General features: G+C 53.3%; 1 protein-coding gene across 1 annotated transcript; it reads left to right on the top strand.

Moving 5' to 3' along the window:
- The first annotated feature begins 25,076 nt into the window (after positions 1-25,076).
- Positions 25,077-133,508, top strand: RXRA (retinoid X receptor alpha). Its single transcript, XM_030961227.1, has 10 exons — positions 25,077-25,456; positions 95,238-95,503; positions 100,901-101,051; positions 101,933-102,112; positions 113,315-113,484; positions 118,002-118,131; positions 121,628-121,760; positions 123,655-123,746; positions 125,267-125,372; positions 129,201-133,508. Exons 1-10 carry the CDS (start codon positions 25,429-25,431, stop codon positions 129,346-129,348), a joined length of 1,404 nt encoding a protein of 467 aa, XP_030817087.1. The 5' UTR covers positions 25,077-25,428; the 3' UTR covers positions 129,349-133,508.
- Positions 133,509-140,614: the final 7,106 nt, after the last annotated feature.

Below are 140,614 nucleotides of genomic sequence, written 5' to 3'. Positions count from 1 at the left end.
CCCTCACTCTCCAACCCCAGAGAAGTCATCTCAGCAGTAGATGTTTGTATCATGACCTACATTGCTATTGGGTTTTAAATATAATTTTTTTTTCCCTGTGTCATATACCAGCTTCCCACATGCAAATTGCTCTGAGTGAACCATTTATCTGGAAAAGAAAGGTTATGTTCTCAAAAGGCATTTAGTTCCCTTTCTGAATGATTGAGCGAGTTTTCTGCTGAGAAAACAAAGGTCTTTAGCACAGTCCAAGCCAATGACAGGGAAAAAGGTTCAGGTAAAACCCCTCCATTTATTTAACAGCTCCCCCTTCCTCATTCATATTTACAAGATAAAAGGGGCTCCATCAACCCATTAAAGTTAAAATATGTGTCCTGTCTTCAAGGAAAGCAAATCCCATCTGGCATCCCTGGGGAATATAACCTTAACTTCAGCTTAATGCCACATTAGGGTATCTTACAGATTCTGCCTGAGATTTACCTGCCTTAAAGGGAGATTTATTTCTGGAGCAAACAGGCTCATGTGACAAATCTCCTTCCATGAACAACTTTGCAGAGAAGGTGAATTTTGGACTCGCTGGTTCCCTGCTCTCTGCCCACTGGTGACACTGAGGGATCTCTGGTCCTTGATGGGGGATCCATTGCAAGGCTCCATCCCCTCTCTTGGGAGCTGTGGGATGGGTGAGCACCTGGGGGGCTCCAGGTGCTTGCACTTGCCTGGAAAATCAGAGTTTTCTGCAGCCCCATGCCAATGCTGAACCTCTATTGGATATACCCAGGTGACTTCCTCACAGATATTAACCAAAAGTGGCTTGGGATGGAAATCACAGCCTCCTCTGGTCTTTCAAAGGGTTTTCAAGGCTGTGGGGTCATGGGGATCAGAGAGCTGTACTGCTTATCCGAGTGGAAATTATTCAGAGTTACCTGGAGGCACACTTTGGTAGCCGTCAGTTCATTATTATTGCTAGTTTTACTGATATTCATAAAAATTATGCAGGCTTTTCTAAATGCCAAATGGATCAGAAATCCTTTTAAGTGTGTAATATTCTTTTTAAAAGCCATGGGTTTAAAATAAGAGGAGTCTGTGTGGGGTTTCCCCTTTACCTACGCCTTGGATTGCAGTTGTAACTCTTCCTCTAGAATTTGCTTCTCAACAAGCACAGAAATATGAGGGGCACCCTGATAAAAGGGTGGATTTTGAACAGATGCTGCTCCTAGGTGGGGGTTTGGGGCCAGGGGATGTCCCCTGTCCCCAGCCTCAGATCCTCAGGTGTGGATGTGCACACTGCTCAGCCTGAGAATGTGAGGACAAGTCAGCTGCACTTGGGTGCAACCTATCTCCTCTCTACTCAACTGGCCTGCCTGACTGGTTTTTTTATGATTATTTTTTATTCTGTCTCCAGTTAGGCAATACAGTTGCCTGTTAGAAATATTGCCCTGGGCTGCCAGCTCAGCCGAGGAGAAAAGCGGGTGTGTGTTACCCAGGGAGGATGGGCATCATCACCCCCTCACCCTCCCTGGGGTGGGCACCCCTCTACCAGCCCTTCCCTCCCTCTGCCATTCAACAGGAGCATCCTTTTGGGGGAATTTTCTTAATTTTTCTTAATTTTCTTTCATTTTTTTTTCTGACCCCTCCCTCTGCAGGTCTCCCACACCCTCACTGGAGGTTGTTTGACCAGAGTGGGTGAATTTAAGCCCAGCCTGTAGTTTGGGATCATTAACCATCAAGGTGCCCCTGGGAAGAAGCAAAAAGTATTTGGGAAAATTTGCTAACAGACTCTAATGACTTAATAATCCCTGTTAGAGAGAGCCTGGCAGGTTATGTGAATGTCAAGTTTCCTTGCTCTGCCCAGAGCTGGCTCCTGGTTATGTAATGGGCGGGGTGTGACCTCCAACAAGGGGGGAAAAGGGAAGACAAAGGAAAGCATGGACTGATTTCCATGCTGGGATGGAGAGGGAGCACAGGGAAAGGAGCTTCATCAGCCTGGGCACAGCTGGGCTTGTGGGACCAGAGCAGCTCCCACAATCAGCTCCTGGCATGGATCAGGGTCCAGCCAGCATTCCTGGATGTGCCAGGTCCAGCAAAACACCTGAGACCCCAGGGGACACGAGGGGGTGATGCTGCTCAGCCCTGCTGTGCTGTGCTGGGGAGGAAGGGAGGACACAGGGCAGACACACATCCCTGAGCGGGCTCTGACACAGCACCAGCCCTGATCTCTCTGTCAGCGAGGGCTCTGGACGCTGCCCCAGCTGGCCAGGTTGCCATTCCTGATGTAGCTCCTGATTTGGGGACACAGGACACACAGCTGGCCAGGTTGTCATCCTGATGTAGCTCCTGATTTGGGGCACAGGACACACAGCTGGCAGGTTGCCATTCCTGATGTGCTCCTGAGGGACACACAGCTGGCCAGGTTGCCATTCCTGATGTAGCTCCTGATTTGGGGACGAGGACATACAGCTGGCCAGGTTGCCATTCCTGATGTAGCTCCTGATTTGGGGGCACAGGACACACAGCTGGCCAGGTTGCCATTCCTGATGTAGCTCCTGATTTGGGGCACAGGACACACAGCTGGCCAGGTTGCATCCTGATGTAGCGATTTGGGGGGACACACGCAGGTTGCCATTCCTGATGTAGCTCCTGATTTGGGGACGCAGGACATACAGCTGGCCAGGTTGTCATTCCTGATGTAGCTCCTGATTTGGGGACACGGACACACAGCTAGCCAGGTTGCTATTCCTGATGTAGCTCCTGATTTGGGGACACAGGACACACAGCTGGCCAGGAATCTGCTCGGTGGTCCTCAGAGGTGGTGACCGGAGGTAGCTCTGAGCATCCATCTCAGCTTGCAGCAAGAATTGGACAGGGAATGTGGCCCCTATAAGCTTTGCCTCCTCTCAGCCAAGGCTGGCTGGAGTGGGAATGCTGTCCCATTTTGGGGGGGCTGTCAGGAATGCCCCCTTTGCCTGGCTAAAGTCTGAGCGAGGCTTATTGTTTGCGGGGTCTTTCCTTGAAGAAGAAGGAAATCCCGAGCTGTTGAGCTGTGCCATGGTTTATAACACGCTTTGCACTACCTGGCACACCCGTGGCAGTGGGATGGCCTGTCCTGGAGGTGACATCCTGCTGGGAAGCTGAAGCAAAGCAGGGAGGAGCTGCACCCGCATCCCGCAGCCGAGACGGGGCGCGGGGGCATCACCGCCTCCTTCCCCTTGGAAGCGAACCTTCCCGGGGCTCCCGCTGCTCAAGCTGCGGCTTGCCTGCCATCAATACTGTTCAAACAAGCCCGATGGCAGACGTAGCTCGGGGCCAAGTCGTGGGGCAGGCGGCGGGGAGCAGCCCGGCCCGGCCCGGCTCCAGCCGGGGCTGCGGGAGCTCCGGGCGGACGCGTGGGTGCCGCGGGCATCGTGTGCCAGCCGGGCTCTGCCAGCCGGGCTCCGCCAGCCCGCGGCTTTCCCTCCGCACCTGCGGCCACTTTGAACCGCGGCCTCGGTCCGGAGATGCGGAGAAAACGTGGGAGAGCCGTGCAGCCGCTCCCCAGCCCGTGCTTTTGTTGCGCATCCTGCGGGAGATGCTCCTCCTCTCAAAGGGGCATCCCGGGATCTAAACTTCATTTCCAGGCTGCATGTTCTACTCTCTTCCTCCCTCCTGCTTTTTTTGTCGAATTCCCCACAAGAAATGTGGGAAGGACGCTCCCTGCAAGGCAGCCATGCAGAGCACCCAGTTTTCCTGCTGGGAAGCCACTGTGGCTGCGAGGGAGAATGGAGAATGCAGGCAGCTCCACACGCTCCTCCAGGGGAAAAAACAACAACAAAAAAAAAAAGGCAGACAGAAAAAAAAAAAAAGAAAAAAGGAAAAGGCTTCTGAAGCTTAGAGCTGGATATTTATACACTTGACATAAAGGATATTTCTGCATTGAAGTAATAAGCGTGACTCAGTAAACCAATGGGGAAAGGGTGTTCCCTTTGCAGCAAAACCTCAAAAGATCAAAGAACTCCATGAACAGTTTAACATTTCGAATGCTAAAGGAATTGGGTTCCCCTCCCTCTCCCCTTCACCCCTCCTTCAAGTTTTGAGAAATAAATGGTTTGATCTTAGCTGGGAAGGGAATGTTTCAGCAGCTCTGGGGATGTGTGGTGCTGGCTGGGCTGGAGCACCAAGGTCATGGCATGTGTGTCCAGGACCTGGCTCCCTGCCCGGGGACATCCAGCTCTGCCTGGGACAGGGACAGGCCTTGGGGCTTCCCATTCCACAGCTGAGCTCGTGCTGCTTTATGGAAACTGCCTTTTCCCAGCTTTCACTGTGCTCTTTCCTTGGCGAAGCAAATCCTGCTATTTTTGTGGCTCTGTCCAGCAGTGGGGAGAGCTTAGGGCTGGTTCCTGTCCCCTGCCAGCAGCCAGCAGCAGGAACTGGTGCTCCAGCGGGAATTCCACAGTGGATATTCCCCAGGGAGGGATCCAGCCTGGTCAGTGGCTCTCAGACACACGTGCTTCCCTGGGATCGATAGGCTGGAGTAATATATTGTGCTGAGATAACAAATCACTTAGCTTATTGGGTCTTAATTAAGCCTCTTTTATCTCCCTGACAGCCCCACACCTGGGCTATGGCCCCGGCCATCCGTGGTGGCCGTGGGGACGCCGCGCCGGAGCCGGGGGATTGATGAGGCTCTGCTGGGTGGAATTACCTCATTGTGCTCGTGCCACTTGGGGCCATCCATCTCCTCCTGGCTCCCCCTTTCCCCACCCCACAGCCAGAGCAGCGGGCACTGCCCTCCTTGCCAGAGCCTGGTGGGTGGCACAGGGCCAGGGGATGTCCCCAGAGGTGGAGGAGCTGGGGGAAGTGTCCAGTTTGGACTAAGCTGGTGCGTTATGGATACAGTTGTTGTGCCCTGACAGCAGAAATGAAGACCTCCATCACCATAATGCATTGTCAGGCTGCGAGCTCAGCCTCCCCCCCGAGATGGATGAATGCAATATCTCCGCCTGCCAGGGGGAAGGAAGGAGGAAGAGAAGGGAAGGAGGCTGTGCCTCTGGGCTCCAGGCAGAGCTGCTGCTTTGTGAGGAGAAGAAAAGGCTTTTTTTATTTGCCAGGCAGGGGCTGAGGGTGTCTGATCCCTGTGGAGCCCATGACGGACACGCTCCCACTGAACCAAGGGCTGCAACGCTGCTGGGATGAGTTCATCTGCCACTGCAGCAATCTTGCACCCATGCTGCTGCCAGCTGAGGCTGCAGGGCGATTTATTGTGACAGATCAACCCCAATTTCAGCTCATGTAACCCAAGGATGGAGGGGAACCATCCAGACCTGGGAGGCCCACGCCACTGGAAGCGTGTGTTCACAGCCACAGGAGTCTGAGGCACGGCTGCATTCAGTCGTTGGAAAGTAGGACAGGCTTCACTCTGAAGTCTGACTGCTGCTGCACTGACTTGGAGTGAAATAATGAGGGCTGGGAGTTGCAGGAGACTCACAGCTGAGCAGCCAGTCCTACAGGACCCTCTCTTTCTGCAGCATCACCCTTAGGTGGATTCTTAAATCCTCTTCCACCTTGGACTCGTCCTTCCCGGCAGGCAGGCATCTCTGCTGGGCACCATGGCACTGGGGCGGGCTCGTAAAGGCATTTCCAACACCAAAACCAGCTGGAAATGACACAGATATTCCCAAAATTCAGGTCATACTGTGGTCATAGGTTAATTTTGTGACCATGGGAAAAATTGCTTTGGATTTCCCCCTTTCCCAGCAGATGATGTGCCACTGGAACAGGGAAGTGCTCACAGCACAGTTCAGTGAGCACACAGGTGATGCTCTTGGTCATATGGAGCCGTCCTGGAGTTGGACTTGATGATCCTTTTGGATCCTTTCCAACCTGAGATGCTCTGTGGAACAGCAGTGCCCATATCCAGCCTCTCCTAATAATTTCTGACACTTCCAAGAGCAGTTGCAAGGTGCAGAGTGGGAGCTGTGCTCTGACAGGGCAGACATCACATGTTTGCAAATAGTCACTTAAAGCAAGAGAAGAAGGTTGTGAGCTGAAGGACAAGGAGCCAATAATTCATCTGAGTGCTAAACAAAGTCCAAAGTACTCACTTTACACCAAATCCAACTGAAGGGCAACACCCTTCTCCTGTTCCTGAGTTTTCATGGCTATTTACAGGTTTTTGGATGAGCATGAGAAAGTTGATCCAGGAAGGACCAAATCCATTAAGCTGTGGGTAAAACCTTCCCCTGCAGACTGGTTCAGTGGCGTTATTAAAGCCATTCACAATGGGGTTTCCCCATGATAGAAGGTTGCTCCTGATGTCTGGCATCAGCAAGGACAGAATTCCTCAGCAAGGACAGAATTCCCCTCCACGCTGTGGGATGTTGGAGTCTGGGCTCTGCTCAGCTTTTGGCTTCCCTTCCCCACAGCTTTAACCAGAGCTGCTCTGGGGGGTGGTGGGGTGTGATGGGCAGGGCTCAGGAGGGGTCAGAGCAGCCCCACCAGCTCAAAGAGCAGGATTAGCCACTCATGCCCAAAGTGATGCCAGGATTAGCCACTCATGCCCAAAGTGATGCCACTGGGCCCAGGGAAAAAACCCTCACACCATGGCACAGGCATCTCTTATCTCTGCACACATTTTCCAACCTCCTGTCACTAATAACTGAGCTGTCACATCAGCCACGTGGCCACTGTGTCGTTTTTTGTCCTCTCCCTCTCCTTCCCACCAAACTCCCGGTCTCTCCCCAAGCACAGGATGCTGCCAGAGAGCCCCAGCCCTGCTTTTCCTCTTGGCTGGGGCTGTTGCTCTGAGTTTTTCCCTGCAAGGTTAGGCCAGCCCTGCTCAGAGCCCGTCTCCATGGCTGATCTACGATGCCCCTGTAATCTCCAGTGACATAAATTTCGCTCCTGTTTGTCTCCCCGTGTCACATCCTTCTTGTGCCGTGTCTGTTATTGTGTCAGGCCTTGCCTGGTGTTTCAGCATTTTCCCTTGTTTGTCTTCTTCACCTGAGGAACTCCATTATGGGATGTAACAGCTTTAATAGCTTGTAAATGGGAGACTGGAGATTTTATGCTTCAGGGAGTACCAGCCATGGCAGCTACTATTCAGGAGTGGCCTTTGCCAGTGTTTAGTACATAAATTGGTATTTTCATCCAACTTTCTTTCCAAAAAAAAGGGAAAAATAGCTTGTTTAAAGTTGTCAATCCTTATCAGAGGTGAGGTGCGTCCCTGCTGGGATTTGGAGATGGAAACTGGGGCAGACTGGTGTGACTGGGAGCAGATGGTGGCTCCTCTCCACATCCAGCAGCAGCGCTGGGTTTGTCCCTGTCACCTGCACTGATCAGCCTTGAACCAGGGCTTGAGATGTCCAGCTTTGCCACTCTCTTCCCAAACTCCTGCCCCGTGCCTGGTGGGGCTGCAGCCTTGGCTTCTGGAAGTGGCTGTTTGACTTTCCCTCATCAGCACAGAGCAGCGTGTGCTGCAACCAGGATCTAATTAAGCTGGCTAATCTGAAGGAGGTACTACATCTCCATGGAAAACTGCTTCAGTTTGGCTTCTCTGAATAATAAACAAAGCACTTGGGCAGATGATAGGGTATTTAAGTGTTTACTCTTCAGAGCATTAAGTGCTAAATTTGTTTTTAGCTCCCCTATGAAAAGCCCTTGCAGAGTAAAAGCACACAAGGGTCTCAGTCATCCCTCGCAATTTTCCTTCACTCCTGCTGCGTCCAGGGGAGAGCCTGGCTGTGCAGCAGCCAGCAGCACCAACCTTTAGGATCCCAGGTTTAATCTGCTGGCAAGGAGCAGGGGATAAAGCAGAGCCAAGCCCCAGATCCATCCATGGGGATGCTGTGAGCAGAGCCAGCCCAGGCAGGGGGCTGTCTTCAGTTACTCCAAACTGCCATGGCCATCCTCTTCTTTTTTTTAATCCATTCCATCCATCACTTAGTGTAATAAATTCCCTAAATGGAAAAGATAGAGACAAAACCCTCCGAGTGAGCCAGAGCACAGAGCTCATTTCTCCTGCTTCCTCCTCCTTACTGTGACACGGCTCCTTTGGCAGCTGGGGCTTGGGGTGAGGGACCTGGGCAGGAGAATGTGGAAAGGGAAGGAAAAAGAGCACTGGGATGGCTCTGTGCAGCCTCAGGAGTGGAGAGGTTGTTCCAGCCCACGTGGGGCTGTGATGGGCTGTGCTGGTCACATCTGGCCACTGCTGGCCAAAGACCACGGCAGGGAGGCCTTGGGGGCTGAACTCGCTATAGAAAGGGAGCACAAAACCAACAAAACAACTTTCCATTTCTAAAGCTTGAAGGGGTTTGCACCCTGCCATGCCAGGACAAAGGCAGAATTAGCAGCCAGCAAAGAGAAAAACAACACAAAGCCACTTCAGAGTGTCAAGAAGCCAAAAAGCCCTTTTCCTCCTTTTTCCTCCTTTTTTCCTCCTTTTTCCTCCTTAATGCCCGGCTCCGGCTTGAACGCCTCTTGTTGTGGATGCGGAGCCGATGCGGTTCGGCTCTGCAGCACATTGCATTCATCTGCCTGTGCCTGGGCTCGGCTCTCCCCGCTGCTGCTTCAGCTGTGAATTTTTAAACCAATTTTGACACATCAAAACCGATGCAGGATGACTCAGAAGTTTTCAGACAGAACTTTCTCCTTGCAGCAGGGGAAGGAGGGGGCGCGTGCATATTTAGCAGCAACCGCCTCCTTTAAATCGACCTTTTTTTTCTTTCTCCTTCTTTTTCTTTTTTTTTTTTTTCCAGAAGAATATTATGGTTCAGGCAAATTTGGGATGTGTCTGAACATGCTTCCTGTCCACATCATGGATTCAATTACAACGCAACACTTTGCAGATTTCTGTTAAATTTTAACTCGTTTCACATGGGTTGGGTGAACTTTGCCTGACATTTGGAAGCAGGCAACTTGTGTCATCAGGTTACACTCACACTTATCTCTGCAAACATATCCTTGTACCCGGCCCAGCACCAGCACAGCCGTGGATGGCATTAATTGGACCTGAAATGTGCTTTCCTGGGGCGTTTGGCTGCTGCATGCTCAGGGAGGGCTGGTGTCACCTTGTCCCTGCACTGCTGACCATGTGCTTGGGCTTGTGTGTGGGATGCACAGGGGCTGGCCATGGATAGAAATTGTGGGAATGTGGTCTTGCTGGGAGGTTTTGGCGAAGGGCAGAGCTGGAGCCATGAGAAGGGGAAGGCTTTGAGATAATCTTGTTGCCTGCCAGCCTCCAGATTGTGGGGATGCACCATGGCAAAGACAAGGGGGTGCAGCTGGTGGCCCCAAAACCTGGGCAATCCCACAGCTCCATGGCAAAGCAGTGGAGAGGGGCCTCTCTCCTGTCCCCAAAGCCAGGCAGGGGCAGCGTGGCTGGATGACTCTTGCAGAATCAGCCTGGCCATTCCCTGCTCTCCTGCATTGCACCGAGCCACGGAAACCCAGCGCTGAACATCTCCTTTGAGCAGGAGGTCTTTGGGATGGCTGAAAACCCAGGTCTGATCAAAGCCTGGCTGCTCTCCTGGTGCCAGGCATCCTCAGGGGCAAGAGGGAAATATTAAAACCCCAAGATCAGTCAGTGGCTGGTTCTGACTTCAGCTGCACCAAGTGACCGGCGCTGCTGATCAAAGGCCTCGCCACTGTTGTTTTAAAGGTGACATTAACATTTAAGGAGCTTTTGAAAGCCCTGGCTTGCAATAAAAGGCCAGACACTCAGTCACAGAGCAACTCAAACGCAAGTTTAATGATAATGAAACAGCCTTTTGTTCTTAAGCTCAAAGAAGAACCACAAACCTATTTATAGTGTTTATAATAAGGGCTGTGAAGCCTTTTGCACACAATCCAGCACACCAATACCTGCGAGTTACCCAGGGATCCTGGGAGGCTGCAGGGAGATTTTCTGCTTCTCCTTGGCTCCCAGGCACAACTGCCACGCTTCCTTCCAGGCACTGATGCCAGGCTCTGCCTGGTTGTGAGGCTCTGCCAAGCCCTGATGCCAGTCTGGGATCCATGAGCATGTCCCCAGCCCAGGTGGCGTGGCATGGCATGGTGCAGTTGGCACGGCATGGCTTGGCATGGCTCCTCATGGCATATTTGGGCACAGCCCAGCTGCTCATCCCGTTCAGGACTTGTTCCCACCTGGAGCCCCCTGCACAGCTGTGTTTTGGTCCCCATTGGCATATGAGGCACCAAAGCTCTGTTCTACACCGTTCTTCCCTCTCTGCAGCCCCATCCCTCTGCCTGCCCCCACCCAAACTCCCCCTGGATGTTCCCTGGTGCAGAGCAGACCCAGGTGGCTGTGCCTGCTGATCCCCTCTTCTCCTGGAGCCAGATCTCCAGAGAACCAGGCACATTTGGCAACGTGGTGCAGGCAGCCACGGGGTGCTGGGGGCTCAGTGCTCACAGCCACCAGCCTTCTGCTGCCACCTGGGTTATAAATAGCCTGGAAATGGGATCTGAGCAGATAGGAGCCACGGCTGGGTAAGAAAATCCTCCTCTCCCTGTGCTGGGTCTGTTTTGTCTCTCACTGTGAAGCTCTTTGCTTTATGGCTCCCAGCCCTGCAGCAGCTCCTGTGCTTCACCTCGGAGCTCCAACACGGGCAGTGGCTGGTACCTTCCGTGCCACATGCCATTGGAAATATGCAGCCAGTTCCCTCACCCTGCAAAGTCCTGGAGAGCCTCTGCTCCACTGTACAGACGTGTTTTTATGGCAGTGTGTTACATCAAAGATCTTTTTTTTCCGCCTCCTCACCCTCCTAGATGTGGTAAATAGTGCTGGGTCCTGATCACATGCATTCCCTGAGCAGGGAAAGAGCTGGGGAGCCAAGCAGGAGCAGGAGAGGGAGGTTTGCTCATTTGGCTCCTCAAGGGCTCAGGCAGGTCAGAGGTTCCAGCAGAAGGAGGAGCACAGGATCAATATCCAAACCTTGCTCCAAACCCTTCCTGCCCACAGCTTTGTCCCAGGGGGAATTCCCTCTCCTGCCTCTTGCAGTGGTGATCCAGGATTATTATTTCTGTTTTACAGAGGGGTGAGGAGGCACTGCACTCTGAGACCTTGCTGTGCACTCTGTCTCCTGAACCTGGTTGAGAGCTCCCCAAACTGGGATGCTCCCAGGGCCAGGATGCTCTCAGATCTGGGATGCTCTCAGATCTGGGATGCTCTCAGATTTTGGATGCTCCCAGAGCCAGGATGCTCTCAGATTTTGGATGCTCTCAGCATGGTGGTCATTGTCTCAGAGCCCAAGCTGGGAGCCAGGATCTCCCCTTTGCTTTCTGAGGCCACGGATAGCCAAATAAATTAGCAATGGGAATGTGAGGGGGTGGGGGAGGCAGCAAGGGAGAGCTGGAAGCGACCCGGACCCAGGGAACAGATGCAACTCATAACATTAACGAGGGGTTTTCCCCTCCCCAAAGGCACTGCACTCTTGAGAACAGGGGGTTTTCTATCCCATGGCAACACGAAGCAGGGAAAAAATGGGCCTGGCTTTTATTTCAATTTTTTTGTCCTTTACAGGAATCGCAGGCAAACAAAAGCCCTGAACAGATTTATCATTTTTCTTTCTCCCCCACCCCCTCCTTTTCTTTCCTTTTATATTTTTTTAAAATAGGGTTAGAACAAGATGGATGGTTCCCCAGGCCCAGGGAATGAGCAGATCGAGGCAACCCTGTCGTCTCTGGCATCCCATTAAGCCAAGCTCTGCGAGGAGGCCACGTAGGACTTATTAAATTTCCCCCAGCCCAGACCCCAAACCCCATCCCCAGCACGGGGCTGCCCCAGCTCAGCCACCTGAGTCCCACCTCACCTCCCACCTCCAGCAGCCCTCCTGCATCCTCCCCCCAGAGCATCCCCAGCCCCTCATCAGCCCGGGAAGCAGCTCCATCCATTCTTGTCAGCCGAGGCTGATTTGTCACTGCTGGGGTGACAAGGGCTTGTATGGCTCTGTCAGCCCCTCTCCAGCCTGGCCTGGGCCCCCTGCAGCAAAGCCAAGGGTCCCCCCAGGGAAGGGGCTGGGGGCAGTGGAGGGGGGCACAGCCAGCCCCGACCTACCCCTGACCCAGGGGCTGCTGGGGCTGGGGAAACGTAGTGATGGAGGGGCAGCACAAAGGGGAAAAAAAGGGGGGAAAAAGGAAAAATAAGGGGGTAGAGAGGTAATCTGAGCCCTGCCAGGTCTGCACAGGGCAGGCAGGGAGGATGCTCCTCATCCTCATCCTCACCAGCACTATTTCCACTTTAATACTTAACAAGGCTTTAAACCCCTGACCCAGGGGCTGGAGAAACGCAGCGATGGAGGGGCAGCACAAAGGGAAAAAAGGGGGGGAAAAAGAAAAATAAGGGGTAGAGAGGTAATCTGAGCCCTGTCAGGTGTGCACAGGTGGGCAGGCAGGGAGGATGCTCCTCATCCCCATCCTCACCAGCACGGATATTTCCACTTTAATACTTAACAAGGCTTTAAAACCCTTCGGCAGCCGGAGTTTGTTCTCGGCGATAAATTTTGAATAGCTTATAAATTATGGACAGCACACGGTGTGTGTGTGTGTCTGGGAGCAAGGGCTGGCCCCAGATTGCTGCTCCGTGGTGTAAAGCTGTGCTGGCATCCCCAGGAAGTGGATCTGGGATGGAACATTACTGGGATCAGCTCACATCCCAAAGCTCGGTCACGTCTGCCTCACGCCTCCCAGAAATCATCCCCCAGCAGGGAGGAACCACAGGGCAGAGCTCCAGGGGAGCAGAGCAGTGCCCAGCACCTCTGTCCCCACCTTTGTGGGTGTACATAGGCAGGGATCTATGGATAAATGGATATATGGGTGTATGTAGGCAGGGATCTATGGATATATGGATATATGGGTGTATGTAGGCAGGGATATATGGGTGTATATGGGCAGGGATATGTGGATATTTGGATATATGGGTATATTTAACCAGGGATCTATGGATCTATGGATCTATATAGCCAGGGATCTATGGATTTATGGGTGTATATATAGACAGGGATATATGGGTATATGGGTGTATATAGGCAGGGATATATGGATATATGAGTATGTAGGCAGGGATATATGGATATATGGATATATATATATATAGCCAGGGATCTATGGATATTTGGGTGTATATAGCCAGGGATATATAGATATTTGGATATATGGATATATGGCTATATTTAACCAGGGATATATGGATATTTGGATATATGGGTGTATATAGCCAGGGATATATAGATATTTGGATATACCGGTATATTTAACCAGGGATCTATGGATATATGGATCTATGGATATATGGATACATATAGCCAGGGATCTATGGATATATGGATATATATATAGCCAGGGATATATGGGTATATGGATATATGGATATATGGGTTTATATAGCCAGGGATATATGGATATATGGTTATATGGATATATGGATTTATGGGTATATATAGCCAGGGATATATGGATTTATGGGTATATGGATATATGGATATATGGGTTTATATAGCCAGGGATATATGGATTTATGGGTATATGGATATATGGATATATGGGTATATATAGCCAGGGATATATGGATATATGGATATATTTAGCCACCAGCACACTCACAGGGTGGAGGGGTCAGGTTGCCCAGCTCCTGTTGGCAGCAGCAATCCCCCAAGCAGCCCAGCTCCAAACCAAACATGGCCTTGCCACAAGACCCACAAACTCCAGCTAAAATCCCTGCAAACTACAAGCCCTGGATCCCACAGAAACCCCTCAGCTCTGGGGCTGGAGGGGACAAAAAAATCCTGCCTGGGAGAGGTGATTTCATTCATAGCAACCCTGAAAGCCAAAGGGGGCTGTGCATTGGGCCTTTCCCACTTTTTCCCTGGCACAGCAATTAGGTTACAGCATGGCTCCAGCTGTATTCCAAAGCTCTGATGTCCAATAAATGTGTACAATGTTCATATATGTGCCTGCAGTATATAAAGGCTGGAGGAAAAGGGCCAGTTTTCACTATATTAATTCATAAAGCAGGTCAGGCTGGTCTGGCCCTTTACCTCACTTGTTATTTCTATTTATTAGTAATATTGATGTTTCAACCAGGGAGCAGGACCCTATCGAGCCAGCTTTAATATCAGAAAAGATTTAGCAGGAGAGCTCTCTGGAATGAAGCAACAACCCCAACACTGAGCTCCTGCATCGTGCAGCTCACAAACACTGTTATTGTTATTTCTGATAATGTTTTCTTTTGCATTTTGCTTCTGTGGCAGACCCAGAATCTCTGATTACCCTTGCACATGTCAAAGTCCAGCTGCACCCTCATCAGGTTATTAAAAAGCCCTGTCAGGACTGGAAACTGATGAGGTTTGGATGTTGTGGAGCCATGGTGATAACAGGGCAGGTCCCCACTGGTGGGATGAGGTGATGAGAGCTCTGTTAATTACCTGGGGAGGGTCTGGAAGGGCTGCTGGTGTGGGCAGCAGGACAGGGACAAGGACAAGGACATGACAGCCCCTTGTCCACACAAGCCTGGACACATTTCTCGCCATTTTTCTCCTCAGGCTTTGATGGTTTCTGCCACATCCCTGCTGATGCTGCAGCATCCGATGGAGAAACCTGACCACCAACAAAACTCTGGGTAAAACTGAGCTGTGGCTGCAGAACCAGGGATTATTTGGGAGCAGCCTGGAGCAGCAGGACTGAGTTTGCCTGGCATCACAGGCAGCACTGGGGGATGGATCCCTGCCCAGGGCAGCACTCTGGGATGGCACCCATGGGTGCCCCTGGGACTGGCACCCACCTGAGCCTTGCTTCCCACACAGGGAAGGTGTTTAGGCTGAATTAGGGAATGATCACACACTCAGAAGGCCAAAAAGTAAGTTTTTAAGCCCAGCCCACTGGAGAGGGATACAAAGGCCAGAGGCACATCTAACCCAGCTTCAAACTCAGTGCCTGCTGAGATGCTGAGCGAGGGCCAGTCCTCAGCCTGCAGTGAGCCAAGATACACTCACTTAACCAGGGTTCATCTGGCAAAAAACCCTGGAATCACTGATCCTTGAGAAAAAGCAGGCATGGGAAATAAAACTGTCCTGGTCCTTGCCTTGCATGTTCCCCATCAATGCTGGAAAACAGCAGCAGCAGAAGTGAGGACAGGCCAACGTTTCCTGCCTCCAGCACATCTCCTGTGGCTGATGCTGAGTTTGGGTCTGGAAGTGGAGGATTCCTGTTCTTCCTATGCACCTCTGGGATGTATTTTTGGAATTTCTTTAGGATAATAATATTTCCTACAGCATGGTTGACCACAAACTGTGTTTCAGTGATGCACCCAACAGCAGGATCAAAAACTGCTCGGAGCAGCAGCAAACCCAGAGGTTCCCAAAGAGCCACAGGAATTGTTACCTGCCTTGCCCATGCATGGCCAGGACATTTCACTGTCAGGCTGTGCCAAAAACTCGGATTTCTTGTGTCTCTGGAGCAGAGTTGGGCCAGGGGTACAAACCCCTGAGAGCTGAGGTCAGTGCTGGGGGAGGAAACCAAGAGATTTCAAGAAATTTCAGGAAAAGACCCTTGGAATTCCAACCTTGCTTGCTAAGCAAGACCTCAGGGGTCAGACCCAGCTCTTGGCGACGCTGCCACAAAATCTGAGTGAAACTGGGAGAATCAGCCAAGGTCACTCCAGGCTGGGGAGCGACGTCCGACTTCCCATCGTGTAAATGGCAGCAGAATCAACCCCCCCCCACCAAAAACTGCTCCCCATCCCCCCTCCCATATCTCTTTTGAAATATTTATGTTGGATTGTCCCACGATTTACACTGGAAATCCCTGAGCTGCCTCTCTCTCCCCGAAACATGCAGTCTCAGCAGCTGGCAGTCAGGATTCCGGGATGCATCCTGGAAATCACAGTGCTGGGAGAGCAGGCACGAGAGCTGCAGAGGGGAATGACCCAGGCACTGCTTTTCCAAAGCACTTTTGGGGGTGTTACAGGATTTGGGGTGTCCCAGATGGGCAGGATGAGAGGAGAAGGGAGCAGGGGTTGTGCCCCCAGATCCTCTCACAGCATCCTGGGCAACCACAGCCCCCCGTGTCTGCCCCTCTGGGGGTGGGACACAGCCAAGGGGGAATTTTTGCACTTTCATTTTTGCAGGGAAATTCCAAAGGGCTGAAATAACGGAGCAGAGAAACCTTCCTGGGCTCTGGAGGAGGAGGAAATGGGGGATTGAGCAGTGCAAGGGTCAGGGCTTGGGGCGGTGGGACAGAGCCAAGTTCAAGACCTCCTACCTTGGGGACCCAGTTTGAGGGTGATTCTGGGGTTTTCATGGCAAATCCTGGGATCTTTTACCAACTGAGAAGAGGGAAAATAATCAGCATTTCCCCCAGCTGATGTGAGGGGTGGCTGTGCTGCTGTGCTGTCCCTGAGCTCAGACGAGCAGGGCTCCTCACCAACATCAAGGGCTGAATTACTTACACCTCATGGCAGTGCTGGTGATTTTCCTGGCATAATGCAGGGAATATTTTGCAGAGCCAGCTCCTTTTTTACTTATGGGAATACCCAAGCTGACCTTGACAGACTCAGCAGGAACGAAGCAGGGATGGACCAGAACACCCCTCAGTGGAGCCAGTGCCACACCAGCGTGTGGGACAGCACAGGGGTGACCCTGGGGTGTCCCCAAGGCCACGGCCAGGTCCCCATGGCCAGCCTGGCAGGAGGATGGAGCCCTTTTCCCCCAGCCCTGTGCTATTTACTGCTTGCTGTGCATCCTGGCCTCAGGGCACGGAGACTGCGAGGCCATAGGAGAGCGTGGTGATGAACATCTCGCCTGACCTACTTACAGCCAGGGCCCTGGGACCTTCTGGAATTCATCCTCTCACAAACACAACGTGTGATTTTAGGGCAGCAGAAATCCCTGCTGGATGGGGATGAGGGCCCAGCCTCTGCCGGAATCGCCGTGCCTGCCGCGGAGCAGATATCAATGCACAGGCTCCATTAGCAGCTCTGATTGCCACTGATATGCTTCTCATTAGATCTCAGGCCTCACACATCATGATTTCATTTACAAGATGGTTTTTGTTTTCCCTTCTCTTAATTTGTCTCCCCACCCCGCTCAAAAGAAAAAAAAAAAAATCTCATTAAAACGTCGCAATTGAGAGCAAATCGTGCCTTAATCCAACCTGCCAGGGAAGCCAGTCACCCTGGAAAAAATCTCCTTGAAGTCTCCATGCAGGGGCAGGCAGAGGGGGAGAATAATAAAAAGACATCAAATTAGGAGGTGCCGAGGCTTGTTTGAGCAGAGAGGAAGGGACTGTGGCTGCTGACAGGATAGTAATGCAAATCCCCTTTGGAGCACCCAGAGAATCAACCTAAATGGATTAATGTGAGGACAGAGAAGAAATTACTTTAGTTGTTTCCCTAATTCGATTCAATTTATTTTTATACGGCATTTCCATAGCGAGCATCTCGCAGCTGCGTCACCCAGAAGAGGAATAATGCAGAAAGGCTCTTCTGGCAGGAGTGCTCAGCAGAACAGGCAGCACACAGAGGAAGGAATATGAGTGCTGGCCTTGAGGATTTGATTTGCCAAATCATCAGGAAATCACATGCCTTTTTTGTTGTTTTTTTTTCTCTCTCTCTCTTTGTTTGTTCCCAATTTTACTAATTTCCCCAGGCTTTCCTCAAACCATCTCCATAAATACCGAGGCTGATTCTAGCCTCACACTGCTTTTATAGCACTGTAACTCTGAGCTCACACTGCTTTTACACTGGTGCAGCTCCACTTATTTCAACTGAGTAAATTCCTGATTTATGTTTGTGGAAACGACAGCAGAAATAGGCCCAAGGTTTTCCCTGGAGCAATGCCTGGCTCACACCAGGGTGAGGAAGAGGAAGATCAGGTCCCTTGCAATGCAAATGATGGAGAAAACTGACATTAAATTACTCCTGGACTCCAGCCTTCAAAAAGACTTTTACAAAATGTTCTGTATTGTCAAAGTTAAAAATGAGAAGAGATCATCTGCAAGGGAGCGCTGGACATGTGGTTGATGGAGGGTGGGTTGCTGTTCCCCTCTACTTTTTTGGGGAAAATCAGCACCCCTTCCTCACCCCAATTTCACTCATTTGTGCACAAGCTCTTCCTTGGTCTGTCCACCAAGAGCCTGGTGCTTTGGATTAAATTGAAATGTGGCCATCCTGTTAGCTTTAAAATATTCAAATGTAATCCTGGGGAATGCAATCCCTTTGGAGAGGTCAGCCTGCAGCCCCACACCCCTCGTTAGCGCCAGCACAGTGGGGCCCTCTGCAAAGCCCTGCTAACAGAACTCTAATTAATTCATTTTTTAAGGCTACACACCAGGGAGCTGATCAATGCCTCGCCCTGAGGTCTGCTGGGTTTGGAGCACATATCACTGCCTTGATTTATTCCCTGTGATGTGGAGGGATGGAGCCAGCATCCCAATACCTCCCTCGCAGGCTGCTCCTGCCCCTGACAGGTGCAGCATCCTTTGAGCAGCACCTCATCCCTGGTGGAGGCTCCTTTTCCAAGCAGCTCCCTGGATGGACACCAGACATTTCTGGGGTGATCTGGGCCCCTGAATCCCTCCCCAAACCCTGCTGGGTGACCTGCGGCATCCAAGGGGCCCTGAGCTGGGCTGCCCGTCCTGGCAAGTGTCACCCTCCCTTGGTTCTGCTCACAGGGGAAATCCAGGGGCTGGTGTAATTTGTGGCTGTGGCAGCCAGTGGTTTTTCATGGATTTAAAGAGTTTTCCCTCTGTTTTTGCTCCAGGGGCAGAGATGGGGAGATCAAGGCAGGCTGGCAGCCAGCAGGGAAGTGACCTTTGCTGCTTTGGAAGTGATGGAAGGACATTTTTACTCAGATGTGGGGCTGGTTTTGTGGTCAGGCGTCCCTCAGCTCCTACCAGGCCCAGTGCTGTGCCCTGAGGAGCCTTTTGAGGTGTGTGGTGGCCAAAGAGCAAATCCCTTGGGGCCAGAGGTGTCACCCCAGCTCTCCTGTGCTCCAGCCCACTGCTGTCCATGGAAGGTTCAGGGCGCCTTCATCCACCCTCCTGTGGCTGCTCCAGGCCTCCAGCAGACCCCTGGCTGGGCAGGCTTTGGGTGTGGAAGGCCAGGGAGGCAAAGGAAGAGGATTCAGATGCCTCACTGCCGTTTCTGAGTGCCAGAACCTGCCTTGGCAAGCCCAGTGAGCGCAACTCAGCGTGGCTGCATTGTTTTTGCAGGGCTGTGCTGATTTATTCTGCCTGAGGACCCTGTGCCACGGTCCAGACTTCACACCCAGAGTGGCACCACTCCCCTGAGCCCCTCTCTTGCTGCTTTTTGCCTTTTTCCTGCTCCGTGCTCTCAGAGGAAGCACCAACAGGACCCTCCCAGCCCCGACAACAGCCCAGGGCTCTGCAGGGACCCTCTGCCCTCCCCAGCCAGCCCCAGGGGGATGAGATGCCACAACCTGACATCAGCAGGGTAAAATATGGCCCTGGCAGTAATCTGAGAGAATGTGATGGTAATTTGGGGTGGGGGGAGGAGAGGAGGAGGCATTGAAAGTACACTTCCTTTCAGTGCATTGCTGGGAAGAGCATTAGGAAAACCACTAGATTATTTTTCACATTCTTCAGTGCAAAACTACTGCATTTTATGACCACTATCAATAACAGCTATCATATTACTAATGCTACAGTTGCCACATATATAATATTTAAATCACATTTGTGGCTGACAGAGACCTATGGATATTCTCCATCCCAACAGGCTATTACAGTTCATATCATGTCTGTCATATAAATATTATGAATCATTTCCCACTATCTTTATGGGGGCTACATTGACATCATCAAAAAGGCTCTGGGTACTGCTGGATACTGCATATTTATATACACCTTATGTATATGTATGTGAATGGAGGGAGATTTATACCACAATCACGGGTAATAAATGCCCATGATAAAGCATATTATCTTCACACTTCATTTGCAAAGTGTTTTGTATGCAGGGACCAGGGGAAGGCCAGCAGAGGAGCTGTGCCTGAGTGACTGAGTCACATCCTCAAAAGCCCTGGTGTGAATCAGGTGGTGTCTGTGCCACGCTGAGCAGTTTGGGCTGAGCTCCAGCTGCTGCCCTGGCACTGCCTGAGTTCCTGGGCTCCCACCAGTGAGGGTTTGGGTGCTGTGCCTCTGCCAGGATGGGTGATGCTCTGTGAATCTCTGCCTGGGTTCCTGGGCTCCCAGCAGCGAGGGTTTGGCTGCTGTGCCTCTGCCAGGATGGGTGATGCTCTGTGAATCTCACAGCTCGTGTGCTGAGTTTCATCTTCCATCCCTTAATGCTTCCTTTGCTGGCTTCTTTGGCAGCCAGGCTCCAGCCTGGGTGATGAGCTGGAATTAAGAGATCTCCAGGTGTTAAAAAAGGCAGCAGCAGACTCTCCATTTGTAAAGCTGTTTTGCAAAGCAGTTCATTAAACCATTGTCCCTGCAAGCCAGGTGAGACATGCCAAACCCAATCCACCAGAAAATCACGAGGAGAGGATGAAACCTCCCCTAGGATTATTCAAGCTGGATCCAGACCAGAGCCCAGGTGCCTTGAGACCTTTTCCCCAAACCTGTTTTAAGAGCCTGAACACTCTATTAACACTTGTTCTATATGCAGAGAGAGACAAGAACAAATGCAGCCTCGTGGCTTGGAGTTTGGAGGTCTCTAACAATGTTTAATGTCCAGCTCTGCCTGTGCAAGAGAGGATTTGATCTGAGCACTCCCCAAAAGAGGGGAGAATGCAGCAGCTCTGCCTGTCCTCAGCGTGGGAATGAGGCTCTCCAGCAGATCAAATAAATCATGTGCATCTCACTTCATAAACAAACATCAGCAGCCTGGTAAATGCTGCTGGGAAACAAAACCAGGCAGTTGGATTCTGCAGCACTGACACGAGTGCCTGCAGTGTCCCCCCAGGAGCAGGAGCCCCCTCAGCAGCTGGGTGGGTTTGGATGTTGAGGGTGGCGTTGGATGGGTGGGTTTGGATGTGTCTGAGGGATGCTGAGGGTCTTGGCAAGGCTCTGTTCAGGGATTAACTCCTCTTTCAGGCTCCACAGTCTCTGAGATGTCCCCCAAAGTCTTCTTGTGTCTTTTTCTCCTTCCTAGAGGGAAGAAAAGCAGGTTGTGAGCTCTTCTTGCCCCTGAGAGCACGAGGTAGGTGCTGTCCTGAAGAGCTACAGACCCAGGCAGGAAATTGGACAGTGCAGGGGCTTTTCTCCTGTAATTCTGCTGGGAGACACAGGGAGTACAAATCCTGGTCCTGGAACCTGCAGCGACTTTGTGAGAGCAGCTTACTGGAGGGGAGGACAAGCCTGGGAAGGTCCCACAAACTCTGCATGGGTAGAAGGAGTCTCTCCTTGGCTGGGTTTGGTTCTCAGGTCACTGGAGCCGCACGCTGCCTGCTCAGGGAGCAATTCTGGCCACAAGCCCCAGGCCAGTGGCCACAGCCACCCTTGCTCCCACCTCTGGCACCTCTGGGCACCTGTCCCAGCCTCCATGTGCAGCTGGAGATGGAACCCAGACACAGCCCATGAGCTCCTTCTATTCTTTCTCACTCAGATTTTGCATTTATTCTTTCTTTAATTTGTAGCAAAATGCACCCAGGCGGGAAAAGAGATTTAATTTTTTTTCCCCTAACTGTGCAGGAGGGTATAAAACAGTAGGGGAAGCACAGCAGGTATTGCTTTTGTGCCCTGTCAGATAATTCAGGGCTATGGACAAGAAAAGCTGGAACCACTTAGGAAAAAATCATAGAGGCTGTGATTTCCAAATTCACTCCCAAGTGCCCAGTTCTGAGAGTGGTCCCAGCTCCCAAAACATCTCAGTGCCTGTCTCCTGCTGAGGCCCACGAGCACCGGACCCCTTTGCCCCAAAGGGATGGCAACGGGGTGGGAGTGTGGATGGAAGGAGAAGCCTTTGCCTAATTGGTTTATCTGATGAACACAGCATCCCTCCTGCCAAATTCAGCCAGGACTGAGAGCTGAGGCCAGGCACCCCTAAATAATCCCGTTTTATCAGCCTGCCTTCCTCAGGGGCTGAAGGGTGCTGGCATCACCCAAGGGTGCAGAGGGCAGGAGCAGCACTTTGCCAAGCCAGCTCTCCCAGCCTGCACAGGACCTTCAAGCATCCCTGCACCAACCAGATGTACAAGGCAAGGAGCTGCCAAAATTACCCGAATGTGCCCCCCCCATGACGACTGAAGTCCTTGCTGGGAAGTGCCGGGCTGAAGGTGAGCACAGCATTAGGCAGCTTATTAAATTCATAGTGCATTAAAGAACTCCGGGGAGGTGGAAGGGAGGGGAAAGGGAAAGAGGAGGTTTGTAACATCACAGAAATATCCTGGCTTACCTTCTGGCATCTTCAAGAGACTGGAAATGTGGGACTGCATCCAGCTGCCTTCTCTGGGGCAAAATTCCTTTGGCTTCTGTGGGAGGTTTTACTCAAACAAGGAGTGCAGGATCAGACCTGTTATTGTCACTGCAATTAACATTTAGATCCACATCTAACATGAACTGTTACAGCCTGGTTAGGGAGAAATTTAATTTGCTCTAAACAGCTTGATGGGAGAGGAGCATGAAATGTCCTGGCTATGGTAATTTCATGTGTTGGGAGTCTGCAAAGGTGCATTTGCAGCCCTGGCTCTGGTAACCCTGGGAGCTGAGCCTGCTTTGGGATGGGGCTTTGGGGCCACATCCCCACTCTGTGTTGGGGATGGACACACTCAAAGCCCCAAAGCTTGGGCACCCAGCAGGGAGGGGACAGGCAGGTGAGAGCCCAGCTCTGCCCCGAGCTGTGTTTGCCCTTATCAGACACACGAGCTTTAGTTTGTCTATTAGGAAACCCATTTCTACCTTTGAGCTGTCAGTCTGGACACAGATATCCACGAAATCCGTGATTTTTGCACTCTTAGAGACTTTGAACCTGCTTTTTCTGACAAACCCTAACTTTTGTTTATTCCCTTGCTTATTTCCTTTTTTCCCCCTTTTCTCCCAGGAGTTGATGTAACTCACTCTTAAAAACTGACTTGGAGATGAAACTTGGCATTTAAGGTCCCAGCCTGGGAGCAAATGAAGTTACCAGTTATAAACACACACCAAAATCTGTTTGGACATGCTGAAATTACAGGAGCAGAGGATTAAAAGGATCCAAGACGCTTTATTTAGTTTCAACTTCTGCAGCTCCGCCTGAGTGTCAGTTTGCAGCCACATGCCTGACACAAGACTGGTCCTTTTTGCTGTTTTTATTCTTCAGGTGGGTTGCAATGGGTTTGGAATTTTTATTCTGAAGGAAATGGATTGGTGAAGAGGTGCCAAACTGGGATCCTGGGGTGTTGCCAGCTGTGTACCCCTCATCCAACCATCCCCACGTGGCTCTGCCCTGCAGGAAGGGCAGGGTCTTGTGTTCTCCTACCAACAGAAGAGTTGTAGGAGAAATCCAGGTGTTGGGGGCCTTTCCTGTGCGGCTTGAGATCCCACAGTGACAGGCAGGAGATGGAGTGATAAGAGGATACACGATGGCAGATAAGAGGCCTCACTTTTCCAGGAGGAGCTTGCTGATATTTCTGGCACGAGACACTTTGCCAATTAAAGAATAAACCAGGGCAGATAAGGCTGGGGAGCGTTCCACGGACCTGCCACACAGGGAGAACATCTGGGACACCCCTGACTGTCCCAGCCACCCCAGTGCACTCAGTGCAGGAGGGTTGGCCCTGCTCTGGGAGCTACCTGTGCCAGCAGCAGCTGTCCCTGGTGTCACTCCAGCCTCGCCGAGTGCCCAGCCTGGCTCCCCAGCGTGTGTGAGCAGCTGCAGCGTGGCCCCAGCCTGTTTGTTATGCATGTTAGCGCCGTGGAAAGCGAGGGGTCGATACCACGTTTAATATGCTTCATGCATAGTGGAGTCGCTCTGGTCCATCAAGCCGCTAATACACATTCTTACAGGGCTGAGTATCATTTATTAAACCTGGAGGCCTGCCTGGCAAGGGGGGCCGGGGCTCTGCGAAGCAGCCAGGGGTGGTACGGGCGGTGCTCGGGAGGTGAGAGTTTGCAGAGGAGCCGCGCACACACACACACACGCACACTGAGTTATTTGTTGTGCCTCACGGATGGGAAATGGAATAAATCGTGCTCGGAGCGCTGCCCGGGCTGTGACACAGCCAGGGGACAGGCAGGGCTCCGGGGCTGGGCACAGCTGGCATTGCTCAGCATCACCCTGGGAACCCCTCTGCTCCCCCTCCCACTGCAGCCCCACGCACCCCTTCTTTTTTCCTCTTTTCCCTCCTTTTTCTCTTTCCCTCTTCTTTCCCTACCTCTTTTCCCTTCCCGCTCTTTCCCATCTTTTTTTCATCTCCTTTTCCTTCTCTTTCACCTTGCTTCTTTCCCTTCTATTTCTACTCTTATTTCCTTCTCTCTTTCCCCTCTCCTTTCCTTCTCTTGTTTTCCTCTCCTTTCCCCTCTCCCCACTCTCATTCTCATCTCCCCCCTTCCTCCCCATCTCTAATTTCCCTTTCTCACCACCTCTTTTTCCCCTTTTTTTAACTCCTCCCTTTTATTTTATCCTTTCCCCATCTCTAATTTCCCATTCTCACCACCTCTTTTTCCCCTTTTTTTCCTCCTCCCTTTTATTTTATCCTTTCCCCCCTCTCTCCCCACTCTATTTTCCTCCTTTCCCCCATCACTTTCACAATAAAAAAACCCAACACAACCCCCCCAAAAAAACAAACAAAACCCATCTTTTTTCCTCTCCTTTTCCTTCTCTTTTCCCTCGCTTCTTTCCCTTCTATTTCTGTTCTTATTTCCTTCTCTCTTTCCCCTCTCCTTTCCCCTCTCTCCACTCTCATCTCCCCCCTTCCTCCCCATCTCTAATTTCCCCTTCTCACCACCTCTTTTTCCCCTCTTTTTTTTTCCTCCTCCCTTTTATTTTTTCCTTCCCCCCTCTCTATTTTCCTTCTTTTCCCCATCACTTTAAGAATATTAAAAAAACCAACACAACCCCAAAAAAAAAAACCAAAAAAAACCAAAACCACCCAACACCGCCAACCACCAGCGCAGCGCTCTCCGCGGGCCGGCGGGGCGGGCGCGGGGCGGCGCTGCTCGGCTCGGCTCGGCTCGGCTCGGCTCGGCTCGGCTCGGCTCGGCTCGGCTCGGCTCGGCTCGGCTCGGCTCGGCTCGGCTCCCCCTGCGCGGGCCCCGGAGTTACATTGTTGGAGTTTGCCACAACTCCGCGGCCTCGGCTGCGCGGGGCCGCCGCTGCGGGGCCGCTGCGGGGCTGCAGCTTCCCCGCTGCCTCCTCCTCCTCCCTTCCTCCCTCCCTCCTCCTCCTCCTCCTCCTCCCCGTGGGTGTTTTTTTTTTCCTCCCCTCCTCCCCTCTCCCCCCGCGCTGATTTCCCTCCCCTCCGCCCGCCCTGCCTGTGTGTTTTCGCCGCCGCGCTCGCCGAGCCCCTTGGCATGAGTTAAGCACCAGCCATGGACACCAAACACTTCCTGCCGCTGGGTGAGTTCTGTTCCGAGAGATTCTCCCTTCCTACCGCGGGGGGTGGGGGGTGCTTCGGGACGATAAAATCAGCGCCTGTCCTGCCGCCTTCCCCCCTCCCCCGGCTCCGCTGCCCCTTCCAGCGGCGCGCACCGAGGGCCGCCGGGCGGGGGATGCGCTCGCCCCTTCCCCGGGGAGCGCCGCGGCCGGCCCGGCCCGGCCCCTGCCCCCGGCCCCTGCCGCACACTTGGGATTTTTCTTTTGGTTTGCTCTTGGTTTTTTGGTTTTTTGTTTTTTTGTTTTTTTTTCGTGGCGCAGCCCCGGGAACGGCGGGCCCTGGCCGGGGAGCCGAGCTGAGCCGAGCCGGGCCGGGCCGAGCCGGGCCGGGCCGGGCGGGCAGCGGCCCCAGCGGCGCTCGGAACGGGGCAGCGGCAGCGGGCAGAGCCCCCTCCCCGCCCGGGGCCGCCTCTGCTCGGGGCTCGGCAGCCTGTGCTTCCCCCTCTTGCCTTTCCTCTCGGTTTTTTTTTTTTTTCTTTAATTTTTGACTTTTTCTCCTTTTTTTTTATTTTTTCCCTTCTCCCCGCGGCATCCGGGGCGCGCAGCCGGACAGGGGGAGGCAGCGGCCGGCCCGCATCGCCGGCTCCCAGACCCGCCGCGCTTGGGACCCTCCTGCCTTTTTGTTCTTATTTTTTTCCCCCCTCTTCCCCACCCTCTCCTCCTTTTAGCTGCGTTTTAAAACCTATTTCCAACCGGAGTTTGCCATCGTTTCGGTGACTGAGTCAAGTCCTGGCTTGTAAGGGCGAATGCCTCCTGCCTCTCGCTTCCAGGAGGAGAAGTGATATTGCAGAGCTCGGTGCTCGGGGTGGGGGGAAGAAAAGTTTGAGCGAAGTGGCCTGGCGCCAATCCGGGCTCGGGGGAGCAGGGGCGAGTGCTGCCATCCCTGTCCCCGCTCAGCCCCGTGGCTCCCAGCCTGCCCATGGCCAGCCAGACCGTCCCTCCTGGGCTTTCAATCTGTGCTCAGCCTCTCCAGCCTGCCGCTGCTGTGTTTTGATTCTTTCTTCCTCTTGTTTTTTTTTTTTTTTCTCTTTATCGTGTTGTTGTTGTTTTTTTTTTTTTTGCTGTTTTGTTGACAAATTGCAATTTCAGTTATTCCTTTCAAAGAGCAGAATAAATACAAACAACCATCGCAAGGTTTTTCCCGCAAGCCCAGCCCGCTGAGAGGCTTTTCCAGGGCTGTGGTGGTCTGGGGGGGCTTTGGCAGGGACACCCTGGCCCTGTGGGCTGGCAGAGCTGTAGGTGGCATCTCCGTGCCCCCCAAAAATCCCATTTTCACAGTGCCCCTCGTTGTCTGGGCTGGGAGATGCTGCTGGGGCCAAAAGCATCTCACCTGCTGTGTGTTCCTGGTTCCAAATCAAAGCGGCTCCTTTTGGCTGGGTCCAGTGCAGCTTTTGGGGCTCATCCCAGCAGAAGGTGCCTCTCTTGCCCCACTGGAGTGGTTTAATCTTAATCTGTTTGGGGGGATTCACATTTCCTTGGATGCTCAGACAATCCAAATCTCTGCTGATCCAGGCAGGCCTCTGTGTACATGAACTGTGTTTTCTGTCGGTCCTGAACTCTCCTGTTATGCTGTAAATGCTAAAAAATACATTGTGTTATTAGTCAGGGTGGTTTGAGGGGGTAGGAGGGGGAGAGTCTGTGATTGCTGTGTTGGGGAAAGGTTTTCATGCTGGTGCGAGTGGAAAACGACTGATTTATGTGCTCATTTAGAAATGAGAAATTTAGAATTTAGAAAATACAGAAATTTTCACACTGGTGCAAGTGGAAAACAACTGATTTATCTGCGCATTTAGAAATGGGGCTGTGCCACACGATGTGCAGCACCCCCATGGAAAACAGGGCAGCCCCCCAGGACAGCCCTGCTGGGCGAGGTTAAAACTTCTCATCCTTGTCTCAGGAGCAAATCCATCTGTCTGTGGGAGCTGTTTGGGGTGTGTGGTCTGGGGTTGTCTGGAGAGACTCCCAAACTTCATGTGCTGGTTTTTGGTCACTGATTATTGGGAAAAATCCCTTTGGCTGCGGGGGTTGCTGCAGGTTTTGGAGGGGAGATCTTGGTCCTGCTCTGGGCAGCGCAGGCAGGTTGTGTCTAAAAGCTTGTGAGCAGTTTGTAGGATGGAGGGGAACGTGAGCTGAAACATCCAGCTCACAAATGTGAGCTCCCCAGTGAAACCAGAGCAGAGCTGGATCAGCCATGGGACCCCTTTAGAGGCAGCATGGTCCAAACCCCACCAGCTGCCAGCTCTGCAGGGTCCAGGGGTGTCTCACCAGCCCTATCTCATGTCATTTTTGGGAGCTGGTGCTGGAAAAACCCAGGGGAGAAAACCAGCCCAGCTTGTGGGGTTTGTTTCCCTGCACACCAGCACAGGCCTGAGCTGGGGAACAGCAGCAGCACCAAAATTCTACTCCATTGCTGTGTCCCCATCAAAATCCCAGCTCAGCCTGGCCCAGCAAGGCCAACCTGGTGGTTCCTGGCCAAGTCCTGCCCGTGGTTAAACTGAGATAACCCCGCTGATGTCATGGCTGGAAGTGTGGCCAGCACTGGGCACTTTTAATAGTAGTATCTCATTTTCCTGCTTCTCTGGAGAGCTGCTGGCAGATGCCAGCCAGAGGCTCCCCATATGAGAACAGCACGTCCCTGGGCATCTCCCAGGCTGGCTGCTGTCACCTGTCTGCCACCCCAGTGCCAGGACAACCTGCAGCCTGGCACGGGGGCTGTGGCACAGGTACCTCCACAGCCCTGGAGGGGCTTAGAACACCTCTGGGTCCAGCAGATGCTGCCTTAGAGCCATCTGGAATTACAATTCCTGCCTTTGCTAGGCTTAGCTTGTCCAGTTTTTGGTCCTCTGTGTTGTGCCAGGTCTCCAGGAGGAGGAGAAAATGTAGAAAATGTAAATTGTACATTTTCTACAAAAATGTAGAAATGTAAAAAATGTAGAAAAATGTAGAAAAATGTACAAAAATCCATGGTGGGGTGCATGGGCTGAGGTCAGGCTTTCACAGGGCACTGCTGTGCAGACCAAGGACTCGTTTCTTCAGGTGGCTGCTTGTTCTCTGCCTTTTACAACCCTCTCAGTGCTTTGTTTTCCCTTTGCCCATTCCCTGGGTGTCTCTGGGGAGGAAAATAGGGGCGGTGAGCTCGGGGAGCCCTCAAGGCTCAGCTTGGTGGGGGAAGAAACAGTTAATGGGTGTCTGAGTGCTTCCCTGCGGAGGTCACTGCAGCAGGTTGTGATGTCCGTGTGTCCCTCTCCGTGTGTCCCTCTCCTCGCCCTGCAGCCGTGCCAGGGCCAGCTGCAGCTGCTCAGGATGTGGGGTGAGGACTGTCCGTGCTGTGCTCAGGGCTGGAGCAGCAGCACTTCCGAGGAAAACAGCAAAACAACCCCCTGCATGTCCGGCTGGGACAGCCAGGCTGCTTGGTGAGCATCCCTCAGGCACCTTCATCCTGCATCCCCTGCGGGTGTGTGTGGCTGGGATGAAGCTCCTCAGTGGAAACTTCTGGATTGAGACCTCACCATGACGCTCTTGATACCCTCAGGAATCAACAGCTGGTGTGACAGTGTGCAGGGAGGAGAACTGAGGGGTGTGGGAAGCATCTGAGCATCCCAGTGAGGGAGGAGGAATCCTCTGCCCCACGCCTGGCTGGCTCCCTGAGGCTTGGTAGGAGCAGGAGGTGAAGTCTGGTTGTGTCCTGGTCTCTCTTGAAGGGCTCAGCCTCTCGTTGACACATGCAAAACAAGCTGGGAAGGAATTTTTGCCTTTTCCAGAATCTGGGTTGTGGCAGTGAAATAAATCCTCAGAGCGTCCCTGAGTTTATTCCACATCGTCCTGCTGGCTTGGAGGGAGAGTTTGTGTTTCTCAAATTTAGGGTATTTTATTTATTTAAAAGAGAGCGGGGGAGAAAGCCACAGAATTTGAGTTATTCATTGCAAATATTATTATTGGCATTTTGCTCCTGTTGAGGGGGAAAAAAAACCCCAACAAGGGGGAGAATCAAAACATTTCACTGGAAAATACACCCTGGCTTTGTCCCACCCACATCTTCAAGGCAAAAATAAATATTTATGAAGAAATGGGTTAAAAACCTTTTTGTTGAGCATTGTTTTCTGGGAGCATGGGTGTGTTGCCATATGCCAGAGCCCTGGCACTGGGCTGAATTTTGGATTTTTTAGGGTTTTTTACAGGATGGTTTAGGAGAGAAACAAGCAGAGGAGCTGTGGGTGCTGCAGGGCTTTGGGGTGTGCTTTGGTCCCGCCTTGTCTGTGGGCTCTGTGTTCCTCTGAGCATCCTGGTGCCTTTTCCTGGGGATTGTGTGTGCTCAGAGTATTCCCTGAGGCTCCCAGCTGCCTGAAATCCCCAAATCATTCCTGCTATAAATAACCCAGCAGTGAGACAGCAAGAGCTGGTGGCCCTTGGCAAGGGATTGGGCAGGGGTGTGGTGATGCTGTGGGGACACTGAGGGGTCCCAGCTGGGCTCCTGCACTGAGCCAAAGCCTGAATCCCTCAAAGCCCTGCTGGCCAAGTGCTGCAGGGACCTTCCTCGTGAGCTGGGCAGCCTAACTGGGCTCTAATTAATCCTTCTCTGGCTTTGATCTCCTATGGGGAGGGAAGGAACTGGGGCTCTCCTCGCTCTGCCCTGTGCTGTGGAGGGGTCTGGGCGTTTCACGGGGGTGCTGGGGGATGTGGAAGGATGTGGGCACTCAGGAGGGATGCCCAGAAGTGTGCGGGGATGCTCAGAAGTGTGCAGGGATGCTCAGAAGTGTGCAGGGATGCTCAGAAGTGTGCAGGGATGCTCAGAAGTGTCAGGGATGCTCAGAAGTGTGCAAGGATGCTCAGAATTGCGGAGGGATGCTCAGCACTTGAGGGATGCTCAGTCTGCACGGGATCCATCCCAGCACTTCCCTAATTGCTTCCTAAAAGGCCCAGGTGGGCTCTTGGAGTCAGCAGAGCTACAAAGCAATAGGGGAGGCAGCCTGGGTGGTTTTATTTTAATTGATTTTGTCAGGAGTTGCTGTATTTTATTACATTTAAAGACTAGAGCCTGGAATAACTTTGAACGTTTGACACGCACACAAAAAGCAGCTTTCTGACATTTTCCTCTTTGCTTGTCTTTTATTTTATTTCTCCCCTCTCCTCCTCCTCAAAGGGAAGCGTGTGCCTGGAGGGAGGACAGAGGAGGAGGAGGGAGGAGCAGTTGTGTCTCTCCAAAGGCTGCTCCAACATCAAGGCAGTGCGAAGCAGATGAAATAATATTGCAAATAAGGATTTAAAAAACCCTACAGAAGGATCCCCACACATGCCAGCCAGCTCAAACTGCCAGAAGATTTTCAGACAGAAGCAATTTAGCCTGGGAAAATGCTCTATTGTTGAGATGGAAACTGGCTGTGAGAACTTGCCTTTTCTGACAAGGTTTGGCTTAGAAAGAGCAAAGCAAAGTCAAGGAAACCAACCTGAGTTTTTATTTAGAGGGGAGGGAGCTTCTCAAAATGGAGGGTGTTTTCTGAGATAAACAGGGAACAATTCCCTTGTGAGAAAGGGAAGAAAGGGCTCAAATTAAGCCCAAATGCAGCTCCTCTCCTTTGAAATGTTGTTTAACGTGGAGTTAAAAAATAATCCTGTTCAAACAGAGCACTGGTGAACACGAAATGCTTGGGCTTTTTTTTTTCCCCTCCCCTCTCTCTTTCCCTTTTCTCTTACTGTGATCCACAATCAAAGTTCCAAGGTTGCACCTCGGGGCTGTAATTCTGGTCCCAGCTGTGCCCGTGCCAGCTCCTGCCTCTGCACATCAGCAGGGGATGGATCTTGCCTCCAAAACTCCTCATCTGCCCAAGATGGGGCAGATCCAGGGTGGGAAACTGAGGCACGGGGGGAGTGTCAGAGCTGGGAACGGGGCCCGGAGCGAGGGCGTGGGGTGGTGGTGAGAGCTGAGCCAGCCCTGCAGAGCTGATCCAGCTGGGGCGGCAGCTCCACCGAGCTCCCCTGGCCTGTGCAGGGTCCAAAACCTCCAAACCCACTCCCCCTCAAAGCTGCTGTTTGGCTCAGCAGCAAAGGAAAGCTCCCAGGTGGGGTTTGTGGGTGAGCCAGGTGCTCCCAAAGCACAGGGCATGGAAAAAACACCCTCAAGATTCAGGGAATTCAGCAGCAAGGTTTAATTCTGGCATCCCCTTCTGCTCCCTCCCACTGTGCTCATTGCTCCTTCTTCCAAACCCTGGGGGATTTGATTTTTTGGTCAAAAATTTGGCTTTTTAGGCCATGAGTGGAGGTTGGTGGTGTGTTTGGGTCTTGTCTGAGCCTTTCCCTGGATCCCATCAGCTGCAGGATCGCTGCAGAGCCAGGAGATAAAAGGGGCAATAGCAGTATTGGGGACCAATAAAATGGTAATGGCATTCCCAGCTGGTTGTTACTTTTCATGGGCTCCTCTTTTGTGGAGTTTTGGCTTTTCTTCGGCTTTACAGACTTGGGAAAAAAAAAAAATCCAGGGAGGGAGAGCTGAGGGAGCCTCCAGTGATTTACAGCCCCCTCAGCTCTTGGGGCAGATCCTTTGTGCTGCCAGGGGCGGGTTAGGGAGGGATGCCCCAATCTCCTTTCAGAAACATTTGATTATTGTTTTTCCATTTCTGGCTGACAAGTGAGTGCTGGAGGAGAGTTGTTTTCTTTGTTTTTGTGTTTTTTTTTCTTCCCTTTGCTGTGAACTCTGTGGGCTGTGTGAGAAAATTTTGTTGCGGGCAGCGCATCTCCTACGTGCCCGTTCCGGAGTGGCAGTGAGGCAATGGCAGTGGTGAGGCAAGAGAGGAAGGAGAAGGGCAGGAGAGGAGAATTTCCAGCCAAAATCCAGCTTGAGGCACGGAGATGGCAGGAGAGGGGGTGAAATTCCAGCCAAAATCCGCCCTGGGACATGGAGGTGGCAAGGTTGGGATGGGGGAGCTGAGTGAGGGATGGTGAATGGTGGCAGAGAAGAATTGGATCAGAGAGGCAGGAGCAGAGCCAGGGGCATCACAAGGAGCTGGGGGAGCTGTTTGGCTGCTCCTGGGGGTGGGAAGGATGGGTGAGAGGGGTTTGCCAGTGCTGCAGTTTCCCTGCCCTGTTCCCAAAGACCTGTGTGCAGGTGGGGGCTCTTGGAAAAGGGATATATGAGATATTCTGTACTGGTCATCCTTAGCAGACTAAACTGGCCTCCCCTTCTGCCCCCAACCCTTCTTTTTCTGCCCCATTTGTGGGAGATGAGTGATTTTATCAGACCTGGGGAGCTGTGGCTCTGCCTGGTGTGGAGGAGCTGTGGTCTCTGATGGTGTGGAGCAGGCACTGGGTCATGCTGGGGATGCTGGAGCACACTGTGCTGGGGAAATCCATGATCCCACAATGCATCCCATCAGTGTTGGGGCTGCTTTTGGAGACCCCTCACACCCCACAGCAGCCCTTGGGGGGGTGTTTAATGGTTGAGCAGGAAAAAGGGTTACCAAGGATGGTACCAAGTGATTCGAGTGAGTTGAAAGCCTCTGTCTGGAGCTCTGCACCTGCGTGACCAACCCTCCCCGCTGACCTGCACTTGTTCAAGTGTGACTTTCAATTGATCATAAAAATCCAGCGTGATTCACAGCGCTCCTGCCCTGCAGCCGGGCTCTGTCTCTCTCATTCTCAGTAGCGTGAGAGAGCAGATTGCCCTCCAGTTCATCCTGCTCAGCCTTAATGGGGAGCCTCTGCTCGCTGGGGCTGCTCCCCCCACACACCTCCTGGAATATATTAAACACAGTGGCTTAGCGTTTTAATTTCTATTTTTTTCCCCCTCAAATGTATGAAGAAAACTCCTCTCCAAAGCTCGGGGTGTGGGGAGAAGGGAGGGAGGTGCAGCTCTCCCCGCGTGCGTGCGTGTGGCTCACAGACAGTGAAATTGCACCCTAGAGTTATAAAGCAATTGTCTAGCTCAGCAGCAGAATGAGCATGAAATGGTGCAGAAAGCAACTAAATAAAATTGGGTAAGGCAGATGCATGAAAATAATGACATCTCTATCCTGTAGTCAGGCGCGCTCGCTCTTCCTCGCTGATAAACTTTTATAACAGACTTTGCATTTATTTTCCTGGGAAACTCTCCTGCCATGGTGATGTGTGTTGGTGTGGGGTGAGCCCCTGCACCCCCTCTCCTGTTTTTTGGGGCTGTACATCCCTGCCCCTCTCTCCCCCCCTCCCTGTCTTTCCTTGTTTTTGTTTTCAGAGCGGGATTTTTATGCTCAGTCAAACACCACAGTGATAACCTTTGAGACTGCATTTCCTTTTCGGTGGCCGTGCCAGGCTGGGGGAGCCCTGGGAGCTGGTGGCTCTCAGGGTGGCCTCTCATGTCCCATGCAAATGGAATGAAGAGATGCTTTTCGTGAGTTTTCTCCTTTTCCCTGTAAGGCTCAGGTTGTTGTGTGGGGTTTAGGACACCACAGCAGGGGTGGAGCACCAGGTTGGTGCGCTGCCTCTGTCATCCCTTCTCCCTGGTGATGCCAGGTGACGCCAGGGCCGCCTGCTCCCACACTTTATTTATCCAACTGAATGGATTAAAATGCTCCCAGTTTGAGCCTGGAGAATTGACTTCAGCTGGGATTCCTCCCCAGCCTTTCCCCTGGGCTCTGAGCTGCTGTCCCTGCTCCCACAGTGCCTTGGAGCTGTTGGCCTCAGCCTCCCCATCCACTCCCAGGAAGCTGATGCTTCCAACACAGCCCAATGTTTTGCTCATTTTGTGCCAGGATCCCCGTGGAGACTGGGAACAAGCAGCTCCTCTTCCCACCCAAGGGGCCCTTTAGGTGATATTAAGGCAGTGTCCCCGCTGTCCTCACGCCCTCCTGCCTGTGATGGCATCGCTGGGCACTGCTCCACGTGCTTGTGGTGCCAGGGATGCCCTTTGTGGACAGGGTGCTGCCTGCTGTGCAATGCCTGGATGCTTTGGAGGGCTCAGCGCTGAGCTGCTCACGGATTCCTTTCCTTGTCTGCAGGGAAAAGCCAGCCCTGGGCTGTGCTGGAGCCTGGGGCTCACCAGGCAGCTCCTCTGCAGCAGAATCTCCATCTCTGCCTGGGATGTGTCCCTGGGGTCCCAGATTAGCTGCTCCAGTGCCTGCCCATCACACGCAGCCCAGCGTGGATCCCATGGGTGGGCTGGAGCTGCGTGCTGGAGCACAGCGCCACAGGACACACACGGCATGTTCCCCTCCTCCTGCCAAAGCCCAGCCCCTCTGGAGTGAGGCAGAGCAGGAGGTTTCCCTGCAGGGATTATTCCCTGGATGCCAAAGCCCTGCCAGCTTTTTTCCTGGTGTGGTTCCGCAGCACCGGAGCGGCGAGGAGGAGGAGGAGGAGGAGGAGGAGGGAAATGCAGGCGTGCAAAAATCAGTGTGAAAGCATAAATCAGGCCAAGAGTGAAAGGTTAAAGAAATCCAGAGGAAGCAGAGCGATGTGTGTGATAGAAAGGGGTTTCCTGTACCTACAGAGGCCACCCAGGCTCCCTTCCTGCCGGGGCAAACCAAAACTTTCTGCACCCCTAAGCAAATTGTGCTTGGCTGCTGGGGCACGCTGTGAGCCAGCTGTGCCAGCCTGGGTGTTAATGCCCTGTGCTTTACAGGCTGCTCTGCCCAGCCCCTGCCGTGGGATTTATTTATAGGATGCCCAGGCAGATCCTGGGAAGTGCTGCAGTCGGGAATAGGGCTCGGAGGGCAGGAGGCAGTGACAAGTGCTGCCCTAAATCCACATCTCTCCTCTGCCAGCCTTGCTGGTTTTCTACACCGTGCTCCTCATCAGGGCCCGGACCTCAGAGGGGCTCCAGGAAGAGTTAAGGCTCCTGGGACAATTACCTGCAGGCCCCTATTTAAGCACTTAGGAAGGCTTAGCTGATCCCAGCTGGAGATAGGCTGGCCCCAGGCCAGCTCAGTACCTGTTGTGTGCAAATGTGGAGCCTTTAAACAGCGGTTCAGAGCTGGGACTGGCTGGGAGCAGGACCCCCAGAGGGCAGTTTGGGGTGGCTGATGCTGGCACCCCGAATTACACCCCGTTTGTAAGGTTGGGAGACACAGATTTCGTTGTCCAAGGGGTTTTGGAGCTGTATTTTGGTAGCAGTGCCCTGGTGCTTTACCTTGGAGTGTCAAGGGGCAAAACCAGCAATTCCCTTCTGGCAGGTCTGTGCCTCACCTGTGGGGCAGGTTTGTTCTGTGGAAATCAGAGCCCAGCAGGCTCTGTTGGGCTCGGGCTCTCTCTTTTCCCACTGCATTTTTCTGTCTGGGCTGGCTGAGGGGAGCTGGGCGCCGCTCCTCCGGTTGTCCCGGTGTTGAGCCATGGCAGGTGAGGAAAACCACGTCTGGCCAGGTTTCACAGCCTCTAGGTGTGTGCAGGAAATGTTGCAGGGCAGGGATTTCTTGCAGCAGGCCCTGGGTAGGCAGGTAACAAACAGCAAGGTGCCCATTTGGCGCCCCCACCCACGCACACGAGGCGAGGATCCTCCTCTCAAGGCGCCTTCCCAAAAACCTGGGGCAGCTCAGGGGATGTGGGGCTGCTCCAGGAATCCTCCAGGTCTCTTTTTTTGGAGCAGTTGCATTTCAAATGCTGGAAGGTGCAGCATCACACACCCTGGGGGCGCAGCTTGGGAATGGTGTTGGAACCCCAAAACTCTGCTCAGGGCTGTCCCAAGCAGGCAAACTTTAGGATACAGCTTGGAAAGCAGTGCCATGGAGGGTGAAACTCATCCTGGCTCATCCCTGAGAGCAGAGGGATGCTCCAGTCCTGCCCAAAATCTGGAGAGCCCAGCCCTTTGTAGGGAGGGCAGGACACATTGGGGTGGGAGAGTGCTGGCTAGGAAGGGGTGAGCCTGGAGCTGGGTGTAGGGATGTGCCTGCAGGGTGGGAGCAGCCGGTCCTGCCAGTTCTCCCAGGCTCTGGGAAGTCCCTCCAGCTGCAGTCGAGGCCAGGATGAGGTCCCAGGTCCCTCTCTGCCACCTCTCTGCTCAATTTTAAGTCTTTGAGAGCACAGGAAAACACCCAGAGAGCCTGGCCCTGGCTGGGAGTAAAAGCCAGCTTTGTGTGGGAAGGGAAGGCAGAGCCAGTGCACTCCTAATTCAAAGCACCTTTACAAATGAATAAGGTAGAAATGACTCTACAAAAAAAACAAAAACAAAAAAGAGCCAACCCCAATGCATTGAGCTGTCCTGTAATTGTCAGTGTGGAAATCACCTGAGGACTTGCAGTGAAGGATTGAATCCACAGCCTGATTTCCACAGTGCAGGAAAGGAGCTCCTGGTGTTGGTTTTGGGGGTCCCGTGGACCTTTGGGCAGAGGAGCTTTTGTCAGGGTGGATTTTTGTGGAGCCTGTGGCGGGATCTGGAGCTCAGCACTGATTTCATCAGGTGGCTTCAAGATTGCGTCAGCTTAAGCAAGGACTGGGATTGACCTGCAGTGATTTGCTGACTTTATTACTAAGACAGTGATGGGGCTGAGCTGGAGGAGAGGGATTTTGGTGTTCTCTGCCTGGTGGGATGACTTGGAACAGCACTGGCAGCACTTCCCCAATTTTTCAGCCCTTTTTGCTTGGAGGAGGTAAAATCCTGAATGTACCTTGAGGGTTCATTGAGGAGAAGGACTTTCCATCCCAGCTCTTGGCCCTGTCAGTAGCTGCAGAAGAAGAACACTATAAGGAGCCATTCATCATTGCAATTATTTTATTAAGAGAACACTGTGTGCTTGGGAGCTGGAAGAGAGGGAGCTTTGGGATGTTTTCAGCATGATAAATACGGGTTGGTTACATCACCCAGCTTCTAAAAAATGGTGTGTGTCGTCCTGCTGAGAGAGGGTTTGCAGACAGCCTCGGAGAGGTGCCTGTTCCAGCAGGGACAGCAGTGCCACTTGCCTCTGCCTCGCCCTCAGGAACAGGGAGAGAAATCTCTGGGTTCTGCTGGGTGGGAATTTCAGCCTGTTCTGGGCTGGACATGCTGGAATGGCCTCCTTGGGGGCAGGCACATCGTTCCCACATGAGGTGGGATAGCCCGGCGCTGCTCCGTGCAGCCTCTCACTGCCAGACCCCCAAAATGCTGCTTTTGGGGGCTGGTTGGCAGATTTCCTGTCCTGTGCAGGTTTTTCAGGGGTCTCCCACCCTGGTGCCAGCTGTCCCTGCTGTGCCAGGGCTGCTGGCTGGTCCCTCTCAGGCTGGCACCTCCGGGCGCGTTATCGCGCTGGGGTAAAGTCCGCCATGGGAAAATGCCTGGTGGACTTTTAACTGCAGTCCTCTGGAGAGCCCAGCTCAGAAAGCTTTAACTCTTTCATGGCAACCTCTGCTGGAAGGCATGGAGCAGAGGATGGGCTGGGCTCAGCTCCCTGCAGCTGCTGGCCGTGCCAGGGTGGTCATGGGGACCATGCCAGCTGCTCCTGGGGTCACCCCTGCGTGTCCCCACCCCTCCTCTGGTTTTGCTGTCATAGCCTCAGCTCCTGCCTCAGCTGTGGTCTCCCCAAATGCTGCTTTGGGCATGTAGGGGCTGCTCTGAGGTCACTGGCTGTGCCCTGCCAGTGTCCCTGCCCTGCTCTCCCTGTTGCTGGGTGGCCTCAGAGGATGAGCCCTGTGGGTGGGGAGGGATGGGCATCGCTCTGCAGCACCCTCACCTATGGGAGCTGCATCTGGAGCTTGAAAGGGGCCTTGACACTGCCATTTTTGCTGTCCCACGCTCTGATTTTGCCTCCTGCTTTAGACACCTGCGTGCCTGGTGGGATTTATTTCAGCATCTTCATCCTTCTTCCATTTGCCCTTTCCCTTCCTTTTGTTTTACAGCTTTTTTCCCCCCTCCAAGGTGATTCCTGTTTGCTCTGGGTGGGTGTGTGAGCCCTGAGCAGGTCCCCACTGCCAGCCCAGCTGGTGACAGCAGCACAACCAAGCAGCCACCGCTCTGTGTCATGGGGTCATCAACCCATTCTCAGTGGGGACAGAGCCAGGGCGTGCTCCAAAGGGATTTATGGAGGGAAATTCATGCAGTGTAGGATTTTTGTCCCTGGAGAGCAGCTCAGCATGGGATGGCATCGCTGGCTGTCCCTGCAGGCTCAGCTCAGTGGGGGAAGCTCCCCATGTGCCACCAGCTGTGCCCTTCTCAGTGGAAGTGATTCCGGGGTGAGAAATTCCCACTGTGGAAGCCTTTATTACCGGGCAGAGCTAGGTTTGTTGTGTTTATCATCCATTTCCTTGGCTTTGGAGGCATGCCCGGAGTTCTCCAATTTTCTGTGTGTGTTTGGATGTGTGATTTATTAGGATTCAGGGCTGGGGTTTCTTTTTTCTTTTTCTGGTTTAATTTCACTTCCTCAAACTGACAGGCCGTTTGAACAAACTTCTTTTGGATAATTTCCTCTATAGTTTTAGAGGGCCTCCTAAAAATAAAAAGAGAAAACATTGCAACATGGTCGATAATTAAAAAAACGCCCTGTCTGTGACCAGCCTGGGCCCCGATTTCGGCAACAGAGAGGGCTCAGAGGGTAGAAAAAAACATGAGTTCACTTTTTGGGTGTTTTTGACAGCACTTTAGGATGGCTGGCTTTGCTTGTTTTGCTGTGAGCTGTGATCACACTTGGGCATTTCTCCCCATCCTCATGCGAGCGCTCCATTAAAAGCGCCGTGCGTGCCTAAACCCCTGCCAGCTCCCAGCTTTGGTTTCCTCTCCTCAGCTCGATCTGTTCCACAGCAGTCAGGAAGAGGGAGGAGGGAGAGGGGAGGAAAAAAAAAATCCATTTAAGAAACGCTGGGAAATGTAATGGGAGCCTCCAGAGAGAGAGCAGGTAGGCGAGGGCAGAGCACCTGTGGCTGCCTTGAGCTGGGTTTGCTGGCGGGTCCTGCCCGGGGTTTTTATGAGGATTTCGCAAGTGTGGGTTTCGAAATGGCTCAGGGAGGGTTTGTGCTGGGTATTCTCAGGCCTGTGGTGTTGGGAGCTGCTGGAGAGCCCTGGTGGGATCAGGCAGAGCTGGGGGTGCGCAGGGTCCCGGGGGGCTGCGCTGTGCCTGTCAGCACGGAGATTGAGATGAAGGAAAACTTCCTTTCCCACTGTCCCAGCTATGAAAGCAAGAGAGAGAGAAATAGAGAAAGATTTCCCCCAGGGATCAGCGGTGATAAAAAGGCTCTCTTTTGAAAAGCAATGAGAGAAAAGAAGTGTGTCTAATCCTCGCAGAGAAGAAAGGGAGAACATCCCTCTGCTGCGAGCTGGGCGGGGGCCGGAGGGACCCTGGTGCGGAGGCAGCAGCCCCATGCTCCTGCCTGGTGCAGAGGAATCCTCTGGGCAGCAGCAGAGAGAAATTCCATTTCCTGGGATGTATTTGGGTGGGCTTAGGGGAGCTGACTGCTGTGGTGAGGGTGAGGGCTGGGGAGATGCTGCTGGCTCATCCCCACGTTGCTCAATCCCTGCGCAGGAGCACTGCTGGCTCCCTGCGTGGGAGAAACTTGCACAGACTTTCTTTCCCCTTTTCCCCTTGGCCCTGGGACTGGAGGAGGCTGGAAAGGGGAGCTGCAGCCCCGAGCTAGGAGGGATGTGTGTCCCCAGGGCAGGTATCCCAGGGACTGCTGCAATCCTGGATCCCTTTTTCCCAGCGATATGGGGCTGGCCTGACTGGCTGTAGTGGCTCCTGCCTTTCCTTTCCTGGTCCAACCCTGTCACCATTTCTTCAGTGACAACTGCAGTGTCTAGGCTTGGCACAGGAGCTGCTCTGTCACCCTGTCAGTGATGGGACAGTGGTGGTTTGGCTGCTGGTCCTGTGCTCACCACGTCTGAGCCGAGGCCACCGGGGTGCTTTTATTGCTGTTGTGGTTGATGATTTATTTCCAGCTGCATCCGCCCCGTCTTGTGACTTGATTAAAAATTAAAGCAAGCAGAGTGGTGTGCTGTGGCTGCTGTGAGCCCAGGGTCCCTTCCTGAGCCCTGTGGGGTTCCCAGCCCGTGCATTGGGCAGGGAAATCTGGGAGTGGGAGGGACAAGGTGGATGGCACTGGAATGATCTGTCTGGATGGAGAAGTGGGTGCTGGAGTGGGAGCCATCAGCAGGATCAGGATCCTTCCACAGACTAAAACCTGTGAATGTTTATTTGTATCTCCTTGAGCTGAATAATGGTAATCCCCGGCCAATAAAGTCCTCATTAGGCTGAAATTGATGAGTTTATGTTTCAAAATACAGCAACACTCAAACGCAGAGCCCTGCAGAGGGAACTCCATCAGGAAGGGATGGGTGGACGGGGCAGTGGTGCCAGGGAGCAGCTGGGGAGGAAAACCAAGTGTACCTGCTCCCTGCAGAGCCTGGTGGGCAGTGCCACAGGCACAGGGATGCTGCAGCATCGGGATGTGCTGTTGGGGGAGGATTTTGGAGACACCCATCAGCATTTTGCTGTTGGAGGAGCTTGCGCAGCCTGGTGGGTGAGCATGGAGCATCCTGTGTGCAGGGAGCTCTCCAAGAGACAACACCTCCCATGTCTCAGTGCCACTGCTGCCTGTAGACTGTTCCTGGTGGCAGCAGGAAACCAGGGCTGGGATTCTGAAGATCATCCTGGGATGTCACAGCTGAGTGCCGGGAGTTTCTGCTCCAGCCTTTGGGGGGGCTTTGGCAGAGCCCAGCACCCTCTGCTTGTGTGGGGAGGGATCCAGTGAGTCAGGAACCCCTCGCAGAGAAAAAAGGGGAGCAGGAAGTTAGCTCACAGCTCTTGTGAAAGACAGAAGCTGCCTTGATACCTATAATTAAAGCGGGTGTCAAGGAATGAGGTGCAAATTCCTCAGGGGGCATCTCACCAGGAGGGAGGGAGAGCAGCACCTCAGGGGCTGGGGAGAGGCTGGTGCTGAGCCCCCGAGGACCAAATGTGAGCCCCCAGCTCCTCTCCTTCCCAGCACTGAGGGATTGATGTGGATAGCGAGGCCATGTGTGTCCTGTCCCCAGTCAGCACAAGGGAAGCTGGAGCTGTGGCAGCGTGCCTGGAGCTCAGTGGGGTGGTGGGGGGCAAAAATCCTCCTGGGAAACGTATGGGACCTTATCAGGGCAGAGCTGGGCAGAGGGTGAGGTGGGTTTGGGGCGCAGTTTGGGAATTGCAAAGGAGCAGGGGCATAAGGAGGTTGTGGAGGCAGCAGTGGGGTGGGATGGGCTGAGGGGGATCTGAATCCTCAGTGGGGTTGGAGGAAAGGCTTGGGGACCCATCCTGCTGGGTGCTGGCAGTGCTGCCTGTGCCCCCTCATTCCCCTGTAGTGCCTGTGTTGCCCCCCAGCACGGCTGTGAGGGCAGGGAAACTGAGGCACGGGGCTGACATTGTGTGTTTGTTCAGTGTGAGTGCCCACACATGCGCTGTGCTCCCCACTCTGCTCCCTGGGCTGCTGCCAGGAGCACACAGAATTCCACAGGGGTCCCTCCATCCCCTTCCCCACGACACCCCAGCTCAGTCCCAGCGGCTCTGGTGCCTTCCCAGCAAACGCCAAATCTGCTGAGCAGACGGAAAAAAAAAACGAAAAAGAGGAAAAAAAAAAACCCAAAGCAACACCCTACCCAATAATATGAGGAAGAAATGTTGGTGTGTCCTGGGTGGATTAGTGAGGCTCCTTGCTGGATTCCTCCGAAGGGAGGTGCTGGTGCTGGAAGCCGGCCACCAGCCGGGCCTGCCGCATTTTTCCTGGATTCTCTTACCGTTTGGGGCCTGAACTTCAGTCTGAAAAAGAGGTATTTTTAACTTGCTTGTGTCTGAGGGTTGTCTCAGCTTTGGGCTGCTTGGCTTTCTCCTGGCCTGGCCATGCACTGAGTGATGTGGTGGGAGGTGAGGGCTGGACCCTCCATCCTCAGCTGGACCAGGAGGAGGAAGCAGAGAAGGAAAGGTTTGTTCTGACGCCAAGAAAACCATTTCAGAAGGTTCCTCCTGCTTGTGGAGCAATGGGAATGGTGTGTCAGGACAATGGCAGCAGCGATGGAGACGTGGGCGAGCCAATCTGGTGTTGAGATCGCTGTGGAAAACAAGGATGAGTATCTTGGGAAGGCCTGCAGCCCCAGCGTGCAGGACCAGCCATCACTGCCTTGGAAACAACCGCTGAAGTGTGCAACATTCCTGTCTCTGGGGCTCATTTCCCTCGCTGCCAGCTGTGGAGCTGTCACAGGACATTGCTGGTCTCCGTGTGCCACCCGGGCTGGGCTCGGCCTGGCAGGGTGCTGAGGTTCTGCTGAGGTTCTGCTGAGGCTCTGCTGAGGCTCTGCTGAGGTTCTGCTGAGGTTCTGCTGAGGTTCTGCTCACCCCAGAGCTCTGCTGAGACTCTGCTGAGGTTCTGCTGAGGTTCTGCTCACCCCAGAGCTCTGCTGAGACTCTGCTGAGGTTCTGCTGAGGTTCTGCTCACCCCAGAGCTCTGCTGAGGCTCTGCTGAGGTTCTGCTGAGGTTCTGCTGAGGTTCTGCTCACCCCAGAGCTCTGCTGAGGCTCTGCTGAGGTTCTGCTGAGGTTCTGCTGAGGTTCTGCTCACCCCAGAGCTCTGCTGAGACTCTGCTGAGGTTCTGCTGAGGTTCTGCTCAGCTCAGAGCTCTGCTGAGGCTCTGCTGAGGCTCTGCTGAGGTTCTGCTGAGGTTCTGCTGAGGTTCTGCTCACCCCAGAGCTCTGCTGAGGCTCTGCTGAGGTTCTGCTGGGGTTCTGCTCAGCCCAGAGCTCTGAGGCACGGTTTTTCATTGTTTATTGTAGGCTTGCTGGCCGCAGTGGCTCTGCAGGGTGTCCCTCGCTTCCCCTGCTCGGGGACAGAGCCTGCCCAAGCCAGCAGGACAATCCGGGCTGTGTTTCCATCATTAAAACAAATAAAACAAACCCGGACGGGGCGTTATTTACGGTGTGGGCTCGGGAAGAGTCGGGCTGAGATTGTTTCCTCGCAGAGTTTTTCCCTTTGTGGCTCACACACGAGTTTGTTGTTGTTGGCTGCTCCCGAGGCCGCGGTCTCGCGTGCCGGGGCTGCTGCTGGCCCGCAGCTGGAGAGCTGGCATGGGGTGGGATGTGCCCATTGTGGGCATCCCTGGGAGCTGGTTTGGAGTAGCCAGAGCTGGGCTCTGCCAATCATGGACATCCCTGGGAGCTGGTTTGGAGCATCCAGGAGTGTTTTGGAGCATCCAGGAGTGGTTTGAGCACCCAGGAGTGTTTTGGAGCATCCAGGAGTGGTTTGGAGCATCCAGGAGTGGTTTGAGCACCCAGGAGTGTTTTGGAGCATCCAGGAGTGGTTTGGAGTGCCCAGTGGCTTTGCCCATCGTGGGCATCCCATGGAGCAGGTGTGGGGTAGTGATGCCTGGGCTCTGCCCACCTTGCTGGTGTGGGTCTTGTCCTGTGGCCCATCTGGGATTCTCCATGGAAAGCCATTTGGGAAGGGTGGATGTGCAGGCAGTGAGCGTGGTGCTTTTGTGCAGGGTTTTTGCTGCTTGTGGGACTTGCTGCTGGCACAGCAGGGAGCTCTTGGGGGTGAAAGCTTTGGGGTTTCCTGCAGAGGGGTGGCAGGTGATTTTCCAGCAGGGACCAGCATAATTTGCTGGTTGTTGTTGCCTGCAGCATCCCTGAGAGACCTGCAGGGTCTGAGCCCTGGCAGTGCCACAGCACCTGCAGGATGGACAGGGCTGGTGGGCTCTGCCACCCAGGGCTTTGGGCCAGTGTTGTCCTGGGGGTGGAAAAGGGGATGTAGAAGGGATGCAGCTGCAGCCCTGGGTGTTGCATCCGCCCAGCAGTGTTCGTGCAGCCTCAGGTGATGCTGGAAGGGACATCCCTCACTGGGGAGGGGGATATACCTACGGGGAGGGGACATGGATGTACAACTGTCAAATTTTCACCCTGCCGCTCTGGGGCAGGTACCAGCACAGCAAGGATGGGCTGCAGAGGAGGGTGGGCACCCCCCTGGTGCCAGGCTGCAGGCACACAGGTTCCCTGGGCAGCATATGGCAGGAATCCAGGGCCAGATGGGAATTTGCTCCCGGTGCAGCTCCAGCACGCACGACCAGCCAGCGCTCAGCCTGGTGGCCACATCCCTGCAGGGACAGCCCCAGAGCCACCCCTGGGAGGGTGAGCAGGGTGCCAGGGCTGGATGGCCTCGTGCAGCCATGCAGGGACACCCCAGGGACACTGGTGATGCTGCCTGGGCGCTGGGGCAGCCAGCTGGGCACGGGCTCTGCGCACACAGAGCACACCAGCCCCTGCCTAGCAGGGCAGGGCTTAAAGCTGGGCTTAGGAGGTCAAACTCTGGCTAATGAGTTAATGGCAATTAATTAACTGCAGGGCACTTTGCAGATATTAACTAATTGCTCTGCTGCGAGCCGGTCTGTGCGACTGCCCCACCTGACAGGCTGAGGTGTGGAGCAGCTGGAGGTGAGTTAACAGCAGGGCTGTGACTCCAGCCAAGGCTAATTCTGCTCCTCTTGGTGTGGGGAGCCATCACCAGGGGCTGCAGGCACGGCAGGCACCAATCAGCCTTAAATTAATTGTGCTGGCGTGCGTTGGTATTTGGTGGATTTTTTTTTCTTTCTTTTTTTTCTTTTATTTTATTATTATTGATGCATAATGTATGATGAGAAACAGTGAGAAAATAATTAAAGTCTGAAGATCCCACCATAGATCCCTGTCTGTTTTTCTCTGCAATCTCTGTGCACCCACAGCCTTTGGAACCTGAGCATCTCTCTGCCTGCTCCGTCCCCATGAGCATTTTAGGGGGAGGCAGCTGAAGCCACGATGTTCCTGGTAACCACCACCCACACAGGCAGTCTTGTGTCTGCTGGCTCTTTGCTCTGCTCCCCAGGAGCTGCTGCAGCATCTGAGCATCCACAGCACCGTGGAGATCTGCAGAGAGACAGAGAGAGGAGCCCTCCAGCAGCTCAAGCTCCTCGCTGGGTGCAGGAGATGGTTTGGTGCAGGTGCAGCTGTTTCTTAAATCCCTCTGGACAGAGTGGTTTGGCCCCCGTGCAGTTTCTGTTTGTTTGTTTGTTTACTTCTTTTGGCGGCTGAGGAGTGTGTAGAAATGACTCAAAGGTTCAATTTATTTTGTCAGCTTTTGGGGAAGGGATTAAATCTCAGAGCCCCATTGTGCGAGCAGATCTAATTTTAGGCGTGTGATCTTAAAATAGAAGAAAGGAGAGGCAAAAAAAAAAAGCAATAATTAGGCTTTTTTCCCTGGGCCAAGGGAAAACAGGCTGTGGGGTGGCCCCAAGGAAGAGATGTGGCTGCCCAGAGCCAAAGTCAACAATCTGGGAGGTGGCTGGAGCTGCTTCTGGCTGGCACTGGAAAGGGCACAGCAGGGAGGTGTGGGCACAAGGTGAGGATTAACCCCCTGGTCTGGTGGCACAGGGGTGTTTTGGAGCTTGGCCAGGCTGGTGGGCATGCATGGTGGGCATGGTTGCTCATCCCACCCTGGTCCAGCTCCTGATGGAGTTCCTGGCCAGGCAAGGTGGGTCTTGTGTCCACAGCCCCCATGGCCATGTCACACTGTGCAGGAGGTGACCCTGGCTGGTCTCAGCATCCTTCCTCATCAGCATGACAGAGTGGAGTGTCCCTGTGATGGAGACACAGAGGCCAGGTCCCATTTCATGGCAGGACTCGTCATCCCGTGAGCAAATATTCTGGTGATACTAAAATGTTTGGGATTTTCTAGCGAATCGAAGCCCTCCTAAGCAGTGCCAAGAACAGTTCAGCAGCCTCCAAAACCAGCTTTCCCTGAGGATTTCTTGTTCCCCGTGCCAGAATGATTGATGAGGACGGGGAGGTTCAGGTGACTCAGTCCAGGGTGACCCGATGGTCTCACCCCCACAGCCCAGCAGGGACTGTGCCATGGGATCCCTGCTCCCCATGCAGCCCCTGCAGGAGGCTCATCACAGCCTGACAGCTTGCAGGGCATCTCAGAAACATCCCAGGAGCTTGTCAGCACTGTGTAATCTCCTTTCTCCCTCCTCTCCAGGGAATTTCTTGCGGAGGTGTTGACAAAGTCAGAGGATGCAGAGGCAGCTCATGGTCAGCTCTGTCTCCCCGAGCACCCACCAAACCTTCCTGCCTCTGTCAGAGCCTCTCCTCACCTCTGGCTGGCTTGCAGAGGATGGAAACCTGCTCCTAATGACAGAGCAGGAATAATTCTTGCTGTTACCTTGATAACAAAACCAGTGAACGCTGTGAGCTGCCTTTAAACTGCCAGCAGGAGCGAAAATGCAAGGCATGTGTTTAGGAGAAGCTTCAGTCTCTGGGTGTTTTGGGGAGGAAAAAAACATCCACAAGGCTGTTTGCTTTTGCTTGAAGCCTCTTTTGTGATGGCTCTGTGACTTTGGACAGCTCAGGCCGTAGGTGGGTGTTTGTGCTTGGAGATGTTTTTCCATATGCTCCTCATAGCTCTGCTCGGGGATTTTGCACATGGGCTGCAAGAGAGAGGTAGGCTCTAATATCATATGATAATGTGAAATTAGCTCCACTTTACATAAATTGAGACACCCAGGCGCTTCTAGGCCTGGGTAGAGTGTGCTGGGGGTTCCTGCCCTCCTTCCCCTCTGCTGGGAAAGGAGGCAGCAGGATCCTGGATCTCTCTGTGCTCACAGGGCTCTGCTCTCCCCTAATCCACTGCCAGCCGAGGGTGAATTCCAACCCGTGGTGGAAATTTAGGTCAAAGGTGCTTTTAGTCCAGAGGAATATGATCAAATTAGGGCCTTTTGTGTTTGCATGTGTTGCTTTGGTTTTTGGTTTTTTTTTCTGAAGGGACTTGCGTAGGCAGGGCTGCAGGAAGGGCTCAGCACAGGGATGGACAGATCCCGACCATCTGTAAATCAGGGCAGCGCTGCCTGTGCCTGTGGCAGGGCTGGAATTTCAGCTGGAAAGGTCACAACTGGTCCAGAGTTGGTTTTCAGCCAGGGATGTGTTTCTGGCCCTGCCTGGAAGGGAGAGGTGTGGGCACAGCTGGCAGAGCCCCTGAGCCTGTGGTGCTTCCCCGAGCCCACCCCGAGGGAGGGTTGGCTCAGGGACTTCCCTGAGGCCTGGGAGGTGGAGGGATTAAAATGTTATCCCTTGGGAAAAGCAAAGTCACCGTGCTGGTTGTGAGCTGGGGAGGTTTCCACCAAAGTCCCTGCAGTCCTGGGGAATGGAAGAATTCCCTGCCATCCCTCATCCCACTGCCCTCCTTCATCCCACTGCCACTCTTCATCCCATTGCCGCTCTTCATCCCATTGCCATCCTGGATCCCATTGCCCTCCTGGATCCCACTGTCATTGATTGTTCATCCCATTGCCATCTCTGCATCCCTTTCCCCTCCTGCATCTCATTGCCATCCTGGCCTCCATTTCCCTCCTGCATCCCATGTCCCTCCTGCATCCCACTGCCATCCTTCATCTCATTGCCATTCTGCATCTCTTTCCTTCATCCCATTGCCCTCCTGGTTCCCATTTCCCTCCAGCATCCCCATTTCCCTCCTGGTTCCCATTTCCCTCCTGGTTCCCATTTCATTCCTGATCCCCATTTCCCTCCTGGTTCCCATTTCCCTTCTGGTTCCCCATTTCCCTCCTGGTTCCCATTTCATTCCTGATCCCCATTTCCCTCCTGGTTCCCATTTCCCTCCTGGTTCCCATTTCCCTCCTGGTTCCCATTTCCCTTCTGGTTCCCCATTTCCCTCCTGGTTCCCATTTCCCTCCTGCATCCCCATTTCCCTTCTGCATCCCCATTTCCCTCTTGATCCCCATTTCCCTCCTGGTTCCCATTTCCCTCCTGGTTCCCATTTCCCTCCTGCATCCCTCCTGCCCGATCTGTGCAGTTCTCCCTCGTGGTCAGGAGCAGGGGAAGCAGAGGCAGCTACGTGGTGAGTTCTCACTGTAAATACCCTAAACCCCCAACTTCTGTGGTTGGTTTTTTATGCTTGCTTCTCTTCTGAAGAAATCCATGAGTTGGCATTGCTGTCTGAGGCACAGCAGCCTCCTAAAACCTGTTTGTTTTCATTCTGACATTAACACAAGGTCTGAAACAAGCGCTGCAATTTCCAGGCCCGTTTGCGATTAGCGATAGGCAGGAGTGAACCATTCAGCCTTAAATTAATTGTGCTGGGGTGCGTTGGTATTTGGTGGATTTTTTTTCTTTTTTTTTTTTTTTTTTATTATTGATGCATAATGTATGATGAGAAAAAGTGAAAAAAATAATTAAAGTCTGAAGAGCGCTGCATGGATTCATTCATTATAAAATCTGGGTCAGCAGCCGGAGAAGGAAAACAAGGAAGGGGGGGCTGCTGGAGTGGAAAAACAGGACTTGAGAAGCGCTGCAGGCACGGCAGGAATGCGAGAAAGGCCCTTTGCAGGCAGCCTGGGAAATCCGGAGCTGCATCGTGGCTGCCCCCCGAGGAGGAGCCGGGAAGGGGAGGGGGATGCTGGGGAGGGGATTCCCTCTCCCGCCTGCTCTGGAGGCTCCTGCAGCCCGGGGAGGGGGCAGGAGCTGCTGTGCTGAGCCAGCAAATCCTGCCGAGGTGATGGAAGGGCCTGGAGAGGCAGAAAGGGATGGGCTGGGGTTTGGGGTTTGGTGCAGTGTGATCCTAAAGGGATGGGCTGGGGTTTGGTACAGTGTGATCCCAAAGGGCTGAGCTGGGGTTTGGGGTTTGGTACAGTGGGATCCCAAAGGGCTGAGCTGGGATTGGGGTTTGGTACAGTGTGATCCCAAAGGGCTGAGCTGGGGTTTGGTGTTTGGTACAGTGTGATCCCAAAGGGCTGAGCCTGGCATTGGGGTTTGGTACAGTGGGATCCCAAAGGGCTGAGCTGGGATTGGGGTTTGGTACAGTGTGATCCCAAAGGGCTGAGCTGGGATTGGGGTTTGGTACAGTGTGATCCCAAAGGGATGAGCTGGGGTTTGGAGTTTGGTACAGTGTGATCCCAAAGGGCTGAGCTGGGGTTTGGAGTTTGGTACAGTGTGATCCCAAAGGGCTGAGCCTGGCATTGGGGTTTGGTACAGTGTGATCCTAAAGGGATGAGCTGGGGTTTGGTGTTTGGTACAGTGTGATCCCAAAGGGCTGAGCCTGGCATTGGGGTTTGGTACAGTGTGATCCTAAAGGGCTGAGCCTGGCATTGGGGTTTGGTACAGTGTGATCCTAAAGGGATGGGCTGGGGTTTGGTGTTTGGTACAGTGTGATCCCAAAGGGCTGAGCCTGGCATTGGGGTTTGGTACAGTGTGATCCTAAAGGGCTGAGCTGGGATTGGGGTTTGGTACAGTGTGATCCTAAAGGGATGAGCTGGCATTGGGGTTTGGCAGTGTGATCCCAAAGGGATGGGCTGGGGTTTGGGGTTTGGTACAGTGTGATCCCAAAGGGCTGAGCTGGCATTGGGGTTTGGTACAGTGGGATCCCAAAGGGCTGAGCTGGCATTGGGGTTTGGCAGTGTGATCCCAAAGGGATGAGCTGGGGTTTGGGGTTTGGTACAGTGTGATTCCAAAGGGATGAGCTGAGGTTTGGTGTTTGGTACAGTGTGATCCCAAAGGGATGAGCTGGGGTTTGGGGTTTGGTACAGTGTGATCCCAAAGGGCTGAGCCTGGCATTGGGGTTTGGTACAGTGTGATCCCAAAGGGATGAGCTGGGGTTTGGTAAGTGTGATCCCAAAGGGCTCTCCTGGCTCAGAGCATCCCTGTACCATGACATCCCTGTGCCATGACATCCCTGTACCATGACATCCCTGTGCCATGACATCCCTGTGCCTTGACATCCCTGTGCTGTGACATCCCTGTGCCATCATATCTCTGTGCCACGAGTATCCCTGAGCACATTGCTCAGATTTTGGGATTTCAGCCCTTGCCTAGGATGCAGCTAATTGAATTGCAAAGCGTGTGGTTGAAACTTGGAGTCTTCCCCGCTGGCAGGAAGCGCAGAGATTTCAAACCGTGCTTTTGTGCTGTTTTGGGAGAAAAAGACAGGATTTTTGGAATTTAATTGCAAGATGGAAATTCCCCTCCTTCCTCTTGCTCCTTTCACAGGAAATATGGCCCAAATTGATCAGACTTTGCAAACAATCAGCATTCATCCTTGGGAAACATTCCATCATTGGAGCATTCATCCTTGGGAAATAATTTTCTGACCCAGTCACATTAAGTGCTCTTCTGAGCAAGCACTCTCCATCCCAGTCCCCAGCAGGACGGAATCGTGATCCCAGCAGGAGCTTTTGGGCTTTCTCTTCAAGCAAATATTAATTCAGGCAGTGTCAGGAGACCCTTCCTCTTGTTTTAGCCCACTGAGCAGCCTCAGGATTGCCGTGCTGCTCCAGGGGAAGCCCTTTGCTGTGCCTTGTGCACACCCTGGGTTTTATCCCTTCTCCAGAGATCCCTTCCCTGCTCTCCCGCAGATCCTCTTGCATCATGTGGGAACCATCAATAAAAGGCTGTTGAATTTTGCACTGCTGTGTTGCAGCAGTGAGGATGATACAGTCCTACAGGATGGGATGGGTGTGAGGATGGATATAAACCTGCATTGACTGATCCCCCAGCTGCTGCTGTGCACACGGATCTGCCTTTCCCTCCCAGGGAACTTCCTGAGGCAGATCCAGCTCCGTGCAGGGGCTGTGGTGGTGACACGAGTGACACAAACGGTGCTGTTGAATCCTTGGAGGTCCCTCCAGGCTCTGGATCTATAACTAACAGCCACTGGTGCTGCCTGTGCCACGCACTGGGTGTCCAGGAACGCACCCAACCCTCCTTCCCCGGGCAGCAGCATCTCCAGCTGTCACAGTTCCCCTCCAGGGATCTGGTTTCCAGCCTGGTTTAGTTGCAGGCTGTGCAGAAAGGGCTGCTTTGGGATGGGGAGTGCCAGGAAGAAATGGTTAAACCGGAGATGCCGGGTTTAACCAGGGTGTTTTCCCACACAGGTGAACGGTGGGGGAACACAGAACTCGTGTTGAATCGGAGAGAACTAACGACGCTCCTGATTTTCCTGTGTGATTTAATAAAAATGTAAATTGACTTGGGGTGGATGACTCACCCCGGAGGGTGGTGTTGATCAAGATTAATTGGTGGCTGTGTGGAACCAGTTGGGCTTTGTTCCCTCTGCTCAAAGGCAGCTGGAGTGGTTCCATGGGGATGGTGGGGCAGGGGTCTGGCCCCTGGGCTCCCAGGTTCCTGCTGAGCCCCTCATCCCATTTGGCCCCAGCGTTTTGGGGCAGGGAATGGTGGGCAAAGCCATGGTGGCTTTATGCAGTGTTGGTGGATGTGTCCCATTGGGAACCCAAGCCCTGAGAGCTGTCCTGGTGCCAACAGGGAGGCAGATCTCTGCCCAGGACTCAGTGTGGGGCAGGATTTGGCCCCATAGCAGGAGGGTCTTCCATCTTCCTGCTCCTTCCAGGGTGGGTGAAAGCTTGCCAGGACACTGCACTCTGACCCCAGTCCAGCTCTGGACGCTAATGGATTACAAATAACAATAATAAATGACAGGAGATGGGATAATCTACCTACTGTAATGTTGTATTACCGTGGCTGTTAGTTATAGATTAATGTATAATTGCATTACATTGGCTACATATGCATAAAGCACGTGCTGCAGGGCCTTGGCCAGCCTTTAACTCTCTGTGGTTCGCAAAGAAACTTCAGGGCTTTGATCCCACACACGCCAGGAGCCCTGTGCCAAGGCACCTCCTGTGGTTTTGCAAGCCAGGAGCATCTCTGCTGCCTCTGTGTGCTGCTGGAGCACCGTCCCCATCTCCCCGGGGTGGGGCTGCATGCAGGGGATGCTGGGCACAAGGGATCTGTGCATTTTGCACCAGCAGGTGAGGGAAAAGCGGGAAATAAAGCCCCCTGCACCCCCCTCCCACCTGAGCAGCTCCAGGCAGGGCTGTGAGGGCTCCCCAGCAGATCCTTGGCGTGACCAAGACCCAGTTCTGTCGGGGGTAATGAAGTGCGAGCCCTTCCCTTCAGTTATTTTTAATGTGGTTCTGCTCAGGCTGGGCTAAATCCGAAGGAGCTGCCTCTTGTTTGCAGAGCCTCCCCCTGTGCTGCCGGATTGCTGGGCTCAGGGTGAATTACTCTCTGCTCTGAGGCTGCATGCACTCCGATCTGTTTGGATTTGGGCTTGCCTCGCTCTGATGAGATGATTTTCTCAACGTTGTGACCAGAGTTAAGGGTTTGGGGACCCTCATCGTGCCTGTGTTGATGCTGAAGTGTGGGGCAGGCAGGGAGAAGGGGGTTTCCCCCTTCCAGGAGGATTTTCCAGCTGAGGAGGATGCTCTGAGGGCTCTGTCCCTGCCCTGGCTTTTGGCAGCTCCAGCCCCACTTGCTCTGCTATTCCTGGGGACATTGACGTGCTCTTCACTTGTCCCATCCTGTGGGAGGAATGGGAGTTGGGAATTCCTTCCCTGCTCCCCTTCCCATCCCAGTACAACCCTCCCTGCCGTCCTGCCTTTAATTTTTGCTCCCTCTCTCCCCTCTCCTTCCGAGAGCGCGAGAAGCAGAGGCAGGAAACGTGGGCTGCTGCCAGATGGCTCGAAATGTAGCATCTGTAATACTTTATCAGAAGAAATTACGGCCCAATCACTCTCCCTGATTAAACAGCCCAGCCAGATCCTCCACGAGCCAGCTGGACAGCCTCACCCTCTCATAACAGGAGGGGAAGAAGCCACGGGAGCAGGGGCGTGGGGAGGATGGTGGCCGAGGGATGGGCAAGGCGTTGGATTGGACCCCCCAGCAGCTGTGTGGGTGTGTTGCCACCTCTCTGGGCTCATCCTATATGGTGCCAGCTGCTGCTCTTTGCTTCCCATGGGGTGTGGAGGTGAGCAGCCCTCCCTCGGAGAGCGAGGGAGAAGTTGATATTTCCCTTCCCTTGTTAGTTTTCTAAATTTTGGAAAAACAGCACAGCCATGCCAAGCCACCCTGTGGGCTGCTGATGTTTTGCTTTTGGAAGTTGTTGCGAGCAGGCAGAGGGTGAGGGATGCTCCAGACCCCCGGGGCTGGCTGGAGCATCCCCCCATCCCTGCACCCCTCGGGCTGGGGATGCCGCAGAAGCACCTGGAAAAAGGGAGCAGGCAAGGAGGGAAACTGAGGCAGGGCGGAGGGTGCCTCTAGGACCTGGAAGGTCATCTGGAATGCTAGGGAGAGTTAGCTCCAGAGTTTAAGCCTCTGAGCAACCTGTCCTCTGGCTCACCCTGCCCTCGTGCTTGTTCTGAGCGCGGTGGCCAAGGCGCGGTGCTACCGCTTTCACTGGGCTTGGCGTGCGGACGGCTCTGCCATGAGCTCACCCCGGCTGGCTGGCAAAACCCGGTGGACTAATGCCACTAATTTCCACTCATGCTGGTGGAAAAATCTGCTGCTGCTGGTGTGAGCAGGGGCTGCTTTCCCAGAGCGCTGCGTGCGGGGTGGGGAGAGGGGGACGCGCCGCCTCGGCAAAGGAATTCGTGTCCGGGCGCACGGAGCTGTTTTCTTCCCTGCTCTGCTTGAAGTGGTGACCAGATTTTTTCCTAAATGGAAAACAGGAGGAATCTGTGCTCTGAAGTGCAGTGGAGTTCGCTGTTGGATGCGGGGAGTTTGTGGACGAAGCAGATGAAAAAGGGGAGGAAGGTGTTGAGTGTCTGCGCGTGAGAGGGGAGATCCGGTGTCTGAACGTGGCCTGACGTGGGATGCTTTTGGCCTGAGCTGTCCTGCATCCCCATCCCACATCCCTGTGCCTCCCCAGCAAGCCCACAGTGACCCAGCCAGTTCTGGAACCCACCTCAGGCACAGATGTGCTTTTCCCTGTCATCTTTCTGCCCTTGGTGGGGGGAGAAATGCTGGGCACAGGAAAAACAGCACAAAAAGCACATTTTCCACTCAACTCCAGTGGGATTTAACTGCAAGGATGCAAGTGGAGCAGGGCTTGGGGTCTCCCAGTCTCCTGGGGCTTAGGAAGGCACTCAGCCATGGGATCAGCACGAGGAGGATGGAGGAGCAGCTTCCCTGGATGCTGGAGCCTTCCTCCCTTGCCAGCCTCCCGGGGGCCTGGGCAGGAGGAGGGGAACTGTACACCTGGAGAAACATTATCCCTTCCCTCGCCCGTAAATATTTTACGAGCAGATTAAAAATTGAAGCCAAAATGAGCTCTGCCATCAGAAGAAACCGGCTCGGTTTCAAGTTCTGTTTAAGTATTTTTCTTTATAATGTAGCTGTGTCAATTAGAAAATGACATTGCTATTTAAAATGCTGTTCCGTAGCCCTCTTTAATTAAGGCAGCGATATAATACCAATCTGCTCTCATTAATGAATTTTTAACAATCAAAATGAGAGCTGAATGACGCACAGTTGGATTTGCGGTGCGGGGGTTTTCTCTGACGGCGCAGTTAAAGGAGCAGCGGCTGGAGAGGGGGAGAGGCAGCTCTTCCTCGGGCTGAGCAGCTGCAGAAGCACCTCAGCTGCTGCTTGGTGGGTTTGGAAGGGTTTCATCCCTCTGCTGGCCTTGAAAAATTGTCCTGGAAGGGGGAAAAATCCTTCTAAGGGTGGTGGGTGGCTTTGTGGGCGCGCTGAGAAAAAGCAAAGATGCCAAAAGTCCCGAGCAGAGACACAGCTGAAAACAGAGATGGGAGTGGGGTTGTGAGCCCAGCGGCCACCTCAGGGTCACATCCTGCCTGCTGCACCGTGTCCTCACTGCTCAGACTCGCTGGGCATCCATGGATCCCATCCCTGGCCCAGTTTTCCCCAGAGATCCCAAAATGTTTTTTGCTGTGGCAGTGAAGTGTGTGATGCAGTGCCGGGGTGTGTGGCCTTCCCACCCCAAATAAATCCCTAATTTCAGCCCTTTTCCCCACAAAGTGTTCCTGTATTTGTTTTGACAAGGCAGGGTAGGTTAAAGATGCTCCTGCACCTCAGCTCGTGCTAATTGTCTCCCATTGTTGGATCAGGAAGCCTTTTTTCCCTGTGGTTATTATCTGGGGTTGCTGGAGGAGCTCTCTCCCCTCTGCTTCTTCCTTCAAGGAGGCAAAACAAAACCAGGAGTTTGTTTGAATAATAACAAAATTAACCAGGCGTGAAAAGCTTAAGTGTAATCATTTCCGTGGCCTGCTTTGATTTGAGTTGATATGATTTGTTTGCTCTCTCATCCTTCCTCCCCGTTTCCTCTTCAGCACCCACTCCTTGCTCTGGCCTTTCCCTGACTATTTGGGTGTTTTAGGAGCAGTGGGGACAATTTGGGTATTCATGGAGCAGCATCCCTGGGATGCTGATGGAGCAGGGGAGCTGCAGGCTGGATCAATCCAGTGCTCAAACCCAGCATCTGAGAGAATGTGGGCTGGGATGGACGTGCAACAGGGATTTCTGCAAATCCCATCCTTCTCCTGGTGTCCCCCTGCTTGCCTGGGCTATGGTGACACTCCAGGTGAGCCACACCTTTGTAATTGTCGCCAAAGTTTTGCTTTCAAATAGTTTTGTGTGGAGCTGGAGTGACCAGCCCAGAGGGGCTGGAGCTTCCCCCACCTCCCTCCCTCCCCTTGCCAGAGAGTTGAGCGAGTGGGTTGAGGTTTCCTGGCTGGCTTTTTGTTGCCATAGGGAAGAGAATTGAAGCCTGGAAACCATGCCGTGGGTGCAGGGAGGAAGTGTCAATGTCTAGGAAAACAAGGAGAAAATAGCAGCGGCAGCACCGCGCCGCCCGAGCCCAGCAGGAGCCGGGACAAACCCTCCTGGCAGATGGGAAAGGCCAACAGGGTCGTGCCTGGGGTGGTGTTTGTCCTTCCTGGCACTGCTGGCGCTCAGGGATGCCAGCCAGCAAAGCCATGGCCCAGGAACTCCAGCTCCATTCCCTTCTTGCAAGGCTGGGAAAGACCAGAATGGATTCAAGAGGGGAATATGGAATTGTGCTCTCCGCTCTGATTTCAAGAGGAGGAGAGAGAGAGATGCAAGGGCGGCTTTGAGCTCTTGCCCAGGAATAGCCAGGGATCTGCTTGGAGGCTTGCATCCCATCCCACTGCTGATAATTTTGGAGCTGAATCATCTGCATTTCTGCTGCTCCCCAGACAGCGTCAGGAATACGCATCCCCAGGGTGTCACAGGCACATTTTCGTGGGTTGACAATGGATCTGATTAAGAAAAAAACCAACCCAAATGACATCTAAAGCCGCCAGCCTTGAAGTCTGGACTCCTGTTGCTCATTTCCCATTCAGACACTGCTAGGGATGAGCGTGGCCGTGGCTGTGCAGCAGGGCTGGAGCCAGCTCTGGGCTGGGGGATGAGTAAAACCCATCTGCAAACGCTGAGGGAGAGGAGGAGGAGGGGTGGGAGCTGCACTTGGGAGTGCTTTGGCTTCAGCCTGGGCGTGGGGGTGGCAGGATGGGGCCAGGAAAGGCTCCTGTGCTGCGGGGCAGGGAGCAGGTGGAGCTGCACTGCCAGCGCCCCTGGCCACCAGCTCAGCTGTGGGGTCACTGTGACCCCGAGCCTGCTCAGGGGGGTCAGCTGGCGGTCACAGGGCCTGTCCCCTGTGGTCCTGCACTGTCACAGCCAGGGCAGGTGTGCCCAGGCAGGGCATTCCCTGCTGTGGCTGTGCTGAGCATCACTCAGAGATATCCTGAGCATCCATCAGACATATCCTGAGCATCACTCAGAGATATCCTGAGCATCACTCAGAGATATCCTGAGCATCACTCAGAGATATCCTGAGCATCCATCAGACATATCCTGAGCACATCCATCAGAGATACCCTGAGCATCACTCAGAGCTGTGCTGAGAATCACTCAGAGCTGTGCTGAGCATCACTCAGAGATATCCTGAGCATCCATCAGAGATATCCTGAGCATCACTCAGGGCTGTGCTGAGCATCACTCAGAGATATCCTGAGCATCACTCAGGGCTGTGCTGAGCATCACTCAGGGCTGTGCTGAGCATCACTCAGAGATATCCTGTCTGAGCATCACTCAGAGATATCCTGAGCATCACTCAGAGCTGTGCTGAGCATCACTCAGAGATATCCTGAGCATCACTCAGAGCTGTGCTGAGCATCACTCAGAGCTATTCCAGTGTCCACCAGAGCTGTTCCAGCATCCACCAGAGCTGGTTAACCTGAGCTGTGCACCAGCCAGCCCAATCCTTGAGGCACTGGGTGCTGAGCTGCCCTGCTGAGCACCTCCCTAGGGCTGGGGCAGCGCAGGGGCAGTTTAACCCATCCTTCCCCGGCAGCAGGAGGAGAGGAGAGGCTGGCTGGAGCTGCTGAGGCACAGCCCTGCAGGAAGCAGAGCTCTGGCTGCTCCCCAGCAGGCGTGGGGGGACAGATTTCTCCAAGCCTTTTGAGAAATGCCTTTTGTCACCCAGCCTGGTGTCAGGCGTTGGCCACGGGGCGTCCTCTGTCACATCTGGTGCTGCCCAAGTGGCTCTGCTGTCTGCCACTGCAGGGATGGCAGCTCTGAGCCTTCTGCTCCTGCAGGGGCAAAGGGAGGCAAGGTTAAACCAGAGGACCTGTGAGAGTGCAAATTGATTTTTAAGGGAACCCTTCAGGGGAGCTCCCCAACATTGCTGTGCCTCTGCAGTGCTGCTGTCCCCAAAATGCCCCTGCCAGCCCTCCTGGGTGGGCAGAGAGCTGCTTGTTTGTCACCTGTAATCTCTCCTGTGCCCAGGACATGCCAGCTCATCGCTGGCATTGTCACCAGAGTTTCACTGGGGCGTGGGAACTCCCTAGTGCCAGGCTTTTGGGTGGCTCTTGGGGTTGAGCTGGCACACCGGTGTGCCCCACACCAACTTGTTTGTCCTTTTGTCACCTTCCTACCTGAGAAGTCCTTTTATTCCTCCTCCCGCTGGTTTTCTGTCCCTGCAGCTCTTGTGGCAGAGGCACCTGGGGGTCTGGGACAGACGTGGCTCAGCCCAGGGGACTCTGCAGCTCCCCCTCCATCCTCTCACACCTGCTCTCTCCCAGCCAACGAGTTTCATTAGCGTACTAATTAGGGTTAAAGCACTAATTGGAGTGTCTGTGCCGTGTCCTTGGGAAGGCAGCTTGGCTCCTGGGTGCTAATGGAGCTGCTGTCACAACAAACACCAGGCACACGTGCTGCTGCTCACCCAGCCCAGCATCCCGGGATCCTCCTGCCCACACCATGGAACCGGAGCTGCTCCTGGCAGCGTTCTCTGCCCCTGTGTCCCATGGCTAAGGCTGAGTTTAAGGGGTGCTTTTGAGTATATTTTCTATTATTTAATAGATTTTAGTAGTAAATTTTCTGCTAAATGGTGCTTTGGAAGGTTTGTGAAGTCCGGAGGAATTCAGTGAAGTTTGATCTCCCCACAGAGGGCTGCAGTATTTTTAATACCTCTTCTGCTCAACCTTCCCCTTCAAAATACCATTTTCCCCTGTAAAAATAGACCAGCGTGGCCAAACAGCCCCCAGATGACACTCAGAGCTCGCTTTGAGCTCAGAAGAAGCCTTGCAGCTGGCCAACAAAACCATTTTTCCCTTTTTCTTTGGACTCTTGAAAAACCTGGCGGTTTGAGGCTTTGTTTTAACCCCGTCATTTCCGTGCTGGGGAATCCAGGAGCCCTCTCAGGGAAGCTGCAGGCAGGATTGTGCTGTGTGCCTGCATGGCACTTTCCGTGTCTGAGCAGCGTGTTCCTGTGTTGTCGTGAAACAGAAGAACAGGATAATTAAATTGCCCTTTTCCCAGCAAAAACCTTCCCGGGCTGTGGCCGGCTGCCAGCAGCACATGCCTGGCTGCTGATGGGAGGTGTGAAAAGCACCGGGGAGGGGATGGACTGCTGATTGCTGGGGAGGTTTGGGGAGGTTTGTCATCCCCCTGCAAGCAGAGGCACGGCTGGAATGGGGCATGCCAGCCAGGAGGGGTTCCTGGCTGCCCCCGCCGGTAATTCCCAGCCTTTAAGCTGGGAGGGCTGGGATAATGGAGATATTCTTGTCCTTAAGCCTCTCAAGGGTTGCAGGTCTTAAAAAGGGCTCCTGCTGTCGAGTCTGCTGGGCTCAGGCTGGGCATTAGCGGGGTGGGAGCAGTGGGGCAGGCAGGACAGGCTCAGCAGGTGATGCCTGGGGCTGGATCAGTGCAGCTTTGGCGGCTGCTGCCAGTGTTAGGGAGCAATCCTTTGGCCTGTCACCTCATCCTGGCTCTCCTGCCATCCTGGTCCCTCTCTGAGGTGCTGCTGCTCCATCCCTAAACTGTACCAAGCTCATGGAAAGGCAGAGTTTTGTGTTTCTGCTCTTAGCCAGCCTTCCTCGCCTGCTTTCTTCTCTCCTCTCCTCCTCCTCCACCCCGGATCCTGGGACCCATCAGTGTCACTGCTTTGCCTTCAGCTACGACCCTCCAAGAGCTGGCTCTGCCCTGCTGTTGTCACCCCTCGGTGTCCCTCCCCTGGAATATTAACACCACAAATCACAAGTGACAGCCTGGGCTGGACGCGCCGATGGGAGGAGGTGTCGGAGCAGGGGTGGGACACGTGGTGGCTTTGTCCTTCTCCTCAGGGCCGTGTTTTGCTTCCAGACAGAGGAGAGCAGCTGAAGCCACCTTTAAAAGGAAGGGTAGAGCAGTAAGGCTGGGGTTTTCATCCTGCTTGGATGCAGGCTCCTTCCCACCTCTGTGTCTGTGGCTTTCCTCCATCCAGCCGTGTCCAGCTTGGCCAGTGTGTTTTCTTCTTTGTGCTGGGAGCCCTGGAGCTGGGCTGGGAAGGAGCCATGCCCTGTGGAGATGTGTGCACCCCGCGTTTTGCTGTGTGAGGAGCTGGGGAATTCCCGTGTTTGGTGGATGCAGGGAAGAGCAGATGTAAGGGGGATTAGGGGCGGCTTTTTTTGCACGCGTGTGTGCACACGTGCAGCCAGGCAGGCAGGGCTGGGGGCTGTGGGGCCCTCCTGAGCCTGGCACCATTGGGGAGAGCACCTGGGCACAGCTCTGGGGGCCTGCAGTGGTTGGGGACAGCACTGGGGACGTGGCTCTTCTTGCTGGGCTCATGCTGCTGAGGGAGGGCTTTTGATTGAGAAGTCACAAGAGCAGAGAGGGCAAAGAAATGGAAATGCCGCTGTTAAAAACAGCTGTGCAGCCACACAGGGGTGGGATTGCTGTAGGGGGAATGGGCAGTGTGGGTTGTTGTCCCTGGTGATGTCCCTCTGTGCCTCAGTTTCCCCAGCAGTGAGTGGGGGAAATGCAGAATGGGATGGTTGTGGCTGGCTGGAAGGTCACTGCCCATGCTGGGGGCATCAGATCGTTCTGAATCACACCCTGCTGTGGCAAACAGCATCCTGGGTCATCCCATTGCCCCAAGAACTTTCCAGACACTCCAGCATTCCCTGGAGAGAGGTGGGAGAGCAGCTGCGTGGCTCTGGCAGTGACAGTGACAGCAGGGCAGGGAGCAGTGCTGCTCAGAGTGAACCCTTCCCTTTCCTCTCCCGTTCCCAGCGCTGCATTTCCAAGGTTTTTATTTGAGCTGTGCCCCAGCAGCCCCCCGGGCTGGGTTTGGGAAGGGCCAGGGCAGGGAGCGGGCGCTGCTGCCCGCGGGGCTCCCCGGGCTGACCTTCCCTGTCCGCTGACCTTCATGCCCATCAGCATCAGCTCTGCTGCCTGTCCACGCCCAGGGATGCTGCCTGGGAGCCTGGGCAGCATCCCAAGGGGGCTGTGGGGCTCAGCAGAGCCCCAGGGGGGTGGGGGTGTGCTGGCGTGGATAATTCAAGGACTTCGGCTCGCTAACAGAGGTTAAAAGGGGAGCCAGGGGATCTGTTTGGAATGTCACTGGTGGGAAGCTCTGCCGTGGTGCTGCTCCTTGGCCTCCCCTCAGCCCTGCCCAGCCACACTGCCAAGGGCAGGCACAGCTGAGGAGCAGCCATTCCCCATGGGCTGTCCCCGGAGGAAACAGAGATGTGACTGGTGTGGAACATCCATGTGGGATTGGCATCCCCAGAGAAGCTGGGGAGGTCTGGGCACTGGGTGCTGCTCAGGCTTGGGGTGGTGGGGTCAGGACCTGTGTAGGTGTCAGTGCACAGGTGGGAAGGCCAGGGGATGGTCCCTGTCCCCAGACTGCTCCTCAGGGTCTCCCCTCTGGCTCAGAGGGCTGCTGGGGGTCTTTCGGTGTTACTGACTGGTGACAGCCCCTTCCCGGTCACTGGTTTGGGGGGGAATTGCCTTCTTTAACCTATTCTGTCCTGACTTTCTGCCACACTGGGGGTCAGGCTGGGGGGAGCGCTCAGAAATGTCTTCTTGGGGTCACAGGAGACCCCTCAGCTGTCACCCGGGGTCACTGGAGGAGTTTTGGACCAGAGCTTTACCTGCTGCCTGTGTGGAGGATCCCAGAGCTGACCTTGAGCCATCCCATCGCCACTGATGCCCAGGGAATGCTGGCAGGAAACGGGTGACAAACCCACAGCGCCGAGGTCTCTGCAATGCTGCACCCAAAGTTATCTCAAGCAACATCTCCTTTTGTTTGGGAACATTAAATGAACCAAGCTGCAGGAACAATGGACTGGGCTCCCCATCAGCTGGATTACAAATGAGAAGAGCCATCACCCCTCTTGGGGTACCCCAATTTCCATGGGCTGCCAGTGGAGGGTTCCAGGTTGAATTCGTCAGTGCTCTGCGGCTGTGCTCCCTGTCCCTGCCCTGTGTCCCCTGTGCCAGCCCCGTTCTGGCCCCTCATGCCAGCTGGTCTGAACCCAAGTGATGCTCCAAGAGACCCTCCTGGTTCCTGGATTTGTTCTCCTCCTGGGCCTGCTCCAAAGCCCATCCATGTTCCTGGAAGCCGTTCTGAGATTGCTCTCTCTGAGAAAAGATGGGTTTGAAAAAAGTGTTGAAATACCACAGGAAATGCTGTTTGTCCAAGACACCTTCCTCAGTCAGAAATGGCAAAACCTCCTGATTTTGGATGAAAGTTTGCTTGTCCTGGGCTTCATCTCTCTGAAGTTTCTTTCAGCCAGGATGTGGGCAGAGTTTGAGTGTGAAATGGGTGCTCCTGAGGGAGCTGCTGGGTGCCACTGGCCTGCAGTGCCTCCTCTGTAGCACCCTGGTGGGACAGCAGTGGATGGGTGCCCATCTCTGCCTGGTGTGTGACAGGGTGTTGGGGAAGATGGAACAGGAAAACCTTATAAATATGATTGCCTGGCAAAAGATTTTGAGAATATGGAAACTATAAGCGAGATTGAAATGAAAGCAAACTTTGAGATCCCTCAGTTACTGAACAAGTGGAAAACAATGGTGTGGCCAGCTGAAGGTGATCCCCTTTTGATGGAACAACACCCTCTGCTTGCAGACAGGCCCAAGGGTCAGAGCAGACCCTACACCTTGGCAGAAGGGGCCCAAAGAGGAGTTTTTAGGGTTTAAAATGTAACACAGGATGGGAATGTAATGATTCTTATAGGCTGTATGGAAATGCTATAGGATTTGTATCTTGTACTAGATTGGTTGGTGAGAATCAGAATATTCAACACAGAAGAAGAGTTGTGGTATTGTAACGGGAACCTCGCTCTCTTACCCTTTCACTCTCTTATGCTTTTACTGTCTTACCCTCTCATCCTCCCTACCCCTCTCTTCTCTCAGCCTGCTCTGAGCTGTGCCTGGCAGCTCCCAGCAGGGCCCTGCACCCAGGCCCTTTGCAATAAACCCCAAGTTCCACGACCTGGCTGCAGAGATCTCTCATCTCTCTCTGTCCCCACAGTCCTACCCCCCAACACTCCTACAACAGGTTCTGGTCCCTGCAGGTGCCAGGGTTTGCTCCCAGCATTGTGCCACCTTCGTCACTGCTGGGGAGGAAGATCTCACAGGGCAACCCAGGCAGCACCCACTGCTCCCCTGCCTGCTGCTGGGCTGGCTACCTGGCCAGGGAGCCCAGTCCTCCCTCTTGGAGAAGAGGAAAAACTAATAATGTGCAAGCCAAGGAGCTGGGAGCTGCTGGGAGCGTATTTATCACGGGGAAGAAGAAGGCTCTGTTCGCTCCCTGCACAGCGGCTGTTTATCACACTCACAGGGGGATGGAGAAAATGTTCCATTTGTTGGGTACAGCCGGCAACCCACACAGAGTATAAATTAAGGGCTTTTACATGCAGAGTTCCCGAAATAAAACACACACACACACACACACAGACACACAAAGAGAGAGGAGTTTTGTGCGCTGCCTCTCCCTGGCTGTCCCCGCGCCCCAGCCCCGGCCCGGCGCTGGCTCCCGTTCAGGAATTCCACATTATCTCTGAGCGTTTCCAGCTTCCTCAGCAGGGAACAGCTCTGCTTCTGTCTTCCTGCAGCCACATCTGGAAAGTGTTAGGCCGGGGTGTCAGCCGGCAGGGCTGGCATGTGCTCCCTGCCTCGGGCTGGCTCCGGCACCCTGCCCGCTCCCTGCCCCGCCTGCCCGGCTGCTCCCTGCCCTCACACTGCTCTCAGCCTTCAAACTGCCTGCCCCAGAGGATTCAGGGGATGAGTTTTCTCTGCCTCCCCTTTTCGGAGAGTTTTGAGGGAGTTTTTGTAGCTGCTGTGGGGAGAGAGGGCTCCAGGGGTCTGCAAGGGTTGATCTCTGCAGGGATGCTCTGCTGTGATCAGGCATGCTCTGCTGTGGTCAGGGGTGCTCTACTGTGGTCAGGGATGCTCTGCTGTGGTCAGGTATCCTTTCCTGAGATCAGGAATGCTTTCCTGTGGTCAGGGATGCTCTGCTGTCATCAGGGATGCTCTGCTGTCATCAGGGGTGCTCTGCTGTCATCAGGGGTGCTCTGCTGTGGTCAGGGGTGCTCTACTGTGGTCAGGGGTGCTCTGCTGTGGTCAGGGATCCTTTCCTGTGGGCAGGGATGCTCTGCTGTCATCAGGGATGCTCTGCTGTGGTCAAGGATGCTCTGCTGTGGTCAAGGATGCTCTGCTCTCATCAGGGATCCTTTCCTGTCATTAGGGATGCTTTCCTGTGGTCAGGGATGCTCTGCTGTGGTCAAGGATGCTCTGCTGTGATCAGGGATCCTTTCCTGTCATCAGGGATGCTTTACTGTGGTCCTCAGCTCTCCTGGGGTCCTCCTGTGCTGCCTGTGCAGATCCTTCCCTTGGCTCCCTTTGGAGAGCTCGCTGCATGCTCAGGGGAGTTTTCATCCCCTGTGTCTGTGTCTGGACTGGCATCCCCGAGCTGTGGCTCAGCAGGGATGTGGTGCTGCATCTGCTGGAGGCTCCAGGGTGGAGTTTGTGGGAGGTGAAACCTCTGTGATTCCCCAGTGCTCTGGGAGGTGTCTGGGGAGCTCTCACTGAGCTCTCCTTGCTCCTAATGCCACTGGGATGTCTTTGTGCGTTAGGGAGTACCTGGGGCATAAAGACATTTGGCTGCCAGCATCTCAGGCCCCCAGGAGAAATCCCCACGTGGTGTGTGTGGGCACATGGAGATGCCCAGCTGGATGGTCTTCAGGTCTTTTCCCACCTCAGTGTCTCTGATTGCAGCAGGCCAGTTGAAAAGGGAAGAGCTCCTGGTGACATCCTGGTGTTTTAGGATTCCCTCTGTGGTCATTGGGGGTGTTGGTTGCTTGCTGCAGGTGTGATGGGTGACACTGGAGAGGGAAAGGTGTGGTGGGTGACACCGGAGAGGGAAGGGGCTGTGCAGGTGTGCTGTGCCGGTGTGGTGATGCTTTGCAGGTGTGCTGGGTGACACTGCACAGAGGTAAAAAGCTTTGCAGAATGCAGGTGGTTCAGGGACTGATGTGCCCTTCAGAGCACAGGACATGGAGAGCTGCTGGCTTGTTTTCCAAGTGGGATAATGACAGTGACCTGGAAGCAGTGCCTTAATGACCTAATGACCGGCGTGTGCAATGCTCAGGAGGGTCTTTGGCAGGGAGGGATGTGGAAATGCCTAACCAGAGAGAGCTCCCCTGCTCTCTGGCTTTTTTCCCCCTTTTTTTTAAACCTGGCAGCCCTACCATGATGGGATTTTAAAATTAAAGTTAAAAAAAACCCAAAAAACCAAAAAAACAAAACAGCCCAGAAAAAGAAAACAGGCCTTGGTTTTATAGACCCTACAGATGCATCCGGCACCAAACTGATCCCAGATGCAGCTCCACTGTCAATAGTGTTACACGAGGGATCAATCCCCTTCATTGTTTTATGTGGCCTCTACAGCATCATCAGCTAATTAAAGCTAATGGGTCCCAGAGCAGCACTGACAGCATCTGATCCTATCAGCCTGCACAGCCTTTCTCTTGAAGGGCCACTCCAGAGCCAGATCCTGCACTCCAGACCCTGGCAAAAGGCTGTATTGACTGGGAGGATCAGGCTGCAGATCAATGGGAGCTGTTGTTAAACAAACATCCCCGGATTAATGTCAGCTCCGCAGGGGGAGGAGGTCGATGGCTGCTAATTCGAGAGGCATGGGAGGGAGGGAGGGAGCAAGGGGAGTGGTGACAGCGGTGACAGGGCGGGCAGGGGGACAGGCCAGGCTCTGAAAATGCTCCCCGTGCCTGTGGCAGCGTCTGAGCTTTTCCTGATCTCGGGTTTATCATCGCCCTGGGCAGGAGGCTGTGCAGTGTCCCCAAGGGCATCAGAGGTGCCCAAATCCCTTTGGTTTGTGCGTCAAGGGCGGCGTGGTGGCCTTGGACTGTCCCCAGAGAGGACAGGGACCCCTGTGTCCCTGCTGCATGCTGTCCTTGGCAGCCCATTGTGGTGGACCACTAAATCTTGGGTTCCTGTTTCCCTTCTCTTGTGGCTCTGCTGTCCCTTGGCTGGGGATCAGGGATGCCCAGGGATGTGGCTTGGGAAGGTTTCCATTCCCACAACGAACCACCCTGTGCTGCAGGCAGTTTGCTTGGGACTTTCTCCTCTTTTCCCCTCATTTTTCTCCCATTCCTCTGTTACTCAGAAAGTCTTTATCCCCCTTTTGCAGTAGCACAGCTGGGGAGGGTCAGTCCTGCAGGAGAGACCCTTGCCTTTGGACTTTGTGTTCCTCCGCTCTGCCCATGATTTTACCAGGAGGAAAACCCCAAAGAAGGCTCCTTCCCACCACCACCACCTTTTCATCCACCATCCCCTGCATCCACTCACGCTGCCCCTCTGTTATCCAAAGCACTCTTGGAGCAGCTCTTTGGATGCTGGGCTCAGAGCAGGAGACAGGAATGCTCCCAGAGCTGCTCCCAGCTGCTTCCCCATTCCTGCTGGGCTTGGGGGGAAGGCTGGAGCCGCTCTTTGGATGCTGGGCTCAGAGCAGGAGCTGCAGGAGCTGCTCCCAGCTGACATCTGGGAGCTCGGCACAGCTCCGGTGTCGGCGCAGCTGAGAGCACAGGAGGTGGGAAGCCCCAGCCACCTGCAGCTCGGTTAATAAATATTTATTTGGAGGTGACAAACACTCTCCTGGATGGAGCCAAGTGAGCAGAAGGAGGACTGCGGGGGGAGCCACACGGGGTTGTGCTTTTTTCGGGGGCTTACCGTGGGGATGTCGAAAGGAGCAGCTGACAAACCAAAGGATGTTGAAATCCGCATTCATTTCCCTGACGCGGCTGCCTGACGTCAGGGCAGGCAGGAAACGTCCCCCTTGGCAAGAGAGGGCTTGGCACAAGGAGCCCTCATGCCGTGGGGACAGTGTGGGAGCGTGGCTGGGGGCTGGGGAGATGTGACGGGAAGGAGCAGGAGCCAGGAGGATGCCAGGTCAGAGTCTGGTTTAAATAATGAAAGGGCTGAAGTTTAATTGTTCTCTTAAAAAGGAGAAATGAAGGGAAGGCAGCAGCCAGGGTGATGGTGCTGTCACCTCTCTGTGACTTGGGGCTGTGCTGGGTGATTTCATGGACTGGGTGGATGCCTTGGGCATTAACCTTGGGGAAATGGGAAAAGCTGCTTCTGCTCCATCTGTGTGTGGTCAGGGGAAGGGAAACTTGCTGTGCTGAGACTTCGGGGTATTCTCTCTATCTCAGACCAGTGTTTGGCAGTCCAGTTTGAGCTCTCTGGGCATCAGGGCTGCCCTGTGCTGTCGGCAGCAGGGACAAGCCCATCTCCCACCGAGGCTGTGCCTCCATCCCTGCCCTGGAGCCGCTGCAGGGCCCTGGATTGCAGCTGCAGAGGGCCAGGAGCAGTTGTGCAGCCCGTGCTGGTGACTCACCGTCCTGTGGCGTCGCAGGAAGCGGCTGGTGCCACGCGTGGGCAGCAGGGCAGTGCCCTGCCACATCCTGCAGCAGCTCAGCCCCATGCCAGGCAGGGGCAGGAGCCCGGGATACAGCAGGGTGTGGGTGTTAAACCCCATGGGTGCCTTGCAAGGGACAGGCTCCCAGCCTGTGAGCTGCTCGGTGGCACACTGATGCTGGGGAAGATGAAACAGGAAAGCCTTATCAATATGATTGCCTGGCAAAAGATTTTGAGAATATGGAAACTATAAGTGAGATGGAAATGAAAGCAAACTTTGAGATACCTCAGTTACTGAACAACTGGAGAACAATGGTGTGGCTGGCTGAAGGTAATCCCCTTTTTGATGGAACAAGACCCTCTGCTTGCAGACAGGCCCAAGGGTCAGAGCAGACCCTACAGCTTGGCAGAAGGGCCCAAAGAGGAGTTTTTAGGGTTTAAAATGTAACACAGGATGGTAATGTAATGATTCTTATAGACTGTATGTAAATGCTATAGGATTTGTATCTTGTACTAGATTGGTTAGTGAGAATTAGAATATTCAACACAGAAGATTTATTGTATTGTAACAGGAACCTCGCTCTCTTACCCTTTTACTCCCTTACCCTCTCATCCTCTCTACCCCTGTCTTCTCTCAGACTTGTTCCAGCTGTGCCTGGCAGCTCCCAGCAGGGCCCTGCACCCAGGCCCTTTGCAATAAACCCCAAGTTCCTGACCTGGCTGCAGAGATCTCTGGTCTCCATCCATCCCCACCATCCTACCCCTGACACTCCTACTGGGCTCCTGCAGCAGCTCAGCTCCATGCCAGGCAGGGGCAGGAGCCCGGGATACAGCAGGGTGTGGGTGTTAAACCCCATGGATGCCTTGCAAGGGACAGGCTCCCAGCCTGTGAGCTGCTCTGTGGCACTCTGGGATGCTGCTCCTGGGTGAACACAACCACCAAGGGGTTTTGGCCTCGGTTTTGTTTGTGCCAGGAGATTTTCTTACAGGGATCTCCCACACTTAGCAGCTGAAGGTTTGAGAGCTCTCCTGGATGTTCTTGTGCATCCTTGCACCCTGTGCTGACATGGAGTGGGGAACCTCCGCTGTCCCCACTGCCCCTTGCTCATCCTACCCTGTGGAAATGGGTTCAGCAAAGCCAAACCTCAGGAAAACTCCCAAGGCCTGGCCCTGGAGGAGGCTTCACCCTTCCCAGGAGGCAGGGTGTGAGCAGAGAGGCTGCTGAGCTGCTCCACTGCCCTGTGGGGACGTGGGGTGGCAGAGCTGGCAGCGATGGAGCAGCAGGGACCTGGCAGATTAATAATGGAAGCGCTGGCATCCGTTTTAGATTAGCGAGAGAAAGCTCAGTGCCCATCTCGCCCAGCATGTAACTTTAATGCCGAGATAATGAGCAATGATATTTATTTGTAAGAGATCTGGAGATATCGCTGCCCAGGGAGCAGCCAGGAGCTGTCAGAGCCCTCTCCAGCCCGGCTGTGGCTGTTCCCAGCTGTAACCCAAGCCCTCTCCTCCACCCAGCTCACTTTTCACGCTCCAGCTCCGTTCACTGAGCAGGACACGTGGGCTCGTGGGGAGCCCTGGCTAAGATTTGCTGAAGCTGCTCGTGATTTGGGCTCTCGTGGTGAGGAGATGTTGGTCCTAAGCCAGAGGGTTTAGGAACAGCCCTTGGCACCTGCAGGTCAAGCTGGCAGGATGGGGTTTAAACCCATCTCAGAGCCTGCTCCCCACACTGGGAGCGTGGGGATGTGCCCAAGGAGGATGTGGGATGATCTCTCTCTCATTAATGATCATATCAATCTCATAATGATCTCTCTCTCCAGCTGAGCTGGACAGGGAGGGTGCTGTGGAGAGCCTGTGAGCAGGTGCTTTCCTCCACCAAGCCCCTGAGATTTTGGGGCTGTTTTGGAGAGTTTGGGAGCAAACTCCCACTTGCCACCTCCTGGCTGAGTCCACAAGGATGTTCAGGGGAATGACATGTGCTCTGGGGAAGCAGCTGTGTCTTTTGCATACCTCTGTGGGTGTTTGGCCTCCCTCAGACATCCCCCAGGTTGGGAACAGGGCTGTTCCTGCTTCCCCGTCCCAGCGTGGGTGAAGGATGCCCAGCGTGGTGTTGTGTAACTGGCCAGCAGACAGGCTTAGGCTGCCTCTGGCAGGTGGGTGTCCCTTCCTTATTAAGCCATCCCGGGGGTAATTAGTGACTTAAAGCCTGATGAGATAATGCTCCATTATTTTTGTGCTATTGGGGGATTAGGAGCAGCAGCAGTGGGGATTTCTCAGCGGCTTTGTCTCCGCTCAGCTCCTGGGCTGGCACCGCACGTTTGCAGGTGGGTGAGAGCACCTGGGCGTTCCTGGCACCCCCATTCCCGGGGGTGCAGAGCCTGGCACGGGGAGCTGTGCCTGGAGGGATCTCCTGGGACTGCCGGGCCAGCCCCATCCATCACTGCGCTCCCCCAGCAGAGCGAGGAGGTGACACTTCCAAATAAACAGGGAGAGGTGGGCGGTGCATGAACCGAGGGCATAAATCCTCCCGTGATTTATGGCCAGGACAAGGCAGGGATCTGGGCTCAGCCTCTGGGAGCTGTTTGCTGTCACACTGCCGTGGGGGCTGCAAGGACAAACATGCCCTGTGTGTCACTGCGGTGACACGAGTGTGGCCAGGGACAGCCCCAGGGCCAGGGACAGCCCCAGGATGCTGATGGAGCTGGTGTTCACCCCTCCGAGAGTCTCAGGGATGCTCTGGTGCTCAGTTGGGTGGCTGAAAGCAGGGATGGAGTGAAAAGTGTTTAATGAAACAAGGCCTGGCTCGGCGGGCTCCCGTCCTAGTGGCACCCCCGCACAGCCAGCCCCGGAGCCGCAGGGATGGAGCTGGCATTGGAGCAGGGAAGCAGGGATGGAGCTGGCATTGGAGCAGGGAAGCAGGCAGGCTGGACGTGAGCCAGGCTGTGCACTTGATCCAAACACAGCTGGAGCTGATCTGATGAAGTGAGAGGTTAAGAAGAGAGCATCTGTTATCTAAAGGGGACACACAGAGGGAGACTGTAAGCTCTTTATTCCCCCCCAGCCCACCCCCTCTGTTCAGTGCATCATCTCGGACTTTATTTCTTTGATTTATTAAGGAAGCCTGCGCTTCCGGGGCTGTAATTAAGTGCCACTGTGTGAGCTTCTGATAGTGCGTGAATGATATAATGGCTCGCACGGTTGCCGGCTGCTCAAGTGCTCCAGGAGCGAGATAACACGAGCAGGGATCCCTTCTGCCCGTCAGGGAGCAGGGCTGAGTCGCTGGGGGGTGGCAGAGGAAGCAGGGAAGGATGCAGAGCCACTTAGCACCGAGCTTGGAGCACAATTCAAGAGGGCATCCCTGAGCTTGGCTGGAAGGGAGTTCACATCCCACTGTAAATTCCATCAGAGCATCCTTACAGCTGCTGGGGGCTAAACTGGGGGCTGCCCCTGCCACATGTCCTGGTTCCCTCGCAGTTGTGCCTTGTCACTGGGGGGTGGCAGAGGAAGCAGGGAAGGATGCAGAGCCACTTAGCACCGAGCTTGGAGCCCAATTCAAGAGGGCATCCCTGAGCTTGGCTGGAAGGGAGTTCACATCCCCCTGTAAAGTCCATCAGAGCATCCTTACCACGGCTGGAGGCTGCCCCTGCCACATGTCCTTGTTCCCTCGCAGTTGTGCCTTGTGCTGGAGGTGGACAGGGCACCACGCAGCCTCAGCCAGCTCCTGGCTGCTCCACGGTGCCGTGCCAGGGCTGTTTTTAGGGTAGGCTCCAGGAACAGTTGGTGTCAGCATCCTCAGCATCCCGCAGGTTTCCCTCTGCTGCCGGAGGAGTTTGCTGGCAGAGCCTTGGTGTGGAGCCAGGGGCTGGGGAGTTTTGGCCAGGAGCAGTTCTGCCAGCCTCTGGAAAAGGGCCAGGCAGACACAACTGGAGCTGTGTCACCCTGTCACCCTCCCCTCCCCTTGCACAAGGTGAGGCTCCCAGACAGGGTGGCATTTCCAGGCAGGCACACAGTGTGTTACCGTAATGCCAAGGGAAGGGTCTGTTCACATTCCTGCCTGGCACAATGGGCTCTGATCATGGTGTCCCTGTCCCTGTTGGTGTCCCAGGCCACGCTGGGACCTGGCAGTCTCTGCTGATGTCCCTGGCTTTCCCCCAGGGCCAGTTCTATTCCCAGGATGGCTGCTGAGCCTCCTTCTGTGCCCAGCAGCGCTGCCCCGGCACCCCCCTCGGCCACGCCTGGGGTTTAGGCAGATAGAAATTTCTTTTTCCTGTAAGGAACATTTTTGATACATAAGCAGGATTATTTCTGTGGCTTGGCCAGAGGCCACAGGAGGAGCAGGCTGAGGGCCTGGAGAAGATTTTGGCTCCTGGCTGCGGGGGGAGAGGAAGAGGAGGAGGAGGAAAGGATAAAAAAGCCCAACCCTACGTGTAAATAAACTTCAAAATAAAAAAGTGACAGAGATTATTTGCTGCTTAATGAACTAAAATGTCCAACCTCCCACCGAGCAGCCACATTGTTTATAAACTACAGAGAGGGCTTTATTTTAATGGGCAGTAAATCCCATTCATCCCCAGCCCTGGCAGTGCGGAGCGTGCGGGATGAATAGGCTGGCGCTGGACGCAGCCTCCTCGCTCCCGTGGCTTCTCCAAGGGGTGTTTTTTCCCCCTTTTTCCCATATGTGCTGTTTTCCTCCTTTCCTCCTCTCTCCTAACCCCCAATAGCAGGGTTATCTGGCCAGGAAGAGAGGAGGAATCCGTCCCTGTGCCTCGGCATGTCACATCCGCTGGCGTTTGTTTGTTCGTTTGGAAAACGCTCCCCCCCTCCCCGTTCTGTCCCTGGGTGGCAGCTGGAGAGTGGCCCGAGATAATCTCAGCCTTATTTTTTATTTATTCCTCTTAAATAAAGCCTCCTGTAGCCTGCAGGCAGATTTTGTCCCCTTGCCCCCATCCTGTGCTCCTTACTCCGCAAACAGGGAGTGATGGACCTTGGAGCAGAGCCCTGGTCCTACAGCTGATCCCACTGAGGATCCCTGTCACAGGGAAAAAGGTGGTTTTGGTGTGGGGACAGCCCCTCTGAATGTGGCAGTGGGGCAGGAAGGACCTCAGGCAGCAGCCAGGCAGTTGTAGGCAGGAAATGCAGATCAATATTCTGTCCTGGGCAGAGCCTTGTGGAAAATAAATACATGGTCAAAGCGTTTGTGGAAGTGAGAGGATCTGAGATGGGGGTGAGGTTTGGGTTAAAAACTGACGGCAGTTATTTCTCCAGGTTTGGAGCTGGCCAGGCTGTGCACAAGTGGCTGTCAGTGGGAAGCAGGTTGATAAATGTGGATTGGAGGATCTTGAGCCACTGGGAAAAGTTGGGAGCTGGTACCCACCATAGGAGATGGAGCATGGTCAGGTCAGGTGGGGATTTCAGACGTGCCTGACTTCCCCAGCACCTCAGAAAACTCCTGGCCATAACTCACAGGGTGATGTACTCCTAAGGCAAGAAAGAAAATAGTAATTTATCTATTCCTGCTTGAGTTTAATATCCATAATCTGCCATTAATCAAACCAGGGCTGTAAGATCCTTACTGAGGCCTAATCAGTGCATAATGGATTATCTACAGGAACTAATAAAAGGTAATTATCTATGCTTTGCAAGTTCCAATTACTGTACTTATATGATCAATTAATTCTTGTAACAGTTTCCCAGGTGCAATTTGTGTGACAGCACGAGGCTGGCTGCAGGCAGAGGCTCAGTGCCTGCCTGGCTGCAGGGATGCCAGCAGGGATGGCTTGAAGCTGAACGAGAAGAGTTTAGAGGAGATATTGGGAAGGGATTCTTTACTCAGAGGATGGGCACAGGTTGCAGAGATTTAGAGGAGATATTGGGAAGGAACTCTTTACTCAGGTTGCAGAGATTTAGAGGAGGTATTAGGAAGGAGTTCTTGACTCAGAGGATGGGCACAGGTTGCAGAGATTTAGAGGAGATATTGGGAAGGAATTCATTGCTCAGAATGGGCGCAGGTTGCCCAGAGAAGCTGTGACTGCCCTGGCAGTGTCCAAGGCCAGGTTGCACACTGGGATAGTGGAAGGTGTTCCCTGCCCATGGAGGAGGTAGAACAGGATGAACTTTAAGTTGAAAGCAGATGCTGTGGTGTGGAGGGCAGCAGATGCTGGTGGCAGGGATGTCACCGGCACAGCCACCCTGACACATCCCAGTGCCTGCCCTGAGAAAAGCCAGCTCCATGCAGGGATCTGAGGGACAGCAAGCCCACCCCTTGGTGGGCTCTCAGCCATGCAGGGTGGTCCTGCCCCCCCAAAGCCCCTCTGGCTGGGCTGTTCCTCCCTGGAGCAGGAGCCGAGCGCGGTTCAGCGGCCGCGCGGCCCCGTGGGTCACTGCAGGGCCATGGGGACATTGCCCCGAGCTCAGCATCACCTCGGGGACCCCCAGTGCTCCCTTCCCATGCCCCCAGCACGGCCACAGAGCCAGCTGGCTCCACTCATCTCCCTCTCTGCCTTGCAGAGCCATGGGAGGCTCTTAAAGGAAGAGGAAATATTCCAGCAGTGTCTGTGCAGTGTTAGGGACGGCTGGAAATGACAATAAATTTGAGACACTTTGCGTGTCCACCCGGGGCCCAGCATTGTTGTGGGTAATTTGAAGCAGATTGAGGCAAATGGCAGATGTGAGGGTTCTGGCAGGACCAGGGATGGAGCAGGAGAGGTGCTGGGGAATGAAGGAGAACCCCATTCCTGTGCTGCTGGGTGGAGCCCCGAGGCAAATCCTGCCAGGCTGACCCTGGACGCCTCCTGGCAGTGGTGCAGCCCTGGCTCGTGACTCAGCCTCTGCTTCTGCCTCCTCTTTTGGGGGATTTTATTAATGTTCAGCAATCCAGTGTCACCTTTTGGTGTCCTGCAGGGTCAGGGTATGTTTTGGGCTCACTTGGATTTGGGGTCCCAGAGCCAGGTGCTGCCCCTGAGGTGGCCTTGCTGGGACATGGGGATGTGTCACCTCATCCCTGTCCAATCCCTGTCCTATTGAACCAAAGCCTCTTGAGAACCCAGGCCTGAGGGTGTTTGGGAAGGTGTTGGATGGGCTTAATGAAGTTCTCTCAAGATTTGTTCCAAATCTTTCTGTTTGGTTTGATTTCAGCCTTTGCAGAATTTCACATCGCTGCAAAAGACCAGAAACCAGAAATTGTTTCAATACAAAACTTGTTTTTTTTTTACAAAAACAGCTGTTGACATGGGATCTTCTGAGAATTTCCATTGTTACTTCCCCCCAACATGAAATTAATTCATCTGTGTAAGTAATTTTTCTGGGAACAGTCCTGGTCTCATTGACATTTTCGGTTAACATGGAAAAAAACCAAACCCACAAAAAGGAAAAAACAAAAAAGGAAAAAACAACCCCCTGAAGCCATTCCACTTAAAAAAAAGAAACTCCTCTCCCAGCTCTCCCAGTGCCCAGGGTACAACCACGGCTTTGTTCCCAGCTAGCTCCAAGCTGTTCTGCTGGATGGGGCTGCAGGGGAAGGGATGTTTCCTCCTCTCTGCTCTCTCACCAGCTCTGGGACACGATGGCTTTGGTGGAGGATGTCTCCATGGTGGCCAAGATTTCATGTTTTGGTGTCATTTGGGGGTTTTGGGCATTTCTGGAGCTTTGCTGAGCCATGGGATGGGGAGGTGGATGCAGGTAGGTGTCTCCATCACAGTGGGGAACCCACTGGGCACTGAAATACAGACCTGAGGGCAGAGAGCAGCTCCCAGTGCAGCCCCCTCCTCTCCCCTTGGCTGCAGGGCTGTCCCCAGCTCTGTGCTGGTGTCCTGCATGGTTCCTTCCCCTCTGCTGGCTCCTGGCCCCATCCACTGCTTCCTTTGGTTTGGTTTTCCAGGCCTTGGCCACGTGTCCAGCCCTGCCCAGTGGGGAGGGAATGCTCTCCATGCTGCTGGAGATGCTCCCACACACAGCCCTCAGCCCCAGCCTCTTCCACAGCTGCTTGATTCTCCTTTCCTTCTTTTGTTTCATTCCTCTTTTTTTTTTTTTTTTTTTTTTTCCCAAGCAAGCCACCACAGGCTCCTTCAGACATTCCCCTGCAAACCATTCTCCCACTCCCATTGCCCCATCCCAGCTTCTGCTCCTGCTTTCTTGTCTTGGCTGGGTGTCCGGGTTGTAGGGACCGAGTCTGGGCACGCCAAATCCCCTTCAGTCCCATTTCATACCTTTGATTCCAGCCTTGCAGCCTCCCCTGTGCACACGTGGCTCCCTGCCCATGGATGTGCCCACGTGCTGCTGGGACTGGGCTGGGGTGGCTTTCACAGAACCACAGAGTCACAGAATCAATCACAGAATCCCAGAGTCACAGATCCCAGAATCCCAGAATCACAGAGTCACAGAATCAGAGAGTCACAGACTCACAGAACCACAGAGTCACAGAGTCACAGAGTCACAGACTCACAGAACCACAGAGTCACAGAGTCACAGAGTCACAGAATCACAGACTCACAGAATCACAGAATCCCAGAGTGACAGAGTGACAGAGTCACAGAGTCACAGAGTCACAGAGTCACAGAATCACAGATCACAGAATCACAGATCACAGAGTCACAGAATCACAGTCACAGAGTCACAGAATCACAGAATCAATCACAGAATCAATCACAGAATCACAGAATCACAGATCACAGACTCACAGACTCACAGACTCACAGAATCACAGATCACAGAATCACAGACTCACAAAATCCCAGAATCACAGAATCCTGGAATCCCAGAATCCCAGAATCACAGAATCAATCACAGAATCAATCACAGAATCCCAGAATCACAGACTCACAAAATCCCAGAATCACAGAATCCCAGAATCACAGAATCCCAGAATCACAGACTCACAAAATCCCAGAATCACAGAATCCCAGAATCACAGAATCCCAGAATCCCAGAATCCCAGAATCACAATCCCAGAATCCCAGAATCACAGAATCACAAATCACAGAATCCCAGAATCACAGAATCCCAGAATCACAGACTCACAAAATCCCAGAATCACAGAATCCCAGAATCACAGAATCCCAGAATCCCAGAATCACAATCCCAGAATCCCAGAATCACAGAATCACAAATCACAGAATCCCAGAATCACAGACTCACAGAATCACAGAATAATGAGGTTGGAAGAGACCTCTAAGATCATCGAGTCCAACCCATGCCCTAACACCTCGGCCAGACTATAGCACCAAGTGCCATGGCCAGTCTTTTTTTTTAACGTATCCAGAGATGGTGATTCTACCACCTCCCTGGGAAGAGCATTCCAGTACTTTATTATTCTTTTATTCTAAGAAAAATTTCTTCCTAATGTCCAATTTATACTTTCCCTGATGTAGCTTTAGACTGTGTCCTCTTTGGAGCTCAGCAGCCACCCTCTGGCTGATTCACACCTTTCTGGGACAGCTCATCTTGCACTGAGCTCCAGAACGAGCTTGACAGCGAGGTCACAGGCTCGGGCAGGTGATGCTGGCCAGGGGGCTCAGGCTCCTGATGCAGGTGCTGGGCTCAGCCCTGAGTCCCTGAGAGCAGGAGGGCAGGGATGCCATGGCCCAGCCTGGAGGTACACACCCCCCAAATTCCCTGCTGGGAAGCTGTTCACAGCTGGGTGCATGAATTCCGTACCTCAGAGTGCACTAATCACAGGTCTTGTTTGATGAAATCCCCAGCAGCCCCCTCTGACAGGGATTGTGAAGTGTGGTTTCACAGGAATCGTGGATCCTGGGGAGAGCTGCTGGCTCTGGCAGGTGTTGAGTGTGACCAGTGCAGATCACACTGGGAAATGCCACCCTGGGTGACAGGGAATCGCTGCTTGGCAGTGGGAAAGGCTAACAACTGTTTGTCAGGATTAGGAAGCGTGTGGCTTGGCACAGCCTGGCTTAGCAAGGGCCAATGCAGATAGACATGTGTTCCAGAGCAGATCTGTGTTTGTTTGCTCGCTTTGTTTTAATTTGAAACTGAACCCCCTTCCCTGTGGTTAGATCCTCCCAGCTAAGCAAGTTTTAGCACAGGGAAGTTGCTCAAGGAAGGGAAAGGATGCTGGATGAGGCGTGAAGTGAGAGCAACCGCTGTTACCACAAACACTTCCCAACCTCTGGGAACAAAACCATCACTTCCCAACCTCTGGGAACAAAACCATCGGGGTTTTTTTTGGTCCATCCTCTCCATTCATCCCCTTTTCCAGTGCATTATTCCCTAAGCCAACATTGCTGCTTTTATTATTCCCGCTCATTGTTTAAATAGTAGCAGAGGTGTACAAAGTGCTTTTCAAATGATGGGGAAGAAAAGGACCTTTCTCTCAGGGGGGATTGTGCTAATTTAGGTGATTGTGGTAGAAATAATTAAGGCTGAGAGGGGCAGGAGTGGTGTCAGAGCAGAGGGGTGGCCTGGAGTGAGGTCCTTGTGCCATCCTTCACCTGGGAACAGGAATTCTGAGCTTTAGGAATGTGGGTGATGGGAGAGGCATCATCTCCCTCAGACACAGCTCTTGTGCCAAGGGCTTCCAAGAGGAGAGGGAAAAACAATCCCAGGCTTGTGGCACCTGGTAATGCACTGACCCAATTGTGCACTGCTGTGTAAGGGGAGAGAAATTCCTTCCTGACCCTTGGGCTCATCAGCCCATGCCCTGAAGCATGAGATTTGATTTTCTTTATCTGGCTTTCCATAATTGCAGATGCCGTGGTCGGTGCTCCCTGTGTCCCACCCCTGGGAAGCAGCATCTGCTGCCTTTAACTCAATGGACCTTCTCCTCTGGGACTTCCATCCCCAGGCTTTGCTGGGAAGTGCCTGGAAGGAGGGAAGGGTTGCTGGTTCCATCAGCTTTGCCAGCGCTGGTGGCTCAGCTGGGGAGGGCAGGTGTCCCCATTGCCATGGGTAAAGTCCTGAACGTTTGGGATTTCTGTGGGTGCCCTGCCAGAGCCCATCCCAAAAGAGTTAAAGCCTCTCTCCCCTTCCAGCCTGGGGAAGTGGAATTAGTCACAGCCCTCAGGAGAAGTGCTGGCCAGGTTATAAAAATGACAAACGAGCAGAAATCAATAATGAGGTTAGTGTTTTCTGGGAATGCCAGGCACAAAAGGAAAAACACATCAGCACGGGTGGTGCTGCTGGGATGGGCTGTCCCTTGAATTGTCCCTTTCTCCTCCCCATCATCTTGGAGTCTCCCTGGCACCATCCACAGCGGGGTGGCTCTGCACACTAGCACCTCCCTGGCATTTTTGGTTCCTCTTGGAGCAGAGCTTGTGTGGAGCAGAGCTTGTGTGATTCCAGCTCCCTCCGGGTGCTCCTTCAGCACGAGGCAGCTCTGGGATATGGGAAATTGGGGATTCCAAAGGGTGCCCCCGGGGAAGTTGAATTTCAGGATACAGGGCAGCGTTCCCACAGCAGAGAGGGAGCATTGGAGGCCACGTTTCCTTTTCCAAAGGGATTTGGGCATGTCTGGAAAGGAAACGGCTGCCTAATTAGATGCCTTGAAAATCTTTACCACCGCTCGTTACAAATACATTCATCATCCCCTATTGAAAGAACCACACTGCAAAAATGACATTATTATGATTATTATTATTTATAGGGTAGATGTGAATGAGCTCAATCCCGTCCTAGCCTGGGCTGGGTTCAGAAAGTGACCCAACATCCCAGTGCTGCTTCTTGGCCCTGGTGTCACCTGGGTTCTGTGCAGCTGTAAACCTAATTTGGGATGTCTTGGGAATTTGCAGCAGTGCTTTAAGGTGGGCAGCTTTAAAATGTGTAAGAGAGGGGAAAAAAGTGGCCCAGGGGTGTAAATAAGAGATGGGAGTGAGGGAGGTGATACCTGTCAGAAATCAGTGCAGGGAGGGAGTGGGGAAGGCTGGGGTGAGAAGGGACTGAGCTGTTCCAGGGGAGCAGGAGGTGTCTGTGCAGCATTCCAGGGTTGGTGGCTTTCCCAGGGTATTAACACATTTCTCTAATTAATGCAAACTTCCTTAATGAGCCTGGGATTCTGGTTGACCTGGCTGGGTGTCTGCTCCCTGCTCTGGGATGTGGTTTCTCTTGGAGGCAGTGCCTGCTGCCTGGAGCTCTGTCACAGCCATGAGGAGCCTCAGGGATGGGTGGCAAAATCATCGTCCAAAATCTTGATCCATTGTGGCTTTTCCCTGCCTGCGGTGGCCTGGGTGACACCCAGGCCTTGAGGAGCTGTTGGAGATCAAGGGGTTAATGGAGGCTGAGGGGGATGGATACCTGGGAAGAATTCCTGTTCTTCCAAGGAAATTGGTGATCTGGGATACTCACAGTGCTCATTTTCAAGGAGTTGTCTCCATCACCACCTCCCAGCTGGAGTTAGTGGGGACAAAGTGGGCTCAAAGCAGAAGCTCTGACTCCAAGCACCCCAAGAACTCCTCCAACTTAAAAAATCCCAGAGCAAACCAATCCCACCCCTTCACTGCCTGGATGGAGTGAGGCAGCACTGGGGCGTGAAGGATTCCCACCCCTTCTTTGCCATCAGTGGGCAGGGAAAAGGTGAGCTGTGGGATGAGATGGCCCTCAGGAGAGCCATGCTGGGATCTCTTGGTCCCACAGGGAGCTGCCAGCACCTGCCTGAGGCACAGCTCCACGTGCCATGGCACGTCCAGGCTCTTCCGCGGCCACAGATCCATCGGAGCCGCGCCGGTGCGGGGCAACCTCCCCGCCTTGGGTCCCTGCCAGTGCCCAGAGCTCTGCCCGTGCTGGTGGCACTGCTCCAGCCCCAAGGCTAATGAGGTGGCTCCCAGTCCTGGTTAATCATTTGCCAGGGAGAGCTGCCGGGCTGTGTCTGGATTCCTCTCTCCCATGGACGCGCCGCGGTGCGCTCGGCTGTCGCGCTCTCGCCCCGAGCTGCTGCGCCGAGTGTTTTGCAACAGAAAACCCCAAACCACATGAAAGCAGCCGAGTTTCGTGTTTCACTGTAACCCCAAATTCAGGTTTGCCAGGAGTTTCAGTAGTTTTACCAAGCTTTCCCACGAACCTGCAGCGAGAGCTGTCGTTGAGCCCGGTTTTGATGCAAACCCAGGTGCGACTCTGGTGGCGTCTGAGGTCTGTGCAAATGTGAAATCCGAAGGGTTTTGAGAGGAAGGAAGGAGGGAACCCAAACACACGTCAGGGCAGTGCTTGCAGAGAGCCCTGCACACATCTGGGGCCAAGCTGTCATTCCTTGGGGACCCAGGACCGTGGCACCCATATTCTCTACACTGAGGGATGTTCTTGAGGATGCTCTGAACCAACTTGGCAGCATCACCCCCAAACCAGCTGCTAGAATTTGATAAATGCTGGTGCTCTGAGCATCCTGGCTCTGGGGAGTGACCCGAGGACCTTGTGGCAGCTTATCCTGGTGTCTGCCACCTCCGTCGCTGCTTTTGGAGTGGCTGTGGCTTTTTCACCCAGTGAAAGCCAGCGGTGTGAACAGATGCTCCAAAAAACAAGCGTCGGGGTGGGGATGGGGCTCCCTCTGAACCACGCCTGGCGCACACCCAGCCCTGCCTCTGGATGCTGTGTGTTATTGGATCGCTTTTTCGGCAGCGCCGGCTTTCCTTTCTCCAGCAATTTCCTGAAATAACGTTAGGGAAATGTGAAAATCTTGAACTTTTGAACCTCCCCGGAGGACGGCAGGAGGAGGGGACGCCCGCCGCCTCCTCCCTGACGTTTATTTTGGCTACAGGGCCTGGGGATGGGGAGGAGGGGGCTCTGCAGGCCGCAGAGGAGCCGGAGCAGCGCTGCCCCTTATTAATTAATGACTTTCTCATCGGTGGGTCACGGAGGCGAGGAAGGCAGAGGAAGTTTTCTTTTGCTGGCAGATGCCGGGGAGAAGGGGAGTGCCTGGGCTGGGTGGCGAGGGCAGGGGGTGACACTCGGGGTGATGGATGGGGCCGCGGGATTTTCACCGGGCTCTGGACACGGGCAGAGAGGAGCAGAGGAGGGAAAGGGGATAGGCTGTGCCTGGGAAGTACTTTTCCCTCTGATGAACTTCAGAGGAGTATAAATCACTGCCAGGCTGCAGCTGCGGAGCATGTGACGCTGGCAAATTAATGGGCCTTCGGAAAAGCGGCCATCGCGTTCCCCTCCGGCCTCTTAAAGGCACCGCCGGCCTTTCCAGGGCTGGGAATGGGGAACTGGGGGGTCAGGGCTGGGCTGGGGGAGCCTCATGGTCCTGCTGGCCCCTGAGTGAGCTGCGTGTGCCCGTGGAGATGATCTGGTGTGAGGGCCCTGGGGTGGTCTCCATGGGGGAGCTCAATCCATGGTGGAGGTCAGTCTGTCCTGGAATTCAATCCATGGTGGAGCTCAATAAATAGTGGAAATCAATCTGTGGTGGAGCTCAGTCCATGGTGATACTCAATCCATGGTGGAACTCAATCTGTGCTGGAATTCAATCCATGGTGGAGCTCAATCTGTGATGGAACTCAGTCCATGGTGGAACTCAATCCATGGTGGAACTCAATCCACGGTGCACTCAATGCATGGTGGAGCTCAATCCGTGATGGAACTCAATCTGTGGTGGAACTCAGTCCATGGTGGAACTCAGTCCATGGTGCACTCAATCCGTGGTGGAGCTCAATCCGTGGTGGAGCTCAATCCGTGGTCGAGCTCAATCCATGGTGGGCTCCTGCTGTGGACAAACAGGGCCAAGGTCTCCTGGAGCTGTGATTTTTTGGTACCTGGTGGGGCTTGGTGTAGTGGTGCCTCTGCTCTCACCTACTCGAGTTTTGTGTACCAGAGTGGAGGATGGAGACAGATCCAGGACACCCAAAACCTTGTGGCTGGAGTGTTGAATTTGCATCAGAGATGGCTGGGGGCAGCTGTGGCAGGGGATTTGGAGCATCTTTATCTTGGTGGCACCAAGAGGCCACCACATGCCAGGGCTGGACATTCCCAGACATCCCATGCAAACTGCTGGAGGCTCTCCAGCTCATCCGGGCTCTCCAGGGTCGCCACCCAAGCCCATCACACCATCTTGCTCCTCTTCCTCTCTCTTTAAAGCAGTGGTGGAAGAAGGGGAGAATCCAGTGCTGCAACTCCTGCCCAGCGCTGCTGGAATGTGGGAGGGGGAGGGAGCTGAGCCACCAGCCCAACAGTTAAAAATTACTAAATACTTCCCTAATATAATTAGGTTTCCATGCAAGCAATTGCCTTAATTGCCAGAGGGATGTGGGGCTGTGCAGGGAGAGCCAGGCTGGGCTGGCCCTGTGCTGCTGCTTTGGTCGGTGTCTCATGTTCTGCTCCAGCTGCAACAAGGGATTTGTGGGGGAAAAATATTCCCAGGGATGCCCCAGTAAGGATTCGGCTGGGCCAAAAATAAGTAAAAGTGAACATGGTGGGGCTGGAAGCAAGTGATAGTGTGCAGGACCAGTGTCACCCTCCTTGAATGGGTTTGCTGTAAGATGAGCTCAGATTCTACCAAGACATGCTGCAGTTTAAATTCCTGTTTATTTTTTAAGTGCTGTTGGAGCAGGGAAAGTTAGGCAGGCAAAAAAAAAAAACGAAAACCAAAAACAAAAACCCAACCAAACCAGAGCCCACTCTGTGATTTACGTGGTAACAGAGATAAGTGGGGATTTAAGGAGAAGGGAATATATAATTGAGACGAACGTGTAACATGAGCAGGGATCCAAACAGAGAGATTGTAATCAGAAGTGTGAGGAGAAGCTGGGGTTTATTAATGAAACGTCTCATCCATTTGTCAGCTGGAGAGGAGCAGCCTTCCCCAGCAGCTGGAGGTGGATGTGGGGATTCTCTCGGAGCAGGGATCCAGGCTGCCATCTTCCTGCCTGCCTGGATGCTGCTCAGCCTGGGAGTCCAGGCAGGGTTAGAGGAAAAAAAGGAGCTCTGTGGTTTCTGGGAAGCTGGATGGTGTTGTTTTCCTGCCTGGAATCTGCCCTAGAAGTCAGGAGCTGGGGGAGCTGCTCGGCAGGGCTGAGAACCACCCAAAGAGGGGCTTGCTGGAGCCTTCTTCAAAGTCCTTCATCTTCCTCATGCTCTCCCTGATCCCAGTGCTTGGCTGCCCTGCAGTGCCCCTCCCCTGAGTGCTGCAATGCCCAGGCACATCTGGGAAGTGCTGCTGACCCCATCCCACAGCCCTGCTGGCTCCCAGAGCTTGGACAAACCCCTCTGTCCTAGCCTGGAGGTGCAGACATATCTAACACGGCTTTGGAGGTTTTGGTGTCACCTCTCCTGGTGTCACATTTCCAGCTGTGTGCCTGGAATTCCCATGGTTTGCCCTTGCTGTGTGACGTGTGTGTTCTGCTCCGTGCTGCGTGGTCTGTGCCATGGGGATCACCAAGTGCCTGCTGTTGGGGTGACACCAGGAGAGGTGACACTAAAACCTGGTGAGGTCACCCTATTTCATGCCCCACTCAATCCCTTTTATCCCTGCCCAGCATTGCCTTTGGGGCCTCTCCATGCATTGGGGTTGGACAATGGGGTTTGGACAGTGGGGTTGGACAGTGGGGTTGGACAGTGGGGTTGGACAATGGGGTTGGACAATGGGGTTGGACAGTGGGGTTGGACAGTGGGGTTTGGACAGTGGGGTTTGGACAGTGGGGTTGGACAATGGGGTTGGACAGTGGGGTTTGGACAATGGGGTTGGACAATGGGGTTGGACAGTGGGGTTGGACAATGGGGTTGGACAGTGGAGTTGGACAATGCTTGCAGTGCCTCAGGGGTTAACCCAGAGCTGTGCTCAGCTCTCAGCCTGTACATGAAGGGAACATTTTTGTGAGGGGTCCTTCCCCTTCCCAGGCCCTGGCAGTTATCTGTGGGCTGCCAGAACTGCTGGAACGCCGAGCCCTGCTGGACATTGACCCGTTGGTGCCGAGCTCAATTAGCTGAGGCTATCTGATTGGACTTGGCGCAGCCTAATTAGCTTTGGACTCCAACCAGAAACTTAAACCCAAAGGCAGCTTGCAGGCAGCCCATCCCTTGCTGCTTGCCTGCCTGAGGGAGGGAAAAGCTTTCCCAGGCCTCCTCCCTGGCCTGGGAAGGGGGAACAACCCACCCAGCCTGCCTGCCCATCCCTCCGGCCACACAGCTGGAGCTGGGGGGCTTAAACCTCCCCTCCTGCCCAAAACGTGTTACTGATGCCCAGCAGGTCACACAAAACCAGAGGCAGCTTCTTCCTCTTGGAAAGAAAGTGCATGGCATCTAGTTTCTAGAGGGAACTTGCTTTTTTGGAAGGGGATCTGTCTGTGCCTTCACTGTCTTGTCACACACCTTCCTGTGTAGCACCCAGTTCTCAGGCTCCTTCTTCCTCCTGGACCTGCAGCTGAGGGTCACAAAGTGGGTGGTTTGTTCCTGAGGGAGCTGGCTCACTCCAGAGGGTTCTCCAGCCATCGGTGGAGATGTGGAGGAGCAGCTGAGGTGGGAGGGGATGGCAATTTTGGGACCCTGGGTTCCTTTGCCTATCTCTGTTCCCACCTCTGTGACCATTAATGCTGCTGAGAAGGGACCTTGAGGGATCTGCTGGCCAACTTCCCACCAGGCATGGTTCTGAGAGGTGGGCATTTCTCCAAGGAGGCTTGGAAAACACCCTTCCCATGGGCTGCCCTTGCCCATTTCCCGGCAGTGAAACCCTCTGGAGATTTGGTTCATCCCACTTGGATGCTCATGAGATGTCTCCTGACCAGATGACACCTCCATGCCCATGCCAGGCTTGCTGGGTCACAACTGAGAGATGGAGAAGTCCACGTGGCCTTGCCATCCTCCAGCACTCCCTAAGGAAAACCACCACAACTGATTTTCTGGAAAACCAGTAATCAGTGTTGGTTTTGCTGGTCGGTGGCAGCACAGCTTTGGTGGCTGCCAGCTGCACACTGGTGGTGAGCACCAGCCCAGGCCCTGCTGGATCAATTAAAGCCCATTATGCCAAGTGAATGACTGTAATTATCTCAAATCTGGATTAATGTGCACGCACAGCACCGTAATATAATCCTCCTGCCTGGTGCTTTGTGGGCTGCTGCTCCTGGGAGCCCGGCAGAGGCAGGGAGCCACAATTCATGGATTCCTCCTCCTCTCACCTCCTGCTGCTGGCTCAGACCCGGGCACGGGGCTTGGCCCATCCTGTAGGATCTCCAAAGCCACGTGGGCTGATGGTGCTGAGCTCAGGTGGGAGCAGAAGGCATTGGGGAGGTGCTGTCCTTCCTGCCAACCCCCAAAATCTGCAGAGCAGGGCCGGATGCAGCACATCCTGCAGCTCCAGGAGTCATTAACAAATGAGCAACACATTTTAGCCCCTGGATCTCAGAGCTGCTGGGCTGCTCTGCTCTTGGCCTTGAGGGTTTGGCTCATCCCAGATGTGCTGGGAAGCTGAGGCTTGGGAGCTCCTGTGTGACCGTGTTCACTGAGGTCTGAGGATGAGGGAAGAGATGAGGATCTGACTCCAGGTTTCAGAAGGCTTGATTTATTATTTTATGATATATATTACATTAAAACTATGCTAAAAGAACGGAAGAAAGGATTTCATCAGAAGGCTAGCTAAGAATAGAAAAAGAAAGAATGATAACAAAGGTTTGTGGCTCGGACTCTCTGTCCGAGCCAGCTCACTGTGATTGGCCATTAATTAGAAACAATCACCATGGGCCAATCACAGATCCACCTGTTGCATTCCACAGCAGCAGATAATCATTGGTTACATTTTGTTCCTGAGGCCTCTCAGCTTCTCAGGAGGAAAAATCCTAAGGAAAGGATATTTCATAAAAGATCTCTGTGACACTCCCGTTTCCCAGAGCACTCAGCATCCTTTGGGCTGTTTCTTGCCCTGCCTGCTTTGCAGGGGGATATTTTGGAGCTCAAGGGGGCAGGTTCCACAGGGGTGGAGAGCTTGGCTCCAGGTCTGAGCCCTGTCTGATCTCCACATCCTGGAGCCCATGTGGGGATGTCCCAAGTGCTGGGGACAGTGGTGGGATGACCTGGAGCAGTGCTTGATGTGGGTTCTCTAGTGGGCCCAGCACGTGCCACGTGTGTGGCTCATTGCTGGGATGTCCTGGGGGATCTCCAGGGTGAGTGGAAGCTTCTCCTCTTTCTGCTGGAATGAGCCTAAAGCTCCCGAGCTCCCCGTGACAGATCCTGCTTGGATTTTCATAGCTCAAAGCCCAGCACCCCCTCAAGGGCAATCAGATCACTTCCAATTTGCCCATAAGCCCATAAAACTGCAATTGAATGTAATTAAAAGGCCATAATGAGCTCCAGCAACCTGTGGGACCACTGTGGTGAGCTCTCACCGTGCTCTTTTCGGGGACTGGGATGGAGCCAGCGAGGCTGCCAAGGTCAGAGGCTGCAGGGAGGGTGAGGAGCTGCCTGGGCAGGATGGGCAGGCTTTGGCAAGTGCCACCATCACCACGTCCCCACCACGGTGATGCCCATCGGGGAGGAATGCCTGGGAGCAGCCCTCTGTTTTTGTGGAGCAGAGGGAGCTCTGCTGGCATCATTTCCTGCTAGTTTGGCTTCACTGATGCAGTTTGGGAGCTGGAAAGAGACCAGCAGATCCTGTCACCTCCCAGCATGGCCTGTGCTTGGGGAAGGGGGACAGGGGACAATGGCAGTGGTGGCTGAGCCCTTGTCCCTTGGCAGTGGGGTCCCCCAAACTTCCCTTTTAGGGTGTGTGAGGACACCCAAAAAGTTGGAGAGATGCAACCCCAAGCGTGGTTTGCCTGGGAAAACCCCAACTCTGCCAGATTTGGGGCAGCCAGCTGGCTTGGGGGGCATCAATCCCCCTATCCCACCCCCCAAAAGCACCAAGAGGGGACAGCCCTGCTCTGAGCTGCTTCTTCAAAGGGCTCTGCAGAGCTGCCACGTCGAGCCCTGCCTCAGCCACCCCCTGGCAGCCCAGGAGCCCTGGCAGCAGCGCCACAGTGTCCCCATTCTGGGCTGGCCCTGCCGAGGGTTCCCAGGCAGTAAATGAGGGGCACTCTGAGTGCAGAACAGAGAGCATTGTGAGAGCAGGGCCAGCCCTGGAGGGATGAAATAGGAGCCTGTAATTTCTCAGCACTGTTGTGACATCTTTGCACAAGCGTGTGATTGAGTCACATTTGCTTTATCAGCAGAATCCTTGTTTGCCTGGCTGCAGCCTCCCCCCTCCACCCAGCCCTGCCAGGGTGGGGGAGAGCTGCCTGCTCCCCTTCCCCCTGGGCTTCCCTGCTCTCCTCACACTTCCCATGGGTCCTGCTCCTCACCCTTCCTGCTTTTCCCTTCTCTGCCTGCCCCTGCCTGCTTGGGAATGGGTGGGGAGCCTCCATGTGGTGGGGAGGTGGGTTGGGATGGGCTCCATGTGGGGTTTCCTCCAGGGACAGGCAGCTTGTGCTTCTGGAAAATTCCCCTTTTCAATCCTTCCCCCTTGGAGATGGGTTGGGATGGGCTCCATGTGGTGTTTCCTCCAGGGACAGGCAGCTCGTGCTTCTGGAAAATTCCCCCTTTTCAATCCTTCCCCCTTGGAGATGGGTGCAGGCTTCCAGCTCTGCCCCTGCTCCAGGAGCAGGGTGGGATTTTGGCAAGCTCCTGAGAGGGTGTAAGGGAAAAAAAATCCCAAATAAACCCCCGTGCTGATGCTGAGCACTCTTTGTGAGCCCTGGCACGCGCTGTGTGCCCCCTCTCCATGGCAGCTGTGAACCATCAGGAGCAGCTGTCCCATTTTTGGTGTGGATCCTGTGCTGGGGGGGTCTCCAGACCCCTGGGCACCCAGGGTGCAGCAGGTGACGGGCTGAGTTAGGGGTGAGTGTCTCCCCAAAGTGCTGCTTTGAGTCAGATTACCAAAAAGTGGAGAAAACAGGCCAGAGAGGAAGAAGAAGTGTTGGAGCTGCAGGGGTGACCCAGCTGTGGGACAGGGATGCTGCTGCCAGCTTTGGGGTGGGTCCCACTTTGGGCTCAGCAGTGGGATGATTTTGCACTTCCCCTTCTCCTCGTGGGAAGAGAAACAGGCACAGAGGTTTCCTGGGTGCTGAGCAGGAATTGTGGCCGGGGAGGGAGAGGCTGGCGTGCAGAGTGCAGTGGAAAAGCTCCCCAGGGTGAGCTGCAGGTGAAATGCTGGCAGGAGGCAGCGCTCAGAGGGATGCTGTGGGATTCCTGCAGCCAAGCAGAAGCCCTGCTGCTGCACTGAAACCCCAGAAGCACCTCTGCTGCTGGCTGGCTTCAGCAGAGGGGCTTTTGGAGAGAGAGCAGAGCCAGAGGTGAGAAGCTCTGTGGCTTTGAGGTTTTAGTTTGACCAAAGTGAAACCTGTTGGGAGGAGGAACCCACCCTGTGCAGATTGCAGCTGAAACTTGAGTTTCTCACCATCCCTGAGCAGCTTGAACCACCACAGCATCACCTGGGGAAGATTCTGAGTGTGGCTGGGGAAACTCTCCCAAACCTCAGAGCAGGTTCCCGAAGAGAAACTGCACATGGTGGTTTTGAAATGCCTTGCCAAAATACAGATTCCTGTGTGCTGCCCCATGTGCAGGGCTTGGGGGGGTCTCAGAGGGATGTCCTCAGGTTTGTCTTTGTACTGGAGCCCAGAAATATAAAAAGAAAAAAACAATTCCAGTTCTTTTTGCTGAAATCAGAGCTACTCAATGCACTTGACCATGCTGCATTCCCATGGTCCTACACCCCTTTGCCTGTAGCTGTGGAAAAGATACTCAGGAGGGATTTGTGGATAAAACACAGCTGCATCTTCTGAGAGCTTGGGATCCATTCCCAGGGATTCCCTGTGTGCTCAGAACCCAGGTGCTCTGAGAGGATCAGCTGCCTGTCCTCACTGGCCAAAGTGCTTTAAATGCAGCTTCATTGGCTTGGGTTTGCCACAGGCGTGCTGCTTGTTTCTTGGATCCATGGATGAGTTTTTGGGATAAGAACCACTCTGCACTCTCCTGAGTGTTCCCAGGTCAGGCACTGCTGTGTCCATGGCAGCAGCCACTGCTGGAAGGGGAACAGGCAGCTCTTGCTCCATCCTCCCTCCAGTTCTCAGCTGTGCTGCTATAAACTGAGAGCAAACTTACTCAAGGTTGTAGGCCAGGGGCTATTTAAATTCATCCCCGAGTTGGTGATCAGGACAAAAGTGAGGACCTGACCTCTTGTGGTCGCAGCATTACCATGGCAATTTCCACATGAAAACCACTGTCCTGCCCAGATCCTCCCGTGTTTTGTCATCCCCTGCTTTGCTGTGGGGCAGGGGAGAGGAAAGGAAAGGGAAACTTGCATTATTTGAGGTTCCTTTTCAGGAAATCACAAGAGATTCCCAAGCTGCTTTTGAGGGATGAAAGCAAAAGGACGCAGATTTGCACTGCTGAGTTAATTTTGGTGCAGAGTCACCAAAGAAGGAACATGGGGCTCTGCCTTTACCTGCTCCACGTGCATTTGGGGGTGAGGATTTGGAACCTGGGCACCCCAAAGTGATGCTGGAGAGCCCAGGAGGAGGAGGAGGAGGATGCTGGCAGGAGGCTGATCCGTGCTGCTGGTCCTGCTCCCCTCCCAGCATGGCCCTGCAGGGCTCTGACACCAAGGGCTGACTTAAGGAAGGGAGTGGCAACCCAAATTTAGAATTTCCTCCTGCTTAATACCCAGGGTTGATTTGCTTTCTGATTAAGGAGGAAGAGGTGCTGAGGGAAAAAAAAAAAGAGAAGCGGAAGCAGAGGAGTGTGAGTGGCTTTCCAAATCTCAGCTGGTGCCAGGGACAGGCTCCTGGGTTGGTCCTACAGTGGTTCTTCTCCCCAAACAACCCCCTCTGACCTGCTGCAAACCCCTCTGACCCCAATGGACTGGCTGTGGGTTTTATCCTAGCTGGCCAGCTCTCCTCAGCTGCAGAAAACCACAGCTCAGGGAGTCTGTTTGTGCCTTGAAATATGGTTTGTTTTTTATTTTAACTTCCCCTCTCTCAGATCTGAGTGCTGAGCTGCTGAGTAAACTCCCAGGATATGCCAGAAAAGGTTTTTCAGCAGAGCTAGGTCGCTGTAGTTTTACTGGCAAAGCCTCTTAGGCATAAATGAAGATTATTCTGCTGAAAGCTTATGCTGGTACACTTTATTCCAGTACAAATGACCTATCCTGGGAAAAAAAAAGCGCCTCTGCACGTTGGAATTGTTCTGCTCTGGGACATTTTGTGGTCTAGAAACGTTAAAATCACAGCCCTTGGTGATAGTGCTGGATCAGCAGGAGCTGCTTCAGCTGCTGCAGACGTGCCCTGGCCAGGCAGCAGCACTTGGAGTGACACTGGGTGACAAAATGCCACAGGGAAGGGTGACAAGGGCTGGTGGCATTTCTGGTGTTCTGGTGCATTCAGCCATGGATGTTGGCTGGTCCAAGCTGGAGCTTTGTGCTGAATGCCAAGGGGGTGGAAAACAGCAGTGGAGCTGCACATGGGTGTTGGGTACCAGTATTTTATGAAGATTTTTTTTTTATTATTGAAAATGATCAATAATATTCTTGTTCTTATTATGATTATGGTGATGTCAGAAGAGTTCTGTCTGAGGGAAGGGTGATGCAGCGGTTGAGTTGGTACCCTGGATTTTGGAGCTGCCAGGATCTCTTCCCAGCTTTGGCATCGGTTTTTGTCTGGTTTTGGGGCTGCTGCTGCTGCAAAGCTCTGTGAGGTGGGAATCCATCCCAAAGGGATCTGCTGGGGGAAAGGGATGAGCAGCAGAAACACAAAACTCAGGCTGGCTCTGGTGTCCAGGGGACGATTGCTGGTGTGGGAACACTCGCAGGGCTCTGCAGCCATCCCTTGCACATGGATCATGTGGCCCTGCCCTAAATGTCATTTTCCTTGGGAATAACATTCCCATCCAAACGCTGTGGCTGGCAGGCTCGTAGTTTGGAGGAAGAAAAAGAGCTTCACTGCAAATTCTCCAGCTGCTGACGAGCTCTGGTTTCTGATCTCCCAACTGCCATGGGGCATCTTCAGGGAGAGACAGAGGTCCTTGTGCTGAAACAAAGGACACACACAGAAAATAGCTGCACTTGAGGGGTGTGACAGAGGGGAAATGCTTTCAGAACTTTTTTTTTTTGTTCTTATTTTTTTCTTTAATTTAGAAACAGGCACAGAGTTTATTTTGGTCAAGAGATAGTCACACACAGCAGCTTTAAATGGCAGAGCTCCTCGAGGAGCAGGAGCAGTCTCACAATGCTTGAACTGAAAATGCCTTTGGGGAAATGCCTCCTCTGTTTGCTGCAGCCCAAGTGGTGCTCATCAGTTTGGGAATTTATTTGTGTCTGTTAAGGATATTTCCTCAATCTGGGCTTTTTTCTTTTTGAAATCTTTATCTTTTTTGTAGCATTCTTTTTGCAGTCAAGGTCCTTTAGGGATACTTGTCTTGGGGAAGAGGGCAGACTCCTCATATCCCACTCCTGATGCCCATCTCCCCACCTCAAATTATATTTTCCCCAAACTCCAATTGCCTCCAGCCAGGGACTGGCAGCATCTGGGCAGGGCTGAGTTGCCTCAAGTGGACTGTTGATTTTGCTGAGTTTAAAAAACCATATTTGCCTGCTGGATAGAAATGTTTCCCATTGCTGCCGCTCTCCCAGCAGGGCTTTGGAGCTGGGAGTGTTTGGATGAGGAGAGGAAACCTCCCAGTGTCCAAGAAGTTGCTTGGAACTTTTGAGTCCTGATGCTCTGCAGAAGTCCTGGTTCACATTTCCCAGTGTGTGGCTGAGGGGTTTGGGTGCAAACACCCCCAATGTGGCTGTGCCTACCCACAGCTCCATTCCAGGCACCATTATCCGTCTCCTCCCTTTTCTGTTTTTGCCTCCCAATTCCTTGCTGGGTGCTGGGATCACATGAATGTGGGAGCAGGGTGAGTGAGGGGAGCTGGTGTGGTGACATGGGACGTGCAGGGAGCTCCTGAGGTGCCCAGGAATGGGGATTTTGGGAGAGGTGCCAGCCCCACACGTGCTTGGCTTGGGCCATTTGCCAGTGACCCTCCTGTGACCTCTCCTGCCTGAAATATTCTTTAAATATTTAAAGAAAATTTATAAATAAATATTATTATAAATACATTATTAAAATAAATAGATTATTATAATTATAAATTATAAATATAATGTATAATAATATATTTATATCTATTATATAAATAATATATATTTCTATATATTTGTATTAATATATATTAAATATATATATTTATAATATATTATTATATTATAAATAAATATTCATTAAATATTCTCTAAATATGGATAGAAATATAGAATATATAGATATATTCTCTAAATATAAATAGAAAAATTCTAAATATATATTATTATATTAAGTAGAGTATTATTATAATTATATTATTATAAATATAACTAAAGATTATTATTGTTAATAAATATTCCTTAAATGTTCTCTAAATATGGATAGAAATATAGAATATATAGATATATTCTCTAAATATAAATAGAAAAAATTCTAAATATATATTATTATGTTAGAGTATCATTATAATTATATTATTATAAATATAACTAAACATTATTATATTATTGTTAATAAATATTCCTTAAATGTTCTCTAAATATGGATAGAAATACAGAATATATAGATATATTCTCTAAATATAAATAGAAAAAATTCTAAATATTCTTCCTTTTCTAAGGAAGGAGTGTGCTCTGCTGCCTTCCCTCTGCACAGGTCAAGGGCCTGTTTGCCCTGCATGTGCTGCACGCTTGGAAGGTGTCCCTCCATCACCCCGTGCCTGTTTGTGGGGTCCTGCTCCTGGGTGCCTCTGGGGGCTCTGCGGGGCCCTGCTGCTCTCCTAAACCCAGAGAGCTGAACGCCAGGAGCAGCCCTGGAATCCTGCAGGAATTTCCTGGGGTCCCTGTTGTGCCTCCCTCCCGTCACTCCGCCTGGGGTGATGCGGTGGCCGGCGCTTGGCTTGGGTCAGCATCCTGTGAGAGCTCGGCCAGGACAGGGACAGGGACAGGGACAGGGGGCTCCTCTGCCACGGCCCAGGATGCCTTTGGGGCCAGAGATGGGATTCTGGGGGCAGCAGTGGGATTCTGGATGCAGTGATGGGACTGTGGATGCAGTGATGGGATGCTGGGGGCAGCAGTGGGGTGTTGGAGACAATGCTGGGACTCTGGATGTACCATTTGGGTTCTGGAGGCAGTGATGGGATTCTGGAGGCAGCAGTGGGGTTCTGGGGGCAACAGTGGGATTCTGGGGGCAACAGTGGGGTTCCGGAGACAGTAATGGGACTGTGGATGTAGCAGTGGGGTTCTGGAGGCAGTGATGGGATTCTGGATGCAGTGATGGGACTGTGGAAGCAGTAATGGGGTTCTGGGTGCAGCAATGGGGTTCTGGATGCAGTGATGGGACTCCTGGTGCAGTGATGGGGTTCTGGAAGCAGCAGTGGGGTTCTGGGGGCAGCAGGGGGATGCTGGGGCCGGTGGTGGGACTGTGGAAGCAGCAGGGGGATGCTGGTTCCACACCTTTGCGAGAGCAGCGTCGCTGCCTTGCTGAACCTTCTCTTCCTCCAGCTGAGGTTTCCCCCACCACCAGGATCAGGGATCTCCAGGGAGGGTTGCTGAGGCTGGGCTGCTGTGGGTTCAGTGTTTCCCATGTACTAATTGCTCCAAAATCCCGGGGACACAGCTTGTCCTGATGGATGCAGATGACTCCAGACAGAATTTTTAGTTCACTTTGGAGTCTGCAGCCACAGGCAGAGCCACCATGAACACCCAAGTGGCCGTGCTGGTGTGTCCCTGTCTCTGGGTGTCCCTGGTGTGAGCTGGGGGATCCGGGTGGGTTTTGGGGGACCCCTGCCCCTGCTGCCCCCCTCCTTCCCCGCCGCCTTCCGCTGCCCCTCCCTGGGGGCTGGAGCCAGCCCCTTCCTCGCTGGGGATTGTTTTGCAAGCAGCGTGACAGGATGAGGAGGAAATGTGCCAGGAATGTCTCCATGTCTCCTCTTGGGAGAACTGGAGTCTATTTATAAGCCCCCCTTCCCGCCCCCCTGCTCTGCTCCCCCGGGACAGGCAGACACAGCCTGTCCTGCTGCCTGCAGAGCTGCTCCTGCTGATTCCAGAATCACAGAGACATTCAGGTTGGAAAAGACCTCCAAAATGCTCAAATCCAGCCTCTGGACAAGCAGCTTTCCCCATGGATGGACACACACCTCACCGTGTGCTGCTCTCACTGTTCCCCAGTGATAAATCCAAATTATCCTGTAGCTGGAGCAGCCACACTGAGCCCCTGGCTGTGGCATTCTCATTCTCTGAAAAAATCTCTTTGCTCAGGATTTTTCTCCTGAGAAACTTCAGAGAAGAGGAAAACAATTTTTATTTGATTTCTTTTTTTTGTTTGTTTTCCTTATGTAGAATGTGCTTGGAGATTGTTTACTCACAAGTAATTGTTTCATTGGATTGTGGTGTGAGTTGTTTTGACTCATTGGCCAATCAGTGACAAGCTGTGTCGAGACTCTGGAAAGAGTCACGAGTTTTTATTATTTTTTATTATTTTTATTATTATTTATTTTATTATTAGCTTTTCAGTATTTAGTTAGTATCTTTTCTGTATGCTTTAGAATAGCATAGTATAGTATACTTTAATATAATATTACAAAGTGATAAATTAGCTTTCTGAGAACATGGAGTCAAATGCATCATTCCTGCCTTCATTGGGGCATTCCCTGCAAATCCAACACCTGGCAGAGCTCAGAGCTGTGCCAGGGAGGTGCAGGAGGGCACTGATGCCTGGCTTGAGGTGGAAATGCTCTTAATGAGGTGGAAATGCTCTTAATGCCTGCATGGATACTCCAGAAGAAGGTGGTTTGGAAAGATGGAGTACACTGGGAACTCTTGGGGAGGAACAGTGGGCTGCAGCTCAGGGCTGTGTCCCACACGGATGACTCAACCCCTTCCCTGTCCTCCTTCTCTTGCAGATTTCTCCAACCAGGTGAATTCCACGTCCCTGAACTCCCCCACGAGCCGGGGGCCCATGGCCACGCCGTCCTTGCACCCGTCCATCGGGCCGGGCATCGGCTCCTCGCTGGGCTCGCCGGGCCAGCTGCACTCGCCCATCAGCACCCTGAGCTCGCCCATCAACGGCATGGGCCCCCCCTTCTCCGTCATCAGCTCCCCCATGGGGCCACACTCGATGTCTGTCCCCTCCACGCCCAGCCTGGGATTCGGCACCAGCAGCCCTCAGGTAACACTGTGGCCTGTTCAGGGACACTGAGGCCTGTTTGGGGACACTGAGGCCCGTTTGGGGACACTGCTGAGGGGACACTGCGGCCTGTTCAGGGACACTGAGGCCTGTCTGGGGACACTGCAGCCTGTTTGGGGACACTGAGGCCTGTTTGGGGACACTGCTGAGGGGACACTGCGGCCTGTTCAGGGACACTGAGGCCTGTCTGGGGACACTGCCTGTCTGGGGACACTGCAGCCTGTTTGGGGACACTGAGGCCTGTTTGGGGACACTGAGGCCCGTTTGGGGACACTGCTGAGGGGACACTGCGGCCTGTTCAGGGACACTGCTGTGGGGAAGATTTGGGACATGAGTGTTTGGGGAATGCTAGGGGACACTGCGCTGTTTGGGGACAGTGCTGAGGGGACACTGCGGCCTGTTTGGGGACACTGAGGCCTGTTTGGGGACACAGCAGCTGTTTGGGGACACTGTGGCCTGTTTGGGGACAGTGCTGAGGGGACACTGCGACCTGTTTGGGGACAGTGCCAAAGGGTCACTTCTCACTGCTTCCTCTTTGGGCAAGGAGGAGCCACCTCTGGGGGTTCCTCATGCAGACAGGCACCAAGGAGAGGCAAAAAGCAGAAACACAAGGGGGGAGCTAAGCTGGAGGCATGCTGCTCCTTTGAGGGGCTGCTCTGGGTGGGCCGTGAGGGACCAGCACAGCTGGAAGACAGCTGGACATCAACTGTTGTCCCCAGGATTGGGGTGGAAGGGGAATAGTGACCACACCTGGGGGCTGGTGTAGCTGTGGCAGGAGCCAGAGCCACCCTAGTACTGTCTGGGGTTCTTCTCCTTCCTGGGAAGCAGCATTTCTCCTCCAGGGCCAGCCCACGTTCCCCACAGAATCATGAAATTATTTTGGTTGAAGAAACCCTCTAAGATCATCCAAGTCCACCACAAACCCATGTCCCCAAGTGCCACAGCCACACACCTTTAACACTTCCAGGGATGGTGTCACTTCCCTGACAACCCTTTCAGTGAAGAAATTACCCCAAACAGCCAATCTCAACCTCTGCTGGCACAACTCGTGGCCATTTCCCCTTATCTTGTCACTTGTACAAACGCAGGGCTCCTGTGCCTGCTCACAGGGCAAGGAGTAGCCTTCAGTGGCTAAAGATTATGTAAAAACCCCTCCAAGCAGGGTGAGATAAGCTCTTTTTAAAAATAGCCAGATTGGGGTGCTGGCCAGCCCCTGCCACCTGTTGCTGGCTGCTGGCACGGGATATGTTTAGTAAAAGGGCAGATTAAGGAATTGGCCACCACCTGCCACTGGCTGCAGGTTTATTTATTCCAGGCCCTCTCTGGGACTCAAGCACCTGCCAGCACCTTTATTTTTAAATATTGGCCTGATTTATTCCCAGGGATAACAGGGCTTTTTACTATGTGGGGCTATTTTACTCTGGGGGGCTATTTTACTACATGGCTGCTATCCCTGGGGACCCACAGGCAGCTTCCCCAGGATCCAGCATCCCTGTGCTAATCAGAGAGGAATAAAATTTGCCTCTGGATGAGCTTCTCCCATGCAGGACTCAGCCTGTGACCCCCCTCAGATGTGCATCTTCCCACTGTGAGGGACAGCAGCAGGGTGGACATGTCCCTCCCTCCCACCCCAGGGCCAGGGGAAGAGGAACTGAAACTGCGCCTGGGAACAGGCAGCCAGAGCAAAAGCAGCAGCCCCAGAGCCAAAATGGTGGGGAAGGAGTGGGAAGGGGGATGTGAGGCAACCCTGGGGGGAGCCACAAGCCGGGGAGCTGGCGGGGAAGGGGCGATGGTAAGGGGCGGTTTGGGAGCAGCCAGCGGGGAACTGAAACGAAGCAGAGCTCCAGGGCAGAAGGGGAAGTGAGAGTGTGGTGGGATGGGGCTGGGAGCGAGCTGGCTCCAGCCCTGGTGGCTCCAACCCTTGTTGACTCCAGCCCTGGTGGCTCCAGCCCTGGTGGCTCCAGTCCTTGTAGTTCTAGCTCTTGGTCGCTCCAACCCTGATGGCCCCAGTCTTGATGGCTCCAGCCCTTGTTGAACCCTGGTGACTTCAGCCCTGGTGACTCCAGCCCTGGTGACACCAACCCTTCGTAGCACCAGCCCTTCATGGCTCCAGCCCTGATGGCTCCAACGCTGGTGATTTCAACCCTGGTGGCTCCAGTCCTTGTGGCTCCAGCCCTGGTGTCTCCAACCCTTGTGGCTCCAGCTCTTGGTGGCTACAACCCTTGTGGCTCCAGCTCAGGTGTTTCCGGCCCTGATGGCTCCAACCCTGGTGATTTCAACCCTGGTGGCTCCAGTCCTTGTGGCTCCAGCTCTTGGTGGCTCCAGCCCTTTCCTCCAGCCCTCTGAGCACCCATCCTTTGTTCAGGGACTTGTCTGAAGTGTTTTTCCTCAAGGTGACACTTGGGAGGTCCTCAGCCTAATGGCTCCTGCCATCTGTTCCCTGTCTGGCCGCATTAGGTCCCTGTCCCTGTCCCTGCAGCAGGCAGTGGCGCCTACCTGGGCCGGCAGAGTGCAGGGGGGAGGAGGAGGAGGAGGAGGAGGAGGGGGCAGCAGCGAGGCCGATGCTTGGGGGGCAGCGCAGCCCCCCTGGCCCGGCGCTGGGGTAATGAGGCATGTGGCCCCCGTGGGCGGGCAGGGATGGCACTGATGGAAGGTGCTTTGCATCAGATGGCAGATGCCACTTGCCATCAGGCCACGCCTCGTCGCCTCTGGAGAGGCAGCAGAGCAGAAGGGCACGCCGTGTGCGAGGTCCCCAGGGTGGGTCCCCTCCATGCCAGCCCCACCAGGGTGGGAAGGAGCTGCCAGGCTCCCAAAAAACAGGGGACTCACCCCACCCCATCTGATTCTGCAGAGGGGAGGACCCTGCAGCCCTTTTGGGTGCTCCCCGTGCCCTCCCTCCAGCACTGGGAGTTTGCAAACCCTGCAAGATGCCAGGATCCCAGGATCTTGGAGGGTTTGCAAGATCTCAGGATCCCAGGGTCTTGGAGGGTTTGCAAACACAGCCCCAAAATCAGTGATCCTGCCACGGGATCCCAGCATCCATGGCAGGGGATGCTTGTGCTGAGCTGGCCCAGGAATGAGGGCCAGACTGGGGGGCTAGACCCTGCAGCTGTGGGATTTACACGCTGCTTCAACCCTCTTGCCTAAAAATGATGGGAAAAAGGGGAAAGCAGTGCAGGGTTTTCAGCAGGAGCTGCGAGGGGAGGATTTTCCATGCAGGGCTGTGTGGAGCAGCCGCCCCAGGCAGTGCTGGCAGCAGCTCAGGATGCCCGGGGCCAGTGGGGAGAGATCAGACGTGGGATTAGATCGTCTGCCTTTGCACAATGCTCTTTGTAAGGGTGCCTGGGGGGCCGGGGAAGGGCTGGGGTGGTTTTTGGGATGGGAGGAGGAGGAGGAGGAGGAATAAAGCTCTGCTTGCCAGGAGAGCCAGGATTCGGTGCTGGGTGCGATGAGTGGAGAGGGAGGGAGGGAGCTCAGAGGTGCTGGTGTCGCTGGGGAAGCAGAGCCCTGCTTCCTGCCCTGTCTGGGCTCGTGGCTGAGCTGGAGCCGTGCTGTCCCAGAGCAGCAGTGCTGTGCCAGGGCCAGGGGCTGCTGTCCCCTCCTCTGTCCTGCACGTGCTCCCAGGGCAGGCGCCAGGGCGCTGTGGGAACCCCGGGCTGGCTCTGCTGAGCTTTGGAGCCAGCGCTGGGAGAGGAACTGATGACTGTCCCCTCCCCAGCCCGGGGCTGACTCAGCTCTGAGCAGCTCATTCTCCAGGCTGAGGAGGTTGGTGGGACCCCCACCGTCCTGGCTGGGGCTTGCTCTGCCCCAGTGGTTTTGGGGGGCTGCTTGGGGGGGCTCTGTGGGCTCTTGGGGCTGGGGGAGGTAGTGGGGAAGGGTTTTATCCTCATCAGGCAGGTGTGGGCTCTGGGCTGGCTCCCACAGCCAGGGATGCAGTGTGCCATGAGCCATCACCACCAGCTGCACTGGGAGCTGGCTCCACTTCCCAGAAAGGGCTCTGGGAGGAACTCCTGGGGCAGCTCATGCTGACCTGGCCACCCCTGCTGCCAGGGGAGCAGAGATCATGTGGCACTCAGAAAGAGATGCTCCTGCCTGGGACCTGCTCCTCCCTGCTCTCTCTGCTCTGTCAAACAGCAGCTGAAGCCAGCAGTGCATCCCTGGGTGGCACCAGCTCCCGGCTGCCTTTGATCCATCAGCTGGCACAGGCAGGCAGAGGGAGGCACATCCATCCCATTTCTCCAGGGTGGGTTTACCTGGCTCTGTTGTGTGGCTGCCAGTCATCTGCCTGCCAAATATTCCCCACCAGCCTGGAGACTTGAAAGCCAGAGGAGAGGCTGTGCTGCTCTAATTGACAGATCACAAGCCCTGGGACTTCCCTGAATTAATTTGTGACAAGTGCAATTGCTGGGGATCTCTATTAGAGTAGAGAAAGGCCGCAAAGTGAGGCACAGGCCTGTGAATCCATCCTGGGCTTGGAGGGTGGCTGGGATGGTGGCTCTGGGACAGGCTGATTCCCTTGGGTACACCCGCAGTGACCCCAGCCAGCTCTGCTGAGCTCCAGAGCTGACCAAGTCCAGGTCCCCATCACCCCCAGACCCTCCTGAGCTTGTCCCCTTACTGAGATGGGTCTATCCTACAGCTCTGTGCCTCAGTTTCTCTTTGCACACATGTGTGTAACAGCCCAGTGGGGATTCAGCCCAGGAACCCTTCACTCCACAGCAGTGCCATGGTGCCTGTTCCACCCAGTTCTCTGCTTGCTGGGGCCCAGGGGAAGGAAGGACAGACATTTGGGAGTTGCAGGGACGTGTCCCACCCACTCCAGCTCTGGAATCCAGGCCCTGTTGCAGCTGGGATGTGTTTATGGAGCTTTCCTTTGGAGAGATAATGCTGAGGGGATCTCTGTAAACTGCAGAGCTAAACAGGAGTGTCCTGGCCTTCATCATCCATGCAAGGGCTCTCTCCCAGCCAGCAGCTCTACCATGAGCCACCACTGCAGATCTTGCCTGTGTCCCTTGCTGGTGTGAAGCTGGGGTGGCTGCTGAGCCCTGGCTGTGGTGGGGCGCTGTGCTGGGGCAGTGCAGGAGGAATTTGCCTCCCAATTAAATCATGGAAAAACATCCTCCTTGCATGGGCAGGGTCAGCCCTGCACCGTGCTTGGGAGGCTGGCCATGTCCTGCCCCCTGTGCCACCCTGCTGCCAGCTCAGAGCCACCCCAGCTCCTGTGCCTGGCCAGGTGAATGTTGTGCCTCTGTGTGCCCAAATCCTCTTGGTTCAGCAGTGCTGGTGCCCACTGGGATTGTGTCCTGTCCTGTTCTGTGTGTGAGTGACACAGCCCCATGTCCCCAGTGCCAGCTGAGCCCTGTGCTTGTCCCTCCACAGCTCAACTCGCCCATGAACTCCGTCACCAGCACAGAAGACATCAAGCCACCCCTGGGGCTCAATGGAGTCCTCAAAGTGCCAGCACACCCCTCAGGAACGATGGCCTCCTTCACCAAGCACATATGTGCCATCTGCGGGGACAGATCTTCGGGTGAGGCTGGCGGGGGCTCAGGGCAGGGGGCTCGGGGTGGCAGAGGGCTGGCATTGGCTCCCAGACTGCTGGCAGCAGCTTTGAGTGCTCTCTCAAAGGGACAGCACCTCCCTCTGCCTCCCAGCAGGGGATGAAGAGCTGAGCCAGGACACCCCAGGTCCCAGTTCCGCAGTGGGGTCCCATCCTCACCCTATTGGCAAACATCAGGGGGTGCCCTCGCTCTCCCTGTCCTTTGATCCGCACTGGTGCTGTCACTCGGTGCCACATCAAAAGATGCTCTTCACATTGAGTTTCTCCACTGCTGGGAGATAAAGATGGGGTAATTCCCTTTATTCTGCTTTTCTCAAAGCTCCTTGCTCCAGGAGAACTCTGGTGAGCCCTTTGAGACCCCTCCTGGGATCCAGGCTGGAAGTGGAGGGTGGGAACATGGTACAGAGCAGGCTGGGTTGTGTGTCTGCTGTGGGGGCTTCAGAGAGCTCACAGAGGTACAGGGGGACATCCCTGTACAGATCCACTAATTAATTTCTAAATGGTGGTGGAACTCCCCAGGGAGCACATGCAGTGTGAGGACTCTATTAGTTCATCTTGATTAACATTATCAGAATGAATTCATAGTGATCAGAACATTCATAATGATCAAAACAAATGTTCTGCACTGCCCCACCCCTGCTGTATGGCCCAGCAATGGCCTTTCCCTGGATGGAAGGCAGGATGAGACCCATGAATGGCATCCTGATTCTGTGGAAGCCAAATCACCGCTTTCCACCTCCAAGAAACCTCTGCTCCCCGCAAAACTCAGCTGGGAGAGTCCCTGGGAAGATCTGCAGGCAAAAAAAAGGATCTGGGGCCACCTTTAAACTTGAGTTTTCTGCCTCCCCCAGGTAAACATTACGGGGTTTACAGCTGTGAGGGCTGCAAAGGCTTCTTCAAGCGCACGGTGCGGAAGGACCTGACCTACACGTGCCGGGACAACAAGGACTGCCTGATCGACAAGCGCCAGCGCAACCGCTGCCAGTACTGCCGCTACCAGAAGTGTCTGGCCATGGGCATGAAGAGAGAAGGTAAGGCCAGCCTGGCCAGGGGGCTGCAGGGGGCTTGGAGGGCACCAAGAGGTGGTGTGAGTCTTGCCATGGGGTGTCGTTGCTGTGGTGACAAAAATCGCGTTTGCGGTTTGGTTTTGCGCCTCAGCCAGAGCATCTCGTGGCCTCCAGAGCCTCTTCTTCCAGAACCCCCATTCCCTGTGAGTGCCAGAGCAGTGATGGGTAGGTGTTGGGATCTTTAGCTTGTCAGAGTGACCCTGAGAAAAGTTAGAAAGTCTCTTTTCCCAGCCCAGTGCTTGAAGAAGAAGTCAGGGCTCTTCAGTTCTCAGTCTCAAGGTTGTTTATTGCTTCTTATCTATAAAAAATTTTCTCCTGTCCTGCTGAGGTCTGTCCAGGAGGACAGTTCCAGGCACTCTGCCTGCCTCTGGGGCAGTGTTATGTCTTTATACTAAAAACTACATGTACAATATTTACAATAACTTCCCAATATCTATCACCTATGTTAGACAGTGAGCTTCTACTCCAAACCAATCTGTAAGTGCCAACATCACAGCAGAAGATGGAGGCCAAGAAGGAGAAGGAGAAAGGCTGGACACACCCAGTTCCCTCCATCTTGCCTCCTGAACCCCCATACCAAAAACCCCAAAATCTACTTTTCCACCCCGTGATAACTTCTCTATTATTCTACCTAAACTGTTGTGGCTTGCTGATCTTCCTCTGAGGTTGGTAATTTGCTCCACGGGTCATAATCAAACCCACAGGTGTTTTGGGCTCTGTGCCAGGGCTTCTGAGCCCCCTGGCAGGGGTCCTGGCCCTGGGCTGCCAGAGGGATGTTCTGGTCCCACAGGTAGGGACACTTTCAACTCCAGCCTGGCCTTGGACACTTCCAGGGATGAGCTTCTCTGGGTATCCTGTGCCAACGCCTCAGCACCTACTCCAGCGCTGCATTTTTTTGTCTCATTGGGAAGAGGAAAGCAGTTTGGTCTCTTTAAAATAGCTCTTCCTTAGTGGAATTTAAATTTAGGATCTAAACATCCCCGGCAGTGCCTCTTTTAAATGATCTTTTGAAATGCTGACTGTGTCTGTTCTAATCTAGCTGGCAGAGCAGGCTTTTAGCAGACAGGACGTGAGAGTGACCCCAGTTCTGTGCTGCTTTCTCCCCTTACATCTTCAGAGCCACACTTGCCTCCCTGACAGGCTGATAAAGCCAGCCCTGCTCTGGCCCTGGCCCACAGCTCCAGCCTGGGAGCCTTTGAAGAGCACTTAGGGCTGTCTGGAGTGTGGGATAAACGGGGCAGTGCTGGAGCTGCTCTGAGTGTTGGGCAAACCCTGCCACGCTCAGTTTGTGGGGTTACCTGAGGACCAAAATCACCAAGTGTCACAGCTGTCTGTGCTGGAGGTGTGGGGGGATTGCCAGAGCACCCAGGGGACCTCCTTGGCCCTGCTAAGCTTAACCCTTCAGTGCTCAGAACAAATGTTCCTGTCCCAGCAGACCATGGAATGCAGAGATTGAGGCATTCAGGGCAGGAATGGGGACTGGCACTGCCCTGGGCAATACTGGATCCCATGGGAGATGTGCATTGGGATGAGGAAAATCTGATCCAAAACCTGAGCCATGGGAGACTCAGATGACCAAAAAGAAGCCAAGAATTCTCCTGTGTGTTCAACGAGAGAAATACAGAGCATCCCCTTCCCCTGGCACTGCATCCAGAGCCTTCCACTGACCCAGTTACCTTTCAGCCCCCCAGAACAAGGTGTGTAGGGCTGGGAAGAGCAGCAGGAATGCTGGAACTCTGCCACCCTGTGAGCAGGTACCTGCTCCCTGCCTGCCCTTAGTGGTGATTGCATGGGCAGCACCGCTAAAAACTACAGGTCCATTAATTAATTTCTAAATGGTGGTGGAAGTCCCCAGGGAGCACGTACAGTGTGAGGACTCTATTAATTCATCTTGATTAACATTATCACAATGAATAGCAAATGAATTCATAATGATCAGACAATTATTTAAAAGTGTGACAGATGGGATCCTGGTAACTCCAGGGGTGCGCTCAGGCAGTGCTGATGGATCTGGGGAAGGGCAGGAACTGGTGATTTGACAGTCAGCATTTGATGATTTAGGCATAATCCCCACATAGGGAAAGCTGGAATAACTGCCCTGTCTCTTGTTATAAACCTGAAAACTCAGTGTCTCACAGAAATGTCTCAGTTGTCCTAGAGCTGCAAGTCAGAAGTTGGGTCTTGCTGAGCTCTGGTTTTGAGCAACTCTGGAGTTTCACTTGTGAAATCCACCTGGTTTGTCAAATAAAGGTCTCTTTCCATTGCACCCATGACTGGAATTGGCGTTACACCAATCCTGCTCCCACCTCTATTTTGGGGAAGAGTTTTGGGCTAAATCCAGCATTGCCAATTCCTTTTCCCTAAGTAGTCACATCATAGCTGGTTTTTTATTCTCTACCATAAACTCTTCCATCTTTTAAGTAACAGAGCTTGGGTTATGGGCCTCATTTCCCTAAAAAACATCTTGTTCTGGAGAGCTAATTTATATCTGTGTAAAGGCACAGCAGATTCCTGCTGGGAAGTCTCTCTCCTGTAGCCCAGAGGTGCTGGGATTTGGTGCAAGCACAGTAAAAGCCTCTAAAATCAGTGCTGGAGCTGAGTGAGAAGCAGGGCTGGGCTGGGGAGTGATGCTGGGAGGAGGAGTGAGAGCCAGGGTTGTATTCCATTTAAAGAAGGTAAAAGGAAGGGGGTTATTGGGTGAGAATTTGGATTAGAGAAGCAAAATCAAGGTTTGGAAGGGTTTGATCCCAGCAGCTGAGGGTCTCCAGGTGACCGTGCTGAGAGCAGACCCACAGGGATGGACCTTGTGCCCATCAGGAGCAGCAGCAGACCCAGGGTGGCCCTGCTGGGGGACAAGGATCCTTCAGGGCTACAAACCTTGGCTTACAGAGGGGAAAGCCTGCAGGAGCAGGGGATTCCTCCTGCTGTGTGCATCCCTTCTGGCTGCTCCCTGCTAGGAACACATCAGAGAGATCCCAACATTCACAGTGAGTGAGCCCCACGCTCTCTGAGATACTGCAGCCATAATAAATAAGCAACTAGGAACATGTTTTTTTCCCCTATGAATTTCTGCCAGCTGTGGAAGGCTTTGCTTTTTTGTACTCTGTCTCCTACTAAATACAGGATAGTCAACAAAATTAAGATTACCATCAGGGATCTTGACTAATGCAGGGATTATTATTGTGGGGGTGGCTGTTTGCACCCAGGAGCTGAACTCTCCCTGCTTGATCTGTTCCTCATCAGGCTCTGAGGTGTCTGTGCACCAGCAGCCTTGGATTTGAAAGGGGAAAACTGGGAATTGCCCCGGAATCAGGGAGGCAGAGCTCTTGTGAAGAGCTGGGAGTGAACACTGGGGGGCTTGGGATGGGGGTGCTGTGTGTCAGGGGGTGACAGAGAGGTGACAGGTTCAGCAGGGGCGTGGTGAGCTGGGGCTGTCCCGGCTGAGGAGAGCTGGCAGCGCCTCTGGGATCACACAGGGAGCAGGAAATACCAGTGAGGAGCCTTTCCCATGCTCCCGTGGCTGCCTCACAGGGAGCAGGGCTGGGAACCGGCTCCCAGAGCCTTCCCTGGATGTGAGGAGCTCCTGGGGAGAGCCAGGCTGGCTCTGCAGGACCTGCTGGGCTGCCCAGGATGGGAGCAGGGATCCCAGAGCCTTCCCTGGATGTGAGGGGCTCCTGGGGAGAGCCAGGACCTGCTGGGATGTCCAGGATGGGAGCAGGGATCCCAGAGCCTTCCTGGATGTGAGGGGCTCCTGGGGAGAGCCAGGACCTGCTGGGCTGCCCAGGATGGGAGCAGGGATCCCAGAGCCTCCCCTGGATGTGAGGGGCTCCTGGGGAGAGCCAGGACCTGCTGGGATGTCCAGGATGGGAGCAGGGATCCCAGAGCCTCCCCTGGATGTGGGGGGCTCCTGAAGAGCGGGACCTGCTGGGATGTCCAGGATGGGGAGCAAGGGGGGCCTGGAGCGGACCTGCTGGGATGTCCAGGATGGGAGCAGGGATCCCAGAGCCTTCCCTGGGATGTGAAGGGGCTCCCAGGCTGGCTCTGCAGGACCTGCTGGGCTGCTCAGGATGGGAGCAGGGATCCCAGAGCCTCCCCTGGATGTGAGGGGCTCCTGGGGGGAGCCAGGACCTGCTGGGTCCCACGTGCCAGGCTGCAGGCTGGGCTTTGGTGCCAGGTGGGTGAAGTGGCTGTTGGTGCATCTCAGAGCCCATGTGGAGAGCAGAGAGCTGTTCCCCTGCAGCACCTGCAGCTCAGGCTGCGTGGCTGAGCCCAAAGCTGTTCCTAAATCCAGGTGCACGTGCAGCTGCTGTGCTGAGATCCAGAGCCAGGCCTGGAGCATCCAGGACATCTGTCCAGCTGCACGCCTGCCCTCTGACTTCAGGACTCCATTAAGCTTCACAGCCTGAGTTAATTCCCTCTCTCCCTGTGTTTGTGGGTTGGTTTTCCCCCTCTCCCTTGCCAAGCTGAGGGGTTCAGCCTGGGAAAGGTTGGACTTGCAGCATCTCCACAGCCTGGAGACCTTCTCATGTCTCCAGGGAGCTGCTCAGTCACTGAGTCCAGAGGGACTGAACATTCCCACATGTGCCATGGCTGTGCATCCCCCTGGAGTTTGGACCATCCCAGCTCCTGGACCATCCCTCAGCAGCACGAGGAATCTGGGGAGAAAGCAGGAATGCAGGTTTCCAACCCACTGTCCAAGTGAATGTGAAAGCAGGCGAGTGGCCGCAGCCTAGTGGAGTGGCAGAGTTCAAGGAGCACAGTTATTTTTAGGAGCAATTTTGGAATGGAAAATGTCTTCCAGCTTAATGAGCTTGTTTCTTATATCCTTTTAAAGTGCTGCTCTTTAAACCAGCTGGTAAATGATGCTGGGTTTGGTGGGGTTTTTTTGTTTTTAAGGATGCTCTTAGGTTGAGAAAATGAGTTTGGCTTATGGTTTTCTCTCCTTTTGTTGCTGTTTGTTTATACTTCAGTGTCCAGAGAGTGAAGTGAGCTAGAGATTTTTTGCTGTTGTTTTCCAGAGCTGCTCCTCTTGTGAACTAACTGCATGCAAAGGTTTCAATCCACTTTTTAACACTCTGAAGTTACACTTTTTAATTATCACGGTGGTATTTTGCATCCTTTAAAAAAATTACAGCGTTCAGTTGAAAATGTTGGAGGGGAAAAAAACCCAATTTATTTCATGTGTCGCAGCTTTTGAGGTTGTTTACAGTAGCAGAAAGCTGCACCTCTGAAAAAGGAAAAAAAGAAAGGTGACACACGAAAGCAAAGCAGAAGAAACACTGTCTGAATTTGTTTTCTCAGCTGTCTTGGCATTTTGGATATAAACAGGTACCTGGGGCATAAATGCTTCAAGATGTTGGTGATGCACAGCAAAGATGTGGCTTTGTGAAAGGCAGCAGAGCCCAGTGAATTCCAGTGTGAGAGAAACAGAAATGCCCAATAACCCCAACCCAGCACCTCATAAATAACCAACCACCCACCTGCAGGATGGGGGAAAACTAAAAACGAGCAGGTTTGAGGCTCTCTGGGCTGAGCTTTGGTGCCTCCCCCTGTACTCTCAGTTCACAGAGAGATATTTCCTTGAGGAAAACCCCATTTTTGGGGCAGTGAATTATCCTTTCCCCATGGAAAGGATATTTGTGGATGAAAGGATATTTGTGGATATAAGTGAATTATCCTTTCCCCACCCTGTTGCTCCAGGAGGGGTGCATTTCCATCCCAAAAAGCTCTGTATTGACACTGGGTGGGTGTCCCTGGAGCTGCTGTAGCCTCCAGGTCTCTCCCAGCAAATAAACAAACCTGTGCTGCTCCTGCCCTCTCAGACACACCATTGCCCTGTGGAAAATCCTCTCCCTGCCTCCACTGACATTGCTTTGGTGCAGAAGTGCAGTGCCCACCCACAGGGCTTGGTTTGGGCAGCAGAACTGGCTTGGGTGGCGCTTTGCAATGGACTCAAACCTGCTTTTTTAGCCATCAGATGCTGCCCCATGAGCAAAGCCAAGGTGTCCAGTGTGATGTGGACACCTGCAGAGGATGGATCTTGGCATTTTGGCCCATCAGCCCTCGTGCTTGGATAGCTGAGGTTCATCTGCAATCCACAGGATGAGACATTTTGGATTTTAAAGACACCAGAGGTCACCAGGGAGTGGCTTGGACACATGGGGCTCCATGTCTTGCTGTACCACGACCTGGGGAAGTGCAGATGGGCTGGAGAAGCTCAAGATGAAACATGACAGCAGCTGGCCTGAGGCAAGTACAGACCAAATCAGGCAGAATAACAGGAGAGGCTCTTCATCAGGTGCCATGGAAAACACAGGCTTCTGTCCTTGGCTGGGCTCAGACATAGCTGGAGGAGGTGGGGCTGCCTCTCCGAGCTCTCTGACTGCATCTTTTTTTCTCCTCGAGTGGATTGCAAGGTTCAAAGGCTTCCCTTATGTTTAGAAAACCAGCCTGGAGAAGCTCTCAGCAATCTGAGGCTCCTTGAAGAGGAATAAAAGCATTGGCACAGCCATCAGCAGGGGGGGAGACGGCTGGGGAGCTCAGTTCTGGGGACCCAGGGTGGCCACAGCTTGGGAGAGCTCTGCCTTGCACCAGAGGCTTTTCTGGGATGCAGCAAGGCAAATTCCTGCCTCAGCTCCTGCATTTGAGGGGGACAGACCCACTCTGTTGGTCAAAAGCTGTGCCACCCTCAGACCAGGAAAAGCAGCGTTGTTGGAAGCTGAGAAGAGCAAGGTTATTCCCATTTTGGTGTCACCAGACAAGCTGCCATGCAGCTGCCACCTTGGTGTTTCTCTTCTTAAAAACATAAATAAAAACCAAACCCACAAAGAAATGCAATTCCCAGACCAGATCCATTTGAAAAATGCATTTTTGTCATCTCCACTGTGGTTTATTTGACTAATCCCCAGTGGAGTGGGGAGTGGACTCCAGGGCTGAGGTCCTAGGTCTGCATGGGGAGGGGTCTGCTCACTGCTGGACATTTTCCCAGATTTCATAGGTAAAAAACCTCTTGTCCTTCTTTCCTTCCCTCTCTTCTCTGTGGTGGTTTTTTCCTACATCTCAAGGAACACAGTCCACATCTTTTTGCTGGAATGGTGATGTGTCCTTCTGCTCCTCTCCTAAGAAGGAACAACAGCTTGTCAGGTCCTCAGGAACTCCAGGGAAATGCTGGTGGCAGAAAATCTGGGTATTTTCCACTGGGTTTGTGCCTATGGATGGATGGATGGATGGATGGATGGATGAGTGAATGATGGATGGATGGATGGATGGATGGATGGATGAGTGAATGGATGGATGGATGGATGGATGGATGGTGGATGGATGGAGGAATGGATGGATCCATGGATCCATGGAGGGATGGATGGATGGATGGATGGATGGATGAGGGATGGATGGATGGATGGAGGAATGGATGGATTTATGGATGGATGAATGATGGATGGATGGATGAGTGAATGATGGATGGATGGATGGATGGATGGATGGATGGATGGATGGATGGATCGATGGATGGATGGATGGATGGATGGATGGATGGATGGATCGATGGATGGATGGATGGATGGATGGATGGATGGATGGATGGATGGAATCATGGATGGATGGATGGATGGATCCATGGAGGGATGGATGGATGGATGGATGGATGGATGGATGGATGGATGGATGGATGGATGGATGGATGGATGAGTGAGGATGGATGGATGGATGGATGGATGGATGGTGGATGGATGGAGGAATGGATGGATCCATGGATCCATGGAGGGATGGATGGATGGATGATGGATGGATGGATGGATGGATGGATGGATGGATGGATGGATCGATGGATCCATGGATGGATGGATGGACGGGGTGATGGCGCTGTGATTCCACACTTGCCCTGCCATTGGAGGAGGCTCTCTGTGCTTGGCAGCAGGGTGTAGCAGGGCAGACGATGCTCCCTGGTGAGGGCTGGGTTTATCTTTGGCTGCTGGGTGGGCCTGTGCCATCTGCTGTGCCCGGGGTGCCAGTGCTGCAGTGCAGGCTGTGCGTGGGGCTGAGCTGGGATGAGTCAGCTGTCCCTGACCAGCTCTGCAGGGAGCTGCAGCACCGATTCCGTGGCGCAGCAGCTCCGAGCTCGGATCAATGGAAGGAACTCCTTACATGTCTGATCTCTGCCCATCTGTCTCTGGATTGCTTGTATCAGCTGGGTTCAGCCTGATCTCTGTCAAGGTGCCCTGTAAGATCCTCTCCCACAACCCCTGGAGTGTGTCTGACTCTTCAGGCCAGGAATGTGGCACTGATCAGGTTGAGGTTTGCAGGTTGAAGGCTTTAAGTAGCCCCTGTCTGCCCAGACCTCTGCAATGCTTTGCCACAAATCCCATGTCCAGCACGAGGACGTGGTTTTGGGGTTAACACCATGGTGGAGTGACCCCAGTGATCCCAACTTTGCACCTTCATCCTTGAGAGCTGCTGCAAATCTCCAGCAGCGCTTTGGCATTTAGTTCTTTTTATAAGATCCCATTTGTTGAGGGTTTGCCTTTCTCTCAGGCTTTCGTGTTATTTAGTAGGTGTTTCATCTCCTCTAATGTGCCCAGAGGAATCTTGGTGCATCTGTGCTGCTGAAGGAGGGCTGGCATTAAGCAAAAACTTCCCTTTTTCTGATGCTTGGAGAAGCAGGAGTGGGGTTGGAGGGGTGAAATTAAAGCAGGGTTTTATGATGGCTTGAAAAAGAAGAAGAATCTACCCCAGATGGACAAAAACCACGACACAAATCTGAATTTACCTGGCTTTGGCAGCCCAGCAGGCAATGTTGGTGGGCCTGAGGAGCCTCTGCATCCCAGAGAAGTTTGCAGAAAGGAACCTCTTGCCTTTTTGCATAACAGCTTTCACATGGCACAGCCTGAGCTCTGTTGACATGCAGCAAACAGCAACGCTGAGGGAAGGAGGGGGAGCACTGGGAATTGGCCCCAGGAGCTGGGTTAATGGGATCAACAGCCAGAGAGGGCTCCTTTAGCCTGTGTCTCAATTTCCTGGGGTTATTTTGTTTTATTTTATTATTTATTTTAATTTCTTTTAATTTATTTTATTATTTATTTTAATTTCTTTTATTTTATTATTTCTTTTGTTTTATTATTTCTTTCATTTTTATTTTATTTTATTTTATTTTATTTTATTTTGCTTTTATTTTATGCTCTGCCTTAACATCCCATAACCTGCTGCGGCAGGAGGGAGTGCTGGGGTAATTGTCAATAAATAGCAGGGTTTTGACATGATTGGAGTGCCTCAGCAAAGAGCTGGGTGAGTTCAGAGAGCTGTGTCTGATGGCCAGAGATGCTTGGGCTATTCTCAAGCAGAGTGGGCTCAAATGTGCTGTGGAAAAGTGTGGGATTTAGGGTCTGTGACAGGGTAATGGAGAAAGAGAGAGTTCCCACTGCTGCTGCACAAAGCTGCCTTCCAGGTGTAGGAAAAGCATGTGCAGGTTTCCAAGGGAGGTCATTAATAATAATAATAATGTTATTAGCATCTAGTGAGTGTTTCTCATGTCTGAGCTGCTCAGATATAATTCATCAGCATGTGACAGGCTGCTGGCAAGATCATTCCCACCCCACAGGATTTGGGACAGGTCTCTCCTGTCTGTCTGGAGCCAAAGGCAGGATGGAGGTTTGCATGGAGCTCCTGTCCCACGGGAGCTGGAGAGGGGCATGGCATGGCCTCCAGGGAAATCCAGCACTGCCAGCCTCGGAGGTGGCTGAATTTGGGATTTCTGCTTTAAACTGACCTGAATTTTCTTTAGGATTCCCTGATTCTGTCCCTTCACCCAGCCCTTTCTCTCCAGCAGTGACTCAAAGTGTGGCTTCCTTTGTGGTGCTTCCCATCATTTGTCTTTGACCTTTTTATTTCCAGGACCTGTCCCTCTGCAGAGAAGGGGCTTTCCCTGTCCAAGCAGGGCCATCCCTCTCCATGCACACACAGAGCTGATTTCCCAGGCTGGGGCTGCTCCCTGCCTTCCCCCAAACCCCACATTCCCTGGGATATCCCACTCTGGCCACACTGGGAACAGACATCAGAGGGGGTGATGCTGCAGGATGCTTTGGGGTTTCATTGCCATCTGCAGGGCCTGGGGGTGACATTGTGAGAAATGCTGTTCAATTCCAAAATATTTAAAAGGTTATTAAAACCTTACCAAAAAATACAACAGAAGACTGAATAGATAAAATATTACGGCGCTGGGAGCAGAGGATTTTTCCCACCATGTTCTCATCCACACAATGGACGTTTTGCTTTTTCACCCTTTAGCTCCTCCAAAGTTCTGTCCATTGACTCTTCCTTCACTGTCCAGTGGTGGAGATCACTTCCTTAAATCTTGATTGGGGGTCAGGTGCTGCCATAGTAACAACCCAACCCTCCCAAATGTCCCCAACCCAGGCCACCCCTGATAACAGCACAGGGGGATAAAACACAACTATAAAACTTCTAACATATGTACATATTTGCCTTTTAACTGGGAGAGTCAGCCATCGCATTGTGGAGATGACAGTCTGGTCAGAGAGAGAGAGAAAGGCAGATAAGCTTCCCATGAATTGGTCTAGGAAGTTTTAGGGGGCAGAGAGAAAGAATGGGGAGCAGTCTGCAGGTGGTGTTTGTAATAAGGTGTTTTCCTCATAAAATGTTTTACCAAAGGGTGTCTTCTTAATTAAGCAATCATGTGAAATGTGTTGACTGAATGACCAGTCAGGTCCACCTGTATGGGAGCAGTGTATAAAAGAAGGGGTTCCAATAATCTGGGGGCTTCTTGCCTCTTTAACTTTCTGACCTGGAGTCTGTGTCACTTATCCCTTTCTGACTCGGTAGTGACAATCACGTTACTCTGACAGAGCAACTGACAGAACCAGAGCACGCAGTCTCAAGCTGCCCCAAGGGAAATACAGGTTGGATATCAGGAAAAAATCTTTCACAGACAGAGTGATAAAGCTCTGGAATGTCTGCCCAGGGAGGTGCTGGAGTCCCCATCCCTGGGTGTGTTTAACCAAGCCTGGATGTGGCACAGGGTGCCAGGGTTGGGTTGAGCTGTTGGGGCTGGGTTGGACTCAATGATCTTGAAGATCTCTTCCAACCTGGTGATTCTGTGATCCCCCTCTGTGACAGTCTGACCCTGCCACTGTCCCTGTGTGTCCCTCACAGCCGTGCAGGAGGAGAGGCAGCGGGGCAAGGACCGCAACGAGAACGAGGTGGAGTCCACGAGCAGCGCCAACGAGGACATGCCCGTGGAGAAGATCCTGGAGGCTGAGCTGGCTGTGGAGCCAAAGACAGAGACCTACATCGAGGCAAACATGGGCCTGACCCCCAGCTCGGTGAGCACCTCTGCCCAGCCCCTCCTGGGGACACCACAGTGACCATCAGGACAGCACAGAGGGGCACAGGGGGTTGTCCTCTGTGGAAAAGAACTGTTACAGAACTTCATTGAGCGAGGTTTCATGAGCTTTTAACTTCTTTGAGCTAAGTTTCATAAGCTTTTAGAGGCTTATAACACACTTAAGGTAGCTTAGCTACTTTTGGAAGCATAAAAATTACCAAGATGGCTTCTGTTGCAGTGTTAGAAACAAAAAGGTTTAATGAAAGGCAAAATAACAAAGAAAAACTAAGTGCAAGAAGTCTTTGCTTTTGATAAAATACTTTATAAAAGTAATTAGTTTCTTTGTTCACTGGTTTTTTTCGTAAATTGCTTAAGTGAGACTTTTTAGCTTTTGTCTAATTAGCAATTTTTAAGTTTGAAGTGAAGTTCCGTAGGCTTATAAAGCAGCTTTTTTCACCTAATTGAAGAAAGAAACTTCTAGGTTTCTTTCTTTTTTGAGAGGACAGAAAATACTCTTGTCACTCCATCAACAAAGGGCACACTCCTATAAAGAACCAGCTCAAAAATGCAATTTTTGGCTCTGCTGTGGGCTCTGTGAGCCAGCTCAGCAGCAGGAGAGCAGAGCCAGCAGGCACCAGCATTTGGTGTCTTCTGTCCCACAGCCACAGGGAAGTGAGAGGCGCTGTAAGGAGTGATTGAAAGGGCTCTCAGAGAGGGTTTTATTGTAAATAACAGCCCTCAGTGCTGAAAGGCAGGAAGACACTCTGCTCTGAAGAGCTCAGCGTCCAATTGAGGCAATAAACCTGCGTGGCTGAAGTGCAGAGAGATAAGAGCTGGGGAATGAGGGTGTGACTTCTCAGGTGCAGAATTATGCAGCTGCTTGGCTCTGAGGAGAGAAAACCTGGAGAAATTTGCCTGTGAGTTGGTTTTCAAGTTCTTTTCCCAGTTAGAAACTTGCATTATAACTGGGCCTGCTTAGAGCAGCTGGGCTGCACCAGGGTGGTGTGTGCACAAGGGAGGGATGGCAGGGAAATGGGACAGGAGCAGCCTGGGCTGGTGGAAGGTGTTGGGATGAGATGGTCTTGAGGTCCCTTCCAACCCAAACCAGTCTGGGATTCTGTGGAGAGTGAGGGGAAGTGTTTGGGGCCGTTTCCTATGAGATTCCCTTATCAAAAGGGAGAAATCTCCTAATGTGAGAGCCAAACCCTCCTCTGAAATTCCATTTCTAGGACAGACCCTCTGCAGCCCAGGCAGTGTTTAGGGGCAGCCCCCACTCCTCCATAGCCCCTTTTCCCATGAAAGCAGTGGGAATAGAGGAATTCCTCTGAAAAACTGAGGCTGCAGTGGGGAGCATCTCCTGGTGGCCACCAAGTCCTTTGAGGGACTCAGAGATTGAATTCTGCCAACATTTGAGCCAAGAGAGCAGGCTCATGCACTGAAACATCCCTGTGCAATTCCTGCTGGGTGGCTGTGAGGCTGAGCTGATGAAATGCAGCTATTCTGAGCAAGTGCAAGGACTCTGCAGTGTTTATTTTCTATTACAACAATACTTTCATCTCTCTCTTTGTATCAGGCTTGGAGGGTTTGAGTCAGAAATCCCTTCCTATGGCAGGGAATAGAGCATCTTTAGGGTCACTTCCAGCAGAATTCTGTGAGGGATCTGGGAGTCAGGACAACTGTAATTGGATTTTTGGGATGCTCTTTTTGCAAAGACAGCTTTTCCTAGCATTTCCTTAGGTGGCTCTTGGATAGTCAAGGCTTTGTGGGATGGACAGAGCCAATCCCTCAGTGAAACTCTCCAAAATCAGGTGCAAACCCTCAGGATCAGGCACAAACCCTCACCTGCATTTAGGAGGAAGATCCCATCCCCACGAGGCTTTAAAGGGCTTTATTTGGAGGAGTTAGTGAGCGGCTCAGAGAGGCTCTGACTGCTCTCAGGATCAAAAATCCTTCAGGGGAGCTGGAGCCAGCCTGGTGCTGACTTGAAAACAAACCCCAGAGAGGGAGCTGAAATAAATGGCTTCGTCTGGCACGGCGTCTCCTCAAATTGAAAGCCGGTTCCTGCATAATTCAGCAGGCATTACTGTGAACAAGGATGTGTGTTGCATCTAAATAGAAGCGGGAGGCTTGTTGAAATGCCCTGTTATTGTCAAGCACGAGGTGACATTTGTAGCAGGTTTAGCAGATGGATGAGATCAGCAGCTCCCGGTGACGAGGCCACCACCGGGATGAGGAGAGGGAAGCCAGAGGAGCTGCTGCCCTTCCCCAGAGCCCAGGTGATGGAAAGGCAGACAAATCGAGGCCCTGATAAACACGGGGAGGACACGAGCTGCTTGCTGCTGGGTGCTTTGATTTGTGCCTCTGCACTCAGGCTGGGGACCTGCAGGGACATTTCCATGGCGTGGCATCCATGTGCCAGGGTAATTTAAGGATTAGCACCCCCTTGTCTCCCACATAAATTAGAAGGGACCTTAAAATCATCTTAAAAGCACCTTCTACTATCGCAGGTTGCTCCAAGCTCCATCCAGCCTGGCCTTGAACTCTTCCAGGGATGGAGCAGCCACTGGGCACCCTGTGCCAGGGCCTCCCCACCCTCACAGGGAAGGATTTTTCCCCAATATCTGCTCTAACCCCACTCTCTTGTCGTTCAAATCCATTCCCCCTTGTCCTTGTGTCTGTGGCTTGTCCCTGGCCCAGGGGGTGACTTTGCCTCTGCAAAGCCTGTAACTGAGAGCTCTCCTCCCCATTAGGTCTTAATTGGCCTTTGAACGTCTGGTTTCAAGTCCCCATTTTGTGGAAGATGCCTCCAGGCTGCAGTTTTCCAAGAGGATCAGCTGCCCCTGCTATTTTACTGCAGGAGGGGATTTGCTTTCCGTGCCCAGGGAGGGTTTCCAGCACTGCCCTGGTGCCAGGCAGGGCCCTCTGGACACTTGTAGCTGCTTCTCACGCCCCAGTGATCAGGTTCTGCCAGGAAGGGTCCTGGTGGTTCCAGGAATTGCCATCTGAGGTGGAACTGAAGCCGAGGATGAGGCTTTGGAGCACCAGAGCTTGGGGACAGCTTGTGCTGTCAGGGACGGCCAGGGCAGGAGCCCCTGCTCGTGGTGACAACCTGCTCAGGAGCCAGCCCTGATGAAACTTTGGCAAAAACATCTGATTTACCTAAACTGCCCCTTCTGTGGGGCTCTGCAGGCCCTTGTTGCTGCAAGGCTTGGGTTCTGCCGGAGCAGAAGTCGTGATCCCCATCCCACCTCACCTGGATGCCAGGATTCTCCACCTGGCTGAGCAAACTGGGATCAAACTTGAGGTCAGGGATGTTCAGGTTCTATGCTGTCCCTTCTTTTCCTTCCTGCCTCTGAATATCAACATTCCCAGTGCTTCCAGTGAGACCCTGAACCCGCAAAGCTCCTCCTCACGCACATTTCTGGGGAAATGCCAGGAAAAGCCCAGTCCCTGCTCACCTCTCCTTCCCCAGGGATGAGCCCCAGCTCCCTGGAGTGAGACTGCCCTGCCCTTCAGCCCTGGGGGAGCTGCTGGAGGGGGTGGGACAGGGGGGGCACATCCCTGTGCAGTGCCAGCCTGTGCCCATCCATCTCTGCACATGACAGGTGGAAATAATTCCAGGGCAGGTGCCCTGAGCGTGCCAAATCCTGGCTATTTTAAGCCTGGAGGATGGGAGATGTTGGCCACTGAGGCACAGAGCTCTGGGTTTGCTGCCAGGGGACTGGGCAGGGCTCTGAGGGGCACAGGGCTGACCTGGCAATGTGGTCCTGCTCTGCCCAGCCTGGGAGGGGGCTGTGCCACAGCTTACCCTGACATTCCTGCCTGCTCTCCCTCTGAATTTACACCCTTCCCCCTGCAAGCCAAACTTCTCCTGCAGTTTGGAAACTGCTCTTTTAAGGCCATGGAGAGGAGGTAATTGTACAATGCAGGCTGCTGGATATCAGCAGGGATTACAGAGGGACATGGGAAGGGCTCATACATCCCTGTCCAGAGAGGTAAACCCTCCAGACTCACTTGGATCAGCCAGCTCAGCCTTCCCCAGGGTTAAACAGGCTCTTCCAGTTCCTAATCACAAATCCACTTGAGCTGTGAGCAGTTCCTTTAAACAAGGATTTGGTGTGTTTAGGCTGACTGTCCTCCTTGAGAGCAGATGGTTTCTGTTACTGGATAATATTTCAAAGGAAAGGGGTTTTCTTTTTTTTTTTTTTCCCCTGTAATGCCCCCTCTGGTGCTGGTTTATCGAGCTGGGAGATGCTGGAGTCTGCCCTTCCCCAGGATTCATCAGTCAGTGTGATGGATATGGAGTCTCAGCACTCCCAGTTCCCATGTTGGGGCTTGCTAAAAACAATTACAACCCTTGTGGTGGAGCAGCCAAATCACTTCCTTTGCCTGTGAGTGATAACACCCACCTCGGGGCAGGCAGGCAGGCTGCTCCTCCAGCCTCTCTTTCCCTCACTCTGCCTTTTCCAAGCTTTTCCATCTCTTTTTTAAATTGATTTTTTACTTTTTTGGCAGCCCAATGACCCGGTGACAAACATCTGCCAGGCAGCGGACAAACAGCTCTTCACCCTGGTGGAGTGGGCCAAGAGGATCCCCCACTTCTCCGAGCTGCCCCTGGATGACCAGGTCATCTTGCTCAGAGCAGGTGAGTGACATCTGTCCCCACGTGGGCAGTGCTCAGGGACAGGTTTGACCCTCAGATTTAGGTCCTGGCAGCTTGAAAATCTTTAATCGATTCTTGATAGACTCTGAGAGTTCGGTTTTTAAATAGGATTTTGAAAGCCTTTCCATGGGATGTGTTGGTGAATTGGATCCAAAATGTGGCCAATCAGCTGAAAAGTGGCCCAGCTTCATCTCTGATCCATGAGAAACTCAGAGATGGGTGCTGGGTGGCTTAAACCAAAGGAGTTAAACTCTGCCTTCTTCCCAAACTGAGGCTTGAAAGACCAAGCGGGCTCAGAGCCCCATGAAATTTCATCAAACTGAAATGTTCGATCATAATTAAAACCAGAAAGGGGAGAAAAGTACATCTCACTTCTTCTCCCACCCACCAAGATGAAAATAGAGCTCTCAGGGCTTATTTTAAATTTCCTTGTGCAGCAGGGGGCTGCAGGAGCAGCGTTTGGGAGGTGGAAGCAGTTGGTTGTAGGAAGGGTCTTCCCCTGCTGAGTGATTTCAAGCTCCTGCTGCTGCACAAAGCTCATGGAGGGCAAGAAACCAGGAGCAGAGCTCAGGGAGGATGTGTTTAAAGCATGAAGCTCTTTGTAAGCCGGGGACATTGAAGTCCTTGGTACTTTTAAAGTTCCTTTTCTTTCCCCCAAATTCACTTCTGGGTCCTGCACCCTTCCAGGATGGCTCCTGCAGCCTCTGGGGCAAGGTGCTCCATGGATTTTGCCAGAGCTGGCTCTGGGCCCTTTGGAACATCCAAAGTGTGGGTTTGAAGAGGATTTCCAGAGCCTCTTGTGAGAGGGGATGAGCAGGGAAGCCTTTCTGTGGGGACCCTTGAGGGCTTTCTGCAAAGAGCTGGATTCGGACAAAGCTCTGCCTTTTCCTTTTGGGAAGTGGAACCCAGCCCCACCATGGCAGTTCCAGGTTTTCCTCTCTCTTCAGCAGGCAGCTGATTCAAGCTGGAGCTGGAGAACTCCTGACCTGTGTCCTCTGTTTGTGACTCGCTCCACACAGCAGGAGAAGGGCTGCCAACCCCCTCACATCCCAAATTTCCTGGTGCCTCCAACCCTGAGCCTGCTGAGCAGCTCCCTGGAGCTCCCTGCTCCAGACACCTCTGCCGGGGCCTCAGATAACCTTCCCCAGGCCTTCCAAGCAGTGGCTCAATGTTTTATTGAGTGGCCTGCTGAGAACAGCTGCCCATGAAATATTGAAGCATTAAAATCCAGCTAAGAGCCTCAGTCAGGCATCCTGGGAGGCAAAACAAGTGGAGCACACGGCTCTGGAGGAGCAGTGCTGCATGGGCTGGCAGCAGCTCTCCTCAGATCCTGAATCATTTAAAAACACTCCCTCTCTGAGCTGTTGGGAAGGGAAGGAAACCTGATTTTTTTTTAAGCGTGTTTTCCACCAGTTTTCTTGTTTCCAAGCTGAGACAGGAATAACCTGATGTTTTCTCAGCCTGGCAGAGGATGCTGAGTGTTACATCCCTGCAGCTGGGTTTGTAGGGCTGGTGGGGAAACTTGGCAGAGAAATGGATTGACACAATGACCACTGCTCTGCCAGAGTGCCTTCCCTGTCCCAGAGGAGCCAGAGCACCCCTGGAGGCTGCAGCCACCCTGTTGGGTGAGAAAGGAGTCACAGGAGTCACAGAATTCTGCCCTGCCACTCCAGAGCTTGGCTGAAATGCAGAACTCTCGGGGGACACTTGGTTGGTCTCTAATTCCAGTTTGCTGCCTGTGGTTATGGTGAATTTTCCCTGCTTGCCTCTGTCTTGGCAGCTCTTTGGGAAAGCCAAGGTAGGAAAATCTTCCCCATTTCAGCTGAAACATCCCAGCTCTGCATGGGAACAATCCAAGAGGAAGGATGCTGATGAATCCAGCCCTCCTTCAATGGAATAAGCCCAGCTTGGAGTGGGTGTGGAGAGACAGCTCTGGTTCCTGTTGGCTGGAGCTGCTGTGGGGCTGTGTGTGATGAATTCCCATGGATCTGGCTCTGGGAGCTCCTCTTCCTCTCGGGAGCAGGGCTCTGCAGGCTCCTTCTCCTCCATCCTGCTCGGGTTTCAGTGTTGCAATCCCTGTGAAAGTGCCAGGCCTCACCCAGTAAATAGCCAAAGAAATGTTCCCGTGGCTGGGGTGGAAACATCCTGTGGCCACTTAGGAAAGAGTGAACTTTATTCCTTGTCAACATTTCTGATGGCACAACCCACGGCTGCGGCAGAAGGTAAATACAGCACACATGGGCCTTGTGTTTATTCCAGGCTGTGAGATGAGTTCTTGTGACAGGAGAGGTGAGGGATATTGTTGTGTTGCTTTTCTAGTCTGGGAAAAAAAAACCCTTTAAATCCAAATATCCTGAGGTTTCTGGACCAGAACTCCAGAACATGTTCAGAGGTGTTGCAGAAGACCCCATCTTGTCTTCCTGAAGATGCTGCTCCTGGCTGGAAGTCACCCAGATTTCCACCCTTCAAGCTTGGCAGCATTTCCTCTCCTTGGGGCTTTGTTTCAGGAATTCTTGAGCTCAGCCTGTGGTGGATTTAGGAATTGAAGAGGTGTTGGATGGGGGAGCTGGCAGGTGTGGAGGTCACATCTCCCTACCCTTCCCTGTAGGTCTGGGCTCAGAGGATGTCCTTCCTATATCCCAGAGCAGCCTGCCCAGCTGATAAGACTAAAATCTGTTTTCCAAGCAGCTGTGGGAGCAGGCACAGACATGAGGCTGTGCAGAGAACAGACCCAATCCCTCTCTCTCAGCATTTTCATGGCAGAAGCAGCAAACCCACAAATAAAGCCAGAGACTCCATGGTCCCTTTTACCGGGCTCAGGGCTGGTGAATGAACTTCTGTGGCCTGAGGAGGAGCCTGATGAGCTGATAGCAAGTGCTGATAGGGCTGGGACTGCTGGGAGGCTGAGGGCAGAGGGGAGCTCAGGGCTACACACCCACGGGGAGCTTCAGGCAGAGCTGTTTGCTCACTGTCTGCATGGTTTGTAGAGGAAACTGCTCCCCTTATTAGCTTTATTTTTAGTGCACTGGGTTCCTGACGGTTTTTTTCCTTTCCCTGACATCCAAGAGAAAGCTGGCTCCTCCTTCCTTTCCCACATCCAACCACGTTCCTGCACCAGAGGCTCCTGTTAGAGAGGTGATGTTAGAGAGGAGACTTCCCAAGGATCCCATGGCTCTAACCTGCAGCCTTGTTGCTTTGATTTTCTAAGATTTTTTAAGATTTTCTAATATTTTCTAAGATTTTCTAAGCCTTCTGAAGTTTGCAACCTTGTAACAAAATTTCTCACACACTTAACTAATAATAAATAAATAACTTATTGAGTTGCATTCCTTTATAGAAGAAGAGAAATTTGATAAACTGTTAGTTTGTCCAACCCACTGTCACTTTTAAAAATCCATAACAAGGGCTCCTGTTAGAGGGATGATCCCGAGGATCCCATGGCTCTAACCTGCAGCCCCCTGGTTTTTCTCCTGCCCAGGGTGGAACGAGCTGCTGATTGCCTCCTTCTCGCACCGCTCCATCGCCGTGAAGGACGGGATCCTGCTGGCCACGGGGCTGCACGTGCACAGGAACAGCGCCCACAGCGCCGGCGTCGGGGCCATCTTCGACAGGTAGGATGGCACGGCGTGGCTGTGATCACACACAGACACACGTGTGAGCCATAAACCTTAAGGGATTTAGAGATTTTAGAGGAGAGAAGATTTTAGTTAGAGGTAAGCTTTATTGGAGTTAATTGAAATAAATGGGCAGGGCTTGATGAAGGTGAGAGTTAGTAGTGGACTAATAATTGCTTGTCAGCACAATGTTTGGTTAGCTGGGTTTATAATACAGAATTGTAAGAAGAATATTCTATATTCTTCTTAGAAGGCTAATTTATTATTTTATGATGCTATATTATATAAAAGAATACTAAACTAAACTATTCTAAAGGATACTTACAGAAGGCTTAGAGGATATTAATGAAACTCGTGACTCTTTCTCCAGAGTCCAACACAGCGTGACCGTAATTGGCCAATAAGTCAAAATAATTCACAGCAGAAACCAACAAAACAATCACCTGTTGGATAAACAATCTCCAACCACATTCCAAAGCAGCAAAACACAGGAGAAGCAAATGAGATAATACTGTTTTCCTTTTTCTCTGAGGCTTCTCAGCTTCCCAGAAGAAAAATCCTGGGTGAAGGGATTTTTCCAGAAAATACAACAGCGACAGTGGGAAACTTAGAGAAAAAAATTCAAACTATTTTTCTCTCTCTTTCTGTAATAATTGTTTATAGATCTGGTTCTCCAGAGTGTGCTGTTCATAGCTCACCAATGGTGTGAGAGGTTTTCACTTTGAGGCCAATCAAGTCTCACCTTAGTGAGCCACATTATAAAAGGACCTGTTGCTTTCTTTAAATCCCTTCTGATCCACCTTCTGAAGACTTTGGAGTCTTTCATTCCATCCCTGCCTCAACAGCATCAGGGATGGAGGGTTGGGGTTCCATCAAACCACCTCACCTGGACATCCCCATCCTTGTCTCCACCCCAAACTGCCTCCATTCCTGCTGGAGGGGTCTGAGGAGCCTGGGATGAGGGGGTCCATCCCATGGAAACACAAGGAGAAAACCCCTCCTTGAAACCTACAAAACACCCAATGGCCCCAAACACAGAGGAGGCTGCCCAGTGCAAATCAAAGCCCCTTTCATGGGGTCCAGATGCCTTCTAATGTTACGAGGAGGCCACTCCTTTGTTCCTTTTCATCTTTAATTGGACCAAGACGTGATTTTATTTGCACAATGAGAAGGCCCCAGCGATACTCAGCAGGTTCCACAGGCGTGTCCCCAGGGCTCTTTAATCTCAGGCTTTGGGAAAGTGTTTTAAAGCCAGGCTTGCAGGGTGTTTGACCCACAGTGTGACTCCAGACGCTGCTGAAATGCTGATTTCTCTCCCTGAGACTCATCTTGAGTTGAAACCAAATCACCTTTGCTGCTCTGCTCTGTGAGGAAATTGTTCTTCGGACCTGGGTGACATCATTTGTTCCTGTGAGGTCATAAGTGCAAGATCAGGACTTTGCTGCAGGATCTAACATGAAAAACTGGGCAATCAGTGGAAAATATTTCAAGACCGACACCTTCAGTAAGAGCAAAGGGAGCAATAAAAATTACCGGCAGAGGAAATTACTTTTAGGTACCTGTTGGGGTGGGTTTTTATTGTTATTTTTTATTTTTAGGCAGCTTTCTCAGGTGCCAGAGTCTCTCAGTGAATGGATGAAGGCGGTTTTTATGGTCCCTGTTGTATCTCACAGGAACTATTGATGTTCCTAATGAGCTATTTTTGATGGAGGAGGAAAATGAGGCCACATCCTCAGCTGGTACAGGCCAGCACCATCCTCAACTTCGTTAAACGTGACCGGAGCTTCTCGCTCCAGCTCTGACACCTGGGGCTTTTCATTCCCTTTTTTTTTTTAATTTTTTTTTTTTTTTTATTTCATGCTGACTCTGTGCTTTCTCTGTCCTTTTGCAGAGTACTGACAGAACTGGTGTCCAAAATGAGGGACATGCTGATGGACAAGACAGAGCTGGGCTGCCTGCGAGCCATCGTCCTCTTCAACCCCGGTACGTGCCTGGCTCTGCTCTCCTGGCCCCTCTTGGCTGCTCTCCGGTCCTTTTGGCTCCTTTTTTTCCCTCAAAAAGCCCTGTTGGAAATAGCAGAGGGCTCTAGGGCAGGAAGAGAGGCAGGGGGAAAGTTGGTTTGGTTTGGAAAGGACCTTAAAGCTCATCTTGTTCCAAACCTCCTGCCATGGGCAGGGACACCTTCCACTGTCCCAGGTTGATCCAAACCCTGTCCAGTCTGGCCTTGGACACTTCCAGGGATGGGGCATCCATCTGAGCACCCTGTGCAGGGCCTCCCACCTTCCCAGGGAAGGATTTCTTCCCAAAATCCAACCTAAGGCTACTCTTTTTCAGTTTACAGCCATTGCCCCTTGTCTGGTCAGCTCTCCCCCTTTTAGAGTGACTGTGGAAAGAAAGTTCAGGTGCTTGAGGGAATTGTCCCTGAATTGGAACAAAGAGGAATCTAGATGTTGTTGAAGAGAAAAATGTGGATTAGAGCAACACCAGAGCATGGAAATAATTGTCTCTGCTTCCCAACCTCATCATCCAAGGACTTTTATTACCTGCATTTCTGGAAAAGCCCTTTGCAGACCTGGAGAGGCAGAAAGACATGAGATGTGCTCATAAAGTACACAAAACCTTCCATGTTTGACCACAGTTTCACAGACTCTGGGAGGGTTGCGCTGCTCCCTTTTCCCTCTCAACCCCAGCTGTCCAAGGGATGAGGAAGGTTCAGTGCCAGGGTTTTTGTCCAGCATTCCAGGGAACAAATCCAGGAGCCAGCCTGCACATACCTGCACAGCTCTCTGGGGGGATCTCTGGATTTCAGAGTGGATCAGAGCAGAACCAGATGGCAGCCAAGGACAAATCTCTCCATCCACCACCACCCCTGCCCTCCCTGAGCACAGTTTGTGCCCAAGCACAGCTCCTTGCCTGGATTTTCCCACCACAGCCAGGCCATGCTGTTCCAGCAGGGTTTATTACAATTTCTTGGGTTTGTTTTTCTTCTTGACCAGTTTGGTTGTTGTTTTTTTTTTTTTAGTCCCCCCCTCCTTGTAATCAGCAGTACTTTATTGTCTGTAATTTGGGATTAGCCATTTATGGTCAAAGAAGGGGAATCTGGAGAGGTTCCCGTGGCACATGTGCTTGGGGATATCGATTTCTGCACTGTCCCTTTCACCCTGCTAAAAACAGATCCTCACTGTGCCCTGTCCTGGGGCTGTGCCAGAGCAGGGGCTTCTCCTTCAGCCCCACCAGCCCAGGCCTGGAGGGGGAATTAAACCCTTTCAAATGAGGGTCTGAGACCACTGGAATGAGCCAAAACATTTGGGGCTGGGCTATGAGGTGAGGAAAAAATCTGTAATTGCGGGGTAAACCTCTGAGTGCTCCCCAAATCCCTGGAGCTCAGAGCTTGCAGCCACACTTTGGTGGGGCTGGAAGAGATGGAGAGACTGCAGAGAGAAGTTCCTGCCTGCCTGGGAAGCCTGGAGGTGTTTGCCTGATGGTTTTGTGTTGCCTTTCAGACTCCAAGGGGCTGTCGAACCCGGCGGAGGTGGAGGCGCTGCGGGAGAAGGTGTACGCGTCGCTAGAGGCTTACTGCAAACACAAATACCCCGACCAGCCCGGCAGGTGAGCTCCCTGTGCCCCTCCTCCTGCGCCCTGTCCCCCTGCAAACCCCCTGCAATGGCTGCTGCAGCTCCCAGGGTCCCCTCTCTGCCCTGGGCTCTCTGTTCCCAGTGATTGCTCTATGGATAAATCCCTCATTTCTATCCGCTCCAGCTCTGAGCATCCCTAAAAAACCTCCCCTGTGCAGTGCACAGAGCTCTTTATTCCCCTGCCAGGAAATCCAGCAAGGTGGGCAGACCTGAGGAGCCCCAGCTCCCGCAGCCCCAGCAGTGGGATGAGCACATGTGGGAAGGGGGGGTATCATTTCCCTTTTGGAAACCACGGCCAGCGAAACCGCAGCAAAAATAGGACTCACATGGAGTTAATTTTCGGTGGCAGATGAGCATCATTGCTGGGAAGTGAAAGCCTCAATTGATGCTCTTTTTCTCCCCTCCCTGCCTCCCCCAATCCAGCTGGGAATGGGAGGGGGAATTAGGAATGTGTTCCTGGACGGCTCCGGAGCTGAGTGGGCGCATTTTCCCAGCTACAGCCTGGAGCTGGCAACTGCCAGTTCAGCTCCTGACAGCTTCTTGAGAAACCAAGCAAAGCACTGGAAGCTGCTACTGGTGCATGAATGGTGGGGGAAAACAGCCCAGGCAACTGGGATTTGCATCTCACCTGCATTCCTGGCCTCGTGTGGATGGTGCAATGAAAAGGGTGCTTTCACAGCAGCGAGTGCAGCGGGCAGAGCGTGCCCTCAGAAGTGATCCTGGGTTTGGTTTTTCCCCCACTGTGGGTCCCAGAGTGCTGGCAGATGAAGAAAGGTGTGTTGTGCAGGGGTTTCTGGGATGTTGCTGGTTGGTTTGAGGCAGGCAGAGTGAGGATGAGGGTGCCATGGGGAGTGTTTGGTTTGTGCTGAGCGGGGGGTTGAGGGATGAGCACAGGGCACGGAGCAGGGCTGGTACCTTTCCTCTTCCAGAAAGCTTTATTAAACTGCATTTCTGGAGCCAATCCAGAGCCAGACCCTGGACTCTGGATTGCAGAAGAGCTGTTCCTGGCACCAGGAGAGCTGCCTTGGGCATCATGGCCAGCAGCTCTTCTGGATGATTCCCTCTTGCTTTGCACACTGTGCAGGATCTGCAGCCTGGCACACACAGAGGGTGGCACAGGGACAGCACCAGTCCACAGCAGCTCCCTAGAGCTCTGCCTCAGTGCTCAGTGGTGTTTGAGGGAGTGTTTGAAGCCCAGAAGCTGCACCAGGGACTCTGCAATTTGATCTCTCACTGGCTTTGCGTGACCTTGGGCTGGGAACCTTCTTGTGTGATGCTCACACCCATCCTTGGTGAGCTGAGAGGTTCTGTGTGCTCAGGGATGTCCTGGGAGGTGTGCCTGGGCCCTGCTGCCCCCCCTGCATCCCTCAGAGCTGCAGGGCACTGGTGGCACCATCCCAGGTGCCTCAGGAGGGTGAACCCCTGGGCTGGGAGGCTGGCGTTGCACAAGAGCTCCCCAAAGTTCTCCCAAACTCTGGGCATCCTGCTGGCCCCGTGGCACAACGTGCTCACCAGCTGGGGCTGCAGACAAGTTCTCCCTGTGGTTGAGCCACCCCTGCTCCGTGCTGTGGGATTTCTGGAATTCCCACCTTTTCAGGTGCCCCAAATCCCCATCCAGCAGCAGCTTGGGAGCGCCCTGGAAACACCAAAAGGGAATTTTTCTGCACAGAGAGGCACTCCCAGGAAAAACCCAACCCTGCTCCCCCTCTGCAGCTCCTGCTGCTCCACAGGGAGGGCTGGGTGCCTACGTGACACCCAGCAGCCTCAGGGAATCAGGAATCAGGGCTCTTTTCTCCCCTCCCAGCCCTGGCACGTTGTGCTCTGGACTGGTTATCTCACAGTTAAACATATCCGAGGGCTGGAGCCATCATCTGGTTTGGTTTAAAGTGAAACTTCCTGAATGGGATGGTAGGACTGATTTGTTTTTCCTGGCTCTGCTCCCACTGTTCTCGCCAGCTCAGCAGAAAAAAAAAAAAAATTAAAAAAAAAATAGGGAGAGGGGTTTGTGCATGCATGTAGAATATCTGTGTGCTTGTGCATGTCTCTGTGTGTGTTTTCTGCAAGGTCCCATTCTCCCTGTGCTGCTGTTCAAGCCCTGACTTTGCAGCAGGAAAAGCAGATGACCCTGCTGTGGCCATTCAAGGGCTTTTTCCCTGGGCTGGGAGCACTCACACAAGGAGGTGACATCCTGTGGCACCTGGGCTGCTCCGAGGCACTCTTGCAGGAGCTGGTGGCTTTCTCCTGGCTCCACAGCTTGGTGTCACCCTCTGAGCCCAGCAGCCAGCAGCTTTTCCCTGGTGAGGATGGCTGTGGATGGCTCACTGCCATGCTGGCTGGGTCCTGCAGAGCTGCCAGCTCTCCCCAGCCCTGCTGTGACCTAAAACCATCTGCTGCAGGCAGGGCAGGCTGTGGGGAAAGGGTTTTTGTTTGCCCTCCTCAGAGCCCTGGGATGCTTACAGAAGGTTTAACAAGATACTAATGAAAAACCCATGACTCTGTCCTCAGAGTCCGACGCCGTGATTGGTCATTAAGTCAAAATAATTCATATAAAACCAATAAAACAATGACCAGCTGGTAAGCGATGTCCAAAACAACAAAACACAAAAGAAGCAAACGAAATAATACTGTTCTCCTTTTTCTCTGAGGCTTCTCAGCTTCCCAAGAGAAGAAATCCTGGCGAAGGGATTTTTTCCAAAAAATATTAACAGTGACAGGGCTGCACCTGGGGATGTGTTGGGAAGGATGAAAGTTTGACAAGAAAGTCTCACAGATATGTATGTTTAGCAGGAAGATTTTTGAATGTAGAATCTGAAGAAGGAGTAGAGATGGAAGCAAGTTTTGATATAGAAGATAAGAATTGCTGAGCCAGTCTCACTGGATAACCAAGGAGTTTTTATGGCTTAGAGCAAAGGATAAACCCACCTCAAACAAGATATTTTTACCAAGTAGAAAGATAGCACAGGCAAACAAGTCAGCAAATGTTGCAAGTAGAAAAAGGTCTCAGAATTTTCCACTGCAAGAGAACTGAAAAACAACTTCTAGCTTAAACTGTAATGTACTGACTTTTAGTGATTGGAGAGCAGTAACATGAATATGGTAATTACAGCAGTTATGATGGGCTATAGATAAAAAATAAGGTATAGATTGGTTGTTCTGTATTAAGATGCTCAGCAAAGAAAAGTCTAGAATGCATTGTAACCTAAAGAAAAGTCTATAATGCATTGTAACCTAAACTCAGGGTCTCCAGGGCTGCCTGCAGCTGGAGCTGACAGCTGTAGGCACAGCTCTGTCACCCACAGCCCTGGACTGCTGTAGCTCATGGATACCACAAACTGCATTTTGGAGAGCAGCCTGGAGTCCCCCATCCCTCATTTTGGCTCTTACAGTGGCGCCCAACATGGGGCCCCATTGGTGAGAGCCTGAATGAGGGACACAGGTCTCCTGGAGCTGACAGCTGTAGGCGCAGGCTCCGCTATCTGCAACCCTGGACTGCTGTAACATCTTGGATACAACAAACTGCATTTTGGAGAGCTGCCTGGAGTCCCACATCTCTCATTTTGGCTCTTACAGTGGCGCCCAAGGTGGGGCACCATTAGGAAGAGCCTGAATGAGGGACACAGGTCTCCAGGGCTGCCTGCAGCTGGAGCTGACAGCTGTAGGCACAGCTCTGTCGCCCACAGCCCTGGGCTGCTGTAACTCATGGATACAACAAACTGCATTTTGGAGAGCAGCCTGGAGTCCCCCATCCCTCATTTCAGCTCTTACAGGGATGTCTGACCGTGCCGTGTCTCCCTTCCCCCAGGTTTGCCAAGCTCCTGCTCCGCCTCCCAGCCCTGCGATCCATCGGCCTGAAATGCCTGGAGCACCTCTTCTTCTTCAAGCTAATAGGGGACACGCCCATCGACACCTTCCTGATGGAAATGCTGGAAGCGCCGCACCAAATGACTTAGAGAACTCTGCTGGGTCAGTCCCTCGCCTGGCCGGGCTCCCTGGGGGCCCTTCCTCTGCTTTCCTCGGCCCCAGCCCGTGTCCCTCCCTGCCGCCCCCAGGGCCACAGGCACCGTCTGCTCCGGGGCACCCCCGGCCTCCTCCTCCCTGTCCGTTCGCTGTCACTGCTGCGTCTCCAGACCTGCTCGCTGGTTCCCTGTGCTACTTGTAGAGAGGAGTGGGAGCGGAGAGAGCTTTGCCAACCCCTGCCCCCCCCCAGCCGTGCCATGAGGTTTGGGATGAGCCACCGCGGGGCTGGTGTCACCCCCAGCCCTCCCCTGGGGACAAGGACAGTGCCAGCCCTCGGGGGCAGTGGGGTTTGGACGAGCCCGAGGGGATTGGTTTGGACTCTGCCAGATTTGCAGCTGGGCTATTTTCAGAGGATGGGGTTTTTGAAAAAAAAAAAAAAAAGAGAGAGAAGAAGAAGAAAAAAAAAAAAAAAAAAAAAAAAATTTCTATTTTTGGTTTCTAACTATTCTTAGTAGTCTCGGTTAGTTACTTTGCGGAGGGAGAGGCCGTGCCCCCTGAATGAGTCACCCCTGGCTGCACAGAGCCTTCTCCTTCCACTTCAGAGCATTTGGAATTGGGCTGAATCCCCCCCCAAGCACGGCGGCTGTGGCACAGGAAATGCTCTTTGGCCACCCCGGAGAGCACCCGGGCATCGCTGCCCACCCCAGAGGTGTGGACATGAGCCAGCTGCAGTGCTTGCTTTAAGGCTGCCAGGGACTCCCCATGGCCCTTCCCCAGCTCCTGGGGGCTTGCTGGGACCCCTGGCCTCAGCACAGCATCCCAGTACATCCCAGTGCTGCCCCAGCACATCCCAGCGCTGCCCCAGCATCCCACCGTGACCCCACTCCGGGGTTTTGGGGTTTCGGCTCACCCAGGAGGCTGCTCCTGTTCCTTCAGCCCTGCCAAACACTGCAAGGCAACAATTAGTGGGAGGGCTCGGCCAGGCTGGTTAATTGCAGCTGTTAATTAGTGGTGAAGCAAGAACAGGGCTCCCCCTCCCCTGGATCTCCCCCGTGGGGGTGGGAGGGCCTGGCTGGGTGGGGGATGTGGCAGTAGCATCATCCCTGTCCTCTCCAGGATTCTGAGAGCACCAAAAGCACCTTGGCTTTTGCACAACCCTTTCCTTGAGTCTTGGTGACAGGATTTTGGGGGTTAGGGACAGGAATGTGCCCAAGCCCCACGGGGTGGGATTCCCCCAGGAGTGTGTGGCCAGCGAGGGAGCCATTCCCCTTCACTTCCCTCCTCATCTCCTGTGCCCCCACCAAAAACACGAGAAAAAACAAAGCAGAGGGAATGATGAGGGATGTTGGGAAGGTTTCCCCTCCTTGGCAGGATGGACACACTGTGCCTGTGGCCAAGGGCTTCCCCACCACTTCCATGTGCTCTGTGCTTTAAAAAGCAAAGGATGAGGTCCCAAAAATCTCTTCTTGCTCCCCATGGTTTGCAGCTGGTTGAAAACTCCTTTGTTCCTGGAGGGAGATGGAGCAGCACCCACCACCTCACTCCCACTTCTGTTTTGGAGGGGACACTGTTGCCCCGTGCCTGTTGCCATCCCAGCTGGCAGCTAGGGTGCCCAGCTCCATCCCCTGCAGCTCCAAAATAAAAAAAACCACTCAGGATTTAGGATTTCAGGGGCAGCTCCCCCTGGGGCTGGCCCGAAGTGGCGAATCGGCAGAGGCAGGCAGAGCCTTGGCTCTGTTTCCCCAGCAGCCTGCAAGCCACTGAAAATATTATTAAACAGCTTCACCCTGCAAGAATTTGCCAAGAAAACGAGGCAGGAGAAATGAAATCTGGCGAGGGTGCCAGGAAACACGAGCAGGCTGTTCCCTGCCAGCGCGGGGCTGGCGCAGCCTCAGGGAGGTGGAGGAGCCCCCAGCCCCGAGCCCACCCAGCCCCTGGGCAGCCCCCAGGCCCCGGCAGAAAGGAGCTTGGCACAGAGGAGAAGCTTTGGGGAGGTTGGTGGATGTTGCACTAGGATAAACCCGCTGGTCTCTGGTGGGTTGAGCCACTTTTTACCTGGGGGGTGGCTGGGGAGGGGCTCTTGGGCGCTGTGGTGGCTGCAAGGTGGTGCAGTGGGAGCTGCCATCCCATCCCATCCCATCCCATCCCATCCCATCCCATCCCATCCCATCCCATCCCATCCCATCCCTTTCCATTCTGTCACGTTCCATTGTCTTCTATCCCATTTTTCCCCATCTGTCCCCATCCCATCCCATCCTCATTAGCGTCTGACCTTACAAAGCCAAGGGGGAGGCTCTGCAGGCCCCAAGCTCCAGGTCAGGCTCATCCCCGTGCCTCAGTTTCCCTGCTGGAGCAGCACAGCCCCAATCCATGCCCATGGTGGAGGGGATTTTGGGAAAGGCTGAGCCTTGTCCTGGGGATTTCACTTCTCAGTGGTGAAAGGGAGTTGGGATTCCCTGGGCCCCCACAGCCCAGCCCAGTCCCTCCATCCTCATCCCAGCCCTTCCCGTGCTTTTGTGTGTTGGGAACGGCCAGAGCAGCCTTAAAGCAACGAGCTTTGCATGAGTTTGAGCCTTTCCTTTGTATTCTTTTCACTTCGGGCTTGTATTTGTTGTTGTTGTCCTCATCACGATAAGGCTGAGTGTGGAGAGGTGAGCCTGGCTGAAGGGAAACAAAAGGCACATTATTCCCTGGAGAGATAGGACTGGATTTCACCAGCTCTCTGTGCTCTTGCAAAAATCTGCTTCCACTGGGGTGATCTATTTGTAATGCTTATTTTAATTCCTTTTTTTTTTTTTGTTGTGTGGGACAATCTTTAATTTTCTAAAGATAGCACAAACATCAGCCTTTCAGCCAGCTGCTGCACCCCTCGCTGCATGTTGCACCCACCCCATACCCAATCCCAATCCAGCACATCCCAAACCCCCCATGGCAATGCCCAGCTTCCCTTGGCACTGCAGCTGCCCAGGAGTGGCCCTGGGGCTGGGAAACGCTGAGCCCTGGCCCTGCTGAGCCCTCTGTGGCAGCGGGGACAGCCCTGGGCTGGGCTGCTGATCCCAAAACCGCGCTGGGGAGCTGATCCCAAAAGCAGGCTGAGGAGCTGACCCCAAAACCAGGCTGGGCTGCTGATCCTAAAACCAGTCTGGGGAGCTGCTGATCCCAAAAGCAGTCTGGGGAGCTGACAACCCCAAAGGCAGGCTGGGGAGCTGCTGACCCCACAGAAGGCTGGGAGCTGACCCCAAAACCAGGCTGGGAGCTGTGCTGTCCCCAAAGCCAGGCTGGGAACTGTCCCCAAAGCCAGGCTGGGGCTGTGCTGTCCCCATCACTGCAGGCTGGCTGGCTGGGCTGGGTGGGTGTCTGTGTGTCCGTGTATGTACTGTAGATATCGACACTGTATAATACCCCACTCACATATACACTTAGAGAACTGTAGCAATTACAGACTTTTCCTGGCTTTTTGTGGTTTAAGTCAATTTTTTTTCTTGGATTTTTGTTTTGGTTTTTTTTTTTCCTCTCCTGGCTTTTTATTTTGGTTTTTTTTCCCCGTGTTTTGCTTCCATTGTATCTGAATCCCTTTCCGAATTGGCAGATGCCAAATCTGGATTTTTATTCCTCGAGACAAAGGAACTGCATCTATTTTAAGATGCCTTTTTGTTTTGTTTTTCTTCTTTTTGTTTCCTTTTTCTTCTTTTCTTTTGTTTTTCCTCTTTTATTTTGTTTTTTTCTTTCCTTTCTTTTAAGCAGGTGGTTTGGAGTAAAGAATAGCTTTAGCAATTCCCAATACTTAGCGATGGATGCCTTGGCTATGGGATACATAGACTAAAAAAAAGACATTAAAATTTAGAATGACCAAAAAAGAAAGATAAAAGATAAGGAAAAAAATATCTAAAGCATCAATAAAGTTAAAAATCTATTTTTGTACAAATGTAATTTTATCCCTTACCGTATCCTTGGATATTTTCTTTCCTGGATTGTTTTGTTTCTTCTACAGAGATTGTTATAAACTCTCTCTACTTTTTCTCTCTTTCTCTCTGTAAGTGTTCAGCCACAGGGATCTGGAGAAGAGGGAGAAACTTCTGACCGTGTTTTAAAGGCTTTATATGAAATCTCTTTTGAAATAATTTTTTTGAATGAACTTTTTATTTTTTTTTTCCCCCCCACTTCCAAAATCTTTTTTGGGGATGGGAGGGGGGTGGGAGGGAGGGGGAGGGCTGGTCTGGGGGTGTCTTTTGTCACGTATCTCTGGCGTTCCTGCAGGTCTGTTTTACTGTGAAATCACTACCGTATATTATTATTCACTTCAAAAACAACAAAAAAGGTTAAAAAAAAAAAAAAAACAAAAAGAAAGAACTGCTGCTGGAAACGCCAGTATTTTGAGAACAATTGTATTAGAAATGTGGGGAAAAAAAAAAAAGAGAAGAAAAAAAAAAAGAAAAAGAAAAAAGGAGAAAAAAAAAAAAAAGAAAATATATGAGCATTTTAAAATATAACCCAGTCCAAGTCCTCGTTTGTTCTTAGTGGTGTGCGGAGTTATTCGCTGGGGGGGCTGTCCCAGCAGGGCCCCCATTCCAGGGCACTGCAAATCCAAGGAAATCCCGGCTGGAGGAAGGCAGGAGCCGCCCCAGCTCTGCCCGGGACCTTTTCCCCTTTTCCTCAGGTATTTCCCATGAGGGATTCCCCATCCCTCAGGTGCCCGCTGTGGCTCAGGGATGGCATTTCAGTGCCAGCCTGGTGGCACCGCGGGGACCGAGGCCACCCTGGGCGCATCGCAGGGCCAGGGCTCGGATTTGGGGAGACGGGGGGATTGGGGGGCACAGGGGGTTTGGGGACACAGGGGGGTTTGGGGGCACAGAGGGGTTTGGGGACACAGGGGGTTTGGGGGACACATCTGGGGGCACAGAGGGATTGGGGGGCACAGAGGGGTTTGGGGGCATAGGAGGATCTGGGGGCACAGAGGGATTTGGGGGCAGAGATCTGGGGGCACAGGGGATTTGGGGGACACAGATCTGGGGGCACAGGGGGATTTGGGAGTACAGAAGGGTTTGGGGACAGAAGGGTTTGGGGGCACAGGGAGATCTAGGGGCACAGATCTGGGAGTGCGGATTTGGAGGCACAGAGAGGTTTGAGGACGCACATTTGGGGGCACTGAGAGATTTGGGGGCACAGGGGGATCTGGAGTCACAAAGGAGTTTGGGGACACGGGGATCTGGGGGCACAGGGGGATTTGGGGGCACAAAGGGATTTGGGGGCACTCCCACATGGAGTGACGGAGATGTTTGCCATCCCCAATCCCTCCCGGAGCAGGAGCGGCGCTGGCAGCACAGGGTGGGAGAGCAGGAGCCTTTAGGCTGCGCTTAACCTGGATTTGTTGCCAGGTGCGAACGAGATGGAGCTCGCAGTCGGGTTTAGAGCCGGGATAAATCCTCCCCCGGCGGCGGCGGGTGGAGATGGAAAATCGGAGGCTCAATTCGGTTAGCGCCGATCCGTGTTTTCTCATTTGGGAAAAAAAAAACCCCACGAGGTTTTGTCATTTTTGGAGGTTTGTGGAGGGCAGGGGAGGGGGCACGGGGGGTTCTTTACCCAAAGCTGCCCCTTCCCACCCCATCCCCGGGGAGCGGCAGCGCCCGCCCGGCCACGCTCCCATCGCCAGCTGCTTGTGCGCCTCGTTAACCTCCGGGCAGCGCTCGCTGTTTGCAGAGTAAATATTTATCTCCCTGCCGAGGGCTTGTGTCCCCCTGGTCCCGGGATGTGTGGGGCAGCCCGGGATGCTCCGTGGGCTGCCCGGGTCACTGCTGCCCGCTGCTCGGGAAACCGCATCTCGCTCTGAAAATCGGGCTTGCTTCTATTTTAAACGATGCTAAAACGGAAAAGAAAGCAAAACCGAGCTGGCCACTGATTTTTGGTGTTTTTTTTTTTTAATCTTGTATTTGGTTCCTGCTGTGTTTTCTGCTTGGGGGGCACTCCCAGAGCCCCAAACTGTGACCGTGTTCGCAGGGGTCTGAGGATGAGGGAAGAGACGAGGATCTGACTCCAGGTTTCAGAAGGCTTGATTTATTATTTTATGATATATATTACATTAAAACTATACTAAAAGAATAGAAGAAAGGATTTCATCAGAAGGCTAGCTAAGAATAGAACAAGAAAGAATGATAACAAAGGTTTGTGGCTCGGACACTCTGTCCGAGCCAGCTCACTGTGATTGGCCATTAATTAGAAACAACCACATGAGACCAATCACAGATCCACCTGTTGCATTCCACAGCAGCAGATAACCATTGTTTACATTTTGTTCCTGAGGCCTCTCAGCTTCTCAAGAGGAAAAATCCCAAGGAAAGGATTTTTCATGAAAAGATGTCTGCGACACCACACCTGGGAAGGGCTCCGCTCTCCCTCGAGGAGGAGGAAGAGGAGGATGTTCGCACCTTGGCCAAGTCGTTGCTGTTTTTCCAGCTTCTGCAGGGATCAAAGCGCCCGTTCTGACTCCCCTCGCCATTCCTTGATGCCAGCAGATGATTGTAATGCAATTAAAGCTCTCAGCGGGCTTTTGTTGTGTCTCCGGGCTGGGTGTGCGCGGCGCTCACGCTTGCCCTGGGAGCAGCCTGGAGACATCGGGGAGCTCTGGGGCTTTATCAGGAACACCACAATTCCTTAAATCCTGACTTGGGATCAGGGGAGACTCCAGCTTGCCCTACGAAATGCCATTCCCTGTGCTCCGGGTGCTGGAGGGGATGGGATGGAGAGTGGGGGATGCTGAGCTGGGGGTGCAGGGCTCGCTCTTGGAAAGGCACGGCTCAACTTCTGAGCGCTCCCGGCGCTGACAGAGATGGAGTGGGGCGTCAGCAGAGTGTTTGGAAACCCTTAAGAGAAGGGCTGTGGTCCCGGCCCTCTCCGTGCCTCGCTTCTGCGGCGAGGAGGGGACTCTCCAAACAAATCCGGACAGATGAGCTCTTTCACTGCTAATTTGTCACTTCATAATTGCCGAAGAAAAGCAGGTTGGTTTTCTCCTCCTGACCTCTCTCAAGCAGCCTTTTCACCCCAGCTGGCCCCGGGGTCCTGCCGTGGCCTCTCGGGGTCGCCTCCTTGGCATTCTGCGTTTCCCAGCGACATTGCCATGGATGTCCCCATGGCACCAGGAGCCGCGGGGACACCCAGCCCCAGGCACGGCCCTGTGTGGGTGGGAATGGAGCAGGGAGAGCTCAGGGGAGCTGCATTTCAGGTTCACGCTGCTCCAAACCAAACCCGGCAGCGCGGCTGATGCTCTGCCATGCCCCAGCGCTCCCCCCTCCATCCCCAGCTGCCCAGGGCGGGGTGGGAATTGCGCTCCAGGCCTTTCCAGGTGGGACTTTGGGCTGGGAAGCGCTGGGCGGTTCTTTCTGCAGGAGCTGAGCGCGGCTCGGCAGGGCCGGGCTTGCGGAGGCGGCTGCGGGCCGAGAGGGAGCGGGGCTGATCCGGATCCCACCGGGAACGGGGCTGATCCCGATCCCACCGGGAATGGGGCTGATCCCACCGGGAATGGGGGCAGCGCCTCGGGAGCCCCCGGGGGCTGGCCTGGCCCGTCCGAGCAAAGAGCAAAGTGCTGCTGCCATCTCCCGACCGCGGCGAGCCCTGCCCGGGATGCCCTTCCCTCATCCCGGGGTCCCATTCCCTCATCCCGGGGTCCCTTTCCCTCATCTCGGGATCCCGCTCCTTTTCCCAGGATCCCACTCCCCGGCCCTGGATGCCCTTCCCCTCATCCCGGGGTCCCACTCCCTCTTCCCGGGATCCCCCCCCTTTTTCCAGGATCCCACTCCCCTGCCTTCTCCCCCTACCCAGTTCTCATTCCCTGGGGCTGGAATAAACAACCTATAGTAAAAAAAAAAGGTGTTTGTTTTAGGGTTTTAAAAGTTTTTATTTCTTTGTTCATTCTCTTTTGCCCTCACCCTGCAAGGCAGCGGAGATGAGGAGGTGAAGCTCTGCCCCTCTCACTCCACAGTGCCCCAGATCAGGTCCTTCTGAGCAGTTTTCTGCCCCTAAAAGACGCTTTGCTCTCAATCACTTCCAGCTCCTTCCCTCCTCCTTGCCCCGGCTCTGGAATTCCTGTCCTGACCCTAAAATTCCTGTCCTGACTCTGAAATTTCCTGCTGAGGCGAGTTGCACAGCCCAACAGCCCAACCATGGAATCTTAACCCATTTTCACTCATTTTCCCTCCTGGGATGCCCCTGCCTGCTCTTCCCTCCCAGCCTGACCAAGAGTTAACAAATCCTCATTTAAAGCATCACCTAAACCGAGGCTCTTTGATTTCCAGAGAGCCCCAGACCCCAAGGCACGGGTGAGAAACATCAGCCACAAAAAATCCTGCATCTCTCTGCCTTACAACACTGGCAGTGAAACCTTGTTTGGCTTTGGAGGCAAGATTTTCCATGCTGGGCTCCAGCGCTGCTCAATTGCCCTGAGCCCACATCTTGTTTTTCTTCTGACAGAGTGAGGTATGATTCTTGGCTGGGTGAGCCTCTGCTAAATGAAAAGATGCTTTTAGAGCTCATTCACTCAACACTCACCCCAAAACCCAAGGGGAGGGTCAGATGGAAATTCGCTGAAGTTATCAGCCAGGCTTTCTGCTGGATTCCTTTTGTGGCGGGTATTAGGCTGATAGAGCATTAAATGAAGGCACAAGTGTTTGCTGGGGTGATGGTAAAGGTAGAAAAGCCTGATGATTAAAGCAACCAGGGCACTGAATTTATTTTCTTGTGAAAAGCTCGTGTTTGAGTCATTGTGATTCCTGAGGACTCAGCTCTCAGGGTTCATTTTGTCTGGATCTTTTAATTTACAACATAAAAGCCTCCTGCTTGTGAGAGGAGCAGCCCCGTCCTTGTGTGAGTTCTCTGGAGAGCCAGGGGTGGAGGGGGAATTTCCTGAGTCAGGAGCAGACTGGGAAGGTTGGACTGGAAGATCTCAAAGTTCTTTTCCAGCCTGGCTGATTCTGTGACTCTCTGAGGATGTTCCTGCTTTGCTGCTGGTCACTTTGCAGGCTGGGGCTCCCAGCTCCTTCCTGCCCTCTCAGGGGGCTGCCCAGACCGAGGGAAAAGCCTTTCCTCAGGCTGGCACTGAAAGGAATTCTGATCCCAAAATGCCACAGGATGTGCAGAGAGGGGTGGCACTGTCCTGCTGCCCCCCTTGGCCCCCATCAGCCCCCAGCCAGAGTTCTTCATCCTTGTTCCAGCCCTGTCCTGTCCTCATTCCATCCCTGCTTCGGCCTTGTCCCAGTCCTGCTCCAGCACTGCCTGATCCCAGTCCCAGCCCTGTCCCATCCCAGTCCCAGCCCTATCCCATTCTTGTCCCATCCCTGTCCTGTCCCTGCCCCAACCCTTCTCCAGCCCTGTCCCATCCTTGCCCCATCCCTATCTCATCCCTGTTCCAGCCCTGCTTCACCTTTGCCCCTTCCCAGTCCCATCCCAGTCCCATCCCCATTCCGCTCCTGTCCCAACCCTGCTTCATCCTTGTCCCATCCCAGTCCCATCCTCGTCCCAGTCCCATCTCCATTTCGTCCCATCCTCGTCCCAGTCCCATCTCCATTTCATCCCAGTCCCATCCCAGTCCCATCCCATCCCCATCCCTGCCCTATCCCAGTCCCAGCCCCATCCCAGCCCCATCCCTGCTCCTGCCCCATCCCATCCCCATCCCATCCCCATCCCATCCCCATCCCATCCCATCCCCATCCCATCCCCATCCCAGCCCCATCCCATCCCATCCCATCCCCATCCCCATCCCCATCCCATCCCATCCCATCCCATCCCATCCCATCCCATCCCATCCCATCCCATCCATCTCCATCCCCATCCCAGCCCCATCCCTGCTCCTGCCCCATCCTTGCCCCATCTCCATCCCCATCCCGTACGCCGTGCCCGCTCCCTGTCCCATCGCACGCCCTCCCGGTGCGGGGGAGGCGGCAGGGCCGGGCTGTCCCGGCTGTTCCCGGCTGTCCATCCCCTCCTGTGTCCCCTCCCAGCCCCCCCGGCCCCGGCGTTGCCTAATCCTGAAACCGGATCCTCCCCAGAGCTTGCTCCGGCCTGCCTGCCTGCCGCTGCTGCGGGATTGTTTCCCTCGCCATGGCACAGAACAGAATTCCCTGCTGTCTGCGGGGTGGGGGTGGCTCCCCAGAGCCCCCCTGCATTAACCCCTGCCTGCCGGGCTCTGCTTGTTCTGTGCTGAGAAATCTGCTTTCTTTTTGGGGTGCCACCTTCCTGTGCTGGACATTCCCACCTTTCCGTGCCTTCCCAAGCTCTCTGCTCGGCCCCTTCGGAGGAGGATCACTGGCAGGAGATTCCTTCCAGCCCATGGAAGTGCCCGCCACGAGTTCCAAAGGCACAACAGCTCAGTGCAGCCAGTTTAACTCTGATCTGAGCCAGGCACAGATCAGACTGTTCTGGTGGCAGCACAGACACATGGGGGTCGATTTGTGGCAGTGAAAGTGTCACTACAGGACAGGAAATGACATGGACACGCAGCTTTCTGACGGTGAAAAGAGCGCTTTTCATTTCTGACCCCAACATTTATAGGTTTCCAAAAGCGACACTGGGTTGGAGGGTGACAGTGCCACCTCTCCAATGACACTGGGCAAACCAACAGTCCAGCAAATTTCTCTGCTTCTACAAAAGAATGCAAAACAAGAAGTTATTTGCAGAAAGTGTGTGAGAAAGATCGTTACAAGAATGTAAACATCAGAAAGTTTAGAAAATCTTAGAAAATCTTAAAAAATCTTAAAAAATCCAAGTGACAAGGCTGCAGGTTAGAGCTGTGGGATCCTTGGGATGTCTCCTCTCTAACATCACCTCTCTAACAGGATCTTTGTTATGGATTTTTAAAAGTGACAGTGCCACCTCTCCAATGACATTGGACAAACCAACAGTCCATCAGATTTTTCCTCCTCCACAAAAGAATGCCAAACAATAAGTTATTTATATAAAGCATGTAAGAAAATTTGTTACAAGAATGTAAATATCAGAAGGCTTAGAAAACCTTAAAAAATCAGGGTGCCGTGGAAGGATCAGCCTCAGGAAATATTCTCCAATCCCAGAGCCGTCTGTGCATCCAGCCAGCTGTGGATTCACTGGGCTCTGCTAGGGGATGCTCCCAGAGAAGGAAACTCTGCAGCGGGGTGAGCGAGGGGGTGGATTCGGGCCAGCTGCATCCTCACCCTGGGCTTTGGGAATTCCCCCTGCATCGCTCGGTGCTGTGTCCCTGCAGGGCTCTGGAGGCTCCCTGAGCCCCTCAGCCTGCAG

This window comes from Camarhynchus parvulus, chromosome 17 (genome assembly GCF_901933205.1).
Source record: "Camarhynchus parvulus chromosome 17, STF_HiC, whole genome shotgun sequence".
Taxonomy (NCBI): Eukaryota; Metazoa; Chordata; class Aves; order Passeriformes; family Thraupidae; genus Camarhynchus; species Camarhynchus parvulus.
Note: the sequence above shows the minus strand (reverse complement) of the source record. Positions and strands in the feature narration are given on the sequence as shown.

Coding starts and splice junctions, on each gene's coding strand:
- RXRA (XM_030961227.1), top strand. CDS start 25,429: ATGGACACCAAACACTTCCTGCCGCTGG. Junction 95,504..100,900: donor TCGGCACCAGCAGCCCTCAG/GTAACACTGTGG, acceptor GTCCCTCCACAG/CTCAACTCGCCCATGAACTC. Junction 121,761..123,654: donor GTCGGGGCCATCTTCGACAG/GTAGGATGGCAC, acceptor GTCCTTTTGCAG/AGTACTGACAGAACTGGTGT.